At 35.6% G+C, this 121896-nt stretch overlaps 3 protein-coding genes and 1 non-coding gene across 8 annotated transcripts; 3 read left to right on the forward strand and 1 right to left on the reverse strand.

The window, feature by feature from the left end:
• Window positions 1-2174: 2174 nt before the first annotated feature.
• LOC128987547 (uncharacterized) lies at window positions 2175-6967 on the forward strand. The gene is made up of 3 exons (XM_054408448.1): window positions 2175-2470; window positions 3070-3306; window positions 5569-6967. The coding sequence occupies exons 1-3, from the start codon at window positions 2324-2326 to the stop codon at window positions 5638-5640; spliced, it is 456 nt and encodes a 151-aa protein (XP_054264423.1). The 5' UTR covers window positions 2175-2323; the 3' UTR covers window positions 5641-6967.
• Window positions 6968-12403: 5436 nt separating this feature from the next.
• Window positions 12404-12485, forward strand: Trnas-cga (transfer RNA serine (anticodon CGA)). Its single transcript has one exon. It is a non-coding gene; the product is annotated as a tRNA-Ser (tRNA).
• Window positions 12486-13307: 822 nt separating this feature from the next.
• Window positions 13308-115423, forward strand: LOC128985765 (echinoderm microtubule-associated protein-like 2). 5 transcript variants are annotated; one of them, XM_054405617.1, is made up of 20 exons: window positions 13308-13476; window positions 56427-56518; window positions 82443-82628; window positions 83346-83502; window positions 85243-85314; window positions 87185-87409; window positions 96725-96802; window positions 102932-103087; window positions 103779-103928; window positions 104802-104874; window positions 105619-105720; window positions 106156-106260; window positions 107206-107443; window positions 108717-108874; window positions 109419-109676; window positions 110759-110896; window positions 111063-111179; window positions 112826-112913; window positions 113582-113808; window positions 114436-115423. In XM_054405617.1, the coding sequence occupies exons 2-20, from the start codon at window positions 56458-56460 to the stop codon at window positions 114559-114561; spliced, it is 2715 nt and encodes a 904-aa protein (XP_054261592.1). In that variant the 5' UTR covers window positions 13308-13476; window positions 56427-56457; the 3' UTR covers window positions 114562-115423. The 5 variants fall into 5 exon arrangements, with proteins under 5 accessions (XP_054261592.1, XP_054261591.1, XP_054261593.1 ...); XM_054405616.1 differs by lacking the exon at window positions 13308-13476 and adding an exon at window positions 41491-41543; XM_054405618.1 differs by lacking the exons at window positions 13308-13476; window positions 85243-85314 and adding an exon at window positions 41491-41543.
• Window positions 115424-118392: 2969 nt separating this feature from the next.
• On the reverse strand, window positions 118393-119085 carry LOC128985167 (uncharacterized). Its single transcript, XM_054404549.1, has one exon. The coding sequence runs from the start codon at window positions 119083-119085 to the stop codon at window positions 118393-118395; it is 693 nt and encodes a 230-aa protein (XP_054260524.1).
• Between the last annotated feature and the right edge of the window lie 2811 nt (window positions 119086-121896).

The raw sequence follows: 121896 nt of genomic DNA on the forward strand, positions 1-121896 counted from the left end.
CGAGTTTGTGAAATGCCGGGTTATTGGGAACTAGGGTTAAAAATAAGAACAATACAATTTTTAAGCTTTTTAACTGCCTCTTTTATTTATATTTATGTTACAAGTTAGTATTAAGTCATCAGATATAGCACAACATATCCTTGGTACGAGCTGCAAATGATTTGACTTGATCTGGCTTGAGTCCAGGTTTAATTCGGACTCAAAAAATCACTAATTTTCTGAGCCAGGTGATGGCCGAGTTATCCAGACTTCCGGGTTATCGAGCGCCGAGTTTTCGTGACTCGACTGTATTGTCTAAAAGGAGCTTTTATTAACAGAGAGATTTACTTCTATAAGATTGGTACTTAATATTTAATAAGTCGAATCTAATAAATGGACATAAAATAATTTTCAGAGTTATTTATTTAGAATTCTCTTTTTTTTTATAACTCATCCCTAGCGCTCAATTGCTCGATTTCGAGCAAACAGGTACACTATATTCTAATGTACAGAAATAGTAAAGGCAACACATTTCCTATTGGGCTACGTATTAAAAAATCGTAGTGTTGCATCTTAAATAAAAAATATTAAGTTTATATACAGTTTGATCCAACAAAACCACATCATATTTTATATTAATCTACACATCAATTATTATTATTAAACTAACAACCTACCTATAATCTATAACTTAGCAACTATACAATGATTTAAAACCTATTTGCAGTACCAATTCCTCGACCCGCAACCGAGGCCAAAGTCAGGATGCCCGAGGTCAAAGTCAGGTTGTGCGAGGTCAAAGTCAGGTTGTGCGAGGTCAAAGTCAGGTTGCCCCAGGTCCAAGAGAGGTAGCGGGAGTGATGACAAATGCAAGAATGAGAACTCCCATGACATTGAGGCCTCTACAGGAGAGAGGTAACTTAATAATCAATTAGTAGGCCTAGTAATCAAAGTTATCAAATTGCGACCTCATGGGTTGTTTAGACCAGTTTTGGTGCTGATTTGAGAAAAAGGTTTTGGATAATGTAAGCGCCGTTCTCAGAACTTGTGGTAGGGCCAAACCACTTTTCCCATTAATCAGTCAAGGATTTTAAGTCATCAGAAAATTTGCAAACCTCATGGCGTGGTTACTTGTAGATTTAAAAAGCCACTGACCTGCTCAGAGAGAACGGCAGAACCAATGAGGCATTAGTAGTTCACAAGGGAGGTGCGAAAGCAACTCAGATTGCGATTTAACCTGTATAGTAGTTTCGGGCTTCTAACAATTGAAAAGTTACTCTTGCAGTTAAACTAGTCATCTTTACCTTCAAAGAAAGTTTCCAATAGTTGGCCAGTAGGTTTTCTCTTTCTTTTCTAAACTTTTTAGGGTATAAAACGCAATATTGAGTTAGTTTCCTCAAATCATTCTTTTGTTTCGGTCTTTCCAGTCTTCGTGTAGTGGATTCCAAATAACTGGTCCCTGTTCATAAAAGTAAAAAAAAACTGTATCACTACATAATTCTACTCTATTTTTATTCCCGGGTACTTCAACCACAACACATATCAGGAATTCCAAGCGTTCTGCTCAAAGACTGAACAGGCTATGAGAACAGTGTACCGAGAGAGGCAGAGTCTCGACCCAACACAATCGCATTAATATTTTACGAGTTTACCAACTTCGAGCGGACTTCGATTAAAACGGACTGTTTACTGTGATATTCGACTTTAGACACAGGATCACTGGTCTCAAATCTTTCCCACGAGAACAGTGGTTTCAGTACTGCCCACTTCCTGCCGATCTAGTCCGGTTAAACCAATGTGTTGATAAAAATTGTTCAGTTAAAGAGACATCATTTCCGCCCAGTGTAGTCCGGTTAAACCGATGCCCGGTTAAAAGGTGTCCGGATAAGAGACAGTCTACTGTATGTAGGCCTACTGATATTAGTCGTCATAGCTGAGTAGATTGGCTGCTCACTGGCTAAAAAAGATGTTATATTTCACAATACGTTGTCTTATCAGTTTACCTTATACTTTTAAAATTGTGTATTCAACAGTAACCATCAGTAATTATTGACAGTGTGGTAACCGCTCTGACAGTGGATCCATGACGTTAATTTTGTATTTAAAACTGGCAACAGCTGTTTCATGAAAATGGAATGCTTACTTCTATCAATTGTTAAAGCAACTCGTCAAACCTTTATCATTTTCAGTTACCAACCCACAAGAAAATAGAAGGAACACTAGTGGTGATGATGCGACCAAGACGTCAGCCAAGAGAGCACCAAGGCGTACGAGTTTCAGGATTATTCAACCGCAGAGATGTCAAAGGGTCCGATATGTTCCTCAGATTGTGTCAGTTGCTCCCATGCCAAGAACTACAGTCAATCCCACCATCTACAGCCCTGAGACAATGTTTGGAACAGAAGCCGTCTACAATCAACCCAGTTTTCAATTCATGGAGCAGGCACTACCTGACGCTTTCCCTGCGTACTGTAGTCAGGACTATGTGGGAGTAAGTTTTGTGTTTGAAGAAAATACAATTACAGCGTACAATATAAATATACAGGGTATAATTTGTTAAGTGAATTATTTTATCCCTAGATCTGGCGCTGGTGGATAATTAACCAAAAAAACACAAGTCATAAGTGGCACTATCAACCAAGACAACATGGGTTGGGTTCTTCTATTATTCAAATATGTTAATATATGATGTGCTTTCTATTATTCAAATATGTTAATATATGTTGTTTTTTCTATTAAATTTATTCCATAATTAATAAATTAATTGAATTCAATATGAAAACAGGTTTAAACCGCAAATGAGTCGCCATTAGAAAGATGAGATTCTAAGGATTCATTTTTCATATATAAACCATTATTGAGCAAGTGACGATGTTCTTAGAAAGCGGTGATTAAACTGAACTTGAACTGCTCTCAAAACAAGTTCAATTAAAAAAACTAATATTTTATAAGTGAGGGCGGATAAATCCGCTTTTCGGTCTGCTGTAGTCTGAAGTCATGTGTATATTAGTTCCTGGTTAGAACCTATCATACTAAGATGTGAAGGAGTTTCAAAGACAGCAAAAAAATTAACTTATAATCACATTTCAGGAATGGCCCAGTGATTTGGATGAGTTGGTTGCAAACTGGGACGAAGAAGGAAATGTGTGGGATGTCATTAAATGGTTCCCGGCTCCAACACACACTGCAGTTCCTACACCTCGCATGGTTACCTACGTTCAAGAGATGATGAGCCAGTGGGACGAAACGTTTGACAACAAGTGTCTACAAGTAATGGAGTGGCTCGGATACCCAGACGTGGCCTCGCCTCAAGTTGAACCACCAAAGGTAAGCATGGGACAGCCCTGTGATTTTCACTGTTTCTGAATGAGTAAGATTGATTAAAAGACGGCAGGCAGTTGGAATAAAGGTTTTGTCTTCTGCACGCTTTTGATAGGGCCATTGACTATTGGATACTGAAGTAGACATCGCATCTATATGGACCAGCTGTCGCCTATTTTTTATTAAAACGAACAAAGTTGTGTGAGCCAGTTATTACCACAGAATGTGCTATACATTTGACATGAAAAATGCTAATAGGTAACTCCACAGAGAAGTAAGATACAGAGGATATATAAGCTTATGGGAGAACCGTGCGGATTTAGCTGCCTGATACGTTGAGGCGGGAATGATCTTGTAAAGAGCCAGGAAGAGCCCAAACGGCGATGGCCACATAACGTTGTTCAGCAGTTGTAGCGCACATAGTCTTTCTACAGCCTGAGCACTGTATTACGTGATAGCAAGGGGTGGAAAGGAGAGTGGGAGGGAACGACAAATAGAATTTGCTCAAGACATTAGCGACTGGTGCTAGACACCAATAAGTGTACTGAATGTATCCTCTGTTTCTTACTTCACTGTAACTACTGAATTTAAGAAAAAAAAAATACTAAGGGATTTTGAACTGTACAACAAAACTGCTTAGTTTACTGCGTATATAACTTTCAGACATCAATCCCTTATCCAATTATCAGCTGTCATAATAGCGGTAATAGTTGAGCAGTCTGCATTATAAGGGGCCAAATTATAAGGAGATGCTTGGCTGTTTAGTTGTGTTTCTCTCTTGTCCAATGTGACAAGTCGAGTACTTTCCTGACTCGAGCTGAGTCAATTCAAACAAACCCATGGCTTATTCTATTGTGTAAGTTCAACTTCTCTGAGTGGTATTGTAGTTTAACTATTTGCGAGATATGTAAGACTGAAATTCAACGGAGTGAATAACAATTCATTGTGTAGTTCCTGGACTGTTTAATTAAACAGGGTGTTTATAAAAGAATGCCGGGATTTTAAAGGTTCGTTGCTCGGGAACTATTCAAGATAATTAAATGATTTAAACCTCAAATTGAAGGGAAAAGAAGAAAGTTTTTTCTCATACTTTTGATACAATTCAGAATAATTTAATAAAATTCAGAATTTCATCAATCTTATTTGAGGGTAAAACTGGCCAAGTCTGTACGCTTAGGATCATCGGCGGGCAAGTTTATCTGTTGTCTTAACTAAATCTTTTTAGGCACAAAGACTATCTTTTACTGATAACATCTTGAAGTGTTGATTTAGTTATGCTCAACTGACTTCGTCGGACAATCCAGTTTTTGGGGCTTCTGATGCAGATTTCTTCGACTATGTCATCGCTTGTTTCTAGACAGCCAGCTGAATGTCTTTTTTAAACACTACGGTGCCACGAAACTCAATAAATCAGCGTCAAATTTCTTTAACATCAAGTAGTTTTAAATTTAGTTTAATTTAGCAATTATAAACTCTGTGAGCCACAGTTTACACTCTGTGCCTTCTGTTGCGACGTAAATATTGCACTGGTGACGACTGGCAATAGCGGCCTACCATTCCGCACTCCGTGCATACCAAGGTCAAGTTTACTCTCTTGCTACACGGCAAAGAAAACTTAGTTATTTTAGCTTTAATTTGACGTATAAAACGTTTAGTTACCTTGAATAGTATCCAGGCAATTACCATTTAAAATCCCGGCATTCTTTTATAAACACCCTGTTTTATAATAAGGTTCATATACCTTTACGTCAACAGTCCAACAAAGTAATGGTGAAACTCACTACATGTTTCGCCTATTCAGACATTGTCAAGTGATCTTACAATAATTTTTCATCTACTAGTACACTAGTCAAAAATATTTGAATTTGAAATTTTGTACTCGATTTTGGCCATTGATTTTTTCCTAATTTATCTATTGACCATGCATCTGTTTACCTTTCCTTTGGTAATGAAGAATTTTGTATGGATTATAAATACTTATGACTTATTGGCGTGTAAGTTTCGTGAGTCGGACTTGCCAATGACTTTTCAGTTTTCTCAAAGTTCAGCATTTTCTGCATGAGTTGGTGGTTTAACTAGTTGACTCGACCATGTATTTTGGTGGAGTTTTACTCTTGGTTTGACTCAATAAAGATGGTTATCCCAAGTTAAAAACAAACTGACTTGAGTTGACTACTCGTTAGCTTGACTCTTCACATAACTAATTATGAAGCGTGTTCAGTGATATTATTTGCAAGTTTAAGTTTATCAAAGAGATAACGTTTGCAGGTGGTAGTGGAGGCCCAGCCCAGCTCATCACAAGCCTACAACCAGTGGTCATCAATGAATGAACACACCTAGTCCTGCAGCAACAGGTTAATCACCATCAGCTTTTATCCGAATTTGTTGTTTAGTCCTTTTTTTATTTTAGGAGAGGCTGAAAGTCTGAACCTACATAGTACATAATCTATGGTTTAGCAATACTTATATAGTATTTATTTTACACAGAATTTAATAAGTAACATATTTAGACAGCAATGGGTCTGGTCTAACCTAAAAATTTAGTTTCATTTTATTACCATCAGATCTTTTATCTGAATTTGTTATTTAGTTCTTTTTTATTTTAGGAGAGGCTGAAGTCTGAACCTACATAGTACATACTCTATGGTTAGCAATACTTATATAGTATTTATTTTACACAGCAGTCAATAAGTAACATATTTAGACATCCAGCAATAGGTCTGGTCTAACTTCAAAATTTAGTTCAGATCTTTTATCTGAATTTGTCGTTTTGTTCTTTATTTCTAAGTGATATGGCTTGGCTTAACTTGTACGGTTTAGCAATGCTCATTAAGTATTTATTATACTTTGTTATTAAGTAACAATATTTATATGAAGTGTGTTTATATTCCTATCAAGTGCAATATTTTGATATTGAGTGATTTCTTTCTTTTTACAAGTTAAGAGGTTTGTGTTTAGTTTAGAATATTATTTGCATTTAAGTTGATAGCAACCATATTTTTAATGCTATCAAGTATTTTAGTTTTATAAGCGTTTTCATATTTACATTTTTCTTATAAATAAGTTTCATGCTTTAGTTGTTATTTGTATTGTTTATTATTTGAATAAAATAATTAGTTAACAACTGGTTTGTAACAATTTTACCATTAAGTAATAAGTTTGTCTATCTACCGGTAATAAGTTTGTCTATTTACCGGTAATAAGTTTGTCTATCTACCGGTAATAAGTTTGTCTATCTACCAGTAGTCAGTTAGTCTATCTATCGGTAATAAGTTTGTCTATCTACTGGTAATATGTTTGTCTATCTACCGGTAATAGAAAACATTTTGTTTGAACATTTCAGATTTATTTCCAGATTAAAGCCTATTTCCATAAATGCCTGATTTAGTATCATGAGTGTCTCTATTTCAAGAATAAGTAAAATACATCTACTGTATACTTGTGGAGAAATAATTGCTACTAAAAGTTAAAAAAATTAGGGGCGGGCGAGTACTTGACTTTCGAGTAATAATTACTTCTTGACTTTTCCAACTCTCCATCGTAAGTCAAGTTGTGACTACTACTTGAAAATTGGAGTCGATTAGTTATAAAGACATTGCCTATCCATACAAGTTATTGTCTGGAGTTACTTTATCAATGTATTTATTCTTTACCTCACTGAAATGAGTTACCTATGTACTTGGGAAATACCTCCACTACTTTCTCAATGAAGATCAATTTTCAATGTTTTTATTCACTTTTTGTGGGTCCAGCTACTAGCGAACTACTAAAACATGAATCCTCTGACACTGTAAATCAACAGTTAAAGGATCTAAAGTTTTCATCCTTTGCGTATGCATTCTTTTGTATCAATAACAACGAGAACATAGACTGGAGTATAGATGATGCTACATCTACTACTTCTGGTAGGGGCTCACACTGGAGTCTTTTGTTTGTAAACATTGTTGATAAAGTAGCTTACCATTTAGACTCCTTGGACGATTTCAATCTTAAACATGCCTTGCTTCTGTCAGATAAATTAGGCATTAATAAAAACAACTTTCACTCAGTGCGCTGCCAGAGGCAAAACAACCATTTTGAGTGTGGTTTGAATGTAATATTGAATGCTAAAGTAATCCTTTTTGGATTCTGCTTAAAAAATCACCCCAGTTTTGTAAACTGGTACAACCAGTTATTTTTCATTCACATAGCAAGTGACAAAGATTCTCTGCCTGATATCAATGTAGCATTATCTCCCATTGTAGAAGCTGTCAGTCAGAATATTGTTTCTAAAAAATCCAAACCCCTATGTCTAAGTTTTAAGAAGGTAAATGGGAGGGAGTGGATGGTTGTCAAAAAGAAAAATGGTAAAATGCATAAGACCCTTCCAAAGTTACAACGCATAGACGTTCCTACCAAGAATACATTTTCAGTTCTTGACTCCTTGCCCTCCTCTGATGACCCCTCAAACCCTGAGAGCACCACTTTGCCCTTAAAGCACAAACCTGATCCAAAATCCTGTAGGGAAAAGAAAAAAACTGTTCCTAATGGTAACTGTAAAAATAATCCTGTGAAACCCCTGTGCACCAATCCTAGTAAAGAAAACAAAAAAACAAATCCTAGTATTAATTACAATAAGACGTGTGTGAAGATTATCAGTGACAGCCATGGTAGGTTCATTTCTGGTATGCTAGGAATGAAAATAAAGGAAAAAGAAAATGTAAATGTGTTTGGCTTGGTAAAACCTAATGCTAAGTACGATGAAATTCTAAAAAGTGCGATATCCGAAGCAACTACTATGAGTAAAGATGACACTGTTATTCTAATAGGAGGCACAAATAACTTTATAAACGGACGCTGTACTGATTTCACAGTTGGGCTGGGTGATTCCCTGGGTTCGTTGTCGGGGCCGAGGGTGGTCCTGGTTGGAGTCCCGTTTAGGTACGATCATCCATCCCTAAATCCAGAAATTTCTAGAGTCAATCTCCTTCTAAAAAAACTTGCTAGTCAACACAAAAATACATCCTTTGTTTGTCTTGAATCGTTTCAGCGCAATCATTATACCAGACATGGACTTCATTTTAACCAAGAAGGAAAGTTACGATTGTGTAACGTTCTACATGCCGCTATAAATAGATCATCCCCCACTTCATCCGTAATGCCCATCAACGTAGTTTCAATAACCCCTGTAGCAAGTGTAATTCTGAACACTTTAGATAAGCCGAGCGTTGTTCATAAAGGATCCTCTAAAGAAAAGTCCCAACACAATCGCACATTCATCAACAGTAATTTTTTAGGAATAGCCCAGAAACCCCCAGAGGTCCCTTGGGCACACTATCTCAAGCGGGTGTTAAATGCAAGCCGGTGTCCCTAAAGCTAGCTCACCAGAATATAAGAGGCCTCTTCAGCAAGTTAAATGAAACAGAAATCTTTCTGGAAGAAGTAAGCCCCGATTTCATCTGTTTTACAGAACACTCTCTCAAAGAAAGTCATCTTCAAAACCTCTGTTTGGAAGGCTATAAGTGTCAATCTGCATTTTGCAGATCCACAAAGAAGGGGGGTGGAGTTGGTATCTGGAGCCGGCCCAATATAAAATGTCAAGCATTAGAGTGTGAGCCGATTGAGGGAATCTGTGAGCTGGCTGCGGTTTCTGTGGATCTAGCCGACAAAGAAAAAATGTTGATTATTGCATGCTACAGGCCTCCAAATAATTATTATAATGAGTTTTTTGACACGATTTTAGAATGTCTAAACAAATACGTCCATAAACATGCAAAAGTAGTTATCATGGGAGATCTTAACATTGATCTCTCTAAAGAAAAATTTGAAAGTCAAAGACTTGCCTCATTAATGAAATGTTTTAACTTAGATAACGTGATCAAATCATATACAAGAGAAGCCTTGGGCTCTAGATCCTTAATAGACCCTATCTTCACTAACGACGTGGAGGCAAAAGGCTCAGTCATGGTTACCACTTTGTCAGACCACCACGCACAAGTGATCTCCATAAAAACTTCTCCCCCTGAAAACATTAATGAAATCAGATACAGGGTTAGTAGGAGGTTTGATGAGGCAAACTTAAACGTTTTCAGATTCCACCTTTCTAATGAAACTTGGCTAGATGTATTCAGTTCAGACGACATGAATCTAAAATACAATTTATTCATTGACAAAGTAAAATACTATTTCGACATATCTTTCCCAAAATTGACAAAGAAGATCATAAATAAAAAAATTAGGAAAACTACCCTTAGCCCTCAAGCTTTGAATATTAGGAGTGAGCTATGCAGTCTTTATCACAGAACAAAGGATCTAGAGTCAACTCATTTCATGCGTGAGTATTACAGAAGGCTAAAATGTCGCTATCGTTCTGTTATAAAAGAAGAAAAATCGAATGAGATATTGCGCAAAATCCAGTCAGCTGATAATAAATCAAAAGTGATTTGGCAAATTATTAACAGCAGAAGGCCAATAAAGAATAATAAATTTGATGATATGTGTATTAGAGACATTGATGGAGAACTGACCCACGACCCCTTAAACATTGCCAACAAATTCAATGACTACTTTGTGAAGCACAATGATAAATCAGTAAAAACATGTAGAAAACCCGTAGCTGAACAGCCAAAGGAATCTTTTTTCTTCCACCCTACATCTGAGAAAGAAATAAAAGAAGTAATAGCAACGCTGAAAAACAAAAACTCAGCTGGAGTCGATGAAATATCAGTTAGAATGTTAAAGAATATCACTGACTTACTGGCAGAACCCATCAGCCACCTGATAAATTTTTCCTTTTCTTCTGGTTGTTTTCCCGACTCCCTAAAGCTTGCAATAGTCAGACCAGTATTTAAAAAAGGTGACTCTAAAGATCTCAACAACTATCGGCCTATATCCATTTTGACAGCTATTTCTAAAGTTTTTGAAAAAGTAGTATTATTGCGCCTAACAAAATTTCTAGAAAAACATGAAATAATTAGTGAATCCCAACATGGCTTTGTAAAAAATAAATCTACCACCAGTGCGATGTTTGCTCTCATTGATGACATCGTGAGTGCACTTGATGAGGGGAACTGTTCTGCTGGCCTGTTCTTTGATCTGAGCAAGGCTTTCGACTCAGTAAATCATGACCTCCTACTTGAGAAAATGAAAAATATTGGAATCAGAGGCTTGGCTCTAGAGTGGTTCTGCTCTTATTTGAAGGGAAGGAGGCAATGCGTAAGGGTGTCGTCCGTTGATGAACATGGATTACTACGACAATATAACTCACCCGAACGTCCTACATTGAGTGGTGTGCCCCAGGGTTCTATTCTTGGCCCTACTCTGTTTCTGTTGTTTGTGAACGATCTCCACACTGGAATCCAATCGGCCAGGGCTTTCCTTTATGCCGACGACACGTCTCTCGCATTGTCCGGCCCCACTGTGGAATCCATAGAACAATTAACATTTGCAGAGGCCAACAGTTTAGCTCAGTGGTTTGACGACAATCTGCTCTCTGTCAATTCCCTTAAAACGCATCTTCTTAATTTCCACATCTCTGATCGTTCTTCCTCATCGTTTAGCTTTCATCTAGATGAGTATCCTGTCCACCCAATTAGTTGCACTAGATTTCTCGGATTGTTTTTAGACGACAAGTTAAAATTTTACCATCATATTGACCACGTAATAAAAAAAGTTAGTTCAGGAATATTTGCCATCCGCACCCTTGCAAATTCGACGAAATCTGAAGTCCTACTTTCCGCCTATTATGGCCTTATTTTCCCACATCTTACCTATGCCTTGCCCATATGGGGGTATGAGAATAAGTGGACCTTATTTCTATTCCGATTGCAGAAGCGGGCAATTAGGGCTATATTTTCTTTAAAAAGACGACAAACCTGCAAACCATTTTTTCAAACTGCAAACATCTTAACGTTTCCATCACTTTACATCTACAAAACCTTGTCATTCCTAAAACAAAACATCGACAAGTTCAACAATTCCCATAACCATGCTTACAATTTAAGAACATCTTATAATCTTCCAGTCCCTGTCCACTGTACAACCTTTTTTCAAAAAAATCTCCGTTACAATGCAGTAAATATCTTTAACCACCTTCCAACGCATCTAAAGGCAGAGTCAGACCATCTGAAATTCAAAAGAAAGTTAAAATCTTTTCTATTAAATAAATGCTACTACAGCGTCCGTGACTTCCTGACTGACGGCTAGAATCTTATTTATCTTAATTTTCCTTTAGACAGATTGATTTTTAAAAAGTATGTTTAAGTTAATTTTATTATTTTAAGTTCAATTCCAATGCATATTATATTATTTTGACCTAACCTATACATGTAATTGTGTCTACTTGGTTCAATAAACGAGTTATTGAGTTATTGAGTTATTGAGATTCAAAATTACAATAGGATGAGAAGTCTATTTGTGTTGGTTTAGTCCATGATATTGCCTTATACCATACCTTAGACTACGAGTGTCTGATCTATGCTTACACTTCGATATAAGGAAGTATATACAACTTGATACACTTATAATTTACAACATCAGACTTTAATTTTCCAATCCATATGCTACTAAAAGAAAACCATACTAAAAAGGAGCTAAATATTTCAAACTCCTTCCGGAACCACTTAAACTGAATATTAGGGAATTCTCTTAATGGTTTAATTTAACCTGTGATAAAAGAGATGATTATCAAATTATTGGAAACAATTTGCGGAAAAAGTATTTTTATTTAGTTTACTTTTGACATCCTAACATTATTTCCTAATTGGTAAAATGTAATTTATAAAAAAGTTTTGAGACGTTTGATGTTGAAATCGGTGGAAAATTCACTTTTGACAGAATATTTTAAGGATAAGGATGTGTCTATAATGTATCTGTTGTTTTATGGCAAAGAACGTTTTTGAGGTTAGAAAATTAAGAAAAGATACCATAAGACGTGGGTTGAGGTCGCCAATTTACCATGAAAATAATCCCAGAATATACGTATACAAGGTATTCATACTGTCTCTGTGATATATTACAGAGTATTGCGATTTAAACAATTTAGAATAGATCGAATACCACCTCCTGAAAGGTCAATGATCCCGTCTTTTATTGTGATGTGACTTTTGCGCACCCCTCTTCCATCGCTGCGGTGTCCGAGTGGTTAAGGAGTTGGACTCGAAATCCAATGGGCTATGCCCGCACAGGTTCGAATCCTGTCCGCAGCGTTTACTTTTTGCTGCAGGAAATGAATGATATTTGATCACAAATGCTTTTCACATAACAATGACTCGCAAACAAAAAATTTTGACTATTATTAAACCATGTAAACTTTATTATTTTATTATTTGTTAATGATAAAAAGACACTAACAAAGAAAATATTTGTTAATGATCAGCTGGAGACACTGTTGTAAGATTATTTTATGCCTGTTAACTTAACGCTTGAGCGTGTTAAAGCTATGTAATCGATACTTTGTTATTTTAAAAAATTAAATAGGTATATTATATACAACCAAATAGAACAATACTTATTTATGGCTAAAGAGTAAGAGTGGAGATTTAAAAATGTGCCTTGAAATAAGAGTGAAACATTTAATCAAAATCGACGCAATCAAGTTTAGCCGGACAGGAAACAAATCAACAGGAAACAATCAAATCAATAGTCAACATTGATTTAAAATCTAAAATTTCCATACCGTAATCACAGTTAGGTAATTATCCAGGTTTGATTGTTATAGATTAGATAAACCACTATTGAAATGTGCAGTCTGATATGTCGTCGGAGACAAGACGTCGTGAAAATCTAATCAATTTTCTAAAACCTATTAATTGCAACAATGACAGAAAGCGTCGAGTTAAACCTATCCTACAATTAACACGACCGGTTGTAGTTATATCAGTGGCCAACGAGGCGCTAGCATCTCCAGCAGCTAGCGCTCCTAGTGGCGAACGTGAGAACTGACAGCGCCAACAATGAAAGAAAACAAAACAAGTTCTCACCAACAGGTTGCCAGGTTGGTCGGAATTGCGGCGCGGCATTGAACGCAGAAGTGAACACGAATACAGTACAGACTGAATACCTGTGTAGTGGAGTGCCGTTGCTTTAAACTAGCCTATTTAATTAGTGCTGAGTGAATTTTTACGTGAGGAATCTGTTCGTTTGCGTAGTTGTGAGTGGTTTCTAGTGAGTCAACAGTAGGTGACACCACTGTTATTGGTGAGTTGTTTGCATTTCGCATTCTTTTGGGCGCTAACTCTAACTGCATGGCAGGTGTTTTGCTAATTATTGCTTAATTTAGTTACGTGTTTAATGGTAAATCGACCTCAATTGGAATTGGTTGTCAGTTGTCATTGATATTTTTTGGTGAAATAAATTTTAAGTTAATCAATTGCTTCAGCTTTTCAAGACTATATTTTTCTGCTACTAAGGATTGCAATGACATTTGAAACACAGTTTCCTTTTCTTAGAACATTGAATGAGTATTAAAAATGGTTGTTTTGTGACAAACAGGGCTTCATTTTTCACTGGTATTCAATGTTATACCTTATGGACAAGAGATTTTAATATTAGTGTGTAACAAAACCTATACTTTACTTCTTCACCATATACCATTGAACCTAACCATTCCAAAATACAACAAAGTTGTCAAGTGTTAGTAGATACCTAAAGAAAATGCTTTTATAAAAAAAATCTGAAAAGTAATTATTTTTAAATTTACGTTTAAACCCATCTCATCCTAAAGGCTTAATGCCTTTAATCATAATAATAACATTGATTATAAAAACAAGTCCCAAAAACAACTCTTGTTAAATTTATCTGTACCGGTAGCAGTTTGCTGAAATTGTTTTCTTTCACTAATTTCACGCATCAGCTTAAATAACTGACATTCCGAAAAATTTGATTCAAAGTCGTTGGATCGAGTTTTACTATCACTAAAATAAATTTCAATATTGAATGTGCATATTGTATTAAAAGACAAACACAATGGTGATAAAAACGTATGTAGTAGCATTGAAGCCTTTATTGTTTTGTAGTATCGTATTGTCAAAGCCAATATCTTCACAAGTATCAAGTAACGTTACATAAACAGCTGTTCTGTGGTATGAACAATGATGTGATGATGAATAAAATCTTAATTTTTCGTACAAAATCAATGAAGGTCTTGCATAGTCGATTTCAAGCACCATCTCAAATTAGTTTGAGTTCTGCAGAAATAACCAAATTAATTGCAAATAAATAGTGAATTTTACACGACTTGTTTAAGTTTTGCAGAATCGGCATCAACTCAATCAAACGTATCCAAACTAGAAACCGGCTTCAGATTATAAGAATTCTGAAGTCTGCATAGTGTAGACATTTCTTTTAAAGTAGGGCCTACTGTATGACCCTATTTTTCAAGGTACGGAAATTGTTTAACCTGTGGGATATTTAGCATTTGCAAGTTGGTAAGCACGTTTCCATCTGTCAACGACCCCCAAACACCTGTTGTATGTTGCAAAACAAACGCGACAGTAATGACAGCATTGTTCCATATACCAGCTGGCATTTTGTAATACAAATTTTTACTTAACTCTACTTTTATTTTGGTTGAAATTGTCCAAAACATTGCGTTATATTTTATATAATACTTGAATTTTGGTATTAATTCAGTGTGGAATGGCATTCGTTCTAAAGACACGTCATTAGATCGTTTTGCACTTCACTACTTGTACAACTCCTAGCCAAATTTACATGATCATAGTTTATTGTATATACATGTATATGCTTCGCAACGGGAGAGGACGTGGGATAGGAGAATGGAACACATAATTTATACACTTGTCTTGCTAAACAATCTCAACTTCAGTATACCAACTGCCCAATAAAACCTTCTATGTTTACATTCAAATGCAAACTAAAAAATCTAAACTCTGGCGTTTTTAACAATATATATCCGATTTTTTTATGCTTCTGTAGGTAAAAAACATATTGCTACACCACTACTTAGTCTGGTCCCGACTTCATGCACATCACTTTTATGACAATATGGCTCTAGGTTAGGTGTGTGTCTTGATATTGTGCTGAAATAAAAAAATATTATTGTTCAGAATAAGAAATCGGAAAAAATGTTAGGTATTCATCGAAATAGATTTTTATTTTGGAATTTCAACTTACATCAATTCAGTGCCAACAATCGCAGTGATGACGTAGACCTGACGGTTTGTTCAGTAACAAGCTTCCAGCTGATTCGACGGATATGACGTCACAATCAGCTGTCAACACTGTATCGGATTCTTGACTGTTTGGAAACCGCACTGTCTAGACATTGAGCTTTCAAATTGTTTAGAGAAATTAAAACTATACTTCCTGTTAAGATTGTTGTCCAAGTCAGTTACACTTTAACAATGAGTACCTGGGGACCGAGCTTTGCTCGGAGAAAATCATTAGTTCACTCTGAAAGCAGTCTTAGTATCGGAGATACATAAATCTGTTCCCAAACTCCACGCGGCTCGCCTTTACAACGTCCTACACCATTTCCTACGTCATGGACCTGTTTCCCTCCATTCACATAGCACTTTAAGATTGTAGATACCTTAATCTAATCGTTATTAACAGTTCCCACACTCCGGACAGCTCGCCTTGACTACTTCCTTCACCACTTCCAACGTAGCGGACCTGTTTTTCTCCCTTCCCATAGCATTTCAGAATTGCAGATACGTTAATCTAATCGTCACAAACAGTTCCCACACTCCATACTAATCGCCTTTACTACTTCCTTCACCACTTCCTACGTCGCAAACATGTTTCCCTCCCTTCCCATTGCATTTAAAGATTGCAGATACATTAATCTAATCGTCATAAACAGTTCCCACACTCCGGACAGCTCGCCTTGACTACTTCCTTCACCACATCCTACGTCGCGGACCTGTTTCCCTCCCTTCCCATTGCATTTAAAGATTGCAGATACCTTAATCTAATCGTCATAAACAGTTCCCACACTCCGGACAACTCGCCTTGACTACTTCCGTCACCACTTCCTACGTCGCGGATCTGTTTCCCTCCCTTCCCATAGCATTTTAGGATAGCCCATATCCTTATCTAATCGTCATAAACAGTTCCCACACTCCGGACAGCTCGCCTTGACTACTTCCTTCACCACTTCCTACGTCACGGACCTGTTTCCCTCCCTTCCCATAGCATTTTAGGATTGCAGATACCCTAATCTTATCGTCATAAACAGTCCCCACACTCCGGACTGCTCGCATTTACTACTTCCTTCATCACTTCCTACGTCACGGACCTGTTTCCCTCTATTCCCATAGCATTTTATGATTGTCTTTACTACTTCCTTCACTACTTCCTACGTCACGGACCTGTTTCCTTCCCTTCCCATAGCATTTTAGGATTGTAGATACCTTAATGTATTCGTCATAAACAGATCCTAGACTTCGCACTGCTACCCTTGACTACAATGTCTCGAGTAATCTTAAGTATAATCTTTGCTCAATATTAACAAGTGATGTTTTTCCTTTTGTACTGTATTTGTAATTTGCTAGTATACTGTGGGTAGTTGGTTTATTATGAACACGTGCTACAACTTCAAGTCTTTTGTTTACCTTTTCCTTGTTGTTTAATTCAACCAACATGGTTACTTAGCAACCCATAAGACTAATGTTAAAAAAATGTGACTTTCAGTTTCGTTTTTCTACGTAATTAGATTTTTGTTGGCAGTTCTAACTGCATGAAACTTGTTTTTAGGCCAAAAATAAACTATTTACAAGATTTGAAGAAAATCGTCGGAGCCGTTTTCGAGATCTTTCTGCAAGCAAGCAAGCAAGCAAGCAAGCATACAAGCAAACATTGCTCGTATTAGAGTATAGGATTTGCTTTGGAATAAATGGCTAAGAAAAACATGTTGATTTAAAAGAGAATCCCATCCCTATAATGTTGATACCAGAATGAACATGAATTACAACGTAATAGAAGGGGTTGTTCTCCCTTCTTGCAAATTGTTGTTGCGACAAAACATTTGGATTTTAATTTGTTATATCAATTAAAAAAGTGACTAAATTTAGTGACTATTTAATAAAAGGTCTAACGTTAGATAGCCTAGTAATAAGACCATTGATTTTTTTTACAAAAACAAGTAAAAATGCATAGGCCCTATTTGTCTTTGAAAACGCACACAAATAAAAAATATCATAAATTGGGCTAGGATTAGAATATGTTAAATACTCACTAATTATAGCCTAAATTAAATGCACCTTTTGCCATGTGAAATAAGCGGCTTAACTCATGGGAACATCAAAACGACTCCCATCTTCTAGAATTATTCACTGTTTGCATACAACCGATTTACCTAGTTAGGTTTCTCATATTCAACTAGCTGTGTGCTAATGAAGTTTCATTTAGGTTAGAATTAACAGCAGCCATTAAATAACGTTAACAAGCGATTATACTTATTACACTCCTCTTCTCACAAATCCCACATAGACGACGACGACGTAAACTTTCTGATAAAGTAGTGAGTATTTATTTTCAACCATTAGGTCTCTGGTCTACCGACGAAACAATTTTCAAACAAGTCTCTGGGCTTACAGAATCATTTAAAGAATTGAGAATTTTACTGCAATTCCTCACTTTCTTCCCCGAACCTCCAATACTTCAATGTTTTCCCTATTGGCACGAAGATGGTAACTTTCTAAATGCGAACCCATAAATCCTGTTTAGAATTGCAAATGGTTAGGTAGATTCTTTTGTTTGACGTTTATTTTTGGTTATGGTTACAAAAAAACTGCAAAGTGAAAACAAGAAACGGAAAATGAAGAGAGAAAACGACAGTATTTTAGGTACCTTTCCGCCTGATGGCGGGATTAGATTCCGAATCCCGATACAACGTAAACAATTCTTTACTAGCGTCATTGAAAAATCTGCAATAATCCCAATAAAATCCAGGAATGTCTATCAGACATCCCTACAATCATGTAGACAGTGATACCTCGTACACCTGTAACCAACAGACTGTACACATAATGTAGATGTAGACACCCACATTACTCAAGACCAGACGTTGCCCAGACGGTAGCCCACGAATGGTCGACGACTCGCCCACCAATTCCACAACCCACGAACATTCTATTGTTAGTAAACAAGTGTACAAGTGGCGCTAAAGATAGAATCTGTTCGTATTATGTCGCTGAAGTGATTGTGTGACCAAAGGTGTCTTTCAGTGAAAAGAATCAGGTCAAGGACCTGCGCGCCTTTTGGGACGTATTTGGCTCTCTTGTGTGCGGTTTGTCAGTCTGGGTTGTGGTAGGTTTTCTATTGTCACTCATGTAGAGTCTTTACTTTTAACTAAGGTAAGTTAATACTTACTTTCTTACTACATGGCGACCATAATAATGTAGGTATTTTATGCCAAGAATGAGTGGAGATTAGTGTAGGGTGAGTGGCGCGATCTTGTAGTCTTGTTAGTGACTAGACCGATGTGTTCCTCAGCTTAGACACAGCTGTACAGCCAATGAAATGGGAACTAAAGGGCCTGCAGTTTACGGTGGAATCCGAACCACATTTTTGCCTTGTAATCAACGAATTGGTTTAATTGTCAGGATAGTACTGCGAATAGTCGTAGTACTCACTAGTGCGGACGTTAATCCACACTAGGGAGTATCGCATCCACAGTGCATGTATATAAATAACCACAATTCGAGACTTCCTAGTACTGTACGGTACTGTAGCTGGATTACAGGACAACCTAACCGTCCCAGTTATTGCTAACATGGCGTAGTTTTTACACGTGGTAGATATGATGAATAAATACAGTTTATACATTCTCGTAGCGTCGACATGCGTTTCTGCTAGGATCACAAGCCAGAGTAAGGTGTTGCAATCTTACCGTTTAAAATTGCTTTAAAATGATAAGACAAAATTTTAATAATACTGTAGAATGCCCCCACTGGCATCGCTCCAATTTAGTAAACGTAAACTACAAATTCGTCACTTAGTTTCCATTTGCAAACGCTAAATTTAGACAACGTGGTTGGGTGTATAATTTCAATACAATAGGACTTAGTTTTATGCCCAACACTATCCTTCAATCGTGCTAACATTGTGTTGCTTGCAAAAATATACCTCTAAATAGTCATACCTACATAAAAGGATATGATCATACTCGATTTTGTGATTTTTGACAATTCTTTACTCACTACTATCCAAACTTCCTAAGTTTGCTCTGTAGTTGTAGTTGAAGCAAACCTTCGTTTCGGATGCAAGCGCAGGCTATAGAGAGCGATTGCTGTAGCCTAGGTCGCGGTTGCGAGTGATTGCAACTTGGCCTTTATCTTATCAGATATCCACTTCGCCTATATCCCCAGGTGTAACAGCGATGGTCAGTAACCATATGTTGAGAACGCACAGAAAGGTCAAAATCTCTCAAAACATGCCATTAAAACTTGTACATAAAAAGGTTTCCTCAGTTGAAATCTGTCTAATACCGTTTTATGTTTGCTAGGCTTAAGAAGAAGAAATCTAATCCTGTGTTAAGTAGCCACCATAGAGCATACAAATTAACTCAGATGAATTAAGCATGTATTGCTGTAAATAAAATTACAGTTTTTTCTTAAACTACGACGTTTAACAAAGCCAACCGCAAAATAAATATAGCTACTTTTATTTCACAATTAATATATAAAAATATATATATATAATATATTACATTATTATATACTAGCAGAGTACCCGTCCTTAGTACGGGGTTGGAATATAAGTATAAAATGCTTATTGCAGTTATGCTCAAGCTTTGCGTTTGCAATAAGGGAGGACACAGTTTGATAAAATTTGCCTTTTTAAATTTACAGTATTCTATAGTATTACACATCTACCATAGCCATAATGTTCTACCACTTCACCTAAACAATAGAGAAAAATAAATTATCAACAATTCGCAAAATATCACATATTATTCATGAAATGAAAAACATAAACATAACTGTAAACAATCCTACTTTGACAGTTCTCATTGCGAATCAGTTTTTTGTTGCTGTTTAGTTCAAATTAGCTGTTTTCATAAATGCAACAAAAATATAGTGCTAACTGCTACTGTTGGTAAATCTTATAACTTTTTAATGCTTTTCCATATCATAGAACCAACTTTTTTTAGTTGAAGCAACTGACTAAATTCTTTAATTCCCTTTAAATATGAATACTCATAAGGTTAACATGGTACAGAGCCACTGGGGCGGAGCCCGTATGGATTTTTGAGGTAAGAATATGCCTATATGTTAATCGGGAATGTAAGCTATCATCATGCCAAATTTCAGCCAAATCCGTCCAGTGGTTTAAGCGTGATTAAACTTCAAACACACAAACAAACAAAAACACACACTTTCACATTTATAATATTACTAGCTGGCCCGACTAATCCTCCTAGGGCCCGACAGACGTCGTCCTGTCCTAATGTTTTTTTATGTCAAATGCTCGTTCATTTTCAAGATGAGCTCGTTCGCATGGCTCAATCACGTCCTGGTTGAAGTTCGTTCGCTACGCTCACTCACCTTTAGGTTGGAGCTCGTTCGCTGCGCAGACTTGTAGTGCCAACCTTTGCCACAGCTGTTAATTGTATATTTTATTTTATTTCAATAAATTTGCAACAGCTGTTGGTTTATTGTTTTGGTAATATGTTTTGTTTAGTTTCATTTTGTGTTTGATCTGAAGTTGATTATTCTTTTACCGTTCTCATGTTCATGTATAGTAGTGTTTTATTTGTTGAGCGGAGCGAGCGAAGCGAGCGAAGCTCTTATACTACACTCCTGCTTTTTTATTACAAATACTCCTCCTGAACGGCTGAAGCGATCTGCATGAAATTTAACACAGTCATAGTAACCAACCATGGGAAGGTATAAATCTGAAACGGTACAAATCGGACCATAGGACTTTTCCCTACATGAATGCAAACTTTTGGAAATTTAACATGGGCCTTATGGGTTAATTGGTCGCCATGTCATTATTTGCGAGTAAACACTAAAAAGTAAACAAGAGCCTCAGCATTAGTCAACAAATCTACCACATGATAAATACAGTACAAAAGAAAAAATTGGATAATACTAAAGAGCATATTATAGTATATTGTATGTAATACGAAATGATTAACAATCAGTTCTATATTGAGTGATTAAACTCCATGCCGTTTATATTTAATTGTAAAATGGTTCTGTTCTTTTTAACAACAATGAATAGTTAACTAATTAGGCCTAAGTTTATGTTGCTTGGAGAAGGAGAAGATAAAACGAGGTCATTAAAAAAACACTACAACATAATTATACCAACAAAAATCACACCGCCCTTGATTTGCAAGAAACTTTGTAAAAAATGTTCTTGTAGCTAAAAATACAAAATCGTTTTACGAAATGAAATCACAACCACGTGGTTTACAGGTAAGGTTTAAGACTAAATGGTGTAACTTAGACAATAAAATAGTTGTATTGATAAATTTTATTGCACAATAGGGAAATTTTTAAAGTGGTTGACGACAATTTCTTACTTTTAACTGCTAAAATAAAACTAGACCTAAGTTATAGGCCTATACTAAGTGAGGCTAACCCCAATCCCTCACAACAATAATACTGGTAAACAGTTATTGAGGTAATTGAATTGGTGAGTTTTATGAATGTTCAATGCAAATAAGTCTTCTGTACAAATAAATGATTCTTTTTTTAATAATGAAGAAAGAAGACATTGAAAAAAATAAAGAAAAGCAAATTCTACATACAATGGGTAATAATAATATAATAATAATCGTTATTGCCTTTTAATAATACAGGTATTGCTTAGGCCTACCATGATTCATTTGCAGTATCGAAATTATTGAGCGGAGTGAAGCGAAGCTCTTATACTACACTCACTGCCTTTGTTTTACAAATACAGGTCAGGCTCCACCTGACAGGCTTAAGCGATCTGCAGGAAATTTGGCACAGTCATGTAACCAACCATATGGGAAGGTATAAATCTGAAATGGTAATATTCGGACCACAGGACTTAAACCAATAATAAGGGTTGCCGGAATTAGGCTGATGCACCATATTGCGTTTGGAATCTGTAAATAACTTACAGCATTTTATGTGAGCAAGACGTGCAATTAATGTAGACTTTGAATATCTATCTGATTGGAACATGTTCAATTCCTATTTGCAGTCTACAAATAGGAATTCCACTAATGTGAACCAAATATAACACAATTCTTTGACTTGAACCCGACGTATCATTGACTTTGAATACTGCACATAGACATCCCATATAAGTGAAGCAGAAGTAGGCCTAAGCCTACCATTGACTTCGGATACTGCAATTAGGCATTTTATTTATGTGAACAAAATAAATGGACCATTGATTTATTGAGGATACTGCAAGTAGACTATTCATTTACATTTACCATTGGGTTTGGATACTACAAGTAAACAATCCGTCTACGTGAACCATACGTACTATTGACTTTAGAATCTGTAAATAGGCATTCCATTTATGCGAACCAAATATATCATTGGCATTGGATACTGCAAGTAGACATTTAATTTATGAGAACCAGATGAAACATAGAATACGGTTCCTGCAAGTAGACGATTCATTCACTTAATCCTGACTTATGATTGACTTTGGATACCTCTGCAAATAGGCATTCTATTTAAAATGCAAAAAAATCATTGATATTGAATATGCTGGCTCCGCTCAATATTGCAAGCAGACAACTGCATTGTACACCTAGTATAACATTACTATATAGGATTTACTACGTTCTGTGAGTACCTACTTATCTCTTTCAATTTTGTTACCGTTTTGGTAATCTGCTATAGCTGATCTATACAATAGAATGTTTACTTTAGTTTTCGAAATTAAATGTCATGATGGCTATTGTAATAAAGACGAGTGGTTGAAAATCAATATTTTAACAATCCCAAACTGCAAAGAAAACCAAACAAAACCGATTGTCACCTATAGAACTCCAGTAGAACGGTGCTTGCTGACTCAAACCAGTTTCGACACAAACCCTGACCTGGTCTAAGGTCAATGGAATGTGTGTCGTAGTCAGCAGAACAGACTGCACTTGGTGTCAGCACAACTGTATTGTCAAATGTATGTTGTTGATACTTCGCCACATTGCGTACGGTGGAGTGGGTCAATACCAACGACTTCCTTATATAGACATCTTCTGAAGCCTACTTGCAGGCACCTTGAATATCTGTCCTTCTGATGATTATACGTAGCCATATCGTTATATCGAGGGAAAATAATGTTGAGAAATTAGTGTATATTAACCGACGAATCTTACATTTGACTGTAGAATTATTCTCTTGTATAGTGTTGTAATCCTTTTGGGTGAATTCTTTGTTTGAAGTTCATTGTTGGTGATGGTGAGTTTGAGTTAATGTTGTTCAAAGGTTTATTGCGGCCATTTTCCATCACAAAAACAATACACAACGTTTCGGGATCTGGAATCTGATCCTGTCCTCAGGTGAAAAAACTTAACCAAGGGTGAGGTTCATAACTCCAAGTTTTCATAACTCCAAGTACTTTTAAATACAACATTTCATAACTCCAAGTAAAATTATGTCCAAGTAAATTAAAACCAAAATATCATAAGACCAAGTTTCATAACTCCAAGCGTTCATAACTCCAAGATTCATAAGTCCAAGTTAAAATAAAACCAAGTAAATTAAAATACAAAATTTCATAACTCCAAACGTACAGATTTGCAAGGACCACAAGTCCAAGTTTCATAACTCCAAGGGTTCATAACACCAAGTTTCATAACTCCAAGTGACAATGGGTACAGTCTGTGCAGGAAGCGATAACGTACGCACACACACGCACCCATTACACACACTCATGCTGGAAGAGAGTTTCCGATGTTGGCGAGATTATTTGAAGTGGTGCGTTCCCTGTCGCTTTGCACGTTCGTCTAAATTGTAATACAAATAGTGAGAGGATGAAATTTACATATTTAAATTCTGCGTAAACTGATGTTTAATACTATATAAATACAATTTAGTTCGTGCAGATGATTAATGTTTAATAATGGAAAATATGAAAAGGTTGTTCAATGTAAACATGAAAAAGTAAGTGAGCGAGGATTTTTTTATTTTTTGGTCAGATGAAAACTTTCAGCGAGAAAAGTATAGATAATAAGATGTTCTTCAATTTTTGTTCCAAACATTTTTTCGTAAGACTTTTAGTTTGTCCAATAATCGACTTAGATGGCCACCATGAGGTGAATGAATTAGTTTACGCGCACAGTATTTTAGCAATTGCCGTCTTCCAACAACAATATTAAGGAAATACAGTATTAGTTCACGTTTTAAAATTTCTAAACTATGAAAAATATTTAGTCTTAACTTCTTAAGCTGTATGTACGAAATTTCGAAATTTTTTCTACATAATATTCGTGGTGCACAACGCAAATAAGTCGTAGTGCCTTTTTTTCCACTATTTTTCATCTCCTATTTTCGGAAAAAATTTAAACAGTATTAATCCAGGTTAAGGTTTCATCTTGTAGCATTCATTTGTAAATATAAAATTTGATTATCGTTACAATTACTTGTTCCCTCATAAATCTTTATTCCGTAACAAATATGAGAGTGTATGTTAGCAAAGTAAATTGTACGCAAAATGTCTGTAGTGCATAATGGGTTTAATAAAAAAATACCATATTTAAAATTTTAAAAATACTATCTAGACTTGTATGATCCAAACAAGCGGATATAATCTATAGATAGGTCTAAACATTTGGATTTCGTGACTAAATTATCATAGAAATAGGTTTTTGAGTAAATACATCTATACCTAATACCAGATTGTTTTATTTGAGTTAAATAGAAGGTATTTATCATTTAGGTATTATTGAAGTACCTTAATGAGTTAAGTACTTTAATATAAGAATTGATGTCGTCCAGTGGTCAAAACTCGACCACAATCCAAATAAAATATGAACTTATCTATATTCATCCCACGCTGAAAATCAAACATGTGATGATTGTGTACCAGTATTCAATTTGTTTTGATTTTCTGTATATTTATCGTTGTTATTGCGTCACCAGAATTTTAACTCATAATCCAAATGTTAGTTTTTTGTTTGTGTTAAATTCGTTGTCGTACTTATTTTTCATCAAATTGTCTGTCACAATTTTATTTGTTCAATTGGTGTATTTTTTGTTTAGTTGCAATAACGTTAATTATATTTACCTGAGAAATGCAAAGTTAAAGACCTTCTGTTGTTCAGATGATTTTTGTTTCCCTTAGCATATGAATAATAATTAAAAGCCTTCAGTAAAATGTTGGTAAGGGGCTCTTGGAAATTTTCATAGGCTATTATTAAAATTGCTTGACTTTTATGAAAACATAGGTTAATGTCATTGACGTACCAGATTTATTTGGCTTTAGAGGGCTTTCCTCTGCAATGATTACAAAGTTAAGTCCATGTTTCCTAATAAAATTTGTAGCACTTCGGCTAACATCCTCGTTCATAGTTTGTAGGAATCTGAATCTTGTAGGTGTTCTTCATTATACAGGCTAATGACGATAGTTAATTCTTTAAAAAAATATTATCTCTATTTCTTCTACTAGGGGGGCGTTCTATGACTTTTAATGTTTCAATAATTTGCAAATGGGTTCTTTCAATGATTTATTTTTCAAAGATTTAATTTTTGTAGGACGCTTTTCTTTGAAATGCAGTTTAAATATTGACAGCAATTAAATTATACAGCTGATCAAAATTAAAACAATTATGATCTTCATAAGGATAACATGGGAACCTTCAAAGCCACTGGGGTAGAGCCCAAGGGACTTTTTCAAATCCAGTTCAAGGCCAGTTTGCAAATCTACGCGACACGCTCTTTCCAATGATACGTCAATGGATAAAATCGGTTAAGAAATGACGGAGGAGTTCAACCGACAAACTTCGTGTTCACGTATTAATTATATAGATATACGTATCACGTTTCGTTTAGCCTACAGGTAGGAAATGTCGCTCATTACGAAAATCTATATAATTAATACGCTACATGAAACTTTATCGGTTGAACTCTTTCGCCATTTCTTAACAGATTTTATCCATTGACGTCTCATTGGAAAGAGCGTGTCGCGTAGATTTGCAAACTGACCTTACAGTTTTGAAAAAGTTCCTTGGGCTCTGCCCCAGTGGCTTTGAAAGTTCCCATGTTATCCTTATGAAGAACATAATTGTTTACATTTTGGTCAGCTGTTTAATTTAATTGCTGTTATTTATTTTTCAATTCAATGAAACCCATCGAGTACATTTATTTACTATTTGAGTTTGTGTAAACATAACCTCCAAGACGGATTTTGTTAGTATGGTTGTACAGAATCTTAAATTTGTGTATTTATTTATCGTTGTTTTGTGTAGCTATGACGGATCGTGTTAGTACGATTGTAACATTTATCGTTGTTTTGTGTAGCTATCATTTGTTTATTTGTTGTTTTTTTTCTTTTATATGCCTCCGACGTGACGACAACAACACATATAGACAGGAGGCGTAATCGTGATAACGACCGCAGCTCACAGAACAGTGGCGAGTATTAGGCTGAACTCATCACAGTCAGCACCTGACCCTGGACAATCTCAACTATTAGGTTACAAATGCCCCCTAACACTACCCCAAAACGACTTTTCGTTCTCAATTGGCCCTCTATAAATGACCTGTGTTGCCTGTACAGCGAGGCATTTTGAGAAGGAGAAAACCGGCCCGAATGCTTTAGGTTTATCAATAACGAAGATAAACATAGTCTGAGTTACACACCGGTAATCTTTGAGTTGACTCTTTTAAATTCGTTGTAAATATGACTGTTATTCGTTTTGAAATATCTTCTGTAATATTTGCAATTGCTCGAATTCGAGCAACATGTACACTAGTATTTATTAATTCTTTTAATAATGACTCTAGAGAAGAGTTAGAAAATTAAAAGGTGTAGAACAATACAGCTAACAAAAGTGGTCCTGTAACATTTGGTCATAACTTGAACCCATATGACATTATGGATCCTTTCATGTTCTGGAATTGATGGAGAGTTGCGTAGAGGGGCGAGCAGGGGCGTGTGGGACTTTTTTAGTATCCATACTGGCAACCTGCCTGCCGCTTACTTCGAATTGTCAATGTTACCAACATGACGTGGCTTCCGTGCCCCGTCTTCTGAACTGCCCGTTTAAAAAATGTAAATTTAAGTAAGAAAGGCCTATAAATATAAATATAATAAAAAAAATATTAATATAAATATAAATATTGCATATAAATACAATCAAATTAAATGTAAACGGTTATGGCAGTTTACCAAATAAAAATATAGGCATACAGCACATCAAACTTGAGCTTAGAATGTGCATATTTGCTGAATATTATAGGTATGGACTAATTTCTCAGGTCCCCATAGGCCGAATTCAACGGGCTACGTCTGTTATGCTTTCACAGTTTGAATAATTTAATTCTGTTTATTTAATGAAAGAGCTGGGCAATGCAATTAATTTGCGTTTGTTTTATTTACTTGAAAAAATATGTTTTTGATGCTAGGAAATATGTTCATCTGGGGGATTATGTTCGGACAAAAAAAGGTTGTACAAGTTTTGTAAGAGTATTGCTCACAGTTTTATTTGTAATGTATATAGTAATGAAATATAAATAGGCATGATTCAAATTGAAGAAATGTCATAAAACATCTTATTGAATGAAACAGAAGCATTGATATCGAGGACCTTATTTGTGTTATTGCTACACTAAGGTATGTTGTCATAGTCTTTCGAACTGAAACATACGGTATCGGTTATTGGCAGTCCTAGGGGTAACGATGTTTCTTGCAACACAAAATCATGAAAATATGTCAAATGGTTATTGATTAGCATCGTGAAATAAATCACTCTGTGACGTTTTAATGTATAGTGTACATGTTGCTTGAAATCGAGCAATTGCAAAGAAGTCAAGTAGTTATTAAAAAACAAATAACTTTTTTGAAAAAGAATGAAAGTCATAATTTCCGACGAGTTTAAGACTCAACTCATACACTACGTACCTAACAGTTCCATATAATAAACATTTCTTGTAAATATTTGATCATTTTTCAACATCTTATATGGTTTTTAGTGTATTGTACAATTTTATTCCACTTGTAGCCACATTATGTTGTTCATGTTGATCTTCGTCAAAATGTAGTCAGCATGGTACTACCCAGTGTCACCAGTACGTTTACAAATTTCAGTCATTTTTTCATAGCGATAAAATGTTGTTTACATTACTTAAGAACTGCCTGATTTTCTGTATAACCTCTCTGTCACAAATTTATTTGCTTTAATTGGCATTAATTTGGCTAGTTACTGTAATAACGTAAGTTATATTTACCTAAAAAATGCAGAATTGAAAGGCCTAATGTTTTTCAAATGGTTTTATATTTACCTTGAATGTGAATAATAATGTGAATAATGCGAAAGTTTTATTGGATGTAGTAATATTATTTTAAAATCACTTTAATCACTTTAAAATCACTTGACTTTTATGATAACTTATAATGCCTTTGCCTTTCCAGTTTAATTCGGCCTTAAGAGGGTTTTTTCCCAATCACCATAACGTTATGTTTGGTTGTCAAAATTGTAAGGCCAGATTGCAAATCTACGCGACACGCTCTTTCCAATGAGACGTCAATGGATAATATCTGTTAAGAAATGACAGATGAGTTCAACCGACAAATTTCGTGTTCGCGTATTAATTATATAGATACTAGCAGAGAACCCGTCCTTCGTACGGGGTTGGCATCAAGTATAAAATGTCTATTGCAGATATACTCAAGTTTTATGTTTGCAATGGGAAGGACACAGTTTGATAAAATTTGCTTCTTTAAATTTACCGTGTACTATAGTATTACACATCTACTAAGGATCTGACAACCTTAGACTTTAAATAATCTAAATATCCATTACATTTTAACCAAATATAAGCCTACCATTGAGTTATATTTCCATTTAACTTGCAATTCCAAGTAGGCTTTCCATTTCAGTGAACTAGACTTACAATTAAATAATGCAGACTTTGAATAGGTACTGCAATAATTAGGACTTCCATTAATATGAACCGAAGATACCACTGAGTTTAGATGCTGCAAGTAGACATTCCATTGACGTGAACCAGACGTAACATTTACTTAATATACTGCGAATCGGCACTCCGTTTATGGGAATCAAATTAACCATTTCTTTGGATCCTGCAAGTAGACAATTTATTTATGTGAACGATATGTACCATTGAGTTTGTATACTTCAAGTAAACAATTCGTTTAAGTGAACCCGACGTATCATTGACTTTGAATGCTGCAAATAGGCATCTTATTTATGTGAACCAAATGGACCATTGACATTGGATACTGCAAGTAAATTTCTCATTTTTGTGAAGCTGGCGTACTATTGATTTAGGATACTGCTACTGCAAATAGACATTTAATTTATGAGAACCAGATGACACATATATACTTTGAGGTAGACAATACATTTAATTGAACCAGACTTGTAATTGACTTTGAATAACGAAATTAGACATTGCATTCATTTGAAACAAAATATATACTAATGAGATTGGATACTGCAAGTATACATTTCATTTACGAGAAACATATGTAACATTGACTTTAGAAATTATTTGATTATTATGTCTGCTATCTGCTCAATGTTGCAAGCAGACAACTGCATTGTACACTTAGTGTAGGCTAAATTACCTGAAATGTAAAGTTAAAACTGTGAAACACAGGAACGTTTCTCATCCAAAGTCCCCGTGCGATCTCTAGTGTTCACTTGGTAATACATGTGTATTACAAAGTATAGGGTGTTTTCAACTCCCCACGTGAGTGTTAACGTTTCGTAAAAAGTACAAGTTCCTGTATAAGGTAATGTTGTTCTTTTTGCGAAAGACTCTAAAAGTAATGAAAGGACATTTTTTATTTACATTTATTTCGATAACAAACAAGTGTTTTTGACATATAAATAAATTTGTTTGCACAAAACTTGTGTGTATTACGATCCCCCCCCCTAAAAACTGTTTTTTTAGTAGTACATTTTAGGGAAAAATAATACCTTTACCATTCACAGACGTATTATAATCTTTTAAAAATTATATATTTTCCGGGTAGTACATATGCTAGTTATTCAATATCAAACAGTTCAATGACAAAATACATATTTTTTAATACAACAAATGGTCTATATGCAAAACTTGACCAAATACACACACAAACTGCAGTTGGTAAAAGAAATATATTATTTACATTGTATAACTTAAAATAAATAACTCTTTCATATTGGAAACAGTATACAGTAAAATAAAAACAAGCCCATGGGGCGTAGCCCAAGGGAAATATGAAAATTAAATGATATTATATTGCATTGTCTTCCATTTGTGGGCTATGTTTCAAGTTTCAAGTCTCTAGCTCATCGGGAAGTTAGTATAAAATTGATTGCAAAATTTGTACCGGACAAGAAAGCGAGCTAATAAAAACGTTTTAATAAACTTAAATAACAACAAAAAATGTTATTTACCAATTATTAGTGTTAATACAATTAATTATAACAAATATGTAATAACGGGGTGTCAAAAAACACCCCACGCGAGTACATACGTTAGTAAAACCCGCGCGAGTAGTTAAAGGTTAAAGTACCTTTAGCATAGAAGTAAGAAGTATATCAATTAATTAATCTGTAAGTATATAACAAAATTACATAATCGTTTGACAGGCGACGGTAGGTATATGGGTACAATGATGCGGCAAAGGCTGCTGACAGTATTACAGCGGAGCGGACAGCGCAGGAACTTGTGGCGCTGACTGTACTACACATTCCACTTGGAGATATGAGACTCGACTCAACTTTTGGAGTTATGACACTCTGCTTTAATTTTTACTTGGACTTATGAAACTTTGGAGTTATGATATCTTGGACTTATGAAACTTTGGAGTAATGATACCTTGCACTTATATTTTTCTTGGAGTAATGAAATTATCCCTTTTCGGGTACTTGTAGTTTTGAAACTTTGGATTAAATATAATTTGGAGTTATGATCTCTTGGACTTATGAAACTTTGGAGTTATGATCACTTGGAGTTATGAAATCTTGGAGTTATGAGATGATCCCCTTAACCAACACATTACAACTAACAATACACAAACGCTTAGACAGTTTCAGCTTAGGAGTTTTTCGCCTGAGGACGGGATCAGATTCCAGATCCCGAAACGTTGTGTATTGTTTTTTACAATCGTGATGGAAAATGTCCGCAATAAACCTTTGAACAACTTTTGAGTGAGCTGAAGTAGTCTTTAGGTATCTGACTGTGTTAGTTGTGACTGTGTTTATAGTTGATTAACTTAATAAGCTATTTTAACCAGAAAGAATTATTTATATTATTTACAAGAAAACTTGTGTTTGTCCCCACGTATTTAAAAAAAAATTAAAACATTCAATGTAAAACTGTCACTAAAATATAATAAAGAACTTGTTTAACATAAACACCCTCTGTAGACGTATCTGGTATCAAACCCGATTTATACGTAAACTTTGCAATCGGATTATAAGTTTACTTGCCGTACCCAGAGTGAATAATGGTTTGATGATGTACAACAGAAATATATGTAGCAGTAGCACATATCTATCTATCTCTATCTAATATATAAAATTCTCGTGTCACAGTGTTTGTCTGCAAACTCCTCCGGAACGACTTCACCGATCGTTATGAAATTTGGTGTGTAAATTCTGTAGGTATGCGAATCGGACGTAAACTATTTCCCGTTTCGAAATTCTTAAAAGGGCTCCGCCCCAGTGGCTCTGGAGTTTCCCATGTTAACCTTATGAGAAATGGAATTAATGAATCTTAACAGCTGTTTCAATTAAACAAGTTGGTTCTGTTCTATGATGTTCAATAGCATTAAAGTTACAAGGATTACCAACAGGGTGCAGCACTATTATTTCTTTTACATTTATGACAACAGCTAATTTGCAACCAAAAGGTGAGTGAGCGTAGCGAACGAACTTCAACCTGGAGGCGAGTTAGCGTAGCAAACGAGCTAACCTGAAGGCAAGTGAGCGCAGCGAACGAGCTCCAACCTAAAGGTGAGTGAGCGTAGCGAACGAGTACAACAATTGTTGTAGCTCCAACCTAAAGGTGAGTGAGCGTAGCGAACAAACTTCAACCAGGACGTGATTGAGCCATGCGAACGAGATAATCTTGAAAATTAAGAAGTTAAACGGGGCAAAGCCCGCGGGTTACAGCTAGTTAATAAATAAGACCAAGGTTGGACCGTTCCTACACAAAATACCCCCGCCGCAGCAAACCTGCCGACTAAGCGAATTTCCATTTGTCTGAATTGATTTTCAGTTAAATATATTGTAATAACATTAGGTTTAACGAGTACCTAGGTTTGCTGCTACAAGGAAACTAATAAAGTGTGTTTTTGAGTAAAATACTGATAGCTTAGTACAAAATAAATAAATTTGCCAAGTTTGATCAAAATATATCCATAAACAAGCAAACTACAACATTTGACAATATTCTCTATAAGAATAACATGGGAATTTTAAATTTACAATTTTTTAAATTTTCTCCGTTACTAATAATCGAACAAAAATACTTTTATGTACTAAATTATTTTTTTTTAAGCTCTTTAAAAAGGTCTAAAGAGAAATCGGGAAATTTTGTGTTTTGAGGGTCAAAAGTGAGAAAAACCAATTTTTACCCCATAAAACCCCCCGTAAAGCCCCGTTCCCATGGTCCGATCGCGCTGGTTCGCGAACTCATTCAAGTTTATCCCGCTTTATACCTTTAAACCAAATTTCATCAAAATCGGACAAAAATTACTCAAATTATCGCGTTCACGGACGTATATATATATATTAGTCTATATATATACATATATAAAAATTTGAACGAATGGTGTTTTTGGCCTCTGGGGACATCAAAATGAAAAAGTAAATCGGTCCCGGGTCTAGGTCTTACCGTGCCTCCTACGGTAATAGCTACTTCCCTATAGGGAAATTCGCTAAAAAAAGGTTAGGAAATGCCAATGCCGTTGATCGAAATACCAACCAATTTATGGCCAAATCTCGTAACTCGAAAATAGGTGTTTTTCATTATATGGATCAGTTTATGGGTTTTAAGCCATACGTTTCCTAACTCTTAGTTGTAAGCATTCATACAACATACTTCCACAATTTAAATTTAATATAAATAAAAAGATGATGTTGATTTGTATATTTGTTTGTATATATATATTAGGCAGTGATAAACTAAGACACCGCTGGACCGATGGTCACGAAACTTGTACATTCTTGTACAATTTCATGAAGTAGGATTATTTATACACTATAATTTTCGTGATAGCTTTCAATGCTTAGCCCTGGGACCGTCTTAGAAATACCCATTTCAGGGATTTTGAAAGAATTTTAGTTAGATATGTTTACTAATAAAATATATGAAGGTAAAATTTAAAACAGGTTATGTTAATTACAATATTATAATGGTAGGCTATATTTCTTTCTGCTATTTGATTATTAGAATATATTTTTCTTGGTGCCGTGTGGTTAATGTGTTATACTTTTTCATTGCATATTTTAATGCAATACACTGGTCAAATGATGGTATAATTTAAAATACAGTGTATGTCGTTTGTAGTTTGTCATATGTTTTTAGCGAATCGTTTGTCCTTTGTGGGTTACCAACAGGACCATCCCATCGTTATGAAACTTTGGGATGTTGTTCTATACACCCCCAAGAAGGTTTCTGTCCCATTCCCATTCTTGAACGTGGCTCCACCTTAGTGGCTGTGGATTTTCCCATGTTCACCTTATGGGTATTCATATTTAAAAATAATCAAAGATCATTGATCGCTGTTTCAACCAGGTTTTAACAGAATGCAGCACTATTATTATTTCGTTCTCCCTGCAAAGCACGGGTATAGCAGCTAGTTTAAAAAATGCCTAGACGTTTAGTAAAGACACTAAAAGTTGTGGTAGTAACAACAATACAGTACCGTAAATCTTAGAATTTCCCGCACAGAGAAAGAACCACCGCTTCGCCGCTATGGTACATCATATATTATGAAAGCCACTTCGTCGGCGACTACAAAAGGCAAGAAAGGTTTAATTGCAAGCAAATCCCAGGAATGCAACGTAGAAAGTGGCTCACTTGGCGTCGGCGTCGGCGTCACGGTATGGCGATTGTACCGTGTACCGTACCGGTGTGAAACGTGGACACAATGTACGACGATTCACACAATCCAGGAATGGAGGAAGTTGCGAGATCGGTAATTAACCGGGTATCGATTGGGACATTAATTTCAACGAGAATTCACAAAGTTTCCGGTAGGTTTATGATTTTTCAGTAAAAGTGCAACGGTAGGAAGTAGTTAACAATATTGGTTAATTGGTTAGGAAATTATTGGGGACAATTAATTAACGGTTAAGGGAAATATTTGAGTTATTTTATGCCATCGATGATACGCTATGGATTTCTATTAGCAATGTTGATCACACTATTAAGAGTGAAATACTTTCTTGTTACGTTAATTGATATTGTTTAAGAGTTTAATATGAAAACAAGTCATGTACAGTGTTATGACTGCCATAAACTTTCAATTAGGCTGGCTTAACCATGGGGGAAAAGAGAAAGTATAATCTGGAGTGTATTATTATGTTACATTGTAAAGGTAAAGTTGGGAATATGTACAAAGATAAGGTCTTGGTATACTCTAGTTCATGTACATATTCGCGTGGAATACATTCGAATTAATCATGAATTTATAACATAAACTTAATATTACTTAACTAGAAGACAAGGTATTTGGTGTTCTTCTGGGTCGCCAGTTTGACCTTGAGTCAAGTCCGTAACTTTTTCAGTAACTGATTCGAAACTGGACCCTTCTGTCCCAATAGTTAGGTGTGAAATGAATAGATATTTCTTATTTTATCAAAATCTATACAGGGTGGAACGAAGTTAGTGTTAAAAAATTTTATCTGTTAAACTACTAAGTATTGGTGACAAAATGGCACCAATTTAAGTTTCCATACCCTCACAGGTAGAGAATAACGGACAATTTAAGATTTTTTCAAAATATTTGTATTTGCTTACACAAAATGGCCATAAGTGCACTAAACATTGTTTTTATTCCAAATTCATTGTCATTTTTAGAATCCTCGTTAAATTTCCAATATTAATAGTACAAATTCATTGGGATAAAACATCTGTATAAGCCCTCTTTTGGCAATGGAAGTTTCAATTTGTGATTTTTAGAAAAAGGTAATAACTTTTTACAAAGTTTTTCTATACTACAATGGACTCTAGAGAGTGTCAAATATTACTAAAAACTTTGGCAGTTAATAACCTTTAAAATGATGTATAAACATCTACTGTTCGTTTGATTTGTCGTTCTAAAATTTAAGAGTTTTTCTTGAAAAACACGGTACGGCTAATGTTTAATTTCCTGTAAAAAAAACATGGATTGGCTTCAATGATATGGCAGCAGCTGCTTTAAAAATCATGTTTAAATGGGTATTATTGCAATTTTCAGAATCCTTGTAAAATTCCTAATATATCGAGGTATTGTTAGGATTAACGCCTTATGAACCTATGTTTTGTGATGTATCTTCATTTAGGGATTTTTTTCTTTTTTATTGGCATAACTTCAAAATCGTTTACGGTGTTCGTTCTATGGTACATGGTACATTCAACCGATGTGCAAGATTGACTTAATGCAAAATACAAAACTTGAACAATGATAACAATGATAAAGATGGATCATGGTGTGATTTGCTTGCATGCCAGGTCGCCAGACTTTAAGTCCACTGGACTTGTTTTGAGTGGCTATGTGGAGTACTTGGTCTCCTCATCTTTAGTGGAAGATAATAAGGAAATTTAAAACTGGATAATGAATGCAGATGTGCTAGTCAGAGGAACGTTGTATTTTAATGTTAATGTTGGTGCCACTTCCAAAAAAAACTTGGCTGTATATCAGGGAAAATAAAGGAGATTTTGAAAAAAAAAAATAAAACTCAAGTAGTTGGCATCAAATAGAAGGCAACTATTAAAACGTTAAGGAATTAAGGAACAGTTATTTAAGTTTCGAATATTGTGTGTTTTAGAATTAACTTTTATTTTTTGTGTAAATTAGTTAAGCTACGTATTTATGAGGTTTTAACAATAATTTTAGTAAAGAAATAAATCACTTGGCTGATTTTCATTAGCACCTGTCTAAGCACTACAATCTAATTGCTATACTTTACTTAGATTAATTTTGGGTTTTCGGTGAACATATTGACAACATTGTAAAGTGTAGTATCCACATAATTTTAGAGGTTACTCCATTTATTTGTTTACGCTTAGAAAATAATCTTAAGTTAGGTGTAACATGTGTAACTTTAAGCAATATTAAATGTATTCAAAAAATTTAAAAAAATAAAAGTTTTACGTGTTTTCACAAAACATACGTTTATATGGATGTTAATCATAACAGATCTTTAATATTCTTATAATAAATCTCACAAGGATTCTAAAAATTACAATAAACCCAATTGAAATATAATTGTTATTGCAGCTTTTGCCATATTATTTAAGCAAATACATGTTATTTTAAAGGGAGGCGATTTTGGCCATTCCTTGTTTTTTAAGAGAAACTCTTAAATTTGAGAACGACAAATCAAACGAACAGTAGATGTTTATACATCATTTTAAAGGTTAATAACTACAGAAGTTTTTAGTAATATTTGACAATCTCTAGAGTCCAGTGTAGTATAGAAAAACTTTGGAAAAAGTTATTACTTTTTTCTAAAAAATCACAAATTGAAACTTCCAATGCCAAATAAGGGCTTATGCAGATGTTTCATCTCAATGAATTTGTACTATTAATATTGTAAATTTAACGAGGATTCTAAAAATGACAATGAATTTGGAATAAAAACAATGTTTAGTGCACTTATGGCCATTTTATGTAAGCAAATACAAATATTTTGAAAAAATCTTAAATTGTCCGTTATTCCCTACCTGTGAGGGTATGGAAACTTAAATTGGTGCCATTTTGTCACCAATACTTAGTAGTTTAACAGATAAAATTTTGTAACACTAACTTGTATATTAATTGTATCCACCCTGTATATTAATTTGAAACAGTTTTTCTTTGTGACAGCTAATTTGAGAGAACGGCTGGGCGTAGAAACTCGGTAGAGGTGTCTAAAGAAAGGTCTTGGCCTGTAGATGAGCCATCAAAAGAGAAACATGGTGAATTCCCTTGGGGCTCTGCCCCAGTGGCCTTTAAATTCGCATCCCATGTTATTCTTATGGAGGAAAACGGGGTTTTTGTCACAGCTAATTTGAGAGAACGGCTGGGCGTAGAAACTTGGTAGGGGTCTCTAAAGAAAGGTCTTGGTCTGTAGATGAGCCATCAAAAGAGAAACGAAGTAAATTCCCTTGGGGCTCTGCCCCAGAAGCCTTTAAAGTTGCCTCTTCAGATTTGTTTACATTACGACCATATGCATATTTCTACACTACTTTTTAATGAAACAGCTGTTAATATTTAAATTGTGATTTATTGAATTTGTCAAAATGAAGTACAGTATTTGCAATGGGGTTTTCTGATTTTAAAATGGATTTTCTTATGCATCGTGTCATGTTTTGCAATATAATGTTCTATTACCAAATCGGTGGAAAATCCTATTATCACAATAACTCTTAAAATTATTTATTTTGGAGTTAACTTATATCTATGGGTTGGTTTCTGCCTTTTTTACCACTTCTTGGAGATTGTACGTCGGTGATATTCGTTGGAATATTGCATCTGTAGACAAAACTTGGGTTGGTGTAATTATTACAATGGAAAAGAGCGAGAAATCCTGGACAATTTGATTTAGGCTAAAAATAAAACTGAATCAACAGTGTTCTACATTTCTTGAGCAATCATTAAAATAACCGATTTTCAAACAATGGAAACATAGAAAAAGTCATAGAGCACAACCAAGTAGAAGAAATAGAAATAATGTTTTTTCGTTTATAATAGTTATCATGGACAACCTAATGCGGCTATGAGTGGGAAAAATGTGTAGAAAACATTAAAAAAACAAGATCATCTTTTTTGAAAAAAGATAAGATATTTACAAAAGATTTTGATTATTTCCAACTGTTGTATAGATCGTGAGTATTTCCATAATCTTTGAGTCGCCTGTAATGCTTCGCAATTGCTCGAATTCGAGCAACAGGTACACTAGTATATATGTATTTGAACTGATGGAATTTTTGGCCCCTGGGGACCTCAAACGAAAAAAGTAAATCGGTCCCTGGTACAGGTCTTACAATGAGACCTACGGTAATACTGTAGCTTATTCCCCTATTTGGGAAAATCGCTTCAATGTGATGGAAGCACGAATACTACAAAGGACCCGGTATGGATCATAACAATAAACAAATGACGTTTTTGGCCAGAAAGTTAACAAAACCATACGTTAATTAATGCTAGTAGTATAGGGGTTTTGTTTACTTTCGGGCCACAAACGTCATTTGTTTATGTTTATGATCCATGGAAGTATAGATATTCCACACCACGTCGATCTAACCCTTGATGTCTCGCTGCGGAAATTTAAACAATAAACTCAAGGTCGTTGTTATCAACAGCTGATAAACTACAAGGCAGCTACCCGCAGGTGACGGAATGCTAGGTAAACATTAACTTGCATTCATTGAGTAATGACATTGACTATGCACTTGATATCAAATCGTTGTCTTTCGAGACTGCAGTACACGTCCCATTTTTATTATGTTTTCTCTGGTCCCATCGCGTTGTCAAAATCGGAACTTTTTCAGGGTGTTTTACTTTTGATCTCGCCACATATTAAATCGATGGTTACCCATGAGTGTGTTGATTACAGTATAACAGATTTCTCTCTCTAATTTCTTATGCTTAACAGTGTGCTTTTTACCCAATGGTTATACTTTGCGCGCGTCAGTCTATTTAATCGAACTCATTTCAGGTAAGGAAAATTTCAAATAAATTAAAACATAATATCAACTTATTTTGCGTAACCGCGTGTTAAAATGGTACTCGTACTTTACAATTGCCAGTCTATCTGCAGTAAGCACAGTTACTTTCATTCTGCCTATTCAGCGCATTGCTCGCGTTCTTCTTTAGTTAATAGCTGTTAACTCAAACTTTCCTTTTCGTGTAAACCAAAGTTCCGAAAGTAGCTGTGTTTGTAAGAACTGATTTAAAGCCAGTCTTAGGTCAGTTTGGAAATTAATTTTGGTTTTTATTTGACTAAACTTCTATTTAGTTTAGTATTTTACTTGTAGTATATAATACGATTTATCTGACCAGAAAGTGAGCTTTTACCAAGTAATTGTAATGGGTGAGTAGGCCTACTCTTAAGGATTATAACTACGTTTTTTTACCAATAAATATTGGGACGCCACTGAGAGTAGGCCTACATAGTAGTAGTAGAGTATGATAGTTTATAATATTATGTATAGGCCTACTCTTTATTCTGTGATTGTAGTTGGGAATATGCGATTCTAAAAGTTTATGTAAACAGTATCCTTAGTTTTTTTTTTTTTTTTTTTTTTTTTTTTTTTTTTTTTTTTTTTTTTTTTACTATCCACCATAGCTTAATATGCTATCCACTGCAATTACTAAAGTCGACACCAAAACAATTATGGTATTACCATTTACAGTTCCGGATAGTCAGTAGGCCTACATATTGAGATTGCTGTAAATAGCTGCCTGTGTTAATCCAGAATTAACTTCGGGACGTGAAAATCAGCTGATTGTTTCAATGTTTCAGTGTCTTTGGTGAGTGTGTGTTCATCGATCCACTTTTACATTTTTTAAAAGCAATGGTCTTCAGCAGAAGACCAGAGTATGTGATTGTGTTATCAGGGTACAATGGATGAGACTTGTTGCTCAGTGAAATTTAAAGATGTGCAGTTATTTACACCATTACCGAAATAATGTTTAGCTTTTTCAAATTTTCAAGGGAAGGGTATACCTCTGTGTTCAAAGTCGTGTTTATTGGCCTAGACAGCCTCGGATGGTCACGGCGGCGACCAGGGGTCTGCAATCTGCATCGTCCAGAGAAAGTCCTTGCCTTCACCAGGCGGGGCTGCGACTGTGTGAGTGTGCGGGTGGACTTTCGCTGCCTTGACTTACCTTAGCGGTGCCGGCGACTTTCCAACGCGACCTGGTAAAAAAACTCAACCAGATATGCCGCCGTTCACTGCAGAGTGCTACAAAATATGAGTTATATGTGGGATTATATGTGGGTCGTTGATACAGTATACAAAATCAATTGAGATATTAAATAATAAGCATGTTTTGCTTTCTACAATAGTTAAAAATGTGCTCACACGTTGGCTGAAAGTGTTGTTGGCAAATGTTTTTTTATTATACTCTGTTCTGTTTTAAGACTCATGTATGAGGGTTTATATGTTTTTGGGTGCGATAGCTAAATGCAATGTATTTGTTTAAAACTTGCTACTTCTCAGGTGTACAGTATTATATGTGCAACTTGGAATATAAACACTGTTCATTAAATCGAAGCCATATTAAGTGAGCAAGTCAGCTCTCCACCCTGAGTCACATTGCAGAGTGGCAACATAACGACATTGAAATGACTAATTTTAACTTGAAATAACACATGACACTCATGACATCAGGCATTACGGTTGAGGAGGCCTGATGTTCGTTGTACAGTTTTAACTTCAGAGGGTGATAATTAGTACCTTTCGGGGGAGATTGGCTTGCAACCGAAAGAAAATGATCCAGGGAATGAAGGCCGGATGGGGTATAGAGGTCCCTCTACTGTTAAATAAGGTTCCCTAAATCAATTTCCCTCTGGAAGTACCATGGCCAATGACATAAAGTCACTGAAATACTCTTGCAACCGGTCCTACGGTTCTCGTTCAAAAATCTACCTCAGGTGAAGATTTGTATTCATGATCCCTTGCAATATTTTTTTTCTGCTGGCCTAATCCACCTGGTATTTTATAAAAGTTGTTATCCTATAGATACAATAAACCTCTGTTTCTTATTGGGCCAATTTAGCCGCAGTGAGAGGTTTCAGGTCTTGCATTGCGCAACGTAAGACAGGACAACGTACTGTAAAAGGCACTGGACTGGATCCTTGTATCGTACATTGCAATGCTGCAGTCAGTACGGGACTATGAGGGAAAGTGTGTGTTCCTGTGGATATTGTGATTTGGTGATTCTGCCATGAAATATGCGTACTACTTCCCCGCCGTCGAGTTTGTGTGAGTATTTGCTAAAGGGATGTGACGGGTGTGTGTAGAATCCATTCGGTAGGAGTGAACTAGTTTGGTAATATTTTTGATGATAGTTCTACTTTTGGTGCTAATTTCAGACGCAGTTGTTCTTCAGCAAAAAAAAAAATAAATGTATTTCCCTTATGTGTTAAATACCAAACACTTTGAGATCATCAGGCGGGTGTCTTGATGAAATGTGGTGATTTATCTGGTATACATTTAGATTCCAATGAAGTACCCTACACGTAATAGAATTGGCCATCGCAAACCTGTTAGTGGTGTTTTTTGTACTTAGTATATTCAATATTTACTGATAACTCGAAGAACTTGACCTCTAGACATCGTGGGTTTTTATGGTGATGTGTTTGTAGTGTTTTGCGTGCAAGTCTTCGGCTGTTGCGAGGAATTTGATGTACAAAGACATCGGTGTAAGTTGTAGCGTTTACAGGTAGAAAATGTGCCAAATTATTTGCTAGTACCCATGGTTTGATTTTCTTACAACAAACTAAATCGCTCTTTTGATCGTTGCACTTATTTGATCGAATCCACTTCTAATAGGAGAAGCAGTTCACTAACTGTTGAGTCCGAGATCAGTTCTTGTTTCTTCCAATGAACGTCTCAAGACATTTTAGATCGTATTTAGCGAGAATCGTTCATCCGTCGACTGGCAGCAGTTTGCAATGCGGACGCCGGGATTGTAGCATATTTTTCAACTAGGAGGTCCTATAAGAAAGCAAAAGCTGTGAGAGGCATATGGGAGGTCACCGAGCAGTCTGGCACGCATACCACACATTAGGCACGCCGCTGCGTGTGTTGTTGCGTATTCATGTAGCCATCTGGAACCGTGACTTGAACACTCTGGAGTCCTTACATGACCTGCTGAAGTACTGTGTATATTTATGGAGAAAACCATTACTACTGCTGAGGAAATCCTTGTATACGACGCCGACACACCTCTTCACCTGGCGCGAATTTAAAGCTAAGATAAGGCTGACCGAAATATGGCTGATGAATGAATGAAACTATAGCTTTGTTACTGGCGAAGGTCTGCTGGTAATTGAGCCAGGACCGTTTTAAAATCCCAATGATCAAGGTTAGCTTGGTTTAGTTTAGAACTGACAGATTTTATAAGGACCGAACCGGAAAGTTTATATACATTATTTTTTTACTAGTGGAATTCTTTGCATTACTATGGGATTACTAAACGTATTCCATGACTACCAAACAGCAAAAAGTCGAGTTTAGTCGATACGGATCCACATCCATGACCTTATCATATGACAGAATTGCACGGATGCCAAAATCAATGTTCTCGTTTACCTCGCTTGAACTTTACATTCTGCTATCATAAAATACAAACTTAGCCATTTATTATTGGGGGTCTATAGAAATAACCATTAAACTCCGGTATTATTTTTCTATCCATACAGTTTATCTACGTTAATTTACAAAATCCAGTCTGAACCTAATCAGTTTAAACACAGAGATTGTAATATCCCCTAGAACACCTAAGATTTGTTACAGTTGATGTATAAACGGAATACGATATGTGTATCGTCTTGTGTAGAATACGGAGACTTGGTAGGCTATACATCATTTTTAGATAATTCTCACACTCGCGCTAATTACGCCCTTGTTTGTGAAGACAGCTGACTTTCCCAAGCCGAGGTTCTGGCGAGGTTTACTATCAACAAACACACATGCGTTACTCTACTGCAATTCAATATTTTGTTAAGAAATTGATTAATTAATCCAATTAAGGTATGAATTTTCGTACATCATGTGACAATATTCCTTTGGAACCGCGTTATATTTGTTGGAGGTTTTGAGTATGGTGTTCTCGGTTACTACGTAGTCAGATTTATTTTGCATGTTGTTTTATTCTTCTTTTCGGGTAACATACTTAACCTAGAAAGTAGGGCGTAATGTTATGCTATCATATCTTATTCGCATACGTTTATACAACAACAACACAATACTTTTCAATTTGACACATCATAGGCGTTGATTGTAAAAATATTAATAGAAGTTTTGGAATCCATTTAGCATACAAATAAAACATCTTTTTGTGTTGCTTCGATTTGCAACGACAGTTTACTTTAGTTTTCTTTAAGCTAATAACTGGGTGGCCCTCCAGTCAGAATATTTTCGGGTGTTTTCCGTAGCTTGATTAATTCAACTGTTAGCCTGTAGAAACACAACTCAAGATGACATGGATAGTTCTGTTGAGAGAAATTTCAATTGTGACACAAATTAAAAATATTATCATCTCCATTGTTATTTTACACCAAAGTAACAACATTAGCTTTATGTCGAGACTGCTTCAATTTCCATGGTACACGACTTGAGGTGAGACCGTGTAAGCTGATCCTTGGAAAGCCATACAAGATGAGTCACTCGGCGGGGAAAAAACAAAAAACAAAGGAAATACCTACGTGACGACACAAAGATATTGGAAAAAAGTTATGAGTTACCTCTTAAAATAGAATACATTTTTAACATCATAAAGTATAACAGTAAAGTTATAATTCGGCAATAAAACACACTCATTTAAGTATAGTTTGAACTTTGAATAAAAGCAATCATTGACTTTAGATGCTAAAACTATTCGATTGCATTACCTCTTGGAAGCTTATAATTTTTTAACGCTTTTGACATTCTTAAATGTTTTAAAGATACATTTTAGACACCTTCGGCGAAAGTAAACATCTGAAAAAACTTTTAAAATATGATTCAAACCCGTGGTTTATACTTTTTAGCTAAAATAATAGGTTCTCTTTAGAGCATTAAACTTATTAGCTGTTTCTTAAAATTAGATTGATAGATGGAAGATATTCTACACAAAGACAACAGCCAAGTCTAGATAGAATTACCGGTGTATTGATTACGTAACGCCCAATAGCGTGATGTTACAGTACCTTCAACTTGTCGCAACTCATTACAAACTTAGGCTGCTCTAAAGTACTAGGATTTATATGGTTTTCAGATATTTGAAATGGCTATCGACAATTTATGCTTTAAGAAACTGCCACATTAAAACATAAACTTTAATGTAAGTTAACTTATTTTAAAATATGGACATAAGTTAGTTTTTCAAGGAACGCACTTTTTGTATCCACTAATTCAAAACTCCAATAGATGTATCGCAAAATGTTTTAATTTAAGTTCAATTTACCGCGCTGTAACTACTGGTTTTTAAAATTTAGTATCCTCCCAAACTCAATATCCATAACAATAATTGTTTGTTTTTACTTTACAACTTTCATTTCCCACTGCGAAATTAGTCACGAGGACGGAAGATATTTGCACCTCAACTGTTGGCAGCGCCGCAAACCAAAGGAAATTACCAAACATCAAACCGCCAGGGGATTGGCATAACTGTGGTGAGTGTTTGGCTCACGGTTTATTTTGTATGAAATATATCACTTTTGTAGAATATGGATAGAGATGGACATTCCGAAACCCATGGCAAAGTTTTAGACAGTTGTAATACAAATGAACTTTGATGAATTTAGAGCGCTGATGTTAGTTACTGATTTCTGTCGAATGAAATGCGCCAATATTAAACCAAACAAAACTGTAAAGATATGTCATTAAACTAGAGTAACCTGCTTGTCATATGAGCTATCATATAAATTATAATTAAAGAGAAATGCACAGTTTTAAACTGTACATAATCGAATAACTGCACATCCTTTGAATGAAATATGGCTACTGCTGGTCAAAATGGGCAGAAATTAATTGCGCCAATTGACCTGAGTCAGGTAGTCGGGTATTCCTGAATTGCGCCAACTACTCCAGGGATCCACCCGATACGTTCCTTAACTACACCAAGTGGCGGCCCTCTATTACTGTATAATTGAGTAGGTTAGGGTTAGGTTGGGTTGGGTTGGGTTAGGTTAGGTTAGGTTAGGATAGGTTAGAGGTTATGTTAGGTTAGGATATGATGACACGTAAACAAGGACACTCCTTCTACCGGCAACTCACCCCTTCCTGGCTTGGGCTTGGCGCAATTAAGGAACTCTTTGACGCAATTAATGAACGACCACTTTTGGATGCTGAAGCAGACATTGCATGTACTTTGGTCGTTCTTTAATTGCGCCAAGCCCTCAACGGGTTCCAAAAAATGTGCCTTAGTTGCGACAAGCCCAAGCCAGTTAGGGGTGATACTAATGACTCAGTATCCAAGTCATTGGTTGTAGAATTGGACTTTGAGCGTATTTTAAGAAAGTCGAGTCAGTCAGTTTAGAATATATTGAGATTACCTTCAATGTCAACGTAGAACAGCTAGTTCTTAGCCAGGACCATATACTGTATGACAAACCCAATGATCAGACACGTACGTTAAAACAGTAACTGGGATTCATATGCAATATTAAGTTCTACTGTACAGTTAAAACAGTTAGTCACCTAGACTGGAGCAATCGGCATACCAAATTGCTCGGTAAAAGTGCAGATAGAGATGGACAAACGAGCAGTTTATAGAGCTGTTTCCCTAGATCTCCTTCGTCATGGGTCGTCAAGGACCTTGAGCCCTGGGAGTGCCTCATCATTGTGCCATCACTCCATTAGTGATATCCCCCGGCATCTCGCGACCTTGGAATATTGTGTGGTTTTGAGAAACGATTGCCTATTTTAAAGTATTCATTTTTATCTTAATTATTGTGATTATACAGTACTTATGTTGTTGTTTCGGAAAATAAATATTGCTCCAGTTTCGTTTGTTTAAGTGAATTCTACTGTTATCAAACGAATGGGAAGGTCTTTGGAAGAAATCCCTTTTTATTTCAGTTTCAATGAATATTTTCAACGAAATGCCATTGTATTAGTTGCGTGTAAAATGTCCATCCTTTACGCTTTTAGGAAAATAACTGCCTTTTTAATAGAAATTTTGTTAGGTTTTGACGTAGACACAATACCGCGTATTTAACCTGAATGTTAGTAAAGGATGAGTTTGGAATGGAGTGATACTTGTAGTTTTGCTTCTGACCAAGATCCGCTGTTAAGGCCCGTTTTGCCAGAAGCGTCTGGCGCGTTTGACGCTCAGCGATGATCGCTAGAGTGATAATCGCTCAGCGTCTATCGCTCGGGTCTATTTTGCCAGAAGCGTCTGTCCCTTGCGATTATTCTATCAGTGAGTGGGAAAATGAGCTGTAAAAAGAAATAGTAAAGTATTTGTTAGCTGAGGAATTAGACGATGAAGAGATATTAGAAATGTTGTGCAAACCTAGGAAAGAAGTGCGTAATATGTTTTAAGAGACCTGAAGAGGGATATTTTAAATTGTTAATTGAAAATAACCTCCACTCTGATGAGACCAGGTTTCACTAGTTTCGTCTAATTTTTCACTAGTTTTTTTAAGTTTTTTGATCTTCTTCACTATTGAATCCCCACTTTGATTGTGAGATGTCATTAAACTTGTAAACACAACTGATTTAAGGAAACAAAGTTATGTCAACAACTAAACACGTGCTTATTCCAGTAATAATCGCTAGCGACTGCGTCTCCGTCTGCTCCAGGAGCAGTGGTCCGCGTCAGACGCTAGCGTCTCAGTTAGGCCCATAACGGACAGAAAAAACGCGACAGATTTTTCGCCGCGTAGACGCCAAGCCTACCGAGCAAAGGACGTCACTGTGTGCAAGTTATACGAACGTTTTATCTGTCGCGTCGGACACTATAAACCCAGCGTCAGCGTCGACAACGCAACCGGACCGGTAAAACTGGCAGAAAAAACGCAACAGAAATGACGCGAGCACCTTTATACGGGCAGCTTTTACGCGGCAGATCCGTGCTTCACCCCCACCATACTCCTCCGACAGGGTAGTTCCCAGGCGCCAGTTGTGCAATACTGTTGTTGCGTTGAAAAATGAAAAATCTGTCGCGTTTTTTCTGTCCGTATAACATGGGCCTAAACAGCTCCCTGGCGTCGACGACGCGGCGTTATTGCTGCTCGTATAACAGCATTGAATTTTTAGTTCAACGTCGGCGTTTTATCTGTCGCGTTCTTGCTGTCCGTATAACATGGGCCTTTTTTACAGACGCTGGCGGCTGTAGCGATAGACGCACGAGACGCTTCTGGCAAAACGGGCCTTTACTGTCACGCGATCTATTGAAAACCCTAAAACAGCTGGGTGTAGTTTTGAACTACCCAAAAAATAAAAATGTTTAGGATTAATTCGCATATATTTGGGTTAATCAGCCAAAAAATGTAACCACTAAGCTACCCAGCTATCTTTGATGAATTTGAATTTCATTGTTCTAACAATCAAGATATTACTTTCTCTTGAATTACGCTTACTAGTTTTCACAATGTGTATGTTTGAAATGCAAATTGGCCGTTCAAGCATTTGTTCTTTAAAACCGCTTGATATCTCTGCTGTTCAAACCCCCAATATTGTCCAAACGTACTCTTAGATTATTCTTGCTTCGTTTCTTTCGAAATACCCACTGCTTAGCCTTAGTGCAACATCACTCATCAAATTATGATCCCAATCCAAGAAAGGATAGGTAACGTCAAAGAAAATATCTCAACTCTTTTAGCCCACCCAGGTTCACCACTCCTTCGAGGCCTTTAAAGGATATTAAAGGTGTTTCTACCACACTTGACAGCGACAGCGCCTATCCCCTCAACCCGTGTTGGCTAGGTTGACGTTAGCAGTGACCAGTGGACCGTACACTGGTCGTCAGCGATACGTCGGTGTCGGATGACCGGGAGTGGAGAAACATCGAGCTTGCTGATGGACCTTTCCGGGTAGTGAGGTAGTCCGTGGGAGTAGACCACAGGCTGAATATGCTTAGACAACTAACTTAATCTCTAGATTATTGAAACAAGGTACTGATGATTCATCTCCCATATTTATGTTACATTTTGAATTTTTTCAGCTAGGTTCAGTGACATCAAAACCTAAACTTAACTTATGAACTCGTCCGACCTAAATTAACTAATGATTTTACAAGGTTCAGACTTTTACAGTTTTGTTACTGACCAAGATCAGCTGTTTCTTTAGTTACGATTATTTTTAGAAGCCCAATGATCAATGACTGCCTGGTCAAGCTTCGAACAGAAAAAAAACTACCAAATTTTCTTAGGATTGAACCGGAGACCTTCGAATTGTTAGGTAAACAATTTGTAAGAGCAACGTGAAGATCTCAGTTTAAGAACATGTTTACTGTTAATTGTCTTTTTGTTTCACATTGATCATATTGGCCTCTTGAGTTGCTCCTTAGCTAACTGGTCCCTTTGGAGTTTCTATGCTTTGGACCTACTAACTTCTGCCGATTATTGTCTTCCTTGTAAGACTATACTCTCCACATTTTGGCATTATATAAAAAACGTCCATTTCATGTAGTATGATTGCAACATTATCACCTACTCTAAAGCTTTAACAATTTCACATACTGTATATAACTTCACATCTATTTGATCAACTTAACCTTGACAACTTAGAACCCAGTTGGGATTCCACTACATTTTACTTCTGTAAAGACAATAACTTAATAATATTACAATATTTTAGAAAATGACTGATAATCCTTTATCTATATCATACGTGTGCTTACAATAGTTATTTGTGTAACTAGTGTAGTTTCTTTAGTGCAGCAAAGATAATTTGCACACCTGTTACACATTATATTTTTCCTACAGTTACTATAAAGCATATAAATAATGAGTCATTAAAATAATTTACAATACGTTTTTAGGTTAGTTGGAATCCAAACGTTGAACGAAATGGGAAACGCTGTACCAGCTGATCGTAGTCGTATTTACCCTTTGGGTACTTTCCTGTTAAAGGGAACATTCATTATTATCGATGATTTATTTTCGATATATCGATATTTTTGTTTTACTTCACGATTGGTATTCCATCTGTTTTAATATATTCAAACGCATTTAAATTACAAATTAAGAACTAACCTTGTCTAGGCAAAAATAATAGCCTATACATTGGATTAGGACATGAAACTATTCTAAACTAACCTAACATAACTAACCAAACTTGCTGTATAGGCTAAGTTACCGTTTCAAAATTCCATTTGATAACAGAAGAGAAAAGGCATATGGGGAATAGGCTATCAAACGGATTTTTGAAATGTTACAGCCAGTTTGGTTGGTTAGGTTAGTTTAGAACAGTTTCATTTTAATATAGGCTAATGTTTTTTTTGATTGTTTGTTGATACTGAACAATATTTATTAACTGTATCCTATATCGTACTTGTCAGCTGATATGTTTCAATTTGTTACTATCAATATACCGGATGGAAAACAAAACTATCGATATATCGAAAATAAATCATCGATAATAATGAATGTTCCCTTTATCAGGAAAGTACCTATCTTGGTAGCCAACTTATTTTCAAGCGTACACGTATTACGTGCCTAATAAAAACACACCGTTTTGTGTTGTTTTGTTAGAATACTTGAGTGTGGCAAAAAATGAGTGCGGCAAAAGTAAATAAATGCAGCAATTAGCTACTCTGCGTGCTATAATCAGTGCAAGGAAACCAGCTTTGTCAGGTAACTGTAGGTAAAGGTAAATTGTCACACCGGGAGTGAAGGTTTTATTACACCACTCGACACTTTACAGTTTAAGCAACTCTGGCAATATTTGTTCTCCTTATCATCTACAGAATGTTCAGATAACGGAAGAAATCTGAGATATTTTCGGCTTTGTGAGGAGATGACACTAGGGTTTAATAACTATAAACAAAATGTCGATTATTTTAATTGCTAAAACTGTTTCCACAATTGACGTACTTTCGTGACAACTATAATGCGTTTGAATTTCATAATAAGCTCCTTATTGAATCTCTAAACATCGAGGTAGTACAGTGTACTTGCTATGGACATAATATTTTCAATAATGTTTTGAGCCACTATTAAAGTACAGTAATTTAAATGACATTAAGTAAGTGATTTTAAAAAGCAATTACACCACAGCACAGTTTTTATCTCAAATGAGTGGGTCGGATTAACTAAAGTCGTAAAGATCTCTCATAAAAACTCACAGTCAGCAATAAACTGCTGGTAATCATATAGTCTAACTGACTGGGGTCTCTACAAAAAGTACAGTACCACTCGTAACTTTTTCTCTATTCACTTATAATTTTTTACATCGGTAACCTCTTACTCTTACAGGTATCTATAACGTTCTATTACCTGATCGATGTAGAGAACTATGTTTTATTTTTGATTTGGACAAAAAACAGAACTGCTGAATTCCATCGAGAACCAATATTTCGAATTTTAAGTTGTGGAGCATTTGTAGAAGAATATTCGGCATGTGCATTTACGATCATATTCTATTTTTATGCTGCTGGTGGCATTTTCAAGGTGCCCCAACCGGCCTCTAGAGTTATGTGGATGGTTCCAATTCCAAACCGGCTAAGTACTCTACCCATAAGGAAGAGGAAGACATTGTCCAAGTAACCCAGTTTGCTCATCGCACCGCAATACGGGTGAACACTTTCAACGTGGTGGTCTTGCTTCATCCAACCACATACTGTATACATTGTCGGAAATTAAAACTAATTTGGGGTTTTTGATACAACTTCAGTGTTGTGTTTATGTACATTTTCGTAACCCACTTCGTGAAAGAGTTAATATTGTGCTGTATCTATTTCTATAATACGTTAAGCAGTTTTTTGTGAACACTACTGTTATTTGTGGACCAATTTACACGTTTGGGGTGTCAAAATATTCGCCTTAATTTGAAGTTTTGCAATAAAAATAAGGTTTTACCGTTTTACTCTCAAAGGTTCCTCATGAGAATTCCGGAATTACCAGGGCCGAACTTACCTAGGGGCGGACGGGGCGAGCGCCCGGGGCCCCCGGGCCTAGGGGGGCCCCGAAAGGGGCCCCTTGCACAGTAGTTGTTATTAATATCTTCGAAAATTAATCAGACACTTATCGAATGGCCTTCTTTTTTAACAGGTTTATTGTCATTATCCTATATTTAAGGTTACTGTTCCAAAATTCTTGACTCTAAGGGACTTTTCCTCAGGGTTGCACTGGGCCCCACGCTTTTAGACCTAGTTAACACGAGCATAGCTGCTAGGCTGTGACGGACCAGTTTGAGTTTCAATGAAGCCGTCCACACAAACGTACGGCCGCGGCGATCGAGTTGAAGGGGGCCCCTTCGCTTGGGGCAAAAAATACAATAAATAATATGAAGACTCTTGTCCTAACGTAGAATGTAACTTGTACAATTGTGTTGGGTTAAATGGAGATTCAATGGAGTTCTAATACTTTTGAAAAATAAAAACATTGCTCTGTTTATGTTTTATTAGATGTTATTCTTTTACCTCTAAGTATATGTCTATCACGATTTTAAGGGGCAGAAGTATTATATTAACCATTCAATTAAAAGGTTTAGTAAAATAGTAATTAAGTTATACGTCGAAATTTGGATCTTCAATTTAGTCTTTTGAGTCAAAATCATACAGCGCCAGTAGGATAAAAAAATCTATATAGACATTTTATGACAGCTAGGTTCGTCTGATGTTAACAAAAATTACATTATTTGGGAGCGGGCGAGCGTTGTCGACTGAAATCGTAAAAAAACAACAAGCAGCTGCAACAATAAATGATAATGAGCTGATAAGGGATCCTGTTTAGTCCTGTCTGTCTCACGCACGCGCATACACATACATATACAATGCCTTATCGCCTATCCAAAACAATTTAAATCACTTTACTCCCAGTGTGTTTTTGGTTGACATTGTCATACTTTTGTGTTGTATTTTATTAATAATTCTGCAAACACTACAAAGAACAAATTAATGTTGTATTGAATGTTATGTTTGTGTTGTATTAATCTAAAATATTGAATACATTTAAACATCTTTCAGGTACAGTACTCATATAAAATGGTTAGCTTGTGATTGGTTATTAGACTTGTATTGCAACATTTTACTCGTCAAGAAAAAACTCAAACTCGTTAAAGTTCTTAATGGTACTTTTCATGCTAGGACTTTAACATGTTATACAAACGAGAATTCCATGCCAAAACCACTATGAAAATAAACATAAGTCATAGTTTATGGTTTTAGTGCAGTCAGGAAATGTAGGAAAAGGGGGTTTTAATTGCCATGCCAACGTGACCAACGTATCAGAGTGGGAAGTGACATTTATTTATAGGGAAAATAACTATGTTCTAAACCTTATAATGATTAATCTATAAAAAGTAAACTTTAAAATTGTTTTGACTTGTATCTTATAAACTTAGTAAAAGGTTTATAAGTAAAATTGTAGTAAATTCTAGCTGTTGTATCCGTGCTTTGCAACGGGAAGAGAACACGAAATAGAAACATTTTGATCTTTACATCTGTTGATAAAATAGTTACACATAAGCCTTTTAAAAACAAAATTTTACCTTTATGGCCTTAATAGGATAGCTGTTGTCATAAATGTAAAAAAATAATAGTACTGCACCCTGTTGGTAAACATTGTAGCTTTTTAATGCTATTCAATATCATATAACCAACTTGTGTAGTTGAAACAGCTGACAAAATTCTTTTATTCCTTTTAAATACGATTACTCATAAGGTTCACATGGGAAACTCCAGAGCCACTGGGGCGGATCCCGAAAGGACTTATAAGATAAGAATGCGTCTATATGTTAATCGGGAATGTGAGCTATCATCATACCAAATTTCAGCCCAATCCGACCAGTATTTTTCGCGTTTACTGGTCACAAACATACATCCATCCATCCATACATCCAAACTTTCTCATTTATAATATTAGTAGGATATTAAAGCTTTAAAAGTTTATGCATTATCTCTGACTTACATCACGTGTTTAAATATAACTTATTTCATTAATTAATGTTAGTTATTTTTTATTTGTGTTTTCATTCAAGCACCAATAGAATGTGTAGGCCTATTACAGTAAAAAAATTAAATTAAACCTTTTACAAGTACGTGTTATTTTATTTTTATTTTATCTATAGTTTTCATTATTTGTTGCAAAGTATATTAACATTTTAATGTATTGCAAAAAAATGTGTAAGGTACCTGCTAGGTATATTAAAATTTTATAAATACAATTACAACAAGAGCAAATCATAACATAACACCGTACATTGTAACTATTTTCAGACTTACAATATTACATAAAATTAGTTTATGCAAAATACAGCATACTATTCTAACAGGTTTACATATAAATTCACCTTGAAATTTCCTATTTAAAATTAGTGTGCATGTAATATGCGTTACATTGTGTACTGTATTTGTTCGTCTCGTATAATCATACTGGGGGCCCCATCGGCAAATTCGCCCGGGGCCTCTGAAGTCCTAAGTCCGGCCCTGGGAATTACACAGAACAAATTTAAAAACAAAAAACAGCTGTTTATATAAAGAAACTCGGTAGCTATTTGGGAGTAAATATTGACGTTTGTAATATTCAGGAGGTTATATACCAAAGTAAATAGTTAATCAGTTTTGTTGGAAGAACAGAAAATGCCTCGAATTCAAAGAAGAAATATTGAAAACAGGAGGACAATTAATAAGACATCTTATGCATTATGAGAAAAGTAGGAGACGAGAGGCCTGGTCTAGCAGTAAGGAATACAGATTCTCATCACATCGTGTTGTCACGTTGGTAAAGTAAACTTTCCTAATGTAAGATCAAATACCTGCATAAATGTTTAATGGTAACACTGACAGACCGAGTAATGTAAAAAACTGTTGTAAAAACTATAATAATGTCTGGTTCCTCATGGAGGGCTCAACAAACTGTGGTACCCAAAGTAAGTTTGAATCTATATCAGACAAAGTGCTGCCATTCTTTATTCAAAGAACTCAACTTTTGGTAATATCAGCTTTAGCTATGACATTACTGAAGCTAAAGGGCCAGTTCATAGCAAGGGTTGAATATTACCAGCAAGATATTACATTTTCTGCAATGTCACATGGACAACATTATGTGGCTGCGAGTCAGGACAATTTCTTTGGAGAGGTTAATTTTTTTCAACACAAATAAACAAAAGTCAACTCCCAAAAAGCTATAAAATATTTACATTATTAATTATTATGGGTTGAAAAGAGCATGTGTGGAGATTCCGAACCACTCGTTACAGCATCATTCATTACACATGTTGTTGCGATTGGGATTCAGACCCAATCCTGAGACCTTTATCCATTATACCAACCGCACTTTCAGGCTGCCCCAAATTCTAAACACCGACCAACATAGGTGCTAATAGATGTGCGCAGTGAGACGGCGCATGCGCAGTCAATTCATTACGGCGACTGCGCCATTCCATTGCGCCCATTGCGCCACTCGCCGGTTTGTGTGGCAAGCGCCAGGGGCCGTGATAATACACCATGGTGGCGCACTGGTATGCCTTGTTAGAGGACCCTCATACTAGAATAAATTCCATTATATTAGTTTAAGATTGAGAAAGTAAATAGTGAGGTTTGATTGAGAATTGAGTCCACACAAGAATTTTTCTACCATGTCCAACTGTGTGTAAATCCCTATGCAGTTGTCAGAACTGATGATGCTTGGACTATAGTTCGGCCGCTTAGAAAACGACCTGCGCGCTAATGCTAAACCAATGCTGGAGGAGGTCGCTTTCTAAGCGGCCGAACTATAGTTTCGTTTTTAACCTTCAATTTTGCGCAGTTATAAGTATTTTTCTCCTAGTGTGCAATATACCCGAGTTTAAATGCGTCTTCATAAACCATTAATAGAAGGGTAAAAGGGCTGTAGTGTGCTATGTATTATTTACCACCTGCGGCCCTTTTTGGAAAGTGTCTCAAATGTCAAAAGCATTTCGTCGCAAAGTTGAAATATTTGCACCGACCCTTAGCCTGCGTGAAAATTTGCTGAAATAGCACAGCTTTGTAAGTTATTTGTTCAAAAATTGGTGTTTAAACAGTGTAGATGAACTAACCCTGCAAAAATAGCTGGAGAAAGAAAGTATGCTTAATTTTCTTACTAAGGCTTTCGCTGTCAGAGTCTATCGATATTTTCAGCTTCAACTTCGTCGTCAGTTAAAATTCTATGCCAGATATTTTGCCCTTTCTGTTTAGTGGCATCCTCAGTTACAAGAGTAAAAAATATGGGTTGTGAGAAGGATAGCCTAGTATAACGTTGAATTTTGAATAGTTACTAGGCTATTTGTTGTTTTTGTTATTGATCACATTCCACACTAAAGACAGCTTAAAATTCCATAATATGTATCTTGATAACACAGACTTAACCTGAACCACAGCACTAAGCACTTTTGAAACATAACCGCACCTCTCCACTTTACACTCGGATTAGTGAGCCAATTCGTTCAGCGATACAGGCAACAGAATGACGCCATAGATGGATATAGTTGGCGCTAAACATCAGCTGATGTCATTGCCGCCATGGCGGGAGTCAGGTGGTAAACAGCTGTTACCAAACACCTGTTGTGTTAAACGATCTCCACCCGACCGTAAGTCCGGTCACAGCGTACCCCGAACCCCTACCGGACTGTACAGATGGACTCGATTCAAAATTAAAGTATTGTGAAATTATCTCAAATCACACTACGATTAATTATAGAGAATAACAACTCGAATCCAAATCCAACTTCAATGATAATATTATGATCATGCGGTGTTTAGATGATCGGTATGATTATAGCTGTCTGGTTATAAATCTTTGGTTCTTTCGGCTTTTTGGTTATTTAGTCGTCATGTTTGTTGTAAACTATGAGGATCTGCGTCGATTGTTAATTTGTTGCAGATCTTTGGATCGGTTTTATTATTCATTATTCAGCTCTGTAGATCTGTTTTGATTGTTTATTTGTTGGTTATTTGCTCTGTTGAGATATTTTCATTGTTATGTTTGTTGCAACACTATGTATGTTATTTGATTGTCGTGTTCGTTGCAGCTCTGTGGATGGTGGCGTGAGTGTTGGAGACATGCGGCTCAACGGCGGCCGTTATGAAGGATCTCTATCTTCTACGTCCACTACTGAAGCTGGTAAGAAACATTACAATATAAAATCTTTTGTATAATGTTTATGTTGATGAAATGACTCTAAACTCAGGGAACTAACAATGCCTGTCGATAAACAACTGTCATGCAAACTCGCCATTTGGAGTCGTGCAACTGCAGACGATTCAGATATGATATCTTGCCCAGTTTATTACACAGTTTCTTTACTTTTGGTAGAAAATATTGTTATGTTTTTCATTCAAAAGAAAGTTTTACAGTTCATAAACCTTAATGAAGTCGAGACACTTTGTTTTTCACATTACCTTACTCGAACATAATTTGCATTAGGGCCAAGCAAGGGGCTTGTATAGGAAAATTGACTCGCTATGCAAGTGGACCATTCTCTAAACAATTTATCGTCGCCAAACACATTATATTTTTTGTCAACAACTCAACTATTTTTATGCCATTTTCATCTTTTAAACATATTTGCACTCTTTCGTGATTTTGATTGAAGACTTCATATTTCTTAGACCATGAGAACGGTATTTAAGAATTAACCATCAGCATTAATCGTCTAACCAAAGTATTCATACACAAATTCAAGCTTTGCATGTGGTATCTATGGACCCTCCATTTTTTGGAAGTGTCATACTTCTCTTCAGCCAATTTACAATTTTTTTAAACATGGATTTGAATCTACTCTTCTTCGCACTCTCCGACTTTCTCGATGCCTCGAGCCCAAGCACCACTCATGAACTCCTTACTATCCCCTGCCCCAGGGCCGCCCCTGAGGTCCATGTTCAGCCTGGTTGGAGGAGGTAATGGTGCGAGGAGAATGGTCCATTCGTGCGTCGCTCAAACTGCTATAGAGATGGATGCTGAAGCTCGACTCAGATAAGCCTCGGATTATGATAATCCTAGTGATCTGGCGCACCCTCAATTTACCGATCTGATGATTTTTCCAGTTGTTTTCGCTCTGCCATTATCTCTAATAGGGTTCCTGGTCAGATTTTCTTCGTGGTGGTCACACAAATTTAAATATAAGTTATACAGCTAATTTACAAACCCGATTGCTTGATGGACGGTTGTTTGCGATTGCTGCAATCAATTTTGTCGATTGATTGTTAAAAATCTTCGTATTAAGGTATCTTAGTTTGTTCTATCGATATGTTTTCTAATTTTCGTTAATATATATAGATCGTAAAAGACTTTTAAGACGAGTATTTATTATTTTTGGACTGTAATAGGCCCTAACCTAAAGATTCCCCACTTAGGTCGATATACCACGTCATCTTCAGACTCGTTTTTAGACAAATCCCTTTCTTAGAAGAGGGTAAAAATTATATTGCGAGGTTTAGACTTGGATGCAATCTCCACTCAAAGGCGTTTTTACTTGTGCTACACAATAAAACATACCCTTATTCTAAACCACAGGTCCAAAACTTATATCTCACCTGCAGATACATCGACCTGTCTAGACCTTTCTTCTGGAACATCCTGCCTAGACCCTTCCCAATATCCCAGTCCTGAACGTCGGTCACGTCCGTCGTATCCTGTCGCGCCACCTTCGCCCCAGTGGCTCTGGTAGGTCGCCGTCAAGGTCAGGACACCGTCTAGGAGTCAGGACACGTCTGTAGACAATGAGTCAAACCCTTATCATTCATTGTCGCATTGTCATGTATTGGGCGAAGGTGATGAGCGACGATGTTTTATGAATGTGATGTGATTTATAAGGCTTATGCTTATGCAGAGTGGTTTTATTGGATGATTTGGTGTACCTACATCTTTAGTACTACCAGAGGAGTACTACTAGAGGAGTAGACCGCAACTCCTTTAATCTATGCTACTACTCAAGTGATACCGTAGTTGTCTGCCAAACAAAATCGTGGGGCTCTTAACGCAATCGTGTTACCGACATAATTTTTGCAATCAGCAGCAAAATATGAGACTTGCATAACCCATTGTTACCACTTTTGTCAACTTAGCATCGTCAGCAGTTCCATTAGTAACAGCCAGTGTTTACATGTTCGGCGGGGTGCTATTATCAAACACCACACGTAGACCTACATTCAACACACGATATACACGATAACCGTGATCCAGTAGGTTTTAAGCCCACCTTATTTATAGAAAATACCCCCGCCACAGCAAATCTGCAGACTAAGCGAGATTCTATTTTCCCTGATCGGATTTTTACCAAAAGATTTCCTTAAACAAGTTAGATTTATTCCCAATTCAAAGAACATTAGGTTCTGCGAGCACTAAGATTTGCTACTACAAGGAAGGTAATTAAAAAGTTGTTTTTGTGAGCTAAGTACAAAATAATTAAATTTTTCAAAACTGATCTAAATCTATTCATAACCAAGCAAACTACAACAGTTTACTATTCTTCATACAAAAAACATAAGATTTTTTTTTCCTGTAACCATTAGACGCACAACAACACTACGATGTTAAGTTTTGTTGTTTTTTAAGCTCTTAAAAAAAAATTTAGAAAGAAATCACAAAATTTTGTGTTGGGGTCGAAAATGGGGAAAAATAATTGTTACCCCATCAAACCCAACTGTTACCATAGTTTGAACATGCTGGTCTGCAAACTCGTTCAAATAAAAGTAGGTTTAACACGTGTATACCAAATTTCAGACGATTTTTGTTTGAGTTTCAAGAATTTGAAGAGATGGTGCTTTTGACTTTTGGGGATATCAAAAAGAAAAAGCAGATCAGTCCCGGGTTTTGGTCTTATCATGAGTTTATGGGTCGATCATGAGACCGACGTTAAAAGTTTATTCTATATGGGAAGCTCGCTAAAAATGATAGGTCTTTTGGCCCTGTGAAGGAGATTTCTCTATATGATTATTCATTTATTTATGGCAGCATGGTAGTACTGTAATAGTTGTTTGTTTTATGCTAAGGCCCGGTGGTGTGAGCCTAAAGCTCTAGGTCTATCAAGGAAAGATTGTTTCGCATACGAGAACTTGCTCTGAAATTGAGATTTCCCTCCATATAATAAATCAATTTAGCAGTGACAGCATAATGATGGTACAGGCGCCACCTGAGTCAGAGGTACAGGTGTAGGCACTCAGTGTAGGTACGTAGTGTGGGCGATGTGATAATCTCCCTGTCAACACCAGTATCTTTATTGGCCTCGGTCCCAGACACCCAGTTTTTGTTGTTTCCCCTCGCAAGACATTATATTTATCATATTGGACAGTGGGACCGGAGATACAGGTGCAGTTAACAGTCTGACTGTTCGAACAACAATACAAGACAACAATACAAGAGGTCATTTATTGGATGTTCTTTAACTTAAACAATGTAGAAAGATGTGTTTGGACTAGATTGTACGTTAACTGCCCGGCAAAAGCAATCAATTCTGCTGGTAGATCTATGTGAATTCAGCGACATTAATTTAGTAAACTCTAATTGGACTGCAACATTGACATAAAATTAACTTAAATGGTTCTCTACGTCATCTGACAAGTAAATATTTACTGCACGAGTCCTGCTGTACTCGATTGAAGCATCGACCTGTTATTTGCCTGGTAGATTAGCAACCGATCCTAAATGAAGATCTCTACATCTCCTGGGAAGAGGGCACAAATTTGACAAATTTAATTTACGTAAAGGGCGGAGAAATGTTCCTTCTGTTTTAAACCTTAATGCCTAATAGGTTGGAGTTAGTATTTGCTTGGTTGTCTCAGAGAATCCTTTATTTGCATGCAACTCTCTGAAAACGTTTAATTTTCTTACCCTTTCTTAAAATCAAGATTTTTTCTAGTTCGTGCCCACTGCCCATGCAGCCGTCTTTGAGGGTCTAAGGCCTCGTAATTGATTACCGGTATGTAAATAGAATTACAAATGAATGTAGTTTACACATTATCGTTTCCAGATGAGTGAATCCTAATATCTACTGATCTGTACTTGACCTTAGTCCCTCTCGATGCGATTGTAAGGAGAACAGTGGCCTCCCAGCTGAGCCGGGCGTTGTTTGTTGAAGCTTTCCCGCCCATTTCCTTACCTGGACTTGTAATTTCCCGGCAAAAATAACATCCATCATCCACGCTCCGCCGCCGACGTCCCTTCCGACAGCTAAGTTTGCTAAGCCTAACAAGATTTCGCTTATCCATTTAGAGAGTCGGGGTGTATTCTATTGACTATTCTCATTGTCAGTCAATGCTACATTTTTATGCTATATCTAGCCTTCCTTCGTGATAGTAAACTGTTCCTATTTGTTTGGAAAACAACAGCTGTTTTTAATAACATGAAGAAAAGACGGCCACAAATTAAATACCTAACAAAATTTATAGTTTTGATCAAAGTAATGTTTACAGCGCCCTTTTTAGTGATGGTTCCTAAAAGGAGGAAAACCCTACCTCCAATTTAAATATTGATCTGATATTGAATTATTTTTGCCACCATTTCGCGATGCTTGTTTTTTGTTTCCAAAGTAAAAGTAACCTCTACGTGCATTTAGGATGAACACTGTTGTTTGTGAATCGCTGACGCTGAGTGGTCATTTTGCTCCCCTTAAAATATCAAGGTTGTTGTTCCGATCCCAAGCAGTCGGTTCATATTCAAGATCTCATTAGTCATTGAGCTTTCAATGCTGCTTTTGTAACTTTAGGCCGAGTGTCGATACCAGAGTTTGAACAGTTCCCCTGCAAAAAAGTATAATTCCGTTGAAAGACAGAGGAATAAACAACTCATCAGCAAACATTCTCGGTTTGGTGTTAAAAGTCGACAATGAGCTGCCTAGACTCTACACGAGTGATCGGTTCGACCTTGACCGACCACGTTTCGAATTTGCATCTCGGGCCGTCCTCAGCGGTTGTATGGTGGTGACATTGGTTTAAAACAGACCCAGAACACTACGTACTGCGGCATTGAGTATCGTGTTTAGGTACAGTTTATTGCACACTCAGATGGTATTATTAACCGTATTGTGATAGTTGTATGTTTTAATATAACATATTCCTGGTAAAAATTAGTATTTGTATCCTGTTCCTTTATACTGTTTTCATTTGTCACTTGAATTCTTGATTCAGACTCGCTACACGATTTATAATCTCTGCTTCAACCGTATTTTTCACCCAATTCAAGGTTGTATGAATTAACGTTGTGCACTTTTACACCAGTAAACGGTTATGGCATTTTCACCTTGATTTAACCATCGTAAACCTAAATTTGGGAATCATCCTTGGCGGACCTTATTCGGCTATATCCATACATGTCTAAATATAGATGTATAATAAAATCATCCAGTACCGGTCGGCTGTGCATAGCGTCGAAAATCACTGAAAAATATACTTGATTTGAGTCACAACCTGTGAGTTAAATTTAGACATCACTTGATTTTATCCCAGGGCTTTGGGTTTAACAGTATTGTTTATGTACACCTATTGATGTAATCAAAGTCCTATACATCTGGAAAAGCTTTTGGAAACAAATACACGAATAGATATACTGTAGTTAAAAATAAACTAAAGTTAAATATCTCGTCAACAATTTGTGTCAATTTATCTGGTTTCAAAGTTCTGATTATGTTGTTCACCATCATTTAGTCCTTCGAGTTCCATCGTTGGCGTACTACTGCAAGTCAACAGACCGTTTCCCAAGCCCTGACAGCAAATGCCTGAAACCACTTACAACACAAAGCGCGAAGCTAATTTGTATTGCTTTCCATTGTGAGCGAGTGAAGCGACGAATCGCTCCAGAGTGAGCGAGTCTTTTAATTCTTAACGCGTTGATTCGAGCGGAACCTGCATCTGTGGACCGGTACATTGATTGTTTTCTGGTCGTTTATCATCTGGCAAGAAATGTAGTTATTGAACAGAACAGGGTATTAGGGTTTGTAATTAGAGGTAGCAGCGTCACCCTTTTAAATTGTAGAATAGTATGAAACAATATTTGACTAATACTGACATTGATTTTAGCATTTCCTTTTCGAATTGCTAATACATTCACTCGCATTCATGTTAAGGTCACCCTTAATAACTGTGGAGAACAGTATTTATTGTTTTAACCAAACGAGTAAACTTGCCCAGTAAAAGTTACCTCATTAATAAATGTATCCTCTAAATTGCAATTGTTTACCATTAAATACTTCACCTGTAATAGTTTTGTTTTTTTATTACTTTACTGCTATGTGTAATGTATTTACTGACCATCCTATAGCACAGCTAAACCATTAATTAACCACACAACATTATTCAGCCACAGCTACGTCGAAGCGCTTATTGTCACAATGTGACACTTTGAGCTCGACAGGTGCGTGACAATGCATGCATTTTGTCTCGCCGTGCGTGGCAACTGAACATACAACAGACTCAACATAGCCAAAGCTAACTACATAGACATTTTCTGCATGCGGTAGGATATTTGTTAGGATGGTCTATTAGCACCAGATCTTAGTTGTCATTGGGGTATTAAATTAACGATGATATCTAAAAACGGTCGTGTTAGATAGTGCACAGAAAGGGGGTTTAGTAATTTCGCGTTCAAAATCCCTTACAAAACATATACCTCAAACTGTAGAACTGCATTGTGTTGTATAATAAACAATGTTGTTCAATGAAAATTGACAATACTGCACCATAACTCAACCTGATCTAATTAATAGAGGCCTTCTGAGAAAATCACTCTAATTAAGGTATGAAGTTGAGTTTTTAAATTAGCATTGAGAGATGTTACTTACTTCAGAAACAAAAGATTTGTACTAAGCACAAAAAACACAATTAACATCCAAAGGGATCTTCGGATAAATTAAAGAAGACTCGTATGGCCATACAATATTATCGCATCTGCCAAGAGGCATATCAGTTAGACCAATGCCCGAATTAAAGGCCCATTTTGTGATGGCAATATATTTGATGACTACATCGTGATGATATCACAAATTTCAGTCGATATCCGGATTTTAGTTTTATCTTCCGATATAAAATACCAGTAAACCTTTACATTTCAACAATAGTTTGCCTGTCGAATGTCTCCCGGGATTGTTTATTCTCATAGCTCAGCTGCATTTGACCTGTGACCCCTTGACCCAGGTTGTCCTAGATGACCTTCGGCCGCTCCCATGGTCCGAGGTCGCGGAATGTCGGAGTGTGGTGACATTGATTTGTACCGCTCCAGCGTGCAATTGCAATAAGTAGCGCCTTCGGTTAGACGATGCAATCACCGCACCACGTTGCTGTGTTGCAGTTAATGCGATGTAGAAAGTGAAGGCGTTTCGTGATTTTTGTAAGACGTTACGCTTAAAGCTATTATTTTCTAAAATAAAAGGTTTTTTTAGGACAGTATGGTAATTTTTTTGAAGATTGAGGCTTCTCTTTCCTGGGTGTGATAGTAGGATGAGACGGATAAGTAGTTATCTTCTTGGAATTCTGTGAAAATTAGAAGCATTTTGTCTCCGGTATATCATACACAACAATTTACGGCTTTTGACCGACTTCACTTAAAAGCGTGTGTGATACCTTTATTAAAAATTCTACTGCGGATAGAAACCTAGCAATAAAAAAAGGAAACAGCAGAGTTGTTCAATGTTTAGGCCAAAGTTAAAAGTTAAAAGTGCATGGAAAAACAAGTTGTGGAACATTTCTATTATTTTTACTGAAACGACTCAAATACCTAATTGGTTGAATCGTATAGGCCTATAAATCTTTGTATTGTGGGTAAAATAAAACGCAAGATGTGTCTCATTTAAACAGGTTAATTATATTTTGGTATTGTGTTAACTGATGTTGATATATATGAGTATCTGTAGTAACCCGTTTTGAATTACCACGCAAATGAACTGATGAATGAAGTTACTAATCGATGGTTTGTTAGTTATAAAAGTCCACTTACATGAGAAAATAATTGTGCGAATGTATGATTACCACATTACTGAAATCCCGATCGTTTGCTGGCAGATTCTTGAATTACTTCTTCTAATGGATCAAATCAATTTTACTATTATTTACTATAACCTCGGAGTAACAAAACAAAATTTTGTTTGGTTACTCTGAGCTCTGAGCTATAACTTACTGTATTTAACTCCGAACTCCGTTGTGTTTATTAAGTTGAATTGTTTGTGCTGAATTACTATTCTCGCCAGTCTATTGTCAAAGTGTATTGTCAAGCCAGTTCGCTTGTGATAGTTGATATTTTATCAGGTTCTCACATGAGATGGCGGCTCCATACTGAGCGAAAGTTGTGAGAATGAGGCTGACTGTCTCACGAGTCTCATTCAGTCCCTACACTACCAACTACAGAGTAATAGTAACGTATACATTCTAAATTGATTGGTACTTAACAACAGGTTTCCTAACGATAGAAATTATATAGTTTCAATCAGAACATTTTCCGTGCTTTGCGAAATGGCGAGGGCGTAGAAGAGAATAATGAAGTTAGTATGGTCGATGGTATCCCACCAGCGATCGCAAAAAAAAACCAAATATGTGATCGATGTATTCTACCTCCTAGCTGCCACCTTCAGAAGAAGTCCCCTGATAAAGACACTAGCAGCTGACGTTTCGTAAGCGGACCTGAAGCAGCAGAACAATTGTCTGGCAATTAGCAACATTCCACAATGGCGCTGCTCTGTGATTGTCATGCTAAACTGTGAATTGTGAACAACACGGCAGTCGTCAGTGAGGTGTTAAAGTGACAACAACAATACAACAGCAACGACACACTGACAGGCAGTCGAGATAGTGACTACGGTATGAATGGGAGTTTTGAAATGAGAAGTACGAGTAAGAACGGCTACGTTTAGAGGTTTCATTAATATTTTGTAGACTGGATAGATAAAAACAAAACACACTCCCGACTGTAGACTGTGGATTATCTCATTATAATGGGGGAAAATACGATAGGCCTGGTCCTCCCTTTAATGTATTAATTTATTTTCCTGTGACAAGTCAAACATCCTAATCCTTTAATTAGTTGTTGACCCTCAATCGACACGATTTTTCAATTGGAAAAAACGATAGCACTCATCCTTTTTTAAATTTATGCAACACAATTCAGGTTGTTTTTTAGGGATAATTTTGGAAATTTTTCATCACGATTATTAAAAACTCTTATAAATTATGTAGCCAATTTTCTAAATTTAGGAATTAACTAGTTAGGTAAGAATATATACCAGTTATACTACGCAACTCTGCATCTTTTATAGTGTTTCGATTCGATTAATAATTCGTCGGCGCGCCGTTGGCAGCTCTGTAACCAATCAGCTGTCGCGGACAACAATGCTGGTCAGCTGACCTTGACTGTTGTGTTTTGTCTGTTGAGTAACCGCATTCTCTCACACCGAAACATTCGACCTCAGCGTGAGACTTTTTTACAAGAAGTATAACACAAATAAACACTCCCAGTCCCAGTGCATAATATAAAGATGTATCACTTTTATAGTCGATTCTGTAATCAAAAGTCTCAAACTATATCACTTGGCAATCCACTTTAGCTATTATTAATAGTGGACAGTTCATTCTTATGTTATAAAGCTGTAGAAATGTTCGAGATTAAAATTATCATTGTTGAGTTTAGTCAACGACAGTGTACGCTGATTTAAATTACCGATTTATGTCAATTAACCAAGTTTAACCAAGCCAAGCAGAATATTCAAACTAACAACCTCTTTTGAAGTGGCATGAACAATCACAGTACAGTCGAACCTCTGACGTATTTCAAGGGGTAGGGGGAAAATTCGTATCATCGAGGTATTATTATATAACAAAGTGGTCCGTTTTATCGATGTTTAAAACTGCCGTTGAGCTCTGAGGCAACTGTTATAAATGAAAAGGGATGGGTGGGGGTTTCATGTTGAGAAAAGCTTATGTTTGTTTTGAACACTACGTACTATGGAGGTCAAGAAGATCATGAAAAACTTGTCTTATATAGGTTGCATTCGTCTTGCAGAGGAGTTGTGCTAAGAATATTCGTCGTGTAGAGGTTAATCAGTTCTAGCCCATGTCATAAACAAATTCGTCTTAGGGAGGTTTTTAACCTAATTACTACGTTGTATAGAGGTATTTTTAGCATTGACCTTTATGAATGTTTCAAGGGGATTTTCAAATTATCGAGGAATCCATACTAACGAGGTTCGACTAAACTAGTCTTGCTATTAACGCCGATTGTATCGAAATATTATTGCATTGGCCATTCAAGGCCTGACTAATAGTTTTTTAACAAATACACAATAGAACTAACAATTTGAATCAATTGTTGAGAATGCACTTCCGTTCCACATGCTGTACTTGGACATAACACGTGACATTTCGTGATTGCAATATGTTGCAATATGCAATATGGTTTCAGGTCTATCACACGCGATAGGTCATGTTAAACTATGAAGTTGTTACAGCTCTGTACAGTATTTCACATGCATCCACCACGCAATCTAAAATGACGAAAAGACAGGTGCAATTACAACAAGTGTTAGAATAATTGTAAGAAAATAATTAACCGTTTTCTCACTCGATATTAATGTACCGTACTTTATAGCCAATCAACACATTGCATTTGAACTCATGTTCCTGTATATCACGTCAGCCGCACACCCTATACTGTATATTTTAATAATAAATTATTGGCCTTCATAGACACAGAAAAGAGGTTCAAACAATACAACAAAACGCCCTCTGCAAAAAAACACTGGCAGAAAAATAGCCTACTTTAATATTGTCTTTACAGGTTCCATAAGGGTAAGAACTCTTTATAAAAAATATGGACATAAACTTAATTTCTACTATACTAAATGTGCTAGTCTATAATAAACTATATTGATGGTAAACACAGTGTACGACGAGTGATAAATATAATTTTTTGATAATCGGGCAAGGCGTATGTATGTTTTAATATTTATTACTAAGATGTTTTTAAACCTAAGACCCTTTACACGAAACTCATTTCAGATTAGCTGGTATGACTTGCATGTCGCTTATCAATATGAAAAGCCCAGCAGGAACCAAGGGGCTAATTATTCTGGTACAAAAGACTAGGAGGGCTTCGTAGAGGGGAGCGGTCACGTGGTTTAGGTGTAAAACAAGTTTCTCAGCGTCCTTATCGAATTGTAATACTGTATTACCTTCGATATTACGATTTAGAATAATGACATACATGTGATGAATATGAATTTATATGACAATTTAGTGACATAGTGATATATTTGAGCGAAAATCTCTTCAGGCAACTAGGCAAGAGGCAAATGTAAATTTGCTTAGTCTACAGGTGTGTTGCGGTGGGATATTTTACAATTATCGGCAAAGATATACTTTACACGTTTCCATTAAAAATATCAAAAATCTTTATGGTATCTAGTGGTCCTGATTACGACCAGTTTGAACCGGTAGAAAATTATTTCCATTGTGGCGTTTTACATCAACATTTAAACATTTATAGTAAAAGTAGAAACACATCGTGTGGCGGGTGTAGGCTATATTTTATTGTATCAGTACAATTTGGTAAAATTGTGTTAATTGTTTTTCTTTCACCTGATCGCACTCACTATGCAATATACAACTAATTTATCAGTTAAACAAGGTTATAACAAAAATAAGAGTACTTCAAACCAATTAAAGGTCAATATAGATTTTTTAAATGAATCCCTACACAATCGGTTATCTAAGTACTCTAGTCGTATTGCGCCGGTAGATAACGCTGCGGCTGCGCCATTGTTGTGTTAGTTCATGTATCGATCGACAGAGTCGCCAGTCGCGTCAAGCTCAGTTTTGTGCCAAGTTTTCGCGTACAATTACAAAACGCCGAAACGTCTGTTGTGCTTCCTTGTTTTGTAATTTTCTAACAACTGTGCTCACAGTCATCGACGATGCAATTGTGAATATACACCTGTGGTTCAACAAGAGGATATAAGTGCTGTTTGAAGTGTGTTGTTGTGATGTGATAAGGTTAGGTTGTTGTTTACTAGCCCGGCGACCTGGATTATTAAATAGCTCGATACGGGTTTTAGCTTTTTGGTGTCACGTAAGGTTAAAAATAAGAAAAGTAAAAGTGAAAATTTTTCTGATAAAAATATTCTGTAGTTTAATCAGGAAAATCGTACTGTTCTGTTATCTCTGACCAACTAACTTAATTCACGGGTTATTTTTCAACGATTTCGAGTCGTATATTTTAAGTTATATAATAAAAGGAGTAAATTCATAAAAAAATAATAAAACCAACTATTTTAATAGGCTAGTTAAACATGTTTAATGTTTATATTGCTATTTAACTTTCTTATCAAATACCAATGATTAGGCCTATTATATTTTAGTATATGATAATATTTCAACCACAAATCATAAAATAAACCATAATCATAAAATCATTGTGATTACACTTCAAGAATATTTCTTGGCAGGCTAAACTACGTCTATATCAATACCGGTAACTGTCAATTTCAATTACACAATAAAATAGGTTTAGGTAAATGGTTCATTTTTAGCCTAACTAATTAATATGCAGTACTCCAATTGACTACGTTTCTAGTTTCTAGTAGAAAAACAAGTTTTTAAGTAGAGTCAATAATTTGAAAAACGTGAAATCTAAATGCTTAATACCGTTACTTGGGAAAATAGGATTGTTTTTACCAGCAGTGGTGTTGTGATGGCGAAGCACTCACATAAATTTTCAATGTCCGGGCTGTCTGTCGGGGGCAACGATATAAACAACTCATGGATCGCTGGCTCAGTGTTGGCCGCGCGGTCGAGCTTCCCCCACCACCTACTGGCAGAAGCCGACGCAGCCCATACATTCACCATTATAAAACACACTTTTTATTTGCTGCACTGTTGAAATTTATAGGGATAAAATATTGCTAACGCTTGTCAAACTCTTTTTACTAGTTAAACCTTTTATGTCTGTTTTGTTTCTTGCAGAAAATAACCCATTTGAATTCTTTAAAACTACAAATTCACTAAACCCGTTTTGTAGAGTTTTTTAGACAACTGATATTGCTAGTTCCAAATTGTACATGGTAAAATAATAAGTGATTACAAAGGAGAAATATAAAGTACAATATTTGTGTTTGAAATTCTATTTTATTAATCGAAAAACTATTACATAAACATTTAGAATAATTTTGCTAAATTTTTGCCGCAGTGGTAACGTAAATATTTGACGTAAACGCAATATTTTTTTCTTTCAATGTTTAATGACAATGTATCTTACAAAATAGGTCATAAAAAAGTATGCCTATCACGTTAATGTCAAGCATAGATTTGCGGTAAAAACTGGACAAATGTAGTAGGGTTTTTAAGAGTTCAAATGTGTTATTTTTTGCACGAAAAGAAGAAGACATAAAGTTTAGAATAGTAAAAGTTTTTGGCATGTATTAGCAATATTTTATATCTATATATTTAAACAGAGCAGCAACTTAAAAAGGCGCGTTTTACAATGGTGAGTGTATGAGCTGCGTCGGCTACTGCCAGTAGATGGTGGGGGGAGCTAGACCGAAAACAGCGCCCGCAGTGCTACTGAGAGCGCAATCCAGTAGTTTTTACATCGTTGGTCGGGGGTAGTTTGTTGTAGAGGGTGGGGGGTGTGTATGGAAAACATCCCGCTTTATTGCTGTGCAGTTACGTGCAATTGCTAAAGTTGCAGGCCTAACATTTATTTTTAAAAATTTCTGGGTTTTCCCAGCTTGTATTGGTCCCAGATTGGGTTCTTTAAAATGTTTCGCACAAAATAATTTATTCCATAGTACATTATAAATTTACATAGGCATAATTAATATGATCCTTTAGGTCGTAATACGATTAAAATGATAAAAAATGTTTCCTACATACAGGCTTAGCTAATTATAATTTAAAGGGCCGAAAACTAACTTCCTTTAGTAAAATGGATTTCAATTATTGTAAAAAGATAGAGGTTAAACAAAATCATAAAACGGTTTATAATTATTTTTAAATTATTTTACTGTACAATATGTACGAGTATAACACACGGTTGCATGGTCACTATCTAAGTTTGGTTTATAATTGCTTTCCAAATTTATTATCGTTTTAAGAATTTTGGAATGAGGGAGATTAAAACTAGTCAACAATTTACAAGAGACTCCCTTCAATAGGCCTACTAGGCCTACTTGAGTTTAAGTTCAATACAGTTCACCATACAAATAAAATAAATAATTACAAATGGCTAAAATGAGTAAATTATGACGGGTAGAAATATTATTTAAAAAATTTAACCTGAAACGTTGAAGCAAAAAGTTTAATGAGCCGAAAAATCCAATTTAGTAACTAAAGAATTTCGAGACTGTGAACATCTGATTAAAATTGTGTTTGTTCAGCTGTTTAGCGCGTTGACAATCGTGCATTTAACGATCAGTTGATGTTTATTTAAATCGTATTTTACGTCAACGCATTGTTTCCGGACGATGCATTAACAGTGCCAATAAACTTGTGTAAACGTTTCTAATACAGTGTTCTTTTTTATAAACCTTCTAAACAATATAAGTTAGTTGTCTAGTATTTAATTTACAAACTAATTTCTCAAAACACTAAAACTTCTTCTACTGGAGCAATAAATTAATAATAACTCTTGATTTGGTTATAGGACTAGATTGTAAATGAGGCGTCGAGAGGCCAAGGGAGATATGTGACTTTTTAAAAAATGTTGTCATGGTAACGGGTTTTGTTAAAAAAGGGTGGAATTTCAACAAATAAATTAACTTATATCCCTTGGCCTCCAAACTAAACACCTAAGAGCTGGAAGCCAAGGGGTATAAGTGAATTTATTTTTATTTTTATTTTATTTTTTATGACTATGAAAAAAATACAATGACATTTTTTAAAAAGTCACATATCTCCCTTGGCCTCTCGACGCCTCAAATGAAAATAGCTTACAATCACAACTTGACAGTCACTTAAGTGCCTTCTAAAATGTAATAAACATTTGACTCTTATCTTTACCGTTACATCACTCTATATTGAAATGGCTCGTTTAAGTAGGTGGTGCTATGTGATAAGGAAGTGACATGGTGTTATCAGTGTGACCTTGACATGCGGTTGTTATCATGGAATCTCCAGGGGATACAATCAGCGGCGTTATCAATGCTTGGAGTAAGTTAAGTATAAGTTTACTACTGCTTAGCTTACTTACTTGGAAATTGACTTATTTTACATACCGTACGGTTTACATTTGGGATTTCATGATTATTTCGTAAAAATATTGTTTTATCTTATATTTATATAACATTTTATACACGTTAGAATTCATTAAATCAACATTTACATCCTATTTCCTCCAGTAGGCCTATATAATAAAACAAACTAAATCTACATTTTGTATTGTTCAGTTGACACCTGAAGAGAGGTAATTCTAATCACTCTCTCACTACTTTACTTGCTCCATATGACACCTGAACAAAATAAAATAACCAGGAAATTGAGTCAAGTAATAAAATGAGTTGATAAATAAGCTGTTTAGCAAAAGAACCTATAAGTTAGTGAGATAAATGACACCTATTACTGTAGACTTAGCAACCAGTTTTTTCCCTTTTTTTAAGGCTTTTATTCCCTTGCAAAGCACGGTACAGCTTGTTGTTTATTGCTAACTATAAGCAAATTAGTTTCACTTGCATCACGTGTGGTCAGCTCGTTGGTCACGTGTCCACGTGCTATACATCACGTCTGTGACGCGACGTCGATATCAAACATTCATCTGATCAATATAGCCTCACCGTCAGGCGTCAGTGTCAGTGCGTCTGCAGTCTGACATGCTGTGTTTCATAGTACAGTACTATAAAAACAATAGTAGCGTTTCACATAACTTTGTATAATAGAGTAGACAAACATACTGTGAGACATCAAAACTAAAAATCTATGTGGTCCCGGGTCTAGGTCTTACCTTTAGACCTACGGCAATAGCTTACTTAGATTACGGTAAAACTATTGACTTGCTGAAAATTATTCGTTTAATCCTTCGGTAAAATCTGTTCGAAGTTTTGTTTAAATACGTTGAGGTATATTTCCCTGTTGGAAAATTTACTAAAAGTACAGAATGAAGAGGACTCTCTTTCTCCTACGGTATACTCTTTATTTTGTGTTCAAAGTAATGTGAAAAATTAGAACCTTGTTGTAAAAGATGTTTTGAATTGTAAACAAGCTGTTCTTATGGCTATGTAGTTTACGTCCATGTACTCTATTAATAAGTTGTTCCCTAGTCAGCTTTAGCAACTTACTGCAGCCGATGCCATTTATGACAACGTATGTTTGTTAAAAATAATCAGTTTACCAAAGTGTAACAGCCTGTAGGAACTATGGTAGGAACACAGCAACACAGCCTACTACTTATTTTTATACACATTAAATAGAATTTTTGTAATTTTAGAAAACTTTTTTATTGGTTCAATTGATAAATCATTGACCAATTATTATTGCTAGACCTACTTAGTTTCAAATCTACTCAGTGTCAGTGCAGTATCGCCGTATCAGTATCTTATAGCACTGTAGGTGTTGGGAGACAGCCAAATGTGAGCCAACTCACTCCCAGGCATATTATTTTAAGACGACAAACCCACTTTGCGGATTAGCCTAATTACATACTAAACAGAGTTTAGCAAAAGTATCATACAGATAAGTGGGTCAAGTTGTCTCTTTGGACTTATTTAATTAGACAATTAACTAGTTGTGCTCTTAATTGAGACTCATAAATTTCAAACTTTGAAACTTGAAAAATCTAATTGTTCTAGTATGTATGACCTTGCTATAAACCCATTGATTTATTTCTGAAATAATAAAATGTTTATTAAGGGACATTAGTTAAGGAATGTTTTTTGGGACGCGGCTAGGCTAGAGGTTTTAGTGCAGGACGTTGACATGGAAACTCAGGTCCAATTCCTACCAATCACCAATGATTATAAGTCATGCCACTAATATACCGCATATCTGTACTTGGACTTAACTAAGGTGTCAAGCTTTTTTACTCTTTTTCCAATTACTTCTCCTAGGCTAAATCAACTAACTTAAGCTTATTAGTCCATCGTCGTTGACTATGCTAAAAATAATCAACACATTGGTTAGTTTTGCATGTCATTGGGCCAGTTTGGTACAAGGTCGTTTGGTGATACCGCTTATCATATACACGCTGTTACGGGTGAATAGGCAGCGTCACAGTTGTAGTAACGTGATTTTAAAGTTATAAACATCGACTTGAAAGTGAAATATCGGTGCAATTTGTTGTGTTATCGCCCCACAATGTAATAAAGTTCATTGTACACGATGTATCTTATCGCGCATGATGATAACATCCGTATTGGCGCACGTTACATTACATTGTTGTAGGACTCTAGCGCAGTTGTGTTTTTATATACATTGCACATATGTAGTTATAGTTGTAAAAATACGTTACACTCGTCATTCTGAATTTTTGCAGTACAATTGGCTATAAACAAACCCTACTTTGTGGTTTATAGCCAAAAATCTGTACTAATGACAAGTAGTCATTGTTTAATCGTTCTCCAAGTCGTTTACAATCGTCGTATTTTAAAATCTTATTATAAAGGTTGCTGGCTTGTTCTGATAGCGAATTGTTTTCTGGCTCAAGAGGTAAGTTGTTGGACTGATTGCGCTCACACTGCGTGAAAGTAATAGACATAGAGAGACCGCTCGACATTTTCCAACACCATTAGTAAAGAACAAAGTTCTTGTCAAAGGGTTTTTTACTTATCGCTATGGAAAAGGTTTGAAAAACGGTATTCAGGCGGAAATATCGAGCCCCTGGGCTACACTATTTATGGTGAACATGTCTCCGGAATCAATGCAAACAAGACAGACGCAGAGTCTTGATACAGATTTTACCATACAGGCTATACAGTGTGGTAGAAAAGTCCCGGAACGGTTAAATATTTTAAAATATAATGCTGATAGAGCTACAATACTTGGTACAAAGTTACAGGGCATAAAACTCTATTTTAACACATATTCAGTGATCCAATAACTCTTCAGGGGGACGGCCCACAAGGAGTCGGAAGAAAATCTTAAATAGAAGCTTAGGTGAATATGCACATCAAATTAAAGGTCTTTTTTAGTAGAATACAATGCCGCAAACCGCACTTCAAAAGGTTGATCCTGCGCAAAATGACAGTTGTTCAAAGATTCATTTAATTTACATTGCTATTATACGCTTACTCCTTAGGGGGCACAGCCCTAGGAATCGGAAGAAAATTGTTAACGTAAGCATAGGTCGATATGCACATCAAATTAAAGGTCTTCACTAGTAGATTACGATGCCGTAAATTCAAGCTCAAAAGAATGCCTGAGTAAAAAATGACAGTCAGATTCAAAATGACGGATTCAAGAAATCTTTGAACATCTGCCATTTTGCGCAGGATCAACCTTTTGAAGTAAGGTTTGCGGCATTGTATTCTTCTAAAAAAGAACTTTAATTTGATGTGCATATTGACCTGTGCTTTCATTTAAGATTTTCTTCCGACTCCTTGTGGGCCGTCCCCTGAAGAGTTATTAGATCACTGGATATGTGTTAAAATAGAGTTTTATGCCCTGTAACTTTGTACCAAGTATTGTTGCATTATATTATATTTTAAAATATTTAACCGTTCCGGGACTTTTCTACCACACTGTAGGCCTATAGCTTATTGTATGCGTACTGTATTGTGGCAGGCATGGTGCTATACTCGCGGTTATGTACTTGTCTTGTTATGCTCTAGAGAATAGTGTAATCGTGCCATTGTGTCTCTTTCCGGTTCATATGTTGTCAATGTTTTTTCTCACCTGCAGATGGGGTCAGATTTCAAACACGAAGTGTCATAGATAAAAGCAATGTTTTTACCAATAAGTTACCAAAATTAATTACCAACACATACTCGCGAGAAACTGTTGTTTTACTTGTTGGAGTGTTGGACCGTGTTGCATACAAAGTAGGCCGAGTAGTGTAGAGCTCATGAGTACATTGTATGTACAATGGAGCGGTTATGAATGGATTGGGGATGCCGGATGTGGAATATGAATGATAATTACTGCAACAGAATAGGAATACGCCAGACCATAGCACCATAGCGTGTATACAGTGCCGGATTTGTAGGGTAGGTACTGGGGGTCCGCGGAATTGGCTAACTCTGGAACTCGCTAACCCCATGTTAAATGCCCTATCTTCAAATTTGGTCGATGAGAGGAACTCGCTAACTTGTTCGGTTTCGGAATTGGCTAACTCCGGAACCCGCTAACCCGCTCTAGAGCCGGGTTAGCGAATTCCGTCCTCGTACGGAAGTCGCTAACTCGGTCCCTCGGCGGAACTCGCTAACTCCCAATCAGAAGCCTCGCGGGCCGTCCAATGGGAGCCAAGCACGAATATTTTTGGCCAGTGTTGCCGAAAGTGTAGTACCTATATCGTATCGGCACCATAATGTCGTATCCTACGATTAATTAGGAGTAAGAGCAACGTAGTCGATAAAATAAATATATTTAGAAGTATGTTTAACCACAGAGAAGTTCTTATGATTATTAGGGTGGAAAATGCATTATAGTCTTACCATAGACTAACCAACACAAGTAAACTTTACATCCCATTGTAAACTTTGAAGCTCGTTTTTCGTGTCTAGTTCATGTCCGGTGACACTGATCGCTAGTGTCGACAAAATTGTGTTTCTATTATTTTATAGTTAACTTCATGATTTGTTCCTGACTGTTTGGTTATATAACTAGGGGACGTGTTATTAGTTGTGATTAGAACGTTTTATTTGGTTAAACTTTTAAATTACTGAAAACAAGAAACAATTGTAAACAAAACCCGACCTCTAAAGACAGTACACCGGACAGAACTAACAATACAACTGTCTTCAGATCATCCATAAGGATGAGAAATGTACTAATATAAGGGAGTATGTTTTATATGTGGGTTTCTTACTTAAATAGTAGCTTATTGGTATGAAAAAGATAAAAATGCACATTTAATTTGGATCTATTACATGTTATGAAATATCTATTTTCGTAGTCCGCCATTTGTTTCTTTTATTCGAATAAATACCATTTTGTGAACTTCTGCAAATAAAATTTTTGAGTTCGTATTTTATATACTGGGCTTGTAGTAACCTTAAATCATAAATCATAATAAAATTTACACGTTAAACGTCATTACAGAATTACATTGCAATGGTTATGTATTTTTAAATAGAGCTATTGAATTTAAATAAATAATTATCAATACGTTATAAAGTGGTTTTCTTTTATCGTAGGCTATTAGAGTAGAACCCGGGTCATCCTCTTAATTTTGTTGAATTAATATTAATTTTACGTCTTTCAGTAGGCTTACTTTTTAAAAGTCTGGAGTTTTTTTCCAGGCTGATTCTATCTTATCCAAAAACAAAGCTATTGTCTATTGTGTAGCTCAGTACTGGGGAACGGTGAACCGAGCAATGGCTTGGGTATATCGTTTGTGAAAGCAATATAAAGGAAACCCAACACTCAAATCAGGAAAATCCGTCAATGGTTTATTAAAAATCGTGAATTAAAATAACCCTGTCACGTTTTATTATATGAATATTATATCTTCTCCTATTTTTTACTAGTGGTGCTTAGGTGTACAATCTAAAAACTGTTTTAAAACATGTAACATTATTGCTAAAAAATTCAACACATTTTAGAATTAGGCAACTATTTACTAGTAGGCCTACAATGCTTTGGTTCAAACTATTAGGCCTAGATAAAAACTTAGTCTATGTCATCATATTTGTACACGTAAGTTGGACGGTTCAACGACGAACATTTAATTTAAAATCTATGAATTAATTATGAAAGTTACGATGGTTGATGACTGTATTAATTAATGGTTTTGGTTTATTACGACATTACAATTAAATCTGTTTTCCGTGTTTAAGAACTTGCGTGTATTTTAGCTTATTTTCGTAGAGGTTTAATTATTTATTACCAATTAAACTAAATTTTGAATATTTTTCATATTCTATTATTTTCTTTTATACTGATGGCATTTATATTTAAGATCGAAATCATAAACATTTAACTGGCCATTGTACAGTTTAATAAATAACACTTTTTCATGATTTTTTAATTGTCTTTTAATTACTTTGGGCTAGTTATCTGTTAAAAGTGGAATTGGAATTGATAGACACTGGCATTTTGAAATACGGCAGTGTACGATTATTTTGTTGTACAAGGTTGGCAACGCTCCGAGCAGTGGGCGCGGCTGGGTTAGCGACTTCCAGAGTTAGCGAATTCCGCCGCGAGACAAAATCGAGTTAGCGGGTTCCGGAGTTAGCCAATTCCTGACTGAGACGGTTAGCCAGTTCCAGAGTTAGCCAGTTCCGCCACACGACCGAGTTAGCGAGTTCCTGAGTTAGCCAATTCCTACGTCTCGGTACTGGTGGCCCTAGGAGAAATAACCCGAGCGTCCCCGCCCCTTATGTGGAATTTCCTCACAATTGCGACAAACTCGTGAACATCTCCCGCGGTTTTTCGTTTAACAACTTTATTTTACAAAACGCTGCGACCCCATTGCTTGTGGCCTACCGCGGCCTAGTGGTAAATCCTAGTGGCTCACATTAATTAGGGTGAAATATTACTATTTGTAACCCGCATAAACAAAAACCGTTGGGAAAATAATAATAACACCTGAAATGTTTAAATCTGCTTTCCTACTTATGAAAAAGAGACGCAAAAAAGTAATTTGCGCGATTAATTTAGGTGGCGGCGCTTTCCTCATGGCTTCTGCCCCGTGATTGACTGCTCAAAATATTGTGTATAGACTAGACGAATGCATTTTGCCATGAAGCTAATAGTATAGCATTACAGTATCATGTAGTCAATGTCAACCCAGAAGCGACAGAAGCCTCACGTAATGCGACACTCTGTTACGATAATGTTTAGTCCACAAGTCGCTTCATAGATGGCGTTGAGATCGCCAATGCGGTGTTGCCATATCGCTTCTTGGCCGACTGGGAGAATTTCTCTCGCCGAGTACCTTGTTTATTCCTCCCTCTTTTATTATAATGTACAAAGTACAAACGCATTATCACAATGTATAAAGTGGCAGTAGATGTAGGTGTAGTGATGTCAACATCCGGTATCGCACTGGCGGATGCGGACCTTGGAATCCGGCGCCGCCCTACAGTGTGTACCAGCATCACAATGGAACGTCCTTCAATTTGTATCTAATGGACTATCTAATCGAACGTAGTAAACGCTATAGTCAATGTGAACGGACGTTTGTTGTGGAAACGGGGATTAGTGAAGTATAACGTCTAGAAATTAATTACAAATACCGTACCCAAAATCTTTCTTATGGAATAATAAAAATAGAGGTCGTCCAGTGGTCGAAAACTCGTCCAAAAATATGTAATGTGCAGACTTCTCTAATTTCACCCTACGCTGTAGATAAAACATGTGATTGGAATTTCTTCCATTTGTTTTGATTTTCTGTTTATATTGTGTTGTTATTTCGTCACCAGCATGGAAACCCATAAGGTCCATGATAATATTTAAAATTTTCAAATAACTTATTGTGGTTATTTTTTTAGCTTATTTTAATTTATGAAGGGATTCTGCACATCTACAGAAGAATATCTTTCCAATAGTATGCATAGATTTTCCCTGCGATGCAAACAAGCTGAGAAAAAAGGTTTTAAAGAAACATGCTTGTCTTTTAAAATATACAGTAGATAGATAAGGAGGTTCTCTGTAACATCCCTATTTCGCCCATCCTACTTAACCGATTAGTTACGATTGAGGTGCAATTGTAAAGCTAGCGGAGTGGTGAATTGTAGTCTAACTAAAAAGGTCATTACATACTTCGTTTCTTCGTCCCTCGGGCTTGATTATTTCAAAGTAAATTTCCAATGACGCTAAAGGACTTTCTTTATAATATAACGGCTTTAATTAGTGTTAATTGTATTTCAACAGCTTGTCCTTCAGTTGTTTAACTACCGAGGTCATATTTTTAAGGAGACATTGTAGTGTAAATCCAATCGGCAAATGGAAATTCGCTTAGTCTGCAGGTTTGCCGCGACAGGGATATTATTAAGTTTTGATGTAGTTTTTATTTACCGAATGACTGTCTGAAGAACCCTTTTTTTGCCTCCAAACAGGTTTGTAACCCTGGTGAGATGTGTAATTTGCGTGTTTTTTATTAGTTTCACACAATATCTTTTACTTTGACATACTCTTTACTTGGTTCCATTAGTCATTCTGGCCATTGTAGATTTTAACATTAGTTTTTTTACGTCTAATATTTTTTTGACAATAAAAAATGGAATATTAAAAAATCTATCTATTTTACACCAAGCAAGACTATACAAATAATTATTTTTACTCATTTTCTGTTACTTTTTAGCAGTATAATGCTTTAAATCTTGTACAAACATATACCTGTCTTGTTTTCAAATGCTGGGTTACGTTGTAACATAGTTTATTGATCATGGAAAATATTAAATTTCTTTGCAAACAAATCACACACAACAGAGTATACAAAACCTATAGAAAAATGTAGCAAGACAACACATGCATGCTTATTTCACCAGGCATAAATTTTGGCTGACAAGTGAAATGGGATTAATACGCCATCAATCTTAAACCACTGCAATTTGAAAGCAAATAATTGCATTTTTTGTCATTGAATTCAAGGCAGTATACAAAATATAATAACAATATTTACTATATCATCCATTCCCATTGGTCCCAGTCATGTATGGGTTGTGTTTTTCCATGGTCACTGAGACCAGCTGATCAGCTGGGAGGACCGTTGTTTGGTCCTGTTCTGACAGGAATGCAGACATCCTGTAACCTGTAATGCTGCTCCTGGATTGCACATTGCATAACCAGTTTGCCCTTTGCTCACTTCCTGCAATTATACATAATTGACTGCAATCTCAGCGGCTTCTGGCTTTGTTCTGGAGATGAGACGGATTATTATTAGTTTGAAATAGAGGAGTATCTTCCCTGTAGCAGCAAACCTAAGTACTCATTAAGAATAATGTTATTTATATGAGAAATAAATCTGAAAGGGAGGACTATGGTGGAAATCCAGCCAGGTAAATGGAAATTTGTGTAGTCTGCAGGTTTGCTGCAGAGGGGGTATTCTATTTATCAAAGAGCTATCCAACGCTATCACAGCCCCAGCCATTATGCATGCCGGATGTGTAACTAACCTTGTCCAAGGCCTTTTAACAATCACAAACATCATTAACTAACTTACTGTACAAAACCTGTGAACAAGTTTCATGTTGACTGTTAACTGTGTGCCTTTTGGTGATACTTGACAGATTGGATGGTTGTAAATTTGAATTTTGACTCATTTCACTTTTGAAAAGAAGCTATTACCTTTGACAAGGTTCTGTGGTTGGTTGGACCTCTCTGAGAGATCATTGAATCATTTGTAATTTGAGGTACAAACACCATTTGTACAGATTTACAGGGGTTTGTGTTTCCATTAATTTACAAACTCAAGTAAAAATGCATAGCCAAGTCAACGTGCTTACTTTGAATTACAAAGGCTGTTGGCTTTTTCTTGATAAAGCTTTGAAATAGATTATTATGACACGACACACACTAGTGCATTAGTATTGTGTACACAAGCTATACAACTGGGTAGATAAGTGGTAATTCAGTAGGTTACCTACTGGTTTGGTCATGAGAAAAAGTCAGCTTTATTTGATGGTTCATAAGTGGACCAGCTGTCCTCCATCATTGGAATTTTAATAAATGGTCAGCTGATCTTACTGGACTTAGTAACTCATTCATTCTATACACCTCCTTCGCTCATCTTACCAAGTTGTCCCATTGTAAATCTTATTAAATCTTATATAATGTATGTGTTTCAATCTGTTACAAAGTTTAAAACAAATCAAATTAGAAAATAATTGGAAAATATAGTAAGAGTAAGATCTCTTTAACTCGACAATTTGTGGAGGTTGTTCGGTTTGGGGGTTGTGGAGTTATCCAGAACATTAAAAATTTTAATGGGTTTAATGAATTAATTCATAACAGACTAGTTTTACATAAAAATTTTGAGTATTTTTTCATTATCAAGTAAACAATCTTATAAGAAATGAAAGGAAAGAAAACTTGAAAGGTCAAATACAATAGTAAGACAAAGCCAGCTAGTCTTACGACCTGTCAGCTGTTGACTGTCAAGTTAGTGAGATATTACTGTAGAAACAATGTATGATGGCTGCCAACAAGTAATTTTCATAGGGAAGCAAACTGGTTTCATCAATCAGGAAAAGATTCCCCCATTTTTGTTTGTTATTGTATTACAGTACACACTTAATCTATATATATAAAATCCAATGTATGTTTGTTTGTATGTATGTATGTTTGTTTGTCCTTTATGGATTCCGAAACCGCTCGACAGATTGTAATGGAACTTTCAGGCATTATTAAGCATTATTTAAGGATGGTTTGTGTGAAGTTTGGTGCAGATCCGTCAAAAGGGCTCCGCCCCAGTGGCTCTTGAGTTTCCCATGTTAACCTTATGAGTACTCATATTTAAATGGAATTAAATATTCTTAACAGCTGGTTCAACTAAAGAATTTAATTCTGTGATGTTCAATAGCATTAAAAAGTTAATAGGTTTACCAACAGGGTGCAGCACTATTATTTTTTCAATTTATGACAACAGCTAATTTGCAACCAAAAGGTGAGTGAGCGTAGCGAACGAACAACCTGGAGGTTAGTTAGCATAGCGAACGAGCTAACCTGAAGGCAAGTGAGCGCAGCGAACGAGCTCCAACCTAAAGGTGAGTGAGCGTAGCGAACGAACTTCAACCAAGACGTGATTGAGCCATGCGAACGTGCTCATCTTGAAAGTGAACGAGCATTTGACATAAAACCACATTAGGACAGGACGACGTCTGTCGGGCCAGCTAGTGATTATATAAACTACACAGATATATTTTGGACTCGCTAAGCTGTCCATACCGGTAACCATACACAGCCTTATTTATTTTATTATTTTGTCAGAATAATATTTGTAGGTGCTATATCTAAACATTTTCTAAATGTGTTTATTTTTCCAGATGACATGATTGAGACGGAAAATGAATCAATACGGGAGAGAGTATCAGACTTGGAGAAGAAGGTGCTGGAGCAAGGAGATGAGATTGTGTGTCTGAGGTCAACTTTGGCCGATGTTCTGCGGAGACTCAATCAGCTGGAGGGGTCTCGGCCCGTCACTACACCACTCAAGAATGGCTCTCTCAGAGGTAGTTGTTGAAGTCATTGGTATTTTTGTAGAGAAAATCACAATGTTTTGAAGAAAAGAAATCCAAACTCCTCAAATGTTTATAGATGTTATGCCAAGCGGAGGAAAATATCCTTCCGCAACAAACCATCTGCAGACTAAATTAATTTCCATTTGCCTTATTGGATGTTTACTATTTAGAATATTTAGGCGGTTTTATGTGAAGAAATCTATCCCCTCCACTTGACTCTTACCTTTAAAATAATAGCTCAACAGCTGATTAAGCAGCATACAATATACAAAAAAAGTAAAAGGGAACTTCCCCTCAAACCGCCTAAATATTGTTAACGAAGTATAAAATATTTCCTGAATAATGACAGATTTATTCCCCAATTTTAATGAAAGTAAATACAAAATACTCTAACATTACTTAAAACACATATTTACACTTATCATGTTAACTCACAAGACGGTAAAAAAGATAGTAAGTGGTGATCGATTTTCATTGGACACTCCAATCATCATCAGACCCTATGCTGAATCTTTTCATAACATGAGTTTCAATTATTTCTTAAATTTTCTGCTACAAGGAAGGTGATAAAGTGTGTCTTTTAGTAAAATGATGAGAGTTTGCCTATCAATTAGCAAGCAAACGAGATTTTATGGAAAAACTAAAGATCAGCTTTTCAATTTTCCTTTCAACAAATCCTTCCACCCTAATTCTCTGTTTCTGTTTCAGCTGTGGGTAATCACACAGTCTCACACAACAACCACACAGTGCTTGGCTCACAGAAGGACCTGCGCTATAGGCCCAACCCTTCCCCTGACACTAACAGTAACAAGGAGCCGGTGAGAAGAGTGCCGAGCTATCAGACGCCTTCATCTCTCCCACAGAGGTAGTGTACTGCGGCCTAATTGTTAGAAAACATAGGGAGACTAATGAGTTTATTGTATGGTTATAACACTGTGCATTTGTGTATTACCGATACATATTCAATCAATATATAAGGGCTGTTCGGAGAGTGACTTCCGTTTTTCAATAAAACAGAAGTAGAAAAAACTTTTATTATACACATCTTAAAACTATGTCTTTCCTCTACTTTCGATATAGTTTCCTTGGACATTTAAACACTTATAATATCTGTGGACTATAACTTTGAAATTCCCTCTAAAAAAATCCCCCGCCAGTGTCTTCAGCGATCCCGTGACTGCATCTTTTAGTTCCTCATCATCGTCAAATCGCTGGGAGCCAAGGCATTTTTTCATGTGATTGAAGAGGTGGTAGTCGCTTGGAGCCAAGTCTGGGCTATATGGAGGATGCGAAAAAACATCACATTTGAACTGGTCCAAAAGGTTCTTGGCTTTCTGGGCAGTATGAGGAGTGGTTCTTCAGAGTTTCAACGTACGAATCCTTATTGATTGTTGCACCACATTCCATAAATTCAACCAGCAGCCCCTTTGGAGTCCCAAAACACAGATGCCATGAATTTTTTTAAATCTTGCCGGGCTTTTGTTGGTTTGTGTGGCGATACCATTTGACCCCAAAACTTTGACTATACTTTGGTCTCAAGATTCACGTTCTTGACCGAGGTTTCATCGCCAGTCACAATTTTGTTAAAACAAGTTTCTCCTTTCTTGTTGTATTAAGACAAAAAGTCCAGAGCCGAGGTCATTCGTTGTGTCTTGTGGTTCTCCAAAAGGATTTTCGGGACACACCGAGCACAGTATTTATGGTAACATTACCTGTCAGTCACAACTTCGTACAGAACAGTCCTGGAAATTTATGGACACTCGTCCTAAAGTTTTGAGATGGTAAATCGTTGGTTCTCACGAATCATTGCCTTGATTTTCTGAACCAGTTCATCACTGACCACAGATGGCCTTCATCATTTTTTTTATTTCTTCATCATGCACATTCGTTTGGAAATTTTTAAACAAGCTACCCCATTCCTGAACAACTCCTTCACTCATTATTTTAGGTCCATACACAGCACTAAGTTCTCTACGAATAGCTGTTGGAAAATACTGTTACGCTACAAAAACCGAATCACAGCATGCACCTCACACTTGGTGGGATTTTTGTTTGCAGTACTCATTTTGACTAGCGACGGCAAAAAAACTAGAGCTCAGACGACCTTTACACCACCACGGCTGGAGCAGGCCCTAGAATGGCGGCACTACCCCTTACACTTCCTGCGTGAGAAGTAAACGGAGGTTGTTTTCCGAACTGCCCTTGTATTTACCCTCAAAATAGGCGCTATCATTGACTTTTAGCCTTTCAGGTACAACTGGATACAGACTTTTGAGCAATCTGAATAATCGTTGGCCTATTTGCCAAAGGTATGTAAACTTGTTATTGTCTTAACAAGATAGCCCAGAGGCCAGAAACTTGAATTTTAACAGATAATTGGTTTATTTTATTTTTATAATTTGGTTAAATGATACCCAGTCACCTCAATAAGCAGTTTAAAGTCTTATTCTAAACAATCAGTTTATTTAATGAGTGTTTGGACTATTAGCAATTTATTTTTTTCCAAGGGACTGTTTTGTTGTTGACACACTGTTATTTTTGGTTTGCATGCTTATCAGTTAATGTATTTTTGGTTTTAGTTGCACTATTATAATTTGTTTTACAGATTACACAAGAATTTTGGTTCTCTGCGAACACTCAGCAGATTGCACCAGGATACCCAGAGTTCTTTGAGAAGGTTTCTTGAGTTATTATTACAGCTTTTTGCTGCATTTGCCAAACTGTGAAATAAGAAAACGTGTTGACAGCTTTGGTTTTTGGTGTCAGTCTTTTAATGTTTTTCCGTATTGTTTGCAGCTTGAGTGTCAATAATCAAAAGCAATCATACAAACATGTTGCTTTTAGTTTTTGCCAGTGTGCAAGTTTTTTTCTGAATTTGTGAGTAAATTCCATGTAAGAGTAAGAAACTATTGGAATTTGCTTATTACACAGTTGAATTTTATTCACACCAAGAACCTGTTTTAAGGGTACAATATGAGAAGTTAGAATTTGTTGAAGGGGTGGTTTTTGAGAACTGCATAAATTGTCCCACAAATGCCACAAATAAGAACATTACTACAAATTCAATCGATCTCTGTTTGAATTTTATAATCTTATTGCTGGATATGTTTTTTTTTTTTTTTAGCGAATTTCCCATATAGGGAATAAGCTATTTTTACTTACAAGAATATTCAGTGTTTTTACTGTTTTACTATTCTAAATATTTCATTTCTAGCAAACGATTTTGTCCCCTCCATCAATTTAATTTACAATTCCTTTTTACCAAGGCATTTTGTTACAAAATCTTAGAAAACTTAGGTTTGTTGTCACAGTTGGTATAAACATGGTTATTTTCCAAGGCCTGTTTGTATGGGGATCTCGAGGTGTATATAGGCATCCATTGTAATTTGGATTATTTTTTTCTGTATTAGGAAATATTTGTTAAAATCAAGCTTCAATAAAATATAACTCACTTAGTTGCAAATGCACAATTAATTGATTATTTGATTAACTAAATAGTAGACTTAGGCTTCGGTAGATATTTGCATTTTTACTTATGGGAAAAATATAATATACAGAAATAATTGTTTTTTGATTTAAATAGATCCTATATTGTTTTCCTAAAATATTAGTCGATCTGACTCAGGTAACTTCATAGTTCCTGAACTAGCTGTTGTTTTTGATGGGCACTCGCTCGATTCTTTTCCATATGTAAATGTGTATTTTGTCTAGTAAAGAAGTGGATCGTTTTTATTGTGTGTTTTATGTGACTTTGCAACTTAAGCTTATTTTGTTGCATTTTGCTGTTAAAAAGGTGGACAGTTTAGATATAGTGTTATTGGTGTATAAATAATTGTAAAAATTATGTATTGTATTTGATAATTTTTTAATTCTTGTTTGGAGGAACATAAACCCATATAAAAAGTAATAACATATTCTTTTTGGTTCTTTTCAGCGTTAACTTTTAAGTAAAGCTTAAACAGATAAATTTTAGCTAAGAAATAGTTTTCACCGTATTACTAAACTGGAATGTGAACCACTCTGAAATACTTAAAAGTTTCCTAAACCTCTACAGCTAATTATGATCTCGCTTTTAATTTAGTTTCGGTGAACTAATACTATTTGTACCTTTTAATTTTGGTACTGCTATACATTTTTGGTTGGTACACATTTTTGTTGGGTTCATGTAGACATTTTTAAATTTCGACTACTCTGGTACAATTTAACTCTGTTGTTGTGAACTTATGTCTTAAGCCATTTGATAAGTTGTGCCCTCCAGGTTTGAATGAGCTGTATATGAGCAACATGTTTATAGCCGATAGCCACTTCAAGTTAAAATCCCAAGCTGCGTAATCCTCCGAGGGAGAACAAAACATGTTAACTGACTGTTAAGTACCAAAATTATGCTGAACGCAGCACTGCTGTCGATCTATATTTAATTCTATTTGTCTATGCTAGTGGGGTCTGTGCAACTGTTGTTTTGTTTTTATCTCTGAGATCGGATAGCTTGACTTAACCTGACTGGCTGATGTCATTGTATGATGAGGTGATCAAAGTCTTTGTTCCAGAAGAGTGGTCCACTACCAGTCCACGGGGTCGCTACACTCAGACTCTCCCAGCTCCAGCAGTGTGTCGCCTGTCCCCACCTCTCCCTCTCCCTCTCCCACTCGCCCCTCGGCCAAGACACCCCCAGCCACACACCCACACACCCCCTCTGGCAGTCTGTTTCTCAGCAAACGATGGAGCTCTACGGGAGACTTCAACAGTGTCAACAGTCCTTCTCACAGTTCTAGGTATGTTTGTTAGGTTATGTTTGGTAAAACATAGGTTAGGATCGGTTGTTAAGAAAATAATGCCTGGAAGTACCGTAGTAAAATTTTGGTCAGAACCCATGTTGTAGATTCATAGGCGGTTATTAAGGGGTCTTGGAGGACGGCCACCCCTCCACTTTTAAGGGGGCTCTAAAAACTAACCCCATACCTCTGAGTGGTTTTTGCCTTCCCCTCTTACTTGCAATGGTCAAATGCCGCTATGGGGTGTATTTTGCAAATGCAGCTTTAGGTGTTTTTTTATAAATAATCTGTCAAACATCAAAACATTTTGACGGTGAGGAGTAGTAAACATACGGAGTCCTGAAAATATTTTCATATGGCTATATAACCCAATGTTCCCATAACTGCATTAGAACATTTTTCTTAATCTTCTCATTGTGTCTGTCTAATTTATCTTGCACTCATACACCTCGCATTTATAAGTAGGGCAATAACTTTCTGCAAGCTCTGACACTTCCTGGTTTCAATACTACTTCTCTCTTGCCTTTTGAAATAGCTACTTGCTGTTCACCAAACAATAAAACAACAAGTATCCAGGATTCTACTTTGGGATCAGGCCATCTAGTCGGGTCACTTTCCCTAGTGACAGGGATAGAGCACCCTTGTAATTGTGCTTTAGTCATTCGTTGTGAATCATCTTGTATTGCGAGAGGAGTGGACTCGTAGTCCAAGCAGGTCAACCGAAGCTTATTGTGCATGGAGATGTGAATAATCTTATAATCCAGACCCTGCTTACTTATACAGCTTGCGAGTTATGAGTTTGTAGTAGATAATTTTGTAGAAAGCATATAATGTATGTTTGTACAGTAGTTGCATCTGATGTGGGCAAATAAAGTATTCTCAGAAGAAACCTAGCTTTTTGACCGCTGTAGGTGAAGTTAACGTTGTCTACGACCTTAACTCATTTTTCTACTCTAAGCTAAATAAGAACGCAGGTTGATTTTAGGGGCGGGCATTAATTGCGCCAACTGACCTGAGTCAGGTAGTCGGGCATTCCTGAATTGCCCCAACTACTCCAGGGAGCCACCCGATATGTTTATTAACTGCAAGTGGCGGCCGTCTTTGACTGTATGATTGAGTAGGTTAGGTTAGGTTAGGATGACACGTTTATAAACAAGGTCACTCCTTCTGCTGGCAACTCACCTCTACCTGGCTTGGGCTTGGCGTGACCATAGATGAAGTAATATAATGAGATAGGCAGCCGCGTGTATAAAACCGTGGGAGTTTTTAGATGGGCCTGCACGATGTATTGCGCGGGCCGTCCGCGGCTCGCAGCACTGTCGTGGGTTAAACGCAGTACGTTGTCTCAAACCGCACTGCGTTACCGACACGCTAACTTATACAGTAACCACGACATTTGCTATTGAATAATGAAAGTATATACTTTAATATGACGTATTATGTTATTACAATAACGGGGCCGATAAGTGCTCGGTTATGGTTAATTATTGGACTTAATAGTTAAACAATATCACAAAGAGACACAATTTATCGATTACGAAAAATGTTTTTATTACAAACAATAAACATTTAATTGCTTAAATAATGACAACCATCTAATTTAAAAGTGTGCAATAAAACATAATTATCAAAAATTAATATGACCTTACTTTAACATAGTTATTCACATTTACATAATTACTTACGTACATAATAGTTATTTACACAAATAAATCCTAAAACCGTTATTTTCGTTCGCCAAGAAATCGTCCACTTATATTTTAACTAAAGAAGCAAAGGTAAAATGTAAAAGCATTAAATAAAAGTTTACAAGTGAAATTTCCAGTATTATAAAGTAATAGAATTAGTTAAATTAGTTTATATCATATGAAATACAATTTTACGCCTCCTGATCGCGAAAATATTAACTATTTCGACATGTTAATTACGCCAATCTCAAAAGAATTATTATAGGTATAGTTCGGACACACTAAAATTTAGTTATTATTATTGAATGAAAACTAATGACTTATAATATACGTGGAAGGATTAGTCTCTCACGTCCTATAGAGCTTTGCGAACTGAACAATGTGATGCTCGTTGATACAATCACAAAGGACACATCCCTTGCCCTGGATTGGGGATTATAAACATTCTAAGAACTGGCAAGGGAGGGTCCGTCCTTTCGCAGAAGGACGATGTTTATGACATCGGTACCCGTGTAAAGCCGACAAGTGGCCCTGGCAGAATAAACGTTGGACTATAATTTTTTTTGAAATACTGAACTAAATAAGGAAACTGACTATCCTAAACAATTTACTTACAATATTATTTATACCTACTAAAAAAAAAAAAACTATAAACAATCTTGATAAACAATATGATTCTATTGTTTTGAAATCTACTGTCAATGTCACTTAGACTGTAATTTTTTTTTATTAGTATTATTACAAATATTGTTGAACTGAACAAATAATAATATTGATACAAATTGTATCATACTGAAGGTATCCGTATAAATGTTTGCATACGAATGAATAGAAAACATTTTAACACCGTACGACAAGTTGAAATAGATTGCTTTAAGATTGACGATAAAAATAGATTAGTGCCGGTGGACATTAGTCACAAAGCCCTGTTACTGCGTCAAAGTTCCCACCAGAAACAGGGTACTTCTTTTATGGAGAAGTTCTCTTAGAGATAGGCACTATCGCTCTAAGAGACGAACAACCAATGACGAATATTTAAACAGAAAGCTATATTTACGTTATTATATTCCCTCAAAAATAACCAAAAAAACCCTATTTTTAATATGCGTATATGTAATAATACCTATACACATTCTTGACTAAATCTAAATACATAACATATTTATATTTAAAATGTACAAAGTCTAAACAAGAAAGATTAAAAGTAAAAAATAATAACGCATGTAAGATGCATAATTGCAGGCACAATGTTGAGTTATAAATAAAGGAAATGGTCAAACTTATGAATGATGAAAAATGAAATGAACATCAAATTAAAAAGATTAATGGCGTAGCAACATCATCACAAATAAAATAAATAAAACTATCGATATACATGTAAAAGGTTACGTTAAAAGCATACATTTAAATCGTAGCCCTAAAAGTGTTCAAACTTTCATTAGCTACAGTATATCACATTTAATAGTACAATTTATATTTGTTAAAAATCTACCAAATTGTTTTTTTTTTATTATATGACATAAATAGGTAACTTTAATTTACCAAAATTAACTATCAACAACAGATTAACATGAATAAAAATAAGCATATAAAATAAATAAATATTTCTGGATAAATATTTCTTATGAAGATCATAAGAATTGCTAGGACAATTTCCAAAATAGTTCTTAAAATTTTACATAAATAGGAAACTTTAAATATGTACAATTAACCATATTAAAAAATCTGCATGAATAAAAATAAGCATACGACATAAATATGCGTGGAATTATGAGGAAAATAATAATTACTAGAACAATCAAAATAAAGAAAAACTACAATAATACAATAATTTTCAGTAAAAAGGTGTTAAAAATATATAATGGTAAAAGTCGAATTAATACGTAATAGGCATAAACGAACAAATTAACATCTAGGAAAATTTACAGGCAAGTATTATGAAGAATAAAAAATCTGTTAAGGTTAATATTCAATGCCACTGGAGACAGATTTTGATTGTAGAAGAGGTGCAAGTGTAGCAACGCCTTTACAAGTTTGCTCCAACAAAACTTCCTCGTCGTCCATCTCGCAATTAGTGGTTGATGGAGGCTTCATCAGCGACACTTGGATCCGGTGCCTCAGATTCTGGCGAAACTTTGTAGCTGACGGATTTCGGTCGAACCCCCCTCTTTGTCGGCACATCGAAAACTCGTTCTCAATTGCATCTTGGGAGAGACGATTTGTCATCAGAAACGTGATTCCCTCGGCATGCAAGATTTCCCAGAGCTTTAACACTGCATTTATTGTCTGCGCAAAGCCATGAAAACTAGGTGGTTTACTAAGTTTTCGGACTGTGCTCCCTCTGACTTTCTTAAACTTCTCTACTTGTAAGTTCTCGATCCATCTTAAAGCACTGAGAAGCTTTTCTTTTACCAACTGTCCTTGTTTGGTTGTTTCAGAAAGCGCACACCGAAGAGGAGTGTTGTCAAACAGTAGTTTGCTGTTCAAACAGTCGAAAACATCGTTAAAATTGCCAATAAATTCTGCTGTTTCCATGGCTTCCTTGGGGAGTTGATTTGTCTGTACAGCGGTTGTCATGGCGGCCTTCACCGAACGACTGAAAATTTGTGTCGCCAGTTTAACTTTCATTTTATCAAATGCATTTGGTGAAATGTGCTTTGATGTTAGCTTGACTAGTGCACGAGCAGTAGTTGACGTTGAATCTATCTCATACAGCTCTTTGATGTGCTGCCACGAGGCCCTTCCATTTTCAAAAAGTATATTGTTTTTCATCAAATTATTCCTTATGGATTTAATCAGATGTGGAGGGTCATAAACAACAAAGATCTGTTTATTTTCGTTTAAGAAAAAAGGATTTTCTTTACTAACTCCCAGGAGATTTGCAGCTTTCACATTGTTGTTTCCCTGGTCACAAACAAGAGCACGTATATTTAATCCTGTTCTGCCCACCTCTCGAACCACGTCAACAATTATCTTTGACAGCAAACTACCTTCAGTTGGTGTTCCACTCAGGTAGTACGCAATGGGCATTTTCCATTTGTGGAATATGCCGCGTACCATAAACATTAGTACATGTGTTGCGACGCGTGGAGATCGCCCGTGGGGTCCTAGGTCTTCAAACCCCTCTACCAAATCACGCTTTTCATTAAACGTCAGGTGTTTTTTGATGACCATTTCGTCGTATATTAAAACCACTTGTTTTTCATTGTCGTTCATGGTCGTTGCTTTGAACTTCATTTTATCTATAAGATCTTGGGAAATTCCAGGCATAAGGTCGATGACATTAACCCAACTTGATATTGTACGACGACTTGGCAAAATAAATTGTTTGTCGGTTATCAAGTTGGTGTATAGTGCTGGTGATCTGTAGTGGAGTTCTACAGCAAGCTGCTTCTCCTTTTCTGACCATTGCGTACCCCTTGTATGCAACATTTGCATTTTCAGTAAAGTTTTAAAAGGTTCGCTTGATATATAACCACAAGCGGTAGAATAAGCCTTATGTTTTGATATACGTTTTAGCTTTTGTCGCCGGGACTTTTCAGAAATTTGGTGAAGTTTACGTTTGCTTTTAAATAGTCTTTTTTTAAGTTTTATTTTCCTGGGCGTATCTGGAGATGCGTGACTTATCAACTTACTTCTTGTGACCGGGGTGTGAACGGCTGTGGGCGCTGATTCTGTCATCGAGCACAGCTTCATTCTTTTGGCAAGGGATGTCGGTGGCGGAGGCAAGAACTGGGGTTCTTGAGACAGAGGCGATGATGACTGTGGTGGTGACGTAGGCAGGAACGGAGATTGTCCAGGCAGAGGTAGCTGTGGCGGAGGCTGTAACGCGAGTGATGATGGACCAGCCCCAACGTGCATCTGTCGTTGTCGGTCGATCCAAGACAACGGCGGTTGACTGTCGGGATCATCAGCTGTTGTTGAGGCTGAGGTTGTTCTGGGGACCGTTTGGTGTACTCCGAGGTCTGGATGCACTTCGGTGTCTTGAATAAACAAAGTAGGCACTGCGTCTTTTCTCAATTTACTACTCTTAGACGGGTTGTTGAAGCATAATGGCTCAAAATGTTTCTCGCAAACAACCCGAGACCTGAGAGCAGATAGGGGCAAATCTATAAGCTGGCTGTTAGCACAATTGATAACCCAACGATCACATACTTCCGGATTTCTTACAGGGAATTTAAAAAATCGCAATCCATCTTTTGGTTGAGATGACGTACATGATAAAAACGCACACTTTTTGCTTCCGCCTGACATATCTAAAAGCACATTGCAACTAGTTCACTAAAATCCTGTACAGAACTTAAAAAACTAATAACGATACGTATTTAAAAAAAACTATCACGAGGCACATGTATACTAATAAAAACTAATGTTTAACGAAACTACTGCGACTACATAGAGGCTAACTGAATTGAACCTCTTCAGTCCACGTCCGGCACAACACTAACACAAGAATCACCAAAAAAATGCCCTAGGAGTGGCCAAACTCGTGCAGAAGTGTGAATTGACTTGGTTGATTTACAACATGCCATATAGTTGTATCGGTGTGTCATCCCCATGGACGGTGGCGAGTCACGTACTCCGAACCACCCCGACCGAGGCGGGTTGGTGAAGTGAAAACTCGTCTCGCCTTTGATGCCGCCGGCCGTTTAACAATGGACGGAGGTTAACAAACCCCGTAAACATTATGGATGAAAAAGTTAAATACAGGATCTGTTTATGTGCACATCCTGAGTACGGAATCAACGTTTAGTAAAATGACAATTCCACATTCATTTCTAGATAATTATAACCGATTTTGTCTTACTTTCACTCATTTTTAACTTGTCTTATAACTTGTCACTCTGCACTTGTATGATACCACTAAAGTATATTTGTTATAAGTACCACTAATATAAATACTATTGATAAATTTAGTTTTTAATTATAAACCACGTGCAAAAACATAATGTTGCTAGTTTAAAAACCCCGATATAGTGTCCGTAGTCACAATGTTACTTATGTTTAATTAGTTAAAATTTATCTGTTCAATGAAAAGGAATGTCTTGGCAGGTGGGTGGTGACATTCCATAATTTAAAAAAAATTTTCTGTACCAGATTTTGTGTCATATTTATTCAAATCTTCAAAATAAAACATTTCTACTTTTACTCCAAACTCTTACCCTTTTTTGTGTTAAAATGCGCACAGTTTTAATTTAAAATACCCCTATCGCAGCAAACCTGCTGACGAAGCAAAACTTAAATTTCCCTAATTGGATTCGCACTAAAAAATTTCCATAAACAAAACAAATTTATTTCCCAGTTCGAATAACATAAGATTTACGATTTAAGTGATTAGGTTTGCTGGTATGGGATAAGTAACAATTGTTTCTCTACAAAATTTTTAGTACAGGATGAAATAAATAAGATTTTCAAAATGTTGGGCAACATATTATATCCATAAACAAGCAAACTGCAACAGTTTACTTAATGACATACAAATTTTAAATTTACAATTTTTGGAATTGAAACTCAATCTCATTGAGTTTCTCACGCCCTAAACCTTTAACCCAAATTCCATGAAAATCAGGACAAAATTAATCGCGTTCATGTACAAAGAAATGCATATAACAATTTGAATCAATAGTGTTTTTAGCCTCTGTGGACATAAAAATTAAAATGTTAATCGGTCCCGGGCCTAAGTCCTACCGTGCTACCTCAATAGCTACTGTACTTCCTTATAGGGAAATTCGCTAGAAATCTAAATTTGGTTAGGTGGAAATGAAAATAAAACGTATGGACATTCTGAATTTTTAACTAGAAAAGTAAACAAACAAAGGTAAACAGAGTTTTGTTGCGTCTCAACCAAGTAAATAATTAAATGTTATTATAACATTATTATTAATACAGTATTATAAATTATAACAGAATATCAAATAAATTGTATATACTGTAGTTCGTTAACATTTCATGCGTACAATAAATATAGCATACTAATTCAGTTAGGCCTAATATTAAAATTAATTAATTAGGTCTAACATTAAAATAATACTTCATTCACATAATATCCACTAGTATAGGTATTAAATATTTATTAATTTAATAATATAAATGGAGTAATAACATTTTTTAACGCTAACACGCACACTGCGAGGTTAAAAAATCAAGCAACAGACACAGTAAACTTTATCCATGAGCCGGGAAGCGGGCTCTCGAAGTTGCGTTGGGCATGTACAATGGGAAACAATGCCATTGTTTGCGCTTCCGTTGGTAACGCAGATTGTAGGGCTCGATATTGCCGCTAGGAGCAGCACACTACTAGGCTATAAAAACGCCCACGATAAACTCCATATGGCTGCCTATCTCATTATATTACTTCATCTATGGCATAACTAAGGAACAATTTTTGGGCCCCTTTGAGAGCTTGGTGCAATTAAGGAACACTTTTAGCACAATATTAATGCACGACCGATTTTAGAATGAAGAGAGATTATCAATTGAGATGTAAACTTCACCTAGGTGTGTATTTTAGTCATCGGTAGCTTTCTTACCCCTTTGAGAAGTTCCTTAAAATAATGAAAATTATTAACAGACTGCTTTTGTTTATTAACCATAAAACTAATTTGCACATTAACCATCACAGTTTTATTTGTGGAATAGCTATGTACTAATACAATTTTATGTTAAATTGTATCTCTAAAAGTTAAAATAAGGAATTAAAATTTAGTTAGTTATTGATTATTGAAAACAATAAAATTAGAAAGAGGTCGAAAGAACTAAAAATACTTAAACAAGTTTATAAAGCACATCATTTGCTGCATGCGCAGCGCATGTCAGATCCCCATAAAGCAGTTGCTGCCAGAAAGAGCAGTTTTTACTGGGTGTTGGCTAGATAAGTAATAACACAAAGAGTTTGGTGAGATATTTACTCTATTAATTTATGATCGCGTGTAACTTTAGCATGCCTCGACGCCCTTCCTTTCTGCTTTGTACCACTTTGTGTTTACTAGAGTTATTTCTTATCCTCTTGCGTGCAATTTGCGATTTTACCCCGAGATTATAATAAAATTTCCTATTTATTATTTAACCTCAATTACAGGTATGTTTTTAATGTACCATAGGAAAATTTAAAAAAATCTATACACTTCAGATTTATTAACTGTTGTTTGAATTTATTAAACGGTTTGTCTAAACAGTTAGTTATTCCTGTTGATATTTTATCCATTGAAAGTATATTGGGATTTGGATTGGAGATGTAATAAAACGTAGTACGGAAGCATATTTTGGTAGACAGGATTATGTTTGGATTAATAGAATAGTATTTTTCAATAAATCATCAATGATTATTTTCCTAATTTCTCCATTGTTCACTCACTTTTCCAGTTTTTTTTTTAAATTTAAAGTAAAAAAAAAGAAAAAAAGAAGAATCTATATAGTGGTCTGTCTAAAACTGTTAGCTGCTTTGAAAGTAGACATTGATTGTTAGTTATTTATTTTACAATTCATTATTTTGATTTATTTGTTTATTTACATTTTGGTTGTAGTTCCTATTACAAAACCTTTAGTTCAATCATTATTGTTTTGTTATATGTAATTTGGTTTCACATTTTTAGTTTCATCTGAGCACTGTTTTTTGTTTTGTGTTCAGGCTTGCAACCAAATCACTGTTTAATTTGTACATGAAGCCCAACCCATTGCAGAATCACTCTCCACAGCTTAAACATGGGTTTGTATTTATTTTCTGTATTACATTTTAGTTTTAGGCTACGGCCACACTAGGCGACATGGTTGCCCTGATCTGGACCACGACTTGGTCACGGGAGATGGTCACATTGAGTGATTTTGAATTGTTGTGATGACCTTTTAACAATTAAGGAGGATCTGTTGCTATTTAATTGAATGAATATTTAAAAAAGGAAGAGGAAACTCAGATATGGAGTAAATTCCCTGAAACATTGTTTTTATCAAACCCCACCACACATTGTTAGGGATAATGCACTGTATTTTCAAATATTACATTATTTGTTGCTGTATTTTCAGATAAGCATAGCTTTGACAAGCTAATGAAATTGAAGACAACGTTGTAAAAAGTACACCAGGTTTTGTATTCCTATTGCACCAGTAGAGAAGATACTTAATCCTAAAGTGTTCCTCTCATGATCACGCTTGTTTTGTCGATGAAAATGTCTTTTGACTACCGGTACATATTTTCCATATTTTACCACTGCCAGACCAAAACTGAACAATATACAGGGTGTCCATAAAAAACGTTTCAGGAATTTGGGAAATGAATCCCCATACTAAAAGGAAGAAAAAAGTTTATAGGAAGGTATGTCCAAAAATGCATATTTACCCAGATATCCGCCATTTTGTTTTTTTTACAAAAATATTTTTATCTGTGAAGTTTTTTATTTGATGATTATGAAATTTGGTAAACATGTTAACATACACAAGACCTATAATAGAAAAAATAATAAAGTTGTTCCGATTGTAAATTTCAAAATGGCGGCCGATTGAATTTTTCTAACTTAAATAACTCAAAAACGGATAATTTAATGAAAAAATGTCAAGAATACTTTTTTTTAGCATTTTTAATTTTCTATCAAACGATACAAAAATCAAGAACAAAAATATCGGACAAAAGATAACTGAAATATTACGTTTTTAGTGTAAAAATAAGGGCAAAAATTAAGGGTTCCCCGACTAACTTTGCTTTATTTTTACACAAAAACCGTTGTATTTCAGTTATCTTTTGTCCGATCTTTTTGTTCTTGGTATCGTTTGATAGGAAATTTAAAATGCTAAAAAAAAGTATTCTTGACATTTTTTCATAGAATTAGCCGTTTTTGAGTTATTTAAGTTAGAAAAATTCAAACTGCCGCCATTTTGAAATTTACAATCGGAACAACTTTATTATTTTTTCTATTTTCGGTCTTGGGTATGTTAACATGTTTACCAAATTTCATAATCATCGAATAAAAAACTTCACAGATAAAAATATTTTTGTATAAAAAACAAAATGGCGGATATCTGGGTAAATATGCATTTTCGGATATACCTTCCCATAAACTTTTTTCTTCCTTTTTGTATGGGGATTCATTTCCCAAAGTCCTGAAACGTTTTTTATGGACACCCTGTATACATAAAATAGTGCAAAAACTGGGTGTGTGTGGGAGTGACTTGTCGCCTAGTGTAGCCGGTGCCGGAAGATAATATTGGGAGCGTTTGTTGCAGCGACTGAAAAACGCTCCTGGAAGCATTTTTTCTGTCGCTAGTGGTCGCTGGTCGCGGGTTGCTTAGTGTGGCCATCTTCATTTAATTTAATGTTGCTCACTTTTATTTTCTGTCACGAGGACTAGTCACTAAGTGTGGACGTAGCCATAGTTTGTCAGTATTAACTGCACTGTCATTTTGTTTTTGGTTTTGTTGTACAGTATATGATAAACTTGCTTCGATAGATATTCCATAAGTTTGTTTTAAAAAATCTTAAAATTGAAGTCCAAGTATTCATGAACCTGGGAAAAGAAACTTGAACATACGTTCCTTTCATAAAAAATTAATGGAGGTTTTTAGACACAGTTCTACACCTAAAATGGCTTTACGAAAGTTATCCAAACGGATTTTATAATACCTAATTTTCCTCCCCCCCCCTGTAGCCCCCTCCTTGACAAGTCCCTAGATCCACCACTTACAAAAATTGTAAATTTATAAATCATTTTGCTTGCTTAGATCAACCATTTTAAAAATGTCTTGTTCTATTACAAATTTTGGGAATCTAAATGTTTTTAAGTGAGGTTATATGTCATGTGTTTGTTGGTTGGAATTTTCTGAGTGTCATAAACCCAAATAATATTATTCAAACCTGGTGGTAACTATCCAGGAGTCAATTTCCTGTATTGACCTGCGTCCATTGCATGGTCAGTGTTCCATGGATGAGCATGTGGGTGCCCTCAAGAGTTCTGCAATGTTGACCTTCAAATTCTCCTCTCTACTCCTCTCTCCCTCCCCCACTTGCCATCTATCTCTCTGCAGACAGTTTCAGTCTAGTCCTGTTAGTGAGTTGTGTTCAGAAGACATTGGTCTGTTCTCCTCAAAATGAGTTTTGGCAAGAATAATTCCAGGTATTAAATCCCCATTGTGTTTTAGGAAGTAAATTTAATTTTTTTACCTTTTTTATATTTGATTTAATTAATTATATCCTATTGTTAGTATATAAACTATTTTAAAGTACCTATATTAATAAAGAAATTCATCCTAAATATTATAGTGTTAAGTAAATACATCAATATAAATCAACAGTAAAAATACTATGAATTGATATTTTTTCTTAATGTTTTGAATATTTTGTTCATCCACAAATACCAAAACACTGTAAAAAAACAAATATAACCAAAAATGTTATTACATTTTGTTCATTTTTGTTACAAAAAAAGTTAATTATCGTTATTGTCTCAGGGGTTTTTTAATAGTAACACAATTCAAATTGTTCCAACTTTATCACAATGGTCTCTTTTATTTTATTTATATTTAAACATGAATACTATTGCTATGGAGGATATGGCCAGGGCCTGATTAAGGGTCTAGTCGCCAGTAGGCTGACGTTTTTCGGGATTCCTTGGTCAGTGTCCAAAATTCTGAACATTGCTATTGGGATAGTTATGGTACGGTATAAATTGATTTAAGTTTAACATCATAAAAAATATGTAATACCGACGATCAATATTTGTTCAAACAACTTATAATATTATCATTTTAGTGACAGTTCAAAACCAGTTGTTAAACCAAATTACGCGTACATTCAAATAACTTAAAACACTAGTATCAAATGCTAGACTTTTTAAAATTAAAACTTAATTTCTAAAAAAAAATGAAACCCCAAACTAAAATGATAGCTTTGTATTTCTCCTTCCTTTTAAAATCATCTTTCTTTTAACAAAAAATCTAGAAATTCGTCAAGTGGTTGATTTAGAATCTTGAAATAAAAAACTTTGCCACATTTTAAAATAAGATTAAAACTTAATATAGTGGCTGTGACAAATAGACAGCAAGCCTATGACTAAGGCTAGGGAAAACATGATACTATTTTTATCTGTAGTTATTGTTAGTTTAAAGCAGATAATTATCACTGGAATGATTATTGAGATATTATGAATAAAAGATTTATTTTTTAAACATCAATTATAATTTCTATTAACTTCTCATTTTAAGCAAGAAAAGTTATAAGTACAGTACATATTATTTTAAATACACTTTCAATACTTTTAATTTTGAGAGTTTTTATATATGGACTTAAATAGAAAAAAATCTGTAGACTAATGTGACATGAAAAAATAGTGTGTTCCGGTTTCGCTTAGCCAAAATACAAGTCTTTTTAGGATTAAAACGTTCAAAGTTAAAGTAGTTGGCCTATACCTTAGACTAAGCAACACAAGTAGACTTCTCATCCCATTGTAAATCTGAAGCTTGTTTTTCATGTCTAGTTCATGTTGGTGACACAGGGCGCAATATCGACAAAATTTGGTTTATCTTATTTTAGGGTTAATTTTATGATTTGTGTTTTACTGTTTGGTTATACAGCTAGGGGACGAGTTATTGTTTATGATTAGATTATTTTATTTGGTTAAACGAGGTTTTTAATTACTAAAATTACAAGAAACAAATTGTAAACCGAAATCGATTTCCTTCCCAACAGCTAGACCCATTAGTGGTTAATAAATACCACACAACACACAGCTGATTGGCGACAATGTCTTTGAATCAGCTGATTTCCTTTCCTGGAAAGATATGATGTCACTTATTGTTAGCTCTGCTCATTTACATCATACTTGGTTGTTTGTAGTAATGGGAACCACGCCTGTTAATTGTATTGCGTAAGTTATCTTTGTGAATATGTTACGCTCTATCTATCTAATTGATTTATTATCTGTAAACTCATCCAATCATCTAACTTCAAAAGTACCTAAGAAAAATAATATGTATAAAACTTCCTCCTTATGTACAACATGTAACTTAATGGGATTAATTTACAATACAGATTTAATAGGAAAACCTCCTATATTATAATTATTATTGATATGTTTCTTTAGTTAAAAAAATTCCAAAATGTACAAAATATAACGAAACATGTATTTAAATCTCCATATTGTTACAAATATTTTCAAACACATTCAATTCCGTTGCGTATTATTGACCAAGAGTGACATTTTAACAATGTTACCAATTTCATTAACAATTCCACCTACACTACAATGATTCGCCACGGTTCACCCATTAGTGACAGTTATTTTCTCGTTAGGTCAGTTTATTGTTTCTTTCTGTTCAAGGCCTTATAAATTACACCTTTGCTGCCAAAGATAATGGTCGCCCCTCCGTAAAATTGTTCTCATCTCATCCAAGATAGTTTGTGCAATACTGTGTTTTTGAAGGAGGGGGTAGTTATTCTTATAGTTCTGTCAATGTCAATCTAAGGAATCGTCAAAGATTAAAGATAATGTGGAAAGGGTGAAATACAACTAATTATGCTTGAATAACAGATTAAACATACTTCTTCATAGATTTGTCATCCTTAAGGATCAGCTTAAGACAATTTGCTGTTTAGTTCCATCATTGACTATGTGGTTATATAGTCAATGGTTCCATCCAATTATAGTACTTTTTTTGTTTAGGACTACTTTGTTTTTTGTTATTGAACCAAATTTAGAAGTGTCAATAAGCAATTGCTTACCCTCAAGTCTTGTAACCAAAGACCAAACAAATGGAAAAATCCACCATAAAAAAGAAACATTTAGTTGACGTCAAAGCAAACAACTGTAATCAATAAACAACACACAAATATGGCTTCAAATTTAAAGATAGGATTAGAAGTCTACTTCCAAAGAACAGGCTTTTTTCTAATAGTAACACAATTCAAATTTTTCCAACTTCATTACAATGGCCTCATTATTTAAACACGAATACTATTGCAGCAGCCAAATTAATTATTCAACTACTGTTCCATTTTTTGTCATTTTTCAAATATTTCAATATTTATTACTACAAAAAAGTTCTGGTACAAGCTTTCATAACATACCATATGAGTAAATATGAGCAATTTCTTTTGTCCAAAGAATTGCAAAAGAATTCTTTGCCAGGTTGTTGAATGTTAATTACAGACAGTACAGGGCAATTATTAACTACTACGTGTCAACATTTATTGCCATACACCATGACCTTGTATCGACCGAATGGATGTTGGGCTTGGCTGGGAATATGACCAGCAGAAGACACGTTTGGTTGTCAAGCACCCTACAGTCCTACGCAGGTTCAAACACGCCTACACCACACACTACACTCCTCTGTGATTGGCTAATTACTAGCTATCTTGAAACAATTGTTGACTTTGGTTCTCACAATTGATTTGTTGCTTTACCTCTGAAGTCGTTACTTTCTCGGTCAGTAATGTATTAGTAAACTATAATGAGTTTTTTCATATGTTTGTTAGTGTGTTTTTGTCAGATGTTTTTGTCCTTACATAAAATTATATGAAGTACATTGTGTTTGTCACTTGTTTATTTCCGTATTTTTTTACACCGTCGTTTAATTTTTTGTGAGATAACCGCCTGAGCCCACTTGTTTATCTTTTGTGAGATATAATCATTGATTGCCCAAAGACAAATAGCATTTGGATCCAGATTCAATCCCACCCTGAATGAAACCAGCAATATTTAGACGTTATTGCGAGCCCTATAACCAGTTGTCTACTCACAGTTTCATTTGTTATGTATTTATTTTGAACAATTTAAGCAGTTCCCTGCTTTGCTGGGTCATAAGTACCGTTTTTTAATAGTTCATTGACTATTTCCTGTTGATCTTTCAGTACGCGAGATGCAGCATACAACGAGGAAGAAGGCACGTTGAGGATGTACCTACGTGGTCGTCCAGTAGTCCTCTACGCCCCGTCACCATTGGTCGACAGCTATGACATCACTAAGGTCGCCCCACCACCACATCACAAGTTAAAACTCGACTGGGTGTATCCTTGATATATTGGCACTGCTATTATATTTTTTCAAGCTCCAAAAAGCAGTGGATAATTATTTTATATCCAAGCAGATCAACAAATGTATTCACAAGAACCTCTCTCTTTTTCTATAGATAACTTCAGGTTTTTACATAATGTTCTATGTTAAGAAGAATGTATATTTTTATGTAACGATTTAGGCAGAATTTTCACAGGTTTTACTGATCAAGCTGAATTCTAAGCAACATAAAATGGTACCTCTCGTAATCGGAATCACTTTTTTTTGTCTTCACTTTATTTGGCTCCTTCTCGGAATTCAAAATAAAGTCTGTCACTGATGTTTTCACAATGGACATAATTTTAGCGATTGTCTTATTTCATCTGTTTTCTGTTTGACACAGTTAACCTATTTAAAAACTGCCTAATAGTTTGTTATCTATCGTTATTCTGTGTAAATGAATAACGACTTCAATTCAGTTGAGTTAGTATCTATAGCTTCAGTAACATATTTTTTTTGTAAATAACATTTAAGGGATTATAGCCCCTTTAAAATGTGGTTCAACTTACTTTTCTACAGTTAGTTGCTTTTCCCGCCCAAATCATTTCTCGACCTAAGATTGGTCCCAGATGGTCAGATATGAAGACTCTACTGTATAGTAACTATGTAGATTTTTGTATGATGTTATCCTTGACCATTGCCCAGTTACGGGTACCGAGGCAGGGATTGTCGTAGCAACCTCTACCTGTTGCCTACAGGTGAGATGGTGTACTTTGTGGCGGCCATTGTGGTTCTATACAACGTAGAGGAGCAAAGTCAGAGACATTATGTAGGACACACGGATGACGTCAAGTGGTGAGCTTACGTTAATAAATTTAATTACTTTACTTACCGGTACTTTTACAAGTGGTCTCTTTGACTTTTGGGTTTTGGATGAAGTAGACATCTCATCTATACGGCTGTGACTAATCAATAATGAGCTACTGAGTGACAGACTTTGTTAATTTTTATTCTTAGACTGACTTAAGCTTCAATATAGGATTGAATGTCTAAATCTGTTGAGACTTATTTAATTTGTAGATACATATAATGGTCCCTATGGTGGCTAGAGGGTTTTTGGAGAAAGATTTAAAATAGTACTCATACGAAAATGTAAATTAATAATCTTGTATAGACTTTTTATGCCACTGGCATTACAAAAGCTCTTTCTAAAGGAACAGTATAAATACATGATCTTGTTACTATCCAACTTTGTCCTTATGTTTGATAGCATAATTAATTGAAAACCCAATGGCAAAATTTTGTCTGGGCCCTGAAATAGGGCTTGGAAATGAACCAGCTGCTATCAGATTTGAAGCCTAGCATTATAACCACTTGGCTACCTAGACAATTTATATTTTATTTTATATAATCAAAGATTCAAACAATTAAATGTTACCGGTTTAGAGGATAAAATGGAAGAATCATGAATGAGCAAGATAGAAGATTTTACAGCGGTTCAGTGAATAAGACTTTGACTTAAACCACATAGACACATGTTTGACCACAGGAGCCAAACATCTTTCTCCTAGAGACACATATTTTGTCAACTTAATTTTTTCTTAAGAGCCTTTAGTAGATCAAAGTCAATAAAGACAAACAATACCAACCCGACAAAAGATTGGCTATTGCTTAGTTTTTTGACCTATAATAATTGTTGGTAAATAACTGTTTATTTACTTGTTTCAGCCTTGCAATCCATCCAAACAAACTGCTAGTGGCAACTGGACAGACTGCAGGACATGATAGCAGGGAAGGCAGGGTTAGTTAACAAAAATAATACCGTTATATGCAATATACCGTTCATAGTTGGACTTGATACAGGCATGTAATAATATATTTCAACTGGAACCAAACTTAAATCATAAATATGAATTAAATCTCTATGTTTAAATTTAACTGAATCAAATGAAGGATTTTGTGCAGTGATTTTCAATAAATTGTATTTGCATGTCACCAAGAAAGCTATAGAAGCTTAACAATTTGTTTTAGGTTGGTTATATAATATATTTCATTCAGATTTTCTTACTTAGTCAGTTTTATCTTATAGCAAATTACAATTACAATTACAAAATTATTGTAGTGTGGGGTTTAGGCTTGGATGTAATGACATGCAATAGAATAACATTAATCATTGTGGAAAGAACCTAACCTCAAAATTGTGCTTTTACAGCATTTTTGCGATATTTTTTGGTGGTGTATCCAGGTAATTCACCTCTGCTTTTTCCCTCCATTTGGCAATACTGAGGTGCCTCTTAGCAGTGTTTTTAAGTGCTGCTATCTGTTGGGTTCTTGTAAATCTGCGTCCACGACAGTTCGGGCGCATTTTATGCCTCATTTTGATTAAACTAAATTTAAATGTTTTCGCACACTCGTCCACGCAGCGCATTAGATGTTTGCACTACCTGTGTTAAAAGATTCTTTGGTCAAAAGCCCAATGTCCAGTTTTTAGCCAACATAAGCTTACATTACCCTGACTCTCATCATGCTACTTTGTGTGTTTCAGCCTCATATCCGAGTATGGAACTCAGTCAGTCTCAGCACAGTTTGTGTCCTCGGCATAGGAGAGTTTGAGAGATCAATTTGTTGCCTGTCCTTCTCTAAAGCCGTGAGTTGTCAATCTTCTTCCATCCTCAATAAGGTTTTCACTCTCATGAAATGCTAAATAATGTTTACAAATTTTTTACCTTAGTATTTTTTTTGCCACACTACACTATTTTAACAAACTTTCCTCATAGTCTGGAAAAAAGCAGTTGCCGTCTGCTTAATTAAATGATACAAATTTCACTATGTACCACTGTACTGTAATGAATTTTACGCCACACTACACTGTTTTACAAAACTTCCTACGCAAAGATTTAGTCCAGAAAAAAGCTGTTTGCAGCCAGCTTAATCAAATGCGGTTTCATCACCTACTACTTTACTCTAATGAGTTTTTATCGGACAGCTGATCCCAACAAAGCTACAATCCCAACAATCCTAATAACTTTGACCCTTTTTGCGCCTTTACATAATTTAATCTGATTCACAAATATATTTTCAGGATGGAGGTGCTCTTTTGTGTGCTGTAGACGAGGCCCATGATCACAACATCTCAGTGTGGGATTGGCAGAAAGGGGACAAAGGCTATAAGGTCACAGAAACGAAGGTAAATATATTACTTCTCCAACAGAATATTAATTATAGACTAGGTACCATTATATACTTCCAACATTACTTAGGTTCTGTTAGCAAAATTACTGAGGTATAAGAATGTGCCTTGAAACAATAGCAAAATCTTTTAAACACTGCCGACAATAGACAAAACGTTCAAATGTTTTCACAATGGTTTCTGAGCAAGAGAAAGTCCACTGTAATGTTCTTTAGAAAAAATAAAAGAATCCTTTAGAACTTAGTCTGATCTAGTAATAATTTTGGCCAGTGCTCATACATTATCAGTCACTTAGCATTGTAAAATCAAAGTGGTCTAGTCTTCCCTTTAAATTTTTGACTTTCCCCCAAAAAAATAACTGAAAAAATTACTGATACAGTAATATATCTACACTGAGAGGACCGTGTTTCCATTAAAACCTAAAAGTTCCTTAAGCTACATTCCTTTTACTGTATTGAACAAAAATTACAAGTATGGAAATAAAAATTAAGAGCAGAAAGTAACAAGACTTTATTTAAGTAAAAAGGCAAAATTTAGGTTTAATTTAATTTTGAATGCTGGAGTAGTGATTCCATCTACAGTATAGGAAATAAATCCCGGGACGGTTAAATAAAATATTTCAAAAAGTAATAAATAATGTTCTAAAACTTGGTACACAGGTACTGGGCTTTTACGTTCTGTTAAAATATTATTTAGAGACAAACTACCTCTTCAGGGGGTAGTGATTTCTTCAGGGTTCTAGATTTCTTGAAATTTATTTTTCCAATAACATTAATTAAGGGTTTCCCCTCAGGAGGTATAATGAATGATGTAATGATTTTTTATGCCCAATAATTTTGTTCCCGTAGCTGTATCTTTATTATTATTTTTTAATACTTATCCATCCCAGGAATGTTTTTCACACCTATTTCTAAATGATAACTTACATCTCTGATGTGGCAGTGCTCGGTGGACACAGTCGTGGCTGCAGAGTTTCATCCGCTAGAGCGCAACTGTATCGTGACCTGCGGTAAAGCTCATATCAGTTTCTGGGCGCTGGATGCAGGTGGGACTCTGTACAAGCGGATGGGAGTGTTTGAGACCCGAGACAAACCCAAGTACGTCACCTGTCTAGCCTTCACACAGACGGGAGACGTGCTCAGTGGAGACAGCAACGGGAACGTGGTCGTGTGGGGGAGAGGTAAGTTGGGCGCTACATAGAGCACAAGAGCCTTGATTTTTTGTATTTTTGTGAGGACAGCAGGCTTACCTGAATGGGAAAGAGTTCAAACTAGCACAAGCAACACAACACTTTACACTAAACAAAACCTTTTTGTCCTAGGACGCTAGGCACGAGCCCGGGATTGTTTTTCACATAACTTCAGGCTAGACCTAAGGGTTGCAGTATTATCACTTAGATAAAATCCACTGGTGATTTGGCGGGATTTGATCCCGGGACCTCAGGGACCGAAGTCCCACACTCTATCCTCTACACCAGCCCACTAAAGAAAACATTAGAATCATACCTTTGTTCCTTATTGGAAAATGCTGAAATAATATAATTTGTTGCGTGTAAACAGTGTAAACTTGTGTATTGCTTACAAAGTTACAACTGTCGGTTTTTACTGTTGTCCATTCAGGTAAGCCTGCTATCCTCACAAAATCCTAAAATAGACAAAATTATTTGTGGGTTGGGTTCTGATAGTGATCTAGCCAACTTTAGACCAAACACAATAAATATCTACTGAATAAAAGTTAAATAACAACAACAAAAATCAAAAAGGGGTTTTTTTCACTAGAGTTGTGCTAAGTTAGTCTAAATTTTTTTAGTCAATCCAAACTTGAGGTAATATTGTGATCTTCTCCGCGGTTGTGTAGACATAATGATCATCTCCCATGGTCATGGAAATGCCATCATCGTTTTGCGTGTGGCAAAATCGTGTAAAAATCATGAAGATATCCTGCGGTCGTGTAGAGTATTAAAGTATTAAAGGTGTGTTGAATTGTGAGATAAAGTGAATTTGACATTCATACTTGTTTACACTGAAATGTCGATGGAAATGTAAACATTGTGAGTTGCTGACAATGTCCAATCAATATTTTACTAGTAAAAGCCTCACCTCAGAACTTTGAAAGGGGCAGAGCCCTAGATCAACAGTTCTAGCGAGAATAGTTCTATACAAATCCTTGGAGCTGTAGTTTTATTTATGTACCATTGAAGTCTAATAAGTTCTGTAGTTTTAATGTTTAATGCATACAAACAGACACACAGGTACCACCTCCTTCATAATATCTAGATATAGATCTAGATTAAATTAAATTGATACTATCATCTTAAATAAAATTTATATTTTAAGACTCTTGTGTCAACAACTCGCCTTCTTGTAACTTAAGTTGCCTGTTTGTCAAATTGTCTGCTTGCCAAGGAAGTAAATAAATACATAAATTAACTGTTTCACTTTGTTATGTTTCAGGTACCAACACGATTGCTAGGATAGTCCGCAATGCCCATGAAGGATCTATATTCAGCATCTGTGTTCTCAAGGAAGGAAGTATAGTGACAGCTGGTGGCAAAGACGGAAGACTGATACAATTCGACAGCAACTTCCAACCCACTGGTTATGAAGCACAGGTAACATTTTTATCTTAAATGCTATCGGTAAAAACATTGGAACATTTATTCACTGAAAACATATATAAATCCATGTAGAGATTGTTGACTTTTATCAACATCACAAAAAATTCAGGTATAAAAAATTCAGGTATAATCGTGAAACACTGGGAATAAACCTTGAATTTATTCCTTTTTCAAGTTTGAGTGGGAACCATTTAACTGCTTAGAGAAGCTCCATTATTTACGTACATGAGGTTTAGTGTAGGTTAAGCAGCGAGAAATATCCAGAGGGAATTCTTGAAGTACTGGTGAAAAAATATGGAAATTAAACATAAATTTCAAAGACGTTTTTTGAATACAATACTTGATTATTGGGCTTTGATTCTTGCTAAAGACATGTCTGATCTTACTAACATACCTAATACTTTAATACTTTTCAATGAAATGGCGAACATACAAAGTAGGTATTTTAAGCAAAGTATGAATACAACATCCCACAGTATCTTGCATTCATATTAATTTTATACACATATTCTTTAAACTAACCCTCTTTCATCTGCAGATCGCCGAGCACCTGGGAGGAGTCAGGACAGTCTCTGAAGGTCGTGGATCACAGTTGTTGATTGGCTCCACCCGCAACTGTATCCTGATTGGTTCGTTGGACGTCGGCTTCAGTCCCGCAGTCCTGGGACACACGGACGAGCTGTGGGCCCTCTCTCCCCACCCCTCCCTTCCACAGTTTCTCACTGCAGGCTTCGACAAGATTGTGCAGCTGTGGGACTGTATGTCTCGCAGTGTCGTGTGGAGCAAGGACATTGCGGTGAGTTGAGACTGTTGAATATTTTGGGTTTTAAAACTGTTGCAGTATTAAATCCAACCAATCATTTTACTACTTGTTATGAACGGGGTAGCGGATTTTTATCCCCCTGGAATTTTACCCCCTGGGCAAACGTGACGTCACAAACCAGGGGGTAAAATTCCGGCCGCAAACTTTTGAGTTTTGCGACATCAGCTCGATGGATTAAACGCGGAATTAAACATATATTTTCACGGTTGTGAATTTAATCAGAACACATCAAATTATAAAAACCTAGAATGTACGGCCCGGATTTTTACCCCCGGAATTTTACCCCCTGGCCAGATATATAAATTAGTGAGAATGATTAATCATCTTCATTCAGTTTTAAATTAATAGTTAACATTTTATTATTAAGTAGCCTATCTTAATTTATTTGCAACATTAACTAATCGAACAGGTTTTTAATTTTAATTTTGAGATTTGAGTATCAGGATTTGATCTTTGTAGCCAACTGTTTGTTAATATGATCAAAATAAAACAGCGAATTCTGTTTACTTAGTTTAGGTTATAAAATAAATAAATAATTAAATATAGGCTACTAAATAATTAAATGTTTACACCCAGTAATAATAATTAATAATAACTAAAAACAGAAATAAGAAAATCAATCATTCAATTTTTAAAATCGGCCAGGGGGAAAATTCCGGGGGGTAAAAATCCGGGGGTAAAATTCCGGGGGTAAAAATCCGGCCCGTACATCTTCAGTTGTCTAAACGCTAGTTATATGGACAGGGGGTAAAATTCCGGTTTTTATCGCTAATCTAATTAATCATGCTCTGACTATTTTCATTAGACTTCCAAATCCGCGGGGGTAAAATTTCGGCCGCGAACCAACTTTTGGCCACTCAGGTTACGACGTCATAGTGACGTCAGCTTTGCCCAGGGGGTAAAATTCCAGGGGGATAAGATTCCGGCGACCCTTATGAACCACTAACATTTCAATAGGAAACGGTCACATAGAAATCGCTCAAAGGTAAATTAAAAGATTGAACTGTAACGTTTTGCATCCAATTCTCTGCTAATCAATAATTTTGTTTTCTTAGGAGCAAGCACAGTCTGCTGCGTTTTCCCCTGATGGCAGTGTTATAGTCATCGGAGCTGTGACGGGACGATGGCTTGTCATGGATTCTGAGACTCGGGAGATCTACTCTGTACACACAGACGGAGGGGAACCTATACAGGTACAAAACCTACAGAACCTAAAGAGCTCTCCCTGTTAGAAGTAAAACATGTACTTAACATAAAAATAATGTTTACTAAAACAAGTCATCACAACCAACTTAATTTTGGAAATGAATCAAGTCTATTGTTCAGTTCAAACATTTAATTTGTCTGTGTGATTCACAGGTTGTCAAGTTTTCTCCCGATGCAAGATACCTGGCTTTGGGTTCCCGAGATAACAACATCTACATCTACCAAGTGGGAGAAGACATGAGAAAATACAGCAGAGTCGGACGTTGCACGGTAGGTACCCAATAAATAATGACAATCAAAATATTATTTTAGTGAGAAATCCATTCTATATTACAAATAAATACCCCCGCTACAGCAAACCTGCAGATAAGCGTATTTCCAATTGGATGATTTGATTTTCACTCAAATATTTCCTTAAAAATGTCAGATTTTAGCGAATAGGTCTCATGGTAAGACCTGGACTCAGACCAATTTACTTTTTCGTTTTGATGACACAGAGGCCAAAACACCATTAGTTAAGAATTTGAATAGTGTCGGTCAGTATGTTTGTTACTCAATCACGTAAAAAGTATGTACTGAACCGATTGGGCTTAAATTTACAAAAATATATTTACTCTACCAAGGATCCGTTTAGGACTATTTACACTCCAAAACTGACCTCAAACTTTGCCCCTTTGGCTTTTAAAGTTCTGAAGTAATAATGAAAAAGTCTTTTAGAAGCTGCTTAGATTTATTTAATTGTGTTTCTTTTCGGATGTGAGCTGGTAAAAACTGAAGGAATTTCAGCCCAATGTAAGATGTCTAAGTGTACAATTCTAAATTGTGCCGAGGTAGGTTAATTTTTAATCTGGTGTTGTTATAATATATTAAATGTTCCGTTGAGGTGGATGATACTGGTTGGATCTGTTTTTCATAAATTCTACATTTTAGTGTTGTTGTTTTGTACATGTGTATGTGTGCTTAAATACATATAAACTTGAAGTATGTTTTGCTTGGATTCATGCTGCTAGAGTGATCGGAAGCGTAGAAGAAGCACTTCTGCGCTCATCTCTGTTCTGGTGGGTTGACAGTGTCTTTGCATTGATGTAGTCTTTAATGGGCTCTTCAACTTTTTGTGTCTGCAAATTTAAAGTATACCTTTCAGAATTAACTTTTTTGACTAAAGTATATTTTTTTGGTAATGCTTCGGTATACCTATGTTGCTTTCTTGGAATCGATAGGACTTAACAACGACCTGAGTTTTGCATAAATACTTGGTTACAAATCAACAGACAGATAACTTTTTTTAAGGTCATAATCAATCTTTTCTATTTTGAAATATAGTTCTAGTCTTAATAAGACGTTGACAAAATGGACTACAATGACTCACCGACCAGCGAACGGCAGCTTTCATTTTACAAAGACTTGCAGTATTGACACAATCACTTAATTAAATCGTTTTAAAGCACATTTCCTCGTCGTCATTGATTTAGACTTGATGGGTTGACCCATCAAGGTATAGGTTTATTGTAACCAAACGCACATTTTATAGCTGCAAATTGTTTCACTAAGTGACACCAGAGACATACATGTCAACAATGAGACTGCCCAGACTGCGGCTATCAAGGTTACCTGCTGGGGGTAGAACTCCGCTACATCACGCATCACTTTGCGAAAAATAAAATGTTATCATTATTTTAGCTATTTGTATTTATCTTAATATATTTTTAACTGTTTCTAGGAGTTATGCTAAATTAGTGGAAGATAGTAAATATTTCCTCCTGATATGGTCATATACCATATTGCTCACAAAACATATTAGGTTTACTTAAGGATGTAACACAGAACACAAGAGCCTAGATTTTTAGGATTTTTTGTGATGATAGTAGGTTTACCTAAATGGGACAGAGTCACTAATTTGACTTATTTTGTTGAAGGGCCACTCCAGTTTCATCACACACCTCGATTGGTCAGAAGACAGTCAGTACGTCAGAAGCAACTCGGGCGATTACGAACTGCTCTTCTGTAAGTGCATTTTAAGCTTCCAACTCTTGAATAAAATATTTGACATTTTAAACTAACCACATTTTCTATGTCAAGATGTAATTCATTATTAAGGAGTTATTTCTTTCTGTTGGAATAAGAAAGTACCCATGTCTTATTTCATATCATAGAGTACATCTTAGTATACATACAATAATGGGTGAGTAATTTCCTTAAAAATACTAGATTCATAAGATTACTTTTTCAATCTTTGAATGTAACATAGAGCACAAGGCTCTAGGTTATTGGATTTTTCCACCAAGGCTTCCACCATTAACTACCATTATCTCATCTTCATCGCTGTGCTGTGAGGACCTACTCTTGCCCATGGGCACCTCCCCTTGGCTGTAGGTCCATAATCAAATTTCTAAAGTTCCAGTATGTGACATAATCTAGTGAGTGGTGCACTTGACAGCAAGCTTTGCAGTTTAAATTCCAGATTAACAAGCCTTGGCACAAAATTCTAATAGTTGCTTCTGGTTCTCCATTTAATTAAACTTTAATTAATTTTCTGGACTGACAAGTGCCGAGAGCTTTGGTAGTTTTTCACATAAGTTATTTTAGTACAAAGTTATTTTAAAATGGCAAATAACCTTGATATAACAATATCATTTGTACCTTTTATAAACGTCATATTATGTATTGTTCAGGGAATGCCGGTCTATGTCGCCAAATACCCCAAAGTGCTTCCATGAGAGATATACAGTGGGCGTCACAGAACTGTGTACTGTCTTTCTCAACTGTGGGAATCTGGCCAGAAAACGCAGATGGAACTGATGTGAACGCTTGCGAACGATCACACGACTCTCGGCTCCTAGCAACTGCTGATGACTTTGGCAAAGTCAAACTCTTCTCCTACCCAGTCACACAGCCCAGAGTAGGATATTGCTTACTGTTTGAAACATGATATTAGTGATGTTTGGGAGTTTAAATACAAATCCTAAAAAATAAAATCACAAATTTCAAATCCAAGTACAGTAAAACGTTAAAGGTAAAACCCTGACTAACCAAAATAAAGGGAAGAGAACCTATTTCTTTTAATAGATAATGGTTGAAATTTAATGGCTATTTCAGCAAGCACCTTAGCTGCCATGTCACTCCGATTGGGTGTCACGGACTCAGCAATGAAACATTGTACCATAGAAACACATGTTCCAAGCTAACTTGATTTTTGAAGACATTGGGATGTTTAAAATAGTTACATTTCAAGTCTCAAAGTTAGGTACTTAACAATTTTATTTTTAGAGCTGTTTAAACGAGGATTCCAACCAGTTACTTTGTTACTGACTTAAGATCAGCTCATTCTTTTTAGCCAGGATCATTTTGTTCAAGAGTAATGATACATTGGAATTTAAGATATAGCAAGTAAATTGCAGTTTAGTATATAATATGTTTTGCCTACACTTTGTATAATCTTGTTTTGCTGAGAATATTGAAGGTTTCAATAAGTACTGCAGATGTCTTTGACCAAAATGCATTTTTAAGTATCTTGTTTCTGTTTCAGTCGCTGTGCCACACTTACGGAGGCCACTCCAGTCATGTAACCAACGTCGCTTTTCTCTTTGACGACTCTCGTATAATCTCGATTGGTGGAAAAGACACAAGCGTTCTACAATGGAGACTAACGTAGTCAAACAAAATCTCTGATCTTTACAAGCGATCATCACATACTTCACTCAGCATGATAAGTGGAGGATTTGAGCTGAGATGTTTTAATTTAATGTTTCAATTTTAAAATTTACAGTCTTGTCTTATACATCCAGTAAGAAAATTCAGGCAGAAAATATTAGTACCTAATAATAGCACAGTAAATACCTCACTTGATTTCTTCTGATCAAAACCTTTTGCTTTCTAGCTAATATTACTCAAGTGATTTGTCCCTGATAAGACTGAATGTTTTGAACCGAACTCAGTTCACTGAATCATACCAACACTTTAAAGTGACCTTCACTTCAGGATCTGCCGTCCCTGCAAAGTGCTTTTGTAGATTTTTGTATATTTATTTAATCATTTAAGTGTATTCTAGTTCCAACTATTTCTAAGAAAACGTATAGCCTAAATGTATAAAGAATAAGGTAACACATATTTATTATTTCCACATCAAATGTGGCCTAGGTACCAGCACATTCCATTTAATTGTACATTTTTAGAAGTCAATTTAATTTTTAGATATGAAGAGTTTAAATTTTGTAATATGAGAGAATGTTTGAAAATAGACCTGCATAGTGCATGTTATGGAATTGTACGATATTACATATTGATTAATAGTTCAACAAGTAAAATAAATTTAGTGTTTTTAGTTCCACATATTTAATTTTATTCTTAAAAGCAGTTGTAATATTATTCACCTTCAAAGTTTTTTCTTGGATTTGTAAAACTCCTTTTCAGTTTGTAAGTTACAACACACTCTTTTAAACAGTTGTGTAGCTCTTAAGCAATGTGGAATCACGAAAAAAATATAATTTTATAAATTTATTTTACATACTTTTAAACAGTGGTTTTATTTATTTCAATTGTAAATAAAATAAACTTTTGTTTAGAAATCAAACATGAGTAACAACACCTTGACTTTATCTTCTTCACTATTGACTTTAAAACTTTAAAAAAATCAATCAAGTATAAGTTGTTCTAGTAAAGCTCTGCTATCATTTGGGATCAATATCGGTAAATTGAATATGCTATTCTAATCATGTGAAAGTGAATGAAAGCTCTCATTAACTTATTATTCAGGTTACAAAATTGAAAAAAATAGTCAGTTTTCATCATGATTTTATCAAAGAGCTGCAGCTTAGAAGCCCTCTAAGTTCGAATGATATTCTTATAGGCATTCAATTTTTACAATTACTTTATCATATACCAATTTTTATGTTTGTCTCAAAATGTTTCTTTTTGTTTATTTTTGATTATTTAAAAAAGTTTGTTTTTAGGGGTAACTAGCTGCTATAGCGGAGCTTTTCATTGGGAGTGTGATACATAAGAGAATTTTGGTAGGTACTTAGAAAATACTGTATGAATTTAGTTTCCACCATTTACTTGAGAAACAAAATTCTACTGTACCGTTTATTTTGGTAAAAGTCTGTTTTTGAAGTAACTATTTACAATAACGTGACCATGGGAGCCTAGAGTGATTTGTGTATCGCCAGAAACTAGATTTTAATTAAAATTGAGCAATCATTGAAAGAACCGATTTACAAATTATAACATAGAAAAGTCATAGAACGCCACCAAGTAGAAGAAATAAAGTTATTATTTTATTAAGAGTTTTGTTATCGTTAGTAGCCTATCTGATGAAGAACACAGCATTGATTCCCACGAACGGTGAACGAGAATGTTAGCCGAAGTATATCTTTGTGAAGTTTTCACCTTCAACAATATTTTTGGTCAAAAATGCTGTATTAAAATGTATTTTTAACTGCCTAAAAAATACTACATGGCATTTAAAGAGATTTAAGGCTCACCAACATTATTTAACATTGATAAATTTAAAAAATCAAGTTTGTCTAAAGTCTATATTTAAGTTTCGACTATATAGGTGGATGAGATCACGTTCAAAGAGCCTCAAAGTCATTTCCTTCAGTTTTTTTTGTTGAGTGGTACTTCTCAAAACGCCTATATGAAGACCTGGATGGTTGGAACACGTTTTACAATAAAACTTAATGTGTTTCCTCTCTTTGCGTGGTCCTCTGTCACTAAACTCCCCACAGTCTTTGGATTTCACAGCTTCAAGATGGTATGTATGGCAGGTGTAACTTTCCATTTAGCCTTCGGTCCTCTCGAGATGTGGAAGGTATTCCTCTCTTATTCACGTTCCTGATTTCACCAGCAAGTTCTTTTATTAGCACTTTACTGAACTTGCGCTGCCGCACTTTGATTTGCTGATTACTGTTGAACAGTATAAATGGGTTCACAATAGATGTTTCCAAGAAAAAAAGAAAACCTGTTTCCGAGTGAAAATTTAAAAACGTACGTTTTCAGGAAAAGCACTTTTAAAATTTGTGTTCCGTTTTTTGAAACTTTTTTTTATTTTTTCATTTGAAGTTTCATAAAATGTCCATGGTAACGCAATATCTTTGGTGATTTTTTATTAATAGAGCATCTTTGATGGAAAAACACAAAATTTTGTTACGGCCATCACTGACATAAAACTGAATATTAAAAATAGTTAATATTATTTTATAACTATGTTTTGCTATAAATTAATTTACTAAGGCCATTATACAATAAACAGCTTACTGATGGTACCATTAGTCTGTGCTCGTGGTTGTAACAGCTGTCCTGTGGATGCGGGGAGGTGAGGGGGCTCTTTTCTAAAAACATTAGTCAGTTTTGCTGTCACATAAAATCGCTGTCAGTGTTTATTTGTTTGTTTACCTTTTTACTTGTAAACAGTTCAATGTTTTGTTTGTGATATTCTTAACCTTTTTTCACGTTTCGTTTTTTTCTTAATTTAATATACACACACATTTTTCTAATTTTGTACCTTTCATTATCATTATTAGGTGTACAATTTGAGAATCCTTCTAATTATGTTACAAGATGAACATAATAACATAGCATAACAACAACATAATTTAAAAAAAAAATCGAAACCTCAAGTCGCAATTGGAAGGCCAAGTTAATCAAGGTGACTATCCTTCTTAGGGATTAGAAGAATGTGACTGCTCCCACCGAGGGAAAACGTGTGAAAACAAACAAAATACCCATAAAATTGTTGAAAAAGACAAAGATTTCACGTCAGTTCTAAACTACACCACAAAAATGTATGACTAAAGGGCCTAAATTAGTATTTGACGTTAAAATACTGAAATGAGAAATGTGAAAGAATGAGAATATGTGAGTTGGATCACTTCATGCTGATCGCTCATTTGCTGAAGTAAAGTGATAAGAAGATCGGGATCTTGGATTAGAGGAGAAAATAAGAACACGAGAACGATTTATTTATTAACCACGATCATTCATAGGCCTACTGTCTCGTTGAAATGTGGAGTTCTATCGCTTATGGGTTACTCGTTGACGAGGACGGTTGTAAAATGAGTGGACTTTCCTAATTTACTGATTGTTGCTAAATTTATAACCTTTGTTGTTTGGTTATTTTCACAAGGTCTTAGTATAAATATGTTTGTATACTTAATTAAAGTCTATAATCATCTTATTAACTGGATGCTTTATTAATTCATTTAGGCCTACCCATATCCAAATGTAACTGAAGGATTATTTTTTATTCAGATTTCAAAAATATAAACCACTTTGACAAATCTTGTAAAATTGACGACTACTAAAAGATTATGACTGATTTTTATATAACCGTGGCTGTACCTATTATCATAAGCATATAATATCAAACTGAAAATAAATATAAAACACCAGTAAAAGCAAATGTAGGCCTAAATAGTTGAATGATAAAAGTTGATTAACAAATTTTAATTTATTAACTATTTACAAGGTAAGGCCTGTATATATTTTAAACGAGGTCTTCAATGTCACTCATATCATCGTCTTCTTCATCACTGCTGTCGCTGTTTCCTACTGATATGACCATTGATTCCACGAGGTCGTCGATCCGCGGCTCAGCTAAAGCGTAATTATTTTCAATAGTTTTTACATGGTCGCACTTGTTTTTCCACTCTGTTGCACCAATGATATCAAATTTTTCCTGTGCCAATGAACGGATGCTCTCGAAGCTACAATTTACGTTTCTGCTAGCTACGTAACCTTTGACTTCAGCCCAAATAAGTTCTATTGGGTTTAGATCTGGGTGGTAGGGGGGGAGACGAAGAATAACATGGTCAGTACCCGTGAGTAGTTCATCAATTTCATATCGAATGAATCTTGGTTTGTTCAGCAGTACAAGCTTATACAAATCGGGAACCAGCATTTCGTTTGAATATTGTATTCCATGTTTGGTTAGCCAGTCCTTCATTTCTTGTTTCCTACTATTTGATGTGGGTGCTTTGTCTAATTGCGCATTGTGATAAGGTGCGTTATCTACAACTATCACGGACTTCGGTGGTATGTTCGGCAGAAGTTTCTCTTTCATCCACTTGATCATGGTTTCCTTCCTGACATTGTCGTGATAATCACCCGTGGTGCTCGAAGCCTTCCACATCGTTAATGCGTTAGGGACAAAACCAGCTTCACTTCCTGCATGAATCATTATTAGGCGTTGTCCTTTAGAAATGGGTACACGCATTCCCTTGGTTGAGTTGTCAGACCACGATAGACTTGAAACATGGCTTGTTAAAATATATAATTCGTCCATGAAAATAATAGTACGACCCTCATTTCTAAAACGTTTGATTGCTCTCAAATAAGAAATTCTCTTTTCCCGGATTTCGTTTGTCTCAATCAACATTTTGCGGTTGTTCTGCGTTTTCCTCCATCTGAATCCAAGCTCCTTCAGAATTCTCCTAAGGCTTGATTTTGATCCTTTGAAATCTATCTGTTTTTTAGTTCCTCGTGTAGTAAAGAAACTGTTGGCAGTATTTTATGTTGAATGTGGAACTCATACACCAAGCGTCTTATCAAAGCCTTATCGAAATCATCCACTCCAGTGACGGGCCTTTTTCTGCTTTCTTTCAACTTACTAGGAGTACAAAAACTGTTGTCGCTATCATCGTCATCATGTATTAGTAGTGCTTTAAGTTCGCCATTAATCTTCGTTATGACTCGCTCCGAGACCCCTGTTGCCACTGCTGTTCGGGCGCGAGCTTTTGCCAAGGGAATGCTTACAGCTTTATCGTCAGCCTCTTTTTTCATAAACTGGTAAACATTGCTTACTATTTCCCGACTCTGTCCGTTCAGCGTCCTACCCTTCAACTTACTTTTCACTCTGTCACACATAATTCTATGTATGCCGAATACGTTAAAACACAGTATTAAACAAAAAACACAGTTAAACTAAACTAATCTTTCCGTTAAACACACTCTGCTATAATAATATTTAGAAAAGAATATAAATATTTACTTTTTTCAATCAGGTGATTCAATTAGAAATTCTATTATTCTAGCTAGAAATTTTATAGACGACTATTGGTTTGAGTGAGACCATAATGGAGTGAGTGAGCCCAAGTTTTATAGAATGGCTAATAGCGTCAGATCCGCGCGCACAGACTAATGACACTGTCTGTACTAAGCTTTTGGTATATTTGGTCTTTCTAGAAAAAAATAAAAAAAACTAAAAACATTGAAAAAAGCCAATAAAATCTTTTAAGTTTGTATAACTCCAAAAAACTTACCTGAGACCCGAAAAATCGTTATGTTTTTATAGAGGTGAGCTTCTTTTGTGTATAAAACATTGGAATATGATAATATTTTAATTTTTGAAATTTTTATGATAGAAATCATAAACGTGATGGTCAGGGACAAGCGGTACGGTCGTGAATTGTCTGAAATAATCTAAATCTTTCTAAACAATCCTTCAATTATACTGTTAGTTATAATAAAAATATGTGTTTCAGTTGAACTAAACTGTTCAATTTACAATGATATTTAAGTTATTGTCACGACCAAACACAGTATAATCCATAAGGCTGGATTGGTCGTGAAAAAAACCTGCGATGGTTGTGAAACTTTGGTTGTGACATTACGTGTTATTTGGCTCTGTTCTGGTGGTAGCCCTGCACCTCATGTTCGAGGATACAAAGTGGACTTCTAGGTTAATGTAGCAATTGAAATATCATATCAACAAAAATTAACAAAAAACACAAACTTACCTTTATTAATCAATCTTGTAACTACTTCTTTCAACACAAAACGACCGGCACAACAAACTTGACGTACACCCCGAACTAGTCTCTAAAACGAACTGACGTAATCGACGCCAGGTTTGCCACTGTCGTGCTCCAAAGTTGAAAATGTTTCCCAAATGGTCGTGACGCCAAATCGAGGGACAGACTTATTTTGTCACGGTAGTCAGTTTGCAATGACAATAAAATTATAATATGCTCCTTTTTTGTAAGTTTAATAACTATTGATGACATAAAAATATGGCTTTATATATTTCGGCATGAATAATTAGTCTAAAAACAGCGTGAAAGTTGGAAAATGTACCCTAGGGACACGTCATGGTCGTGAATTTCGAGACTTTAAAAATACGAAAAAAATACTTAGAACCTATTTAAAACCAAATAAATTTGTGTAACATGTTGCCCCCGTCCCAAAAAATATTAAAACACATAATAATAAACTACAAATCTAGTATCTACGAAGAAAAAGGCCAGGGACATGAAAACGTACGTTTTTAAATTTTCACTCTTCCACCACTTGATGGATTTTCTTGTGAAGGAGGAAGATGAGATATTCTGGTCAGCAATGTCAGCACCTTCCCATTGATCAATCGTATTTATATCTGGTTTTAATTGGGGGCTTCTGTCCTTACAAAACCACTAGTTTATGTTTAAGGCTGTAAAAATACGTAACATAGCCACTATCAATTCAGGTGGAGAGAAGAATAACATAATTCACTATATTAGTCTGGGAAATCACAAAATATGTCATAAAGTGCCTGATCGATCAGTTTATATCGTCAATGCTGGTTTAGGAAAAGAGGACTTTTTGGCCTAGTTACCGGAAGTGCTGTCTTCAGCAGAGATGATTGATGGGTGGAATCATGCACTATGTTTTATCCATGGTCCGGAAGTTACATAAAAAGGGGTATTCAAAGTTAGATATGGATAAGCCTGTCCTGTCACATATTCAGGCCGCTGTCAATTTTGATGGTGAGGTAGTTATGTTGGTTGTTAAATTAAGATAAAAGTAAGGTCAAGGTCATTTGGATGGTTTTTAACTATTTGAGCTATTATCACCATCCACTCGTGCTCAGTGCTTGGTAGTGTAATTTTCACCAGTGATAGAGAGGAAACAGATGAATAGGCCATCTGTTCCTCTGTTTATAGCTGGACAATCTCAACATTTACATTCTAGCTCCAGCCCACTCAATTATCACACAACTGATCCAAAAGGTCTT

This window comes from Macrosteles quadrilineatus, unplaced genomic scaffold (genome assembly GCF_028750875.1).
Source record: "Macrosteles quadrilineatus isolate MER2022 unplaced genomic scaffold, UCM_ALF_1.0 Scaffold_2__2_contigs__length_208266976, whole genome shotgun sequence".
NCBI classification, from domain to species: domain Eukaryota; kingdom Metazoa; phylum Arthropoda; class Insecta; order Hemiptera; family Cicadellidae; genus Macrosteles; species Macrosteles quadrilineatus.

Excerpts from the sequence above, each read along its gene's own strand:
- LOC128987547 (XM_054408448.1), top strand. The coding sequence starts at position 2,324 with ATGCCAAGAACTACAGTCAATCCCACCATCTACAGCCCTGAGACAATG. Across the intron at positions 2,471-3,069 it reads GTAGTCAGGACTATGTGGGA|GAATGGCCCAGTGATTTGGA; the intron begins GTAAGTTTTGTG and ends ATCACATTTCAG. Across the intron at positions 3,307-5,568 it reads CTCAAGTTGAACCACCAAAG|GTGGTAGTGGAGGCCCAGCC; the intron begins GTAAGCATGGGA and ends TAACGTTTGCAG.
- LOC128985765 (XM_054405616.1), top strand. The coding sequence starts at position 41,506 with ATGAAATATGCGTACTACTTCCCCGCCGTCGAGTTTGT. Across the intron at positions 107,444-108,716 it reads CGTGGTCGTGTGGGGGAGAG|GTACCAACACGATTGCTAGG; the intron begins GTAAGTTGGGCG and ends GTTATGTTTCAG. Across the intron at positions 110,897-111,062 it reads ACGGAGGGGAACCTATACAG|GTTGTCAAGTTTTCTCCCGA; the intron begins GTACAAAACCTA and ends TGTGATTCACAG.
- LOC128985167 (XM_054404549.1), bottom strand. The coding sequence starts at position 119,085 with ATGATTCATGCAGGAAGTGAAGCTGGTTTTGTCCCTAACGCATTAACG.